We start from the raw sequence: 117866 nt of genomic DNA, 5'->3' as shown, positions 1-117866 counted from the left end.
ATGACTCCTTAGAGTTTCTAGGACTTCAGTCCTCACCTACAACGAAGTACACGTGACACGTGGTCTCACATTAGGCAAGTGAGTTTGTTAAAAAACTGCCTCTATTTACCCAGTGGTAAATGGGTACCCGGTGGGATAAGTCATATGACTATTAACCTTCTAGCGCCTCACATGCAGCTTGTGTTAACCGGGGTAATAAGGTTCAGTATGTTATATGCGCTTAGAGCATGCCGGTTCAACGCCATAAGCGGCCTTATCATTATTATTATTATTATAAAATTTCGGGAAAGATTTACTAAGGAAACCCCACCATTAGGAATACGTATATAGACAATGATACAAAAATGTTAGCTTATTACATTTCGCTGCAGACCAATGTCCCTTAAATATTTCAAGGTCAAATGCCCACCAATGTCCCTTAAATATTTCAAGGTCAAATGCCCGCCAACACGGGTAAACATATGTGCTGCCTAACAGCACGAATTCCTAATAACCAACCCTCTCGCAAAGTATGCCTGATCATGAACCTTTCATTACCAGTGCTACATTCAGTAGCTTCACCCGCGACAGTCTCTTTTTAACAGCCATTGACTGGTAAAACGACCGTGCAAACAGCATCGTCGCAAAACTGCTTCATCACGTCTTGACAATCCCACGTTGCTGAGGTCAGCACTTTGGTTATTTCGTCCATTCTGCTGTTACCCAGCTGGGTGTCCCTAATTTGATGTAACAGATCCCAGATATAGCTTGTCATTGTTGGTTTCAGATCACTGTACGGGACAAGGAAAAGGTGTTTGCTATGCGTTCTGCAAACATGGCGGGCCATCCAACATTAAACGATGTCGTAATGACCGCTGGCGAGATCGTAATTGTGTTCCTTAATCCGTAGCGTTACTATAAGCCTAGATGAAACACTAGAAGAGACTACAAATGAAACTACAAAGTGTATTGCTCTTTTTGTCTGATGATCACAGAAGGTGGTACGATAGTCTGGGCACTGTAAACTGAGATTTCGTCTGGGATGCTCATTCAGATCCAGTCAATTCAGTGCTTTATTGTACGAAAGGCCATAGGCCCATATACATTCGAGTTACATATATTTCTGAAGCAGAACAAAAATACAATGATGTTAACAATAGGATGTTTTGCGTAATATTAAAGCATGGTGTATAAACAGAGCAATTTGGAATTGGATTGTGGGGTTTTTGCAGGATAACAGCTTCTTAAAACTATATGTAGACATGGAGTTGTATGGAGGTAAGTACTTAGATCTAAGTTGAGCATAGATGGGGCAGACATATATGAAGTGGTACTCGTTTTCAACGCCATTATTACATATTTTGCAAAGTCGGGCTGATTTCTCGATGCCGTGGTGTCTTCCTTTGTTCACTTCCAATTCACTGAGACCAAGTCTGAATCGTATAAGGGTACTTCGCAGAGATTTAGGTTTAATGTTGTGGAGATAGGTTTCAGTTTCAAAGATCGATTTTATGTTGCGATATGTGTTGTATCTTGAGCTCTCCTCAAGACATGAATGCCAATCCTGTTTGAACATGTCAGTGGCGCGAGTACGAAATATTTTCAGAAAGGAATGACAGTCGCCCACTGTTTGTGAAGTCCATACAAGGCCGAAGCCATAGGTGAATAGTAAGTTCTTTATTGATGAAGCCCACGTGTCTTTGCCGATTTCGTGTAGGTGGTAAAGCATGTTATACGCTTTCTGCGGTAAGCGATGGGCTGGCATATGAATCAGTTTAATCCAGTAGCGTAAGCATCTTGTGTGGGATTCGATGTACAACGGGTAGCGTCCACACTCACCATACACCAGTCTGAAAATTGCACTTGCGATCTGGAATGTTCTAAATACCACACAAAGAAGTGACCTTAACAGTAAACATGACACAATTTGTGAACATGGACCTGTGTGAACCATATCTATACTTTTGTTGGTTAAATTATTTTCGGAATATTTGTATCTAAGTTAATTGGAGTGAGCACAGGGGCGTGTCACGCTTAGAAACAGCGTTAGAAAGACATATAGGTATATAGACCCTACCCTAGTATTATATAAAAGGATGATCTTTTTATATAGTACTAGGGTAGGGTCTATATACCTATATCTTTCTAACGCTGTTTCTAAGCGTGACAGGGGCGGCGGGTTAGCTTAGTGGTTAAAGCGTTGGCTCGTCACGCCGAAGACCCGGGTTCGATTCCCCACATGGGTACAATGTGTGAAGCCCATTTCTGGTGTCCCCCCGGCGTGATATTGCTGGAATATTGCTAAAAGCGGCGTAAAACTAAACTCAGTCAGCCAGTCAGTCTAAGCGTGACACGCCCCTGTGGGAGTGAGTAAGAGTAAGAATGCGGTTAACGTTGCCTTCACCAATAGTCAAGGTGATATAGTGAAATCGATCTTTGATGAGAGGCGTGTGGTTACATTTGGAAACAAAAGTAGTACATGCTTGGATTTAATGTGAAACAATTCCTCACAGCACTGACTGAATTTGTAATCACAATCTGGATATGGGATAATGCCGTAGAGTGACATATCAAAAGACGAGGTTATAAATGCTCCATGAGAGTCACGCTACTTAATAATGTATTGGGTCGTATACATTCAGGTCTTTCTGGCTCCACTCTCACTGGGAGGGAGAGAGGTTTTAATCCGATCCTGGCACTTTTCAAACAATCACAGTGTCCAAATGAAGAAACGTTCCTGATATCCTCTGATCTGTGAGTGAGTTTTTTTTACGCCCCTTTTAAGCAATATTCCAGCAACATCACGGCGGGCGACACAAGAAGGCTTCGCACATTACGCCAATGTTGGGAATCGAACCCGGGTTTTCGGCGTGACGATCAAACGCTTTAACCACTAGGCTAGCCGGCCCACCGCCCATCCCCACTGTGAATTAAAAATGACTTTAGGCAAGTACACAGTGAGGAACCAAATATGTTTCCACTGATTTCTTTCGTAATTTTATATTTTTTTAAAAACATAAGTCCTCATCAGCTCGAGCATGTAAACATGTCTTAGCGTGGCGATAGAAACAAAAACGACTTGCTTAACCTGTTCTTTTTCCCGAGTACAGGAAGCTGAACAGTCCTAGAATGACATTTAGTCTCCGAAACAGTTATTATTCTAAAAGGGGTGTTCCTCTCTTGCAAGTCGGGCAAGTAGCCAATGTCGCCGACGGGGTAGATGGGAGCTAATATAATTATGTTTATAATAAGGAGTAAACCACCATACCCCCAAAAAATGTAAATGAAGGGGGGTTAATTTACCTTGTCATAACATGGCACCTAATATACCTTACAGTAAAACAACATTGTTAATTATTGCTGTTCTAGATACATGGAGATGGATGGATAACATGGAGATGTATGGAGAACAGCAATGTAAGAACTGAACAAAAACCATTCCCTCTACTGGTGAAGTTCTTGTGGGATGAGTTAAACAAACAATCCCAGTCGACCATGCCTCATAATCCTCTTACTCTTTGAATATACAACTTGCCCCACTGGCAAAAGAGGATACAACCTTTTAAAATATTTATCTATGACAAACTTCCAAACTGAGCACAGACTGACTGACTGAGTTTTAGTTTTCCGCCGCTTTTAGCAATATTCCAGCAATATCACGGCGGGGAACCAGAAATGGGCTTAACATATTGTGCCCATGTGGGGAATCGAACCCGGGTCTTCGGCGTGACGAGCCAACGCTTTAACCACTAGGCTACCCCACCGCCCCTCTGAGCACAGAACAATGCTTAATTTTAGGCTGGAGCTAAGGCAATCTAGACTTACCAAATCAAACTATTACGTGGGTTGAGCTCCTATTATATATAATGTATACTCCCCAGGGAGTTGAGCTTGATAATACGATGTTCCGTTGAGATTGACATCCAATGATCGAGGGAAAAATACCAGCCCCTTGAGTATGTACTATAGAATTTTTTATTTTTTTTTATAGTTGCGTGGATATGTGTGCTATATAAAAATCCTATAATAATGATAATAATAATAATATCCCCTAACGTCTGGAAGACAGACTGAGACCAACCCCACTTAGGCTTAAAATGTCCCCCGCTTGAACACATATGTGGTCTCGTTCACCATACATGGGTCAGATCTAATTAATGGATGGACGTACATTTCAGAACCACAGGATTCTTGTACAAAATCGTACAATCACAGCCAGATGATTCAGTCTGCACTGAAAGCTCCAACGAAAGCTGCTTGTTAAAGGACAGATTCTGACGTGATGTAATATATATCCAGACACATCAATGGATAGTGCTAGAACACTGAAATATCGCAGTTTAACATGGACATGCCACTCTGACACAATACAGAGACTCTGGATCAACCTTGTTTTACTCCCTTACTCCCGAGCGCCAGGCAGAAAAAGATTCATCTTTTTACGTCCTTTTACTTGAAACGACCGGCGATCGAAACATCCCTCTTTTGCTCAACTGCAGACGCTCTGTGACCTCTTTCTAAATAAAGGCACGACTGTCTGGTAAATATAGCATACATTTCTAAAACGGGATGTCTGCAAGACAATCTTCGATCAACGGCGTGACGCAGAATCTGACGAAATTAATCAGCTAAATGCATACAGTAACATTTACAATACTACAACAACCATGCAAGTGTCTTACCGACGGCGCTTCTCGTGATCAGAAGAATAACGCATTTGGGGCGGAGAATCTTTCCGGAGTGTTGACAAACGGTCGCTCCCAGAAATCTTGTTGTATTGAGCGTATGTTGTAGAAGAACTGCAAAACACGTGGCTGAACAGTTGATCGATCAACCACCTACTCAACGAATAGAACCACCACGCTATAATGTTCTGAAGTCCATTATTTTCTGTCCGCATTGTCTTGAATGGCTTCCAGGCATAATCAGTGCAAACACGGAACATTAACGACGGAGAATAATCAGCCTCGATTATCTACCAAAACAAATTCCATGTGTACATGCGTTCTGATGAATTGGAATGAATTGCATCGTCAATAAGAGTACATGTAAGGCTGAAATAATCCGATGAGCTGATATAAGTGCGAAAATGTCAACTCTCCCCCAACATCCATTAGTCCAATGAATTCATTAATATTGCCGCGCCGTGTGATGTGTTTAGTCAATAAACATAATTACAAGCTGTTACCTGAGTATGAACGTTAATTTTCTACCAATCTGCTATGTATATATGCGTTCACATTATCGATGTCATTAGTCAAAAGGATTGTCGTGTTATTCAAACCTAAAGCAATGACTGCAAACAGGACGCATGTCAAGCCTTTCAATGTCTGATAATATTATTCAACAGATCAGCTTTGTCAGAAGTAGGTTTTGTACGTATTCAGTACAGTACAAAGTAAACATAGTTGTCAATATCTGGCTGGTTGTGATGCGAGGTAGGTTTAGTCAATGTAAATCCCCGTTGAAAAAGCTCCATGTGCTGTGGAGAGAGTGATTCAATTGATCTGGTTGTCTTGATCTGCGAATTGGTAGGTAATGTGTTATTTTACCCTGACGGTGTGGAACGTTGATCGTTAAGTCTATCACTGGTTTGTCTGGTGAAGACACGATTACTTGCAGGAACATTTGTTTGTAGATTTAGTAAACAATATCAAGATGTGATTTTTGGGGAAAATTTTTTGTTGTTGATTTGTTTGCTTAATGTCGCACTCAGCAATATTCCAGCTATATGGCGGGGAATGTAAATGATCGAGTCTTGGTCAGACAATTCAGTCATCAACAGCATCGATCTATGCAATTGGAATACGATTACACGTGTCTGACTACCCAATCCCGTTAGTCGCCTCTTACGACAAGCATGGGTTCTGAAGATCAATTTTAACACGGACCTTCACGGATATTGAAGAAATGTAAATTATGCTTCATCAATGTAAATATTTAACGTCATCGCCAGAGCATAGAGAACACCTGGAATGTTGTTCCTCAAAACACACACGCATTGTCAAGGAGATGAATGTGTATCATCGGCGATCATGTATTGCCGACTCTTCCGGATTTCACACGATGGACTGTACACTGTCTGCGTGTTTCGCAAGAACGTTCAATTTCAATCTAACACAAACAGCATGCGAGTGCTACCATGATGCTGCACTACGTAACCGTGCTGATGCAATAAATTCAAGCATTGCCCTGTACTTGAGAGTGTTTTACAGACGCGATCAATATCCACGTCGCTTCTTGAAGATATAAAACGTTCACACACTCACTCAAAGGAAGTGCGTACTTAAACGTGCCGATGCTGTTATGCAATGTTCTGTTTGTGTAACTGTGTTGAACCACTAGTCTACTGTTTCTTTCCAGCAGAAATAGGTATTCACTTGCCGTCTTCATAGTGAGTGAGTGAGTTTAGTTTTACGCCGTACTCAGCAATATTCCAGCTATATGGTGGCGGTCTGTAAATAATCGAGTCTGGACCAGACAATCCAAGGATCAACAGCACGAGCATCGATCTACGCAATTGGGATACGATGACATGTGTCAACCCAGTCAGCGAGCCTGACCACCCGATCCCGTTAGTCGCCTCTTACGACAAGCATGGGTTACTGAACATCAAATCTCACCTGGACCTTCACGGGTCCACCGTCTTCACATGAACGTACCGATGTTCTTATACAACGCTGTGTGTATAGTGTGTCTGGGTGTGGTCGGGGTGGGGTACTGGGGGGTTGGGAGGGGCAATAGTTTACTGTTTCTTTCCAGAAGATGTAACCATTCCCTCACCGCCTGTACATAAACCTGCCGATGTTGTTATAGCGCTGTAGGGCTGACTATCGATAAAGATCAATGAGGTCAATAATCGTTAACTAAATATCGATCGATTATCGATAAATATCGGAGACGTAACTTTGAGCAAAAATAAAAAAATGCATTATATATAGCAGAATGTTTAAACATCGCTAGTCTAAGTAAACAGATGTTAGCTACTAAATTGTAGACGATAGCTGAGTGGGTGAGTATGGTTTTACGCCGCTTTTAGCAATATTCCAGCAACATCACGGCGGGGGACAACAGAAATGGGCTTCACACGTTGCTTCCATGTGAGGAATCGAACCCGGGTCTGCAGCGTGACGAGCGAACGCTTTAACCATTAGGCTACCCCACCGCCCCTAGACGGTAGCTGAAATAAACTTAACATGCACAGTACATAAAAAGTTCACCAACTGAAGTTCATACCGCATTCCATTGTCCCGTCGTTGCTGTCTTACTTGTCATTTCTAAGGGCTACGAAACACTCCTTAAGAAAAGCGGGCCAGTGTTCACTGCAGTAAGTCCAAGGTTCTTCTACATATCCGGCGAGTATAACATCATACGATATTTACTCAAATCCACACACCAAACCCGAATTACATGTAAATACGTACACAGTATACTACGTTTATAACGACTACGCTTATGACGAACTGTGTTTTTCTGTCACGGCCTCTTGCAGCATATTTTAGTCGAAATGCATTTTACAAAGTACGGTTATAACGAACTACAATGTGGTTCCCTTGAGTTCGTTATAGCCTTATTTTACTGCACCCTTTTCCAAGTTCGTTAAAGCCGAATAGTATCTTTTTTTTCGTGGAATGTAAATTTCGATACAAATAGCGATTCAGGTAGATTTATTAAATAACATATTATTCAGAGACTTGCAACATTATCGTTTACTCTTGTACGATAACTGAATATATCTCAGGAGGTAAACTTTCTAAAACAAGACACTGCAATACATGTCAACTGATCACTTATTTCCTCATCGGGGATGAATATCAAACAACAGATACCTACATTCACGAATTACTGTTTACTTAAACTGACGACATATTTGACAATAAGGTGCCTCATTTGAATTTGAGCTGATCTTAAGAGATTGTACGATCGCTTCTGAACCAATGGACGATTGCGCTCGGGATTTGTGCTGGGAATATAAAGGTTTGACCGTTTTCTTTCATTCAAATGAATACAATATAGTTGACGGTTTAATTTAAATACCGTTTGGTTCGGAGAGGTCCAAGATGAAAAGCATTATTTGCCCTATCCTTAAATCGGGTATGACACACCACAAAAATAATTTCAATTTATAAACTCAGTTTGTAAAGTTTTCACATAGATTATCAACCTTGGAAAAATTAGCGTGAATCCAACAACATATGATGTGAACCACTAGCTGTTTTCAGGGAGAATTATTCAAAAACAGAAAATATTCATAGGTAACGGGCCAAGGCCTAGAAATATCTGACAAACAAATATGGAAGATTTTACTGCAACTTCATTGACTTCTCAAACGTCTTTGACAGTCTTAACCGTGAAACTATTTGTTCAATGCCTTATACCAATATTATTTCGAACTTTTAAAATGTGATTGCTTCAAAAAATTCAAATGTATGTACTTGGGTCCCTGGGTCTGTTGGCGCAGGCGCAACAGACACAGGTAACCAGGCTGGCAGTGGATTAACAGATCATTTTAAATGTAATTTTGCAACCCTCCAGGATGTGTTTTGTGTCCTCATTTTTTATTATGTTCATAAATCACAATACTCCTAAAAAAATGGGGACCAGAAATTTGTATTTCTACAGGTGTAACAGATGCTTCAAATTAACAAACAATAAAGTTACTTGCTATGGATGATTTCTGTGAAATCACAGGTAACAACGTAAACTTAGATAAAACACACAAAAGTGGACGACTTCATCATTATGAAAACCGGTACCTAAATGGACAATAAATTGAGAGAGAGAGAGAGAGAGAGAGAGAGAGAGAGAGAGAGAGAGAGAGAGAGAGAGAGAGAGAGAGAGAGAGAGAGAGAGAGAGAGAGAGAGAGAGAGAGAGAGAGAGAGAGAGAGAGAGAGGGAGAGTTATCCTTTCTCCGTGAGAACTGACTGAAGAGCTGTGCTGCTGTGCGGTGGTATATTCGGTGAGGCCCTTGGTCTTACGGTGGTGGCGTATCCTTTCTATAGCAAGCTGTTGGGAAGCGTTTTGGTGGAGTATGCGAGCTGCAGGTGAGTTGACACTTGCTTGCTTGCTTGATAACGGTGTTAGAACCTACGCCGTCGCTGTCATTGTGATAGACAGACATTTAAAGGTTTAATAGGTGTTCGGGCAACTGGGCACATTTACACGTTGCCCATCATAAAGGTTCGCTAAGTTCCTAAACTTTTAAAAAGTAGTTAAGCAGCAACACGCTTCAATATAATCAAGAACGACATTCTGAACATCATTGCGAGTGATATTCCTTGAGCACCAACAGTCCAGTCAATGAGATATCAATATTGAGAGCTGTAAGAGATTCCACCATCGCTTAACGTTGATCTACATATTTTTGGCAATGTAGTAAATAATGAGCCACATTATCTAGCTGATTACACACTGTGCAAGTTGCAGAAATATCTTTATTAATAATATTTAGATATGCACCAAGACCACAGTGCCCAAGACGAAGTCTGGTTAAAAGAACCTCTTCTCTACGGTTACTTCTGGATAATTTTGATTAAGTTACAAAGGCTCGATGCGATGGAGATGGCGTCCTTTTAAGGATGAGGTCCATCTCTGTTGCCATTTCGTTTGAGCATGGATCTTACTGACGGTGCATAATTCTGCAGGAGAGCTGTCATTGTGATAGAGAAGTTGTCCATCCATATATTATTATCCCTTCTCTCTGAGAACTGACAGAAAAGTTTTGTTGTTGTGCGATGGCATTTAGGGTGAGCTGGTGTCGTATCCTTTCTATGGCAAGCTGTTGGGAAGCTTCTTGGTGGAGGATGCGATGTTCATCCATATATTGTTATCCTTCCATGTATTTAGATTCTATGATTCTATGATAACTCCCATTTTATGTTATGGAACAGAAATATTTTGGAAAAATAGTAATTCTGTTGAAAATGTTCAATCTAAATTCTGCCAAAAATACCCCAACCAAAATGGCATTAGTCGTGCATTTAGATAGAAAACAGACTCACAATCCCGTCATATTTTGGGCTAAAATCTGGCGATGACAGTCTAAGAATAACATGAGCATCACAAATATACATAATTATCTATATGAGATCACTATTTAGCTATAAAATCATTTTAAATATAAATCAACCTGTCCCCTGCCATTAATGTCTACAAAAGATACAAATATTACTACTTCAATTGGAAATATTTACTCATAGTTAGAAGTATAATAAAAAAACCTTGATGACTCAATATTTTTGTTTGGGCGTCTGGTTGTTTTCTACCTAAAATACTAATTCCAAAAATAACATGTCCTTTACATATTTCTATGTCTGCAGCTAAGAGGATTTGCCAGTATATTATCGTTTTATGGGCAGGAGGTCTGAAATACGGAATATACATGACCTTGTCTTGTGTGTCCATTTCCGTTTTCTTCATAGTGACTTGCAGTGTACATAGTCTGTGAATTTGCTAAATTCGTTCTCGAAATAAGCATTTATCTGTGAATTTGCTAAATTCGTTTTCGAAATAAGCATGTATCTGTCTGGCGGTATAATGAATTAACAATAACATAAAACAACACGTTTTCATCCCGAAGTTAATGTGGTTTACATTACCACAAGGTGTCTTCCTCTTGGTAAACAAACATACAAATATATACATAAGAACACCATACATGTCACTGACAGTAAACGGGGCACTGGCGAAAGAATACGTAGAAATGATTCATCACAAAGCTCTGGTACCAGCTGGTATGAATGTATTCCAGTCACTGCTTGTTCAATATGGGGCAATCGTACCCCGTGGCCAAAAGAAAGAAGTTGATACTCAAAGCATAAAACATGACCGATATCGCGAGATATTGTATTTCTTTTATCAAAATGGTGCAGTTCCGTTAAGGACAAATTCCATGACAGCTGTTACAGAGAGTCTGTTAATGATATGTGTTACATGACAAAAGTAAATGTTGAAACATACAACCTTATGAAAGCAGGAGTGACAACAACCTAATAACGGGCGCTATATAAGGATGATACGTTGTGAAAAGCAAATTGAAATGAACAACAGATAATGGATCACAAGTGGCACATGTCTGAATGAAAACGTCGTGTTTTTCATATTTGGGCATGATAAAAATAATAACAATACCTGGTTTGATTATCATTTACGTTGATACAGTCGAGGACTAAAAACCTACCTGATGGATGTTGCTCCAAATGTCAACCCACGACTGACCATACTGAGATGGCGTGACCACATGGTTCTGATCCTGTCGTAGACGTCGGTTCATGAAATCCCAGGCATGATCCACGATGGAGACGTCTCGGGAAACTGGCAGTACAATGTTTTATGCTACCTCAAAAATATGTAACAACACGTGCATCATTTGTGACGGCGTTGTTCTGCTGTGACAATATGTTAAGTCCTTGTATGCGCATAAAGGGAAGAATATGCTTTCGAACGATGTCGAAGTGGTGGAGGACGCCATTCTTTCTGGCTGGGGTGACGAACGGTTACCGGAATTTGTAGATGCACCAACCGAATACGGTTGCCCTTTGATGTGGCGCGTCACACGTTGACGACTGGTGGCAAGTCATAAAGCGTTGCGCTTGTTGTAAATAACGTCAGAGATGATATTGTGTTTCCATGAGAATCAAAATGTTTTGTAACTTTGCGCGTTTCCCATTCGGGGTAAACATAGGAGGCATTGATACTGCTTTTCAGCGCAATTGGTGAAATAGTGCACGGGTATCAAATTAGTATCGTGATGGTGGATGTCCTGATATTATTGCTATCTAATTAGTACCGTGAACGTGCATATCCTATTAACAAACATGTATTTGATGAATATCGTGAGAACGTGCATATCGTGTTAGCATTACTGGTATCTGATTTGTTCCAGGAACGTTTTGTGGAGTGATATACTGGTAGTTGCATTTTTATGCCCTGTCTAATGCAGCATATTTTAGCCGAAATGCATTTTATTTAGGCATGGTTATAACGAACTACAATGTGGTTCCCTCGGAGTCTGTTATAGCCTTATTTTACCGCACCTTTCCAAGCTCGTTAAAAGCCGAATAATAGCATCTTTTTTCGTGGAATGTAAATTTCTTACCAGCGATTCAGGTAGATTTATTAAGTAACCTATTATTCAGAAACTTTGCAACATTATCGCTACTTCCTTGTAATGATAACTGAATAGTATCTCTGTGAAGGTAAACTTTCAAAACGAGACACTGCAACGCATGTCAACTTGATCGCCTTATTTCTCGTCATATATCGGGATGAATATCAAACAGTCAGAAATTCCACTTTCGGTCATTACTGTTTATTCTTAAACTGACGACATATATCATAACAAGGTGCTTCATTAGAATTTGAGCTTCGATCTTTAAGAGATTGTACGATCGCTTCTGCAGTTTAATGAATTTGCGCGCCTCGGGATTTGTGCTGGGAATATACTCGTTTGACTGTTTTCTTTCGAATGAAAATGAATACAAATATAGCCACGGTTTAATTTTAAATACCGTTTGGTTCGAGAGAGATCCCAGAATAAAAGCAATACGGTAGTCTTTGCTATCTCGAATCGCGTGGCGAAACCCCACAAAAATAATTTCAATTTATAAACTCGGATTTATAAAGTTTTCGCATAGATTATCAAAATTTTAGAAAAATTTAGCGTGAATCCAACAATATATATGATGTGTGAATCACTAGCTGTTCTCAGGGAGAATTATTCAAAAGCCAAATGTGATTCATAGGTAACGGCCAACGCCTAGAAATATCTGATAAACAAATATGGTGGAAGATTTTACTGCCACTTCATTGACTTCTCAAACGTCTTTGATAGTCTTAACCGTGAAACCCTATTTTTTCAATGCCTTATACCAATATTATTTCTGGGCTTTTTAAAATGTGATAGTTTCCAAAAATTCAATCTTAACGTATCACCAATTTGGGTCCTCCTCAATTCGTTAGCGCCTGCTAAATTGGCGAATTTACCTCAAAAATATGTAACAACGTGCATGTTCTAACAGACAGCGGCTCGAAGGTGAGAATATGTTAAGTCCTTGTAAATAAAAGTGCATGGAAGAAGGAATATGCCGAACGACGTCATTACGGTGGTGGAGGAGCCATCTTTCTGGTTAAAGGGTATTGTTGGTCGTTTAAGGAACTGTGATGCAAAGGCCGAATACGGTTACTTTTGATGTAGGCGTCACACATTAACACTGGTGCAAAATGGCAGCTGTGCGCTGTGTAAATAACGTCAGGGCTGAGAGATATTGTGCCAGCTCCCACCAACAGTGCAAATGTTTGCGCGTTTCCCATTCGGGTTATACATAGGAGGCAATTATACGCCTTTAAATTGGTAAAAGTACGCACGCTCATCAAATTAGTATCGTTATGGGTGATTTCTGATATTAATAGCATCTAATGAAATGTGCAGAACGTGCGCCATATCTATTAACCAAGCATACAGCCGGTGAATATGGGACGAAAGTAGCACGCGAATAGCATTACGTATCAGATTGTGGTATTCCGTGAACGTGTGGAGGAGTATTATACTACGCGCATTTTAAATGCCCGCCTCTGAATGCGTATCGGTAATGCGTAAATGTGCATATCCTGTTGGCGAAACGTTTTGATTAATGGCGGTAGTACCATTTCACGTTAACACTTCATAAGCGTCTTGCCAAGCAGGCGGCACTAAACATGCATATCCAGCCAGCATCACAGACCTAGTATGTGACGATCGTGAACGTATCACAGCAAAGTTTCACCTACAATGTCGTGTAGTAAACGTGCAGCTTATCCCCAACATCGCAAATATCTGATTATTTTCGAGGATCGTCCATTTCCTGTTACATCACAAGATCAAGCGAAGTATCTGATTAATTTTCGAACGGGCGTATCAGCAAAAGTATCTGACTATTTTGGTGAACGTATCAGAAGTATCTGATTGCCTTGATAACGTATCGCAAGATTATTAGTTTCGAGAACGTACATATCCGCTACAGCATCAGGTGATCCATTGGTTTCTACTCTGGAAGGTATTTGTCTGTATTCACTGTTTGAATCGGACAACACGTGCTTAGAAGCAGAAATTAATTTAGTCGTTGACAAAAACTCAAAAATCAAAAACGGCCAACAAAATCAATGCCGGGATAAATGATTAAAGAGAAAACCGGTACCTAAATGGACAAGAAATTGACACAGTAAGCTTTTTATGGATATTTAGGTGTAGTATTTCTCAAAAGTGACTTGAACTCGAATGCCAGAACTACCAGAAGCAAACAAAGCTACTGTGTCAATTAAAGGGAATGAGAAAAAGCAGGATATATTTAGATTTTATTTGAGAGACATTAAACGGGGCACTGGCGAAAGAATACGTAGAAATAATTCATCACAAAGCTCTGGTACCAGCTGGTATGAATGTATTCCAGTCACTGCTTGTTCAATATGGGGCAATCGTACCCCGTGGCCAAAAGAAAGAAGTTGATACTCAAAGCATAAAACATGACCGATATCGCGAGATATTGTATTTCTTTTATCAAAATGGTGCAGTTCCGTTAAGGACAAATTCCATGACAGCTGTTACAGAGAGTCTGTTAATGATATGTGTTACATGACAAAAGTAAATGTTGAAACATACAACCTTATGAAAGCAGGAGTGACAACAACCTAATAACGGGCGCTATATAAGGATGATACGTTGTGAAAAGCAAATTGAAATGAACAACAGATAATGGATCACAAGTGGCACATGTCTGAATGAAAACGTCGTGTTTTTCATATTTGGGCATGATAAAAATAATAACAATACCTGGTTTGATTATCATTTACGTTGATACAGTCGAGGACTAAAAACCTACCTGATGGATGTTGCTCCAAATGTCAACCCACGACTGACCATACTGAGATGGCGTGACCACATGGTTCTGATCCTGTCGTAGACGTCGGTTCATGAAATCCCAGGCATGATCCACGATGGAGACGTCTCGGGAAACTGGCAGTACAATGTTTTATGCTACCTCAAAAATATGTAACAACACGTGCATCATTTGTGACGGCGTTGTTCTGCTGTGACAATATGTTAAGTCCTTGTATGCGCATAAAGGGAAGAATATGCTTTCGAACGATGTCGAAGTGGTGGAGGACGCCATTCTTTCTGGCTAGGGTGACGAACGGTTACGGAATTTGTAGATGCACCAACCGAATACGGTTGCCCTTTTGATGTGGCGTCACACGTTGACGACTGGTGGCAAGTCATAAGCGTTGCGCTGTTGTAAATAACGTCAGAGATGATATTGTGTTTCCATGAGAATCAAAATGTTTTGTAACTTTGCGCGTTTCCCATTCGGGGTAAACATAGGAGGCATTGATACTGCTTTTCAGCGCAATTGGTGAAATAGTGCACGGGTATCAAATTAGTATCGTGATGGTGGATTTCCTGATATTATTGCTATCTAATTAGTACCGTGAACGTGCATATCCTATTAACAACACATGTATTTGATGAATATCGTGAACGTGCATATCGTGTTAGCATTACTGGTATCTGATTTGTTCCGTGAACGTGTTTGTGAGTGATATACTGTGCTGCATTTTATGCCTGTCTAATCAGTATTGTGAATGTGCATATCGTGTTGAAATCACAAGCGTTTGATTAGCATAATAAACGTTCATTTCACGTTAACATCATAAGCGTCTGCTAAGTATAATAAATGTGCATATCCAGGTAACATCACAAGACCTAGTATGTGACTAATTTCGTGAACGTATTACAAGTTTCTGATCAATTTCGTAAACGTTCATATCCTGCTAACACCACAAGTATCTGATTATTTTCGAGATCGTCCATATCCTGTTAACGTCACAAGACCTAGTATCTGATTAATTTCGAGAACGTATCACAAGTATCTGATTAATTTCGAGAACGTATCACAAGTATCTGATTAGTTTCGAGAACGTATCACAAGTATCTGATTAATTTCGAGAACGTATCACAAGTATCTTATTATTTTCGAGAACGTATCACAAGTATCTGATTAGTTTCGTAAACGTGCATATCCAGCTAACATCACAAGTATCTGATTATTTTCGAGATCGTCCATATCCTGTTAACATCACAAGACCAAGTACTCTGATTAATTTCGAGAACGTATCACAAGTATCTAATTAGTTTCGAGAACGTATCACAAGTATCTGATTAATTTCGAGAACCTATCACAAGTATCTGATTAGTTTCGAGACCGTATCACAAGTATCTGATTAGTTTCGAGAACGTCCATATCCTGCTAACATCACAAGTATCCGATTAGTTTCTACTCTAGAAGTATTTGTTGTCTCAGCATTCACTGTTTGAATCATGAGACAACACATGCTTGTAGCGTAGAATCATTTGTATGGACAAAGAAAACCTGCAATTCTCAAAAATCAATAACAACAATGCCACGATAAATGATTAAAGACGTAACGACTTGGGTCACCCTTCTGGTGCTGAAACTACAGTGATTGTTCTCTCTCCGGGAATTCAATGTAACGACCTGAGTCACACTACTGATTGCTGAAACTACAGTGATTGTTCTCACTCCGGGAATTCAATGTAACGACTTGAGTCATACTACTGATGGCTGAAACTACACTGATTGTTCTCCTCCGGGAATTCAATGTAACGACTTGAGTCACTACTACTACTGATTGCTGAAACTACAGTGATTGTTCTCACTCCGGGAATTCAATGTAACGACTTGAGTCATACTACTGATTGCTGAAACTACAGTGATTGTTCTCACTCCGGGAATTCAATGTAACGACTTGAGTCATACTACTGATTGCTGAAACTACAGTGATTGTTCTCACTCCGGGAATTCAATGTAACGACTTGAGTCATACTACTGATTGCTGAAACTACAGTGATTGTTCTCACTCCGGGAATTCAATGTAACGACTTGAGTCATACTACTGATTGCTGAAACTACAGTGATTGTTCTTCTCAATGTAACGACTTGAGTCATACTTCTGATGGCTGAAACTACAGTGATTGTTCTCACTCCGGGATTCAATGTAACGACTTGAGTCATACTACTGATGGCTGAAACTACAGTGATTGTTCTAACGAATTCAATGTAACGACTTGAGTCATACTACTGATTGCTGAAACTACAGTGATTGTTCTCACTCCGGGAATTCAATGTAACGACTTGAGTCATACTACTGATTGCTGAAACTACAGTGATTGTTCTCACTCCGGGAATTCAATGTAACGACTTGAGTCATACTACTGATTGCTGAAACTACAGTGATTGTTCTCCTCCGGAATTCAATGTAACGACTTGAGTCATACTACGATTGCTGAAAGTACATGATTGTTCTACTGATTGCAATGTAACGACTAGTCAGTGATTGTTCTCCTCCGGGAATTCAATGTAACGACTTGAGTCATACTACTGATTGCTGAAACTACAGTGATTGTTCTCCTCCGGGAATTCAATGTAACGACTTGAGTCATACTACTGATTGCTGAAACTACAGTGATTGTTCTCACTCCGGGAATTCAATGTAACGACTTGAGTCATACTACTGATTGCTGAAACTACAGTGATTGTTCTCATTCAATGTAACGGGAATTCAATGTAACGACTGATTGAGTCAATGTACTTAGTCTGATTGCTGAAACTACAGTGATTGTTCTCACTCCGGGAATTCAATGTAACGACTTGAGTCATACTACTGATTGCTGAAACTACAGTGATTGTTCTCACTCCGGGAATTCAATGTAACGACTTGAGTCATACTACTGATTGCTGAAACTACAGTGATTGTTCTCACTCCGGGAATTCAATGTAACGACTTGAGTCATACTGCATTGCTGATTGCTGAATTCAAACTACACTGATTGTTCTCACTCCGGGAATTCAATGTAACGACTTGAGTCATACTACTGATTGCTGAAACTACAGTGATTGTTCTCACTCCGGAAATTCAATGTAACGACTTGAGTCACCCTTCTGATGCTGAAACTACAGTGATTTTTCTCACACGCACGCATGACAGCTGAACTATGGGTGTGACGTTCACTCCTATCCTTCTTGTATTTCTTCTTGGCGTTGCAGAAAGTATGGTTTGTTATTTAGGGCTAAGCACTATTAAAGAGATAACAGGGCAGCTAAAAATAATCGAATCTGTGCCAGTGGTTGATATCGTGAGCAACGTGTAACGCCATCTGAGTTCGTTACTATTGGTGGTCCTTCACTGAATATAGTTTGGATGAATAGCTTCAAACAATCGATTCTGTGCCGGTAGTTGATGTCGTGAGCAACGTGTTATATCATCCGAGTTGCAAATGGTGGTCTTTCATTAAATATAACTTGGATCAATCAGCTGTGAATTGAAATCGTATGTCTCCCAAACTCTCTCTGATACATACTGGCGATCATGAACTGCGGGTATTTCAAATTTTAGAAAATGATAGACATACAGTATTTTTAACATTACAATAAACTTGAAGCATATTCAATATACCTTGGAGATCAATCCAGAGATTGTTTAAGTATTATCTTGCGTCCGTTCATTTATGTTTAGTCTAAAGAAATATAACAAAGACAAAAATACCTGAATGCTTTATTCAACTTAGTAGTGTATGGACTAAATGAAGCAAACCTCGAGTGATTATTTTCAAAAGTGCTCAAATATTGGAACCGACGTTTGAAAAAACATCTTCGGTGATTCATATTTTCTTTCTTCTATTTCAAAATGTACAGTCTGTTTTCAGCTGATGTCAACGTAGCTCTTGGCAAACCTGGGAAACAGAGCACTGTCTATCTGGATCTGTTCGAGATCTATGGACCACATAGGGGTGTTGATGGGAACCGGAATAACAAAGATCACGACCAGAGTTGTGTGCATATTGAGCATGGGGACTATTCCCCTTTCTGGCAGGTCGACCTCCAGGCCACATCTTCGACAGTATTCTCATCGTGAATAGGGAGTCTCGAAGTGAGTGAGTGAGTGATTAAGTGAGTGAGTGAGTGAGTGAGTGAGTGAAAATATGTGACTAAGAAAGTTCGTGAACTAAAAGTCAGCTGTGTGATCACTGAACTGTTGAAAATACTTTGACAAAAAAATTCAAACCGAAGTACAAAAGATATATCAATTTGTTTACTTCGTTGGAATTATTTCTAAACGACGGTAGAAGTAAACCATGTTTGAAGACTCACGTCCACTGATTCATAAGGCTTCACTGGAATCGTCAAAATCACCAAGGTCATTGACAATGGCGACGACGTCCTCAATTTCTGCGAGATTGAGATTTACGGTGTTCCGTCATGCAGTGGTAGGTGATGTCCGTGGAGTTTGTGTAGTGCGCAGGTTTAGTTTCCTGAGGATGTCGGTCGATGGCTGCTAAGATGGTTGGTTGGTTGATTTGTTGTTTAACGCCCCATTCAGCAATATTTCATTTCTATGGCGGCGATCTGTAAATAATCGAGTCCGGACCAGACAATCCAGTGATCAACAGCATGAGCATCGATCTACGCAACTGGGAACCGATGGCATGTGTCAAACAAGTCAGCGAGCCTGACCACCCGGCCCCGTTAGTCGCTTCTTACGACAAGCATGGGTCACTGAAGATCAATTCTAACCCGGATCTTCACGGGTCACTGAAGATCAATTCTAACCCGCATCTTCACGTATGTGTACTGCATGTAGTTGGCTCGAGAAGGAATATACAGACACACGCACATCTACAAACAATGTATAGACACTACGTTCCTGGAACAATCTTTACTCAGAGTGTCAAATTATTTGACGGTGATTTTGGAAACAACACGTCAAAATTAAAATCTGGAAACCCAGAAAATCTCCTTACTGTGGTCTGTTTATGCCAAAGGATCTGACAAAAATTCATATGCTATTGTCATAGATATATGCTAAAGAAGCAAAAATTAATAGTACATTTTCGAAAAGTCAAATTTTAAACTACATCGCTCATGGGCGCGAATATCTAAGTTTGCTCAAAACTCAGGTTTTGGAGCTTGTATATGAATGAAAGCATAATAAGAAGTACCTTGACACGAAATTAATTATAGTGTCACTCTCACAAAAGATAAATTTATTCCATGAAAATAACAAAATTTGAATGCTTATTTTTCCATGTGTATAGGCACTTCGATGATAACAGTTCGGGGTCAGAGACTAGACGCTAACAAGGAGGTCATGTCGAACATTCCCCGTCTCCACTGTATTGCCGCCTGCGGAGTACATCGCACATGCGCAGCTGCTAACTTCCGGTCTTCGGACAACACGTGTGAGCTTCTCAACAACATTGAGACCACCGACAGCAAGGTACCCGATCCTGAATGGGTTCACTTTGGTTGATAATTTTATTGAATCTGTTATGCAGTAAACTACGCTATTGCGAACACACTTATAACAAATTGGAGGATTAAACGAAATGAGTTATTCTGTCCCACCATTTGTGGTCTATATACACCTTGAAATAAGACAAGCACCCCTAAATATGTTGACCACTAACAGAACTATGTTCAAGTTCAGCTTGTTTATGACGATAAGTATGATAAATATGTTCTTGCATTGCTTGTGGAAAGTGTCTCCCACACAGAAGCAAACCCACGAATTTTCACAAGTGCAGTTCGTGCTCATGCCACATGTCAGTATTTAATCCTCATGAGTTACAATGTTCAGTTGTTTTTCAGTCACTATGGTACTAAGACGATTATCCGATAGCCAAAGAGGGCAAATTTTTGGTATGCATAACTCTTGTATGTCGTTTAAAGCATTTGGTCGGTAAATGAATTACCACTACACTGTTGTCAGTCGTTTGGCCAGAACTACAGGGAAACCAATGAGTTGAAGGATCGCCCACTTTGTGAAAGACCCGGGTGACGTCAGATCGTGAAGACAGGACACTATTGAGTCTCACTCGACGACAAACGTTTTGCTACAAGTACTGTTCTGAAGCACCACTGGTTACCATTTCGCCATTTCTACGAGAAAAGTCCGGAAGGGCCCAGAAGGATCATCAAACGCCCTCTACATTTGGCTTCTTGGTACCATGGTAACGCTGGAATCTGAGGACTTGGTGAAGAATACATTGGTCTGTAAGAAATCCGAGCCCTTCTTCATGTTACTGATGGACGCTTGAGAGTTTGGAGGCAGCAAAATACAGCATTTGCATTTGAAAGGGATCTATTCATCCAAGACATGAACTGATAAATATGCATTATTTGGGGGTTAGGTTGGGTTGGGTCTTAATATATTATGGGCATACATACATCTGCTATTGACTTCTACCATTGTGCTTTGTCGTGGAGAACTGCGACTTTACAAAGGCTACATGATTCAGAATGCATGTTTACCCTCACGAGAGTGCCTGGCGACCCAGGGCAAATGAACTGTTTCTAATGAACGTTTGCTAGTTTTCCTGAAAAGACAGAGCCATCTGAGAATATCAAGTATTGGAAGAAACAGATCGATTCATATGATTTTACATCAGATCAAAACCAGGTAAATTAACATTGCATGACAGTGGGCCAATGTACGCTGTGGGACATCTTTAGCACTTCTACACTTATGTACACTTTCCCTCGTGACTTGCTATCGTTGTAACGCTTCGAAAATGAACTCTCAACACTTCAACAGTTGATGCACTGATGTTTATTCATGTTACTGACGATTGTTGGTGCACTAGGCCTACCATAAACATATCTATATGTGAATTGAGTCAGGTGGAACACTATGATAAATAAGGAACTGGGTACAATGACTCTATGGACATGGAAGTTGACAGCACTTTGAAGCCATTGACGCATCGGTCATTGCCTTTGGGTTAATTTAGGAAAATAACACTGCCAGTACCTCTATGCCTTGTGCCGTCTATAGCATCAAATTGCCACATGATTACGTTTAAAATGTGTAGAGCGGGTGTAAAGATAACACTACACAATGAAATACTAGTATGGGTGGTAGTGGTGATTAACTTTTGCATAGGTGTATGTGAAGAAGCAAAAACGAGAAGCCCTTAATCCTACTCATGGAGTAAAGCTGCTCTTGCTCGATTTGAGTTTGTGGACTGCATCTATGCTTTCTTCTGAGGTGCTGGTGGTGTAGCAGATCAGAACAGGTCTTACAAAATTCGTTTCCAGCAAACACAATGGAACAGCCTCTACATAAAAAAAGAGTACGAAACCATAGATATTCTGTTAGTGATACATTCTCAGTGGCAAAAGAAACTGATGAGTGTTTTACATTACTCATTTTGTTCACTTCACAGCTTGGGAATAGGGTACCTCAAGGGTCGAAAATTATGTGAAAGAAGCCATGCTGATGGCAATGCTCGATACCAAGAATATGTTGACAAACTGGATTTTGAGTTACAATAATCTTGATTTTGTTACGAGATGTCCTCAGCACCTTCTTTAGCGGTTGCCAGACCTAAGACCTGATGTCAGTGGGAGATATTTTTTCATGATCGTTAGCCATAATCAGAGTAAAATGGTCAGTAAATAAACAAGTCTGGACCAAACAATCCAGTGATCAACAGCATGACCATCAATCTACGCGACTGGGATACAATGACATGTGTCAACCAAATCATGGGTTGCTGAAGACCAATTCGAAACCAGAACTTCAGGGGTATTATCATGGAGTGGAGGTGTTGAAGGAGGAAATCCAAACATTTTTATAACATGCTGGTACTAGATGTTCATCTCTTTGGTTAAACCAAGAAATATAATTCTTGAAAATCTGCAATTCAAAGAATTGTGACACCTTAGATGACACCTGTCCGTCATTCTTGAAAGCATGTAGTGCGTGGAGATCAACAAAGAGAAGGAAGAATCGGAACATCCTGGCAACTTCTCACATATGAACAGTGAGTTCAGTTTCACGACGCTTTTTGCAAAAGTCCTTCAATATCACGGCTGGGAACACCAGAGATGGGCATCACACATTGTACCCATGTAGGGAATCAAACCCAGGCCTTTGGTATGACAAGCGAACACAATAACCCCTCTCACATAATAACAAACATCTGGGACAGTAATATCTTTATTCGGCAAATTTAGCATTGCATCACAGCAGATAAGACAGTTTAAAATTTGCATCCATTACCAGCAAGTGTTACCTGCAACTGTACAACAACATGGTAAAGGAGCATAAAGAAACATAACTAATATACATTGCACTTCTTGAGGGAGTCAAAGCGATGAACATGAATGATGGACCTATGGTGCTAATCTTGAAGCATCTCTTTATCTTTTACCAGGTCCTTGGAAACTTCACATATTAAAGTGACTTCACATATTAAACAAATAAAAATGACTTGAAGAGAAATTTGGAGGTGAGCACAGCATCAACATGCAACTCTGGTAATCTTCAAATTCAAATGTTTTGATACAAAATGTTCAAAGATACTAAAATTCCATTTCCAAAGGATTCTCATTAATCTCCTTAAGGTCATATGATCTGTGACTGATTGCTCATTCCTGACTACATAAGGGGTATCAAGATCAGCTCCATGTACTGCAGACCATAGACTGAGTGAGTATGGTTTTACGCTTCTTTTAGCAATATTCCAGCAATATCACGGTGGGGGACACCAGAAATGGGCTTCACACATTGTACCCATGTGGGGAATCATACCCCAGTCTTCGGCATGATGGTTGAACGTTTTAAGTACTAAGCTACCCCACCGCAATGCAGACCGTAGACATTTACCCTTTGATGAAAACAAACACCATAGGTAGTTGCTGACAAACTAAGAAACATAATCTGGGAAATTCTGGCATCGTCCAAGACCATAAGTTTCTGGCATGCCTATGAGAAGAAACACAAACCCCTCAGAACTACAAAGGATAGAAACTCTAAAATCATCTAGATTCTCATCGTATTTTCACTCACAATCTGAGAAGTGATAAAATATAAAAATATATATTATTAATTAGACCCAAACTGAAAATGGAAAAAATAACTCAATTAGACAAATTACTAATTTAACAGCAGTCTGTGTTAAGGTATAAATAGAGACTGGTATCTATATATTAAGCTCACTGTAGCAATATTGATATGCATTATTATGTGGAGACTTGACATACACAACAACAAGTATCTGGGACTTCTCAATAATGCTTGATATATGGCACATGGGAATAACAGTATGCTGGTGTCTACATCCTTGTGTACATACATGATGAAAAATACTGGAATACAGAGTGCTCCAATTACACTGATGAAACATTCTGCTTCTAACGCCTCCTAACTTAGTAACAGCCATTACAGGATTACTGGAGGATGGCCTACAGGATTACTGGAGGATGGCCTACAGGCTCTGAATACATAAAAAGATGTGCTTTAAAAACTGACATTACATTTCAGCTGGCTCTAACAAGTTTAAGTAACCTTTAAAAGTTGAAGCATCAACAAACAAAATTGACTAATGTGTTCCACTTTTCTGTTCAGAGAGAATTAGAATGAAGTTGAAATCAATCAGTCAAAATTGAGAAATAATGGCAAGGATACATATATTACCTTATAATCTGTTACAAGGAACTATTTTAAGTTTAACAATGACACTACAGATATGTTGATATGTCAACCTGAGTAATATCTCATTTGTTCATGAACCAAATCTGAAAATTGCACTGATACATGTACAGTTGAAACTGAACACTTTTTGAACATCTGAGAAGCTATTATAGGAAAATGGGCAAAAACTTATCATGATTCTATTTTGAATGATAATGAGCAGAAATACTCCAATCATCCTTAACTACCTGAGAGCAAGAATTCCTATAAGTACCAACAAGAACCGAACAAGATTCATCTGCTGATATGTGCAAGGAATTGAACACTGGAATACGTTCCACCACAGCTTCACATTACAGCTTGAATTATTGCATTACATGGCCTAAGCTGCATGGTGTTGGTGCTCAAAAGATGTTAAGATAGCACTGACTGGACAAGTTCAACAGGACAACACTGAGATCCAAAGTTATTATGTCAATTTGTGATTAGAACTGGGTGAGTATGGGAGAGTATGGTTTTACGCCGCTTTTAGCAATATTCCAGCAATATCACGGCTGGGGACACCAGAAATGGGCTTCACACATTGTACCCAGGTGGGAATCGAACCCGGGTCTTCGGCGCGACAAGCGAACACTTTAACCACTAGGCTACCCCACTGCCCCAATATTCCAACCATATGGCAGAGATCTGTGAATACTAAATAGTCAAGTCTGGACCAGACATGAGCATCAAATTTGGCAATTATAGTGTCAACTAGGTCAGTGAGCCTGACCATCCGATCCTGTTTGTCGCTTCAAAGGAAACCGCAGGTCGGCGTCCTGAGACAAGTGGCAAATCGAAAAGTCGGTGTCCTGAAACGACACCCTTATTGTGACAATCATGGATTGATGAAGCGTATTTCCAACCCTGATCTTCATAGGATGGATGTTTGCACAACAATATTATAATTAATGTGAAAATGCTAGAAGACTGTTTCTCTGTTCAATCCAAGTATTAATCAATATTCTCATCACGAACAACAAATTTTACATTAAAACATTTTTGTGTGTGCAAATGTTTATACATTTGTGGTAAATAAAACATGCCTATGCTTGAGAGTCCATTCCACACCATAATTTCAACAATGTAAAACAATGTAAAACCAATCCATGAATTGCCAATATTTACCTAAGCATACAAATATTATTCTGACATAGACAAAAGTTTACTGCCAAAGTAAGCTACAACAGCAAGTATCACAGACATGAGAAACGTGGAACTGACAGAAAACATCTCCTTCTACCAATGCCACAAACAGCACACAACTGATGCTGATGGCTGCTCCCCGTGGGTGAGCTTTGTGCCCTCCTTACGTATCACAGTTGCTTCCTCCCCTTGCCCGCCATCTGTCTAGTTCTGAACCTTCCAAGACTGGAAAGCCCGAAGGTTGTACTGGAACACAACAAAGCCACCATATATAAATCAGAAGTCCTGAACAACTACCAACTGTCAAATCTCTGACACATCGTTCAAAGCATTTGATTTTATCCAAAAATACAATAAATTACAAATCCATTCCTGTTTTGGTTTTATCAAGACCTGTTTTGGTTTTATCAAGACCAAAACATATTCAAATGAATTATTGTTTAGGGAAACTTTATTCTTTTCTTTTTGTGGATACATCAGAAAAAATATGTCCACATCATTTCAATAATTTGATTTGTCTGTTCAGTTTCATTAAAGTTTGTTTCGTTGGCTTCTTGCTTATCCTCCAGTGATCAACAGCATGAGTGTTGATCTACGCAGTTGGGATACAATGACATGTGCCAACCAAGACAGCGAGACTGACCACCCGATCTCATTAGTCGCCTCTTATGACAAGCAAGGGTTACTGAAGATCAGTTCTAACCCGGATCTTCACGGATCAGTTACAGTAATGCCTCAGCATGCTTAATAAAGTCATTGACCTAAATAGGTCCAAGACAAAGTAAATGTTTATTTTGCATGAATGTGTAACACAGTTACTTAAGTGAATCAAATCATCTGAAACAATTCAAAACATGAGGTAATTAACAATCATATGCAAAGTGATTATTTTCGCATGACCTTGTCAATATGGCCAACACAGTAATTTGAAGCCTATATTTGCATTAAAAATGTAATCAGTAACAGATGCAAGAAGTAATGTGTGATGCTATGACAAATCTACATTAATCAGATAGGGATTAAATAGTGATGAAGACCTTTGCCACTTCCAAAACAAATTAATTTCATAACCATTAACTGTCAAATGGCAGTAGCAATGTTATTTCAAGCAGATAAACCAAACCAATGCTAAAAACATGCTTGGCAACAATACAAGCATGATACCAATTGAGCAGATATTGCAATACTATAAGAAACTTTGGGGATAAAGAATGTGTATAAATCCTGGTAAATGAGGTAAACAACGCTGGTCCACTAGAGTGTAACAGGTACATTTGACATGCTTTATACAATACTTGCATTGCAGCGACATATGGAATCTGAACCCGTATAAGATATATACTGTATATACTGCTTAAAACAAGCACAGCAGCACTGAACATTATGTGGAAGGTATTCCATCATATAATATCTAATAGATCATCAACAACACATAAAATGCAACATCACATACAAATAATTTACATCACAACTTCTGATTTACTCAATAATTAATGGTGGACACGATTTGCCCTTGAAATATGTGAACTTATTAAATTGAAGAATTATATTAACAAAAAGTCATGTTTCATATATAAGAGGCTATGTCTTTCATATGCTATACTTCATATTAATCCATTTATTTCATGTCATATTTTCTATGTTACGCCCATTTCTTTCACATATGGTAACATTTTCTATATAAGGCCCATTTCTTTCACATAAGATCAAATTTTCCATACGAGGCCCATTTCTTTCATATGAGGTAATATTTTCTATACAAGTCCTATTTCTTTCACATAAAGTCGATATTTCAGATGAGGCATTTCTTTCATATATTCGGCCATTTCTTTCATATAAGCTACCATTCCTTTGAAGGATGAAGCCTGGCCCTACAGCATCATAAATCACTATATAGAATTAACAAAAACGTCAACAGAACATGAATAAGTTAACATTGTTAAACTTTGACCACAGCAACAAGAGTTGATAAATAACTTTTTATGCATCCCAACAAACAACATTTTGAAGTGCTGTGTAATAGTGATTGCATTACATGAGTGTGTGCAAATATATGCTAGAAGAATATATACACATCAGTAAAAGACTTCATGTGTGGCAGCTACTGGCTTGCATGTTTTGGTGACCATAGCGACAAGACTGTTTCCATATTCAATTCATAAGAAATATCTGCCTTAATCAGAGTCGATTGTATGATTCCGACTATATCATGAGCACTTGTTTATGAATTACTATCAAATAGTGGTGAAGGGGAGTTTATCCTGCTCAATGGGCATTATCTATCACAAACACATGCAAAGGCACATCAAGTTGTTCTCATGCATTGGAGGTAGTTTTAAAACCCTACAAGGCCAGGTATGGAACAGTCTATATTGCAAACAAAGTAGTATATATTTATCAGTTAGAAGGCTGTATACATGTCTTGATATCAATCATTTTCATACCATCCTATAGGACCCTACATGCCCAAGCATGATTTTAACATAGAAGCTGCATAGTATCATTTCTAATGCAACCCATTTCATTTGAGGATACCATGAACACATACAAAGAATTCCTTTTCCTGGCTTGATTACATAAATACATTCATAATGTTGTCAATTTGTCTCATAAGTTGCAGTAAATAAGTATCAAATGCCTTCAATGTAAGAAAACCACTACTCATATCCTATGACTTCTTATTTGAAATGAAATTTCTCAATGTGCTCAGATGGAATCTGGTTAAAATCAGGTCATAGTGCTTGTTGCTGCTGCACAAAAACTGGGAACATCCTACTACAGGTCACATCAGGACAACCTATCATGTGACCAATCACAATTTTGCTTACATGATTGGGAAAGAGACAGTTAGATTGTTTTCAAATCTCACAACCTCAAAAACCTCAACACGTTTGAATGACTTTCCATTTGAATGACTTTCCACATGGGAATTGTTGCCATTCAATCTCAGCCATCTTTTAAACATGCCAGAATGTTCTTTAGTTCAGTTTAGGAGTCATTTCAAATGGGAACTTTCTCAAAACATTTTTCAAAGCAGTCAAGAATGGAGGTTACCAGTTTGAAACTAATGCCACAGAGCTCGAAAAATCTACATTTTGATTGGTTAAAATCAATTCAATGCTGAGTGTAAGTTTCACAAAATAAACGTCATTCTTATATGACATGTAACAGGATGTTCACAGATCTTTGTGTAGTGGTAACCATCACTTGATTTTAATGGGATTGGTCAAATGAGGAGAGTGAATAAGGTTTTGTACCAATATTTGAGATAGATTCATTGATGCATGCACATATGGTTAGAATTGTAGAATGTCCTCTGCTTCTGGCAAAGATTCCTTATGAATATAGAAACGGTTTTGTAGCTCTTACTTATTTATTCTAGAACTATCATGGTGTCATTATAGCAGCAAGCTCAACGTGCTGGTCACAAATGAATCTTAGAAAAGGATGCATAACAAACACTGCATTTATTTTGCCTTGCCAGATATCACATGAACTAGAATGCACTTAGTAAAGGCAGCATGTTTAATATTTTCCATAAACTGGATCAAATCTACACAAGCGGATTCAGTCTTTGGTCACAGTGAATGGAAGCTTAATTGATGGTTTCTCACACAACATGATTACTTCATGAAATGCATTTTAGTTGGTTGTGTATGGAAGATAACTGTCGAACATGAAACCAGATTGTCACCACTGTGTCGAGAAACTATATATATAATAGTTTTAGTAATTAGTTTTACCTCTGGTTTTACAAAAGGAGTGAGTGAGTGAGTATGGTTTACGCCGCTTTTAGCAATATTCCAGAAATATCACGGTGGGGCACACCAGAAATGGGCTTCACACATTGTACCCATGTGGGGAATCGAACCCGTGTCTTCGGCATGACGTGCGGACGCTTTAACCACTAGGCGACCCCACGGCTCTTTACAAAAGGAAGTATTGTTCTTTCAGAGACTAATTTGCATATCTAAAACCTGTGTTTGAACAAATATTCTTCTAACAATTCCCACCCCTTTCCCAGCATGTTGAAAGGTCACTTCTAATAAGTTCAATATATTTTGTAAAAATTTCAATAAAATGTAAAAAATAAAACGTATACAGTCATGATGGCAAACTGGTTTCATCTCGATTCAATATCAATCCATGACTTCTGAATCAGGCAATAACTTTTGTGACATATCCAAATCAGAACATTCCACTCCAGAACACTCCACAGCTGTCATCCATTTTCATGCTAGTCTCACGAATTGCCTTAATCCCGCAAGTATCATCCAAATGTGAAGAATTGTCAGAGAACCGACATCCACAAATAATCAATCACAACATATTCATCACTGTTCTGACACAAAAGTTATTTGTCCAAACACGAAGCACATGGATAGTAAAGGCAAATGTCCGACTTGTGTTGATTTTTTCCTCAAATTGCGTTCACCACAACATTGCAGGTGCTGATGCAATTAAAGAAGCACCACAGTCACATGACCAACAAGCAGCAAGCAGGGCCACTACACACAGGTCTCGGGGGTAAGTGCAACTCGTACATTTTTCACCCGGCGAACTAGCGTTCCGATATCCGTCATACAGGGAACATGTTGTGGTGACCTTGCGGGGCTCAGGGCTTCATTGATCAGGTGTTTGGGTGACCTTGGTGGGGTTGACCTCTCGGAGGAACACCGCTGCGACCTCAGGGTCATGTTGCTGGCATCAGAAGAACTGATGACTGACATCATCGACCGTTCCCATCATCGTCATCCGGGGAAGGTATTATCTCCGCATTCGGTGATGGAACAATGTGGTTGATGTACTTACTAGTGTTTCCAAAGCAGCAGCAAAAGAAACCAGACATGATTTAGGATAAACATCACGCATGGAACCAGACAACAACTACAATGTTTGTTTTGTGTTTACGTGTTGTTTAACAGCAATTTTCCAGCTATATGACAGCGGTCTGTAAATAATCTAATAGGCAAGACAACCAGTGATTTATCCGCAATTGGGATACGATGACATGTATCACCCAAATCAGTTTGCCTGACCATCCGATTTCGTTACTCGCCTTTTACAACAAGAATGCGTTGCTGAAGACCAATTGTAAATGGATCTTCAGTTTTCATCTGATCTTAACATAGATGTTCCTAATGCATTTAGAAATATGTTCGACATCTACATGCTTCTACAATAGGGAAATTGGTTCCCTTTAGTTTGGAAGTCCAGGCATAATGTCAGTGAATGCAGCTTTCCCCCGTGTGCCTCTCTAATATGGACAGTATTAAAACAACAGAACCTGTCCTTGTCTGTATCCACAGTTGATAGGCAATAAATGTGTGATTAATGCTTCTGTATGGATCAGCAATTTGTTCACATTGCAAATCCTATCCACCTCTGAGTTACATGGGGATTTTGCAGACGTCTAGCTGAACACATACTTCAATGTGAAGGATGGTAAGATTGGGATTCACACACTGAATCCTTAGGGAATTGAACCCAGGTTTTCCATGTGATGAACCAACATTTAACCACTAGGCTACCAGCTCGGCCCATTATTGACAAGAGGTTTATGTACCTTGGGTAGATGTTGGTAGAGAACTTGATGCCTCCACTGGTTCCCATTTCAGCATGCAATCATAGCACGATGCCTATCAAAGTGAGTGAGTGAGTGGAGTTTTACACTGCTTTTAGCAATATTCCAGCTATATCACAACAATATCTGGGATGCCAGAAATGGGCTTCACACATTGTACTAATGTGGAAAATCAAACCCAGGTCTTCGGCATGAAGAGCAAACGCTTTAACCACTGGGCTACCCCACCGCCCCCATGGCTTTCGGAACTCACATAATTAAAACCGACTTTAGACAGTCACAGTGCTTTGACTGCTTATTGAAATGAGGTCCAGTTGTCTTCATCTAACCCTCAAAATTTCTCCACTGCTGTCATAGAACAAATGGCAGATGTTTTTATATCAAATAAGGCCAGACCAATTTTATTTCTTGTTTTACGGATCCGTCTGTCATATTTTTTCAAGAATAAGAAAAAAAAAATATATAAAAAATTCCCCACACAAAAGATAAAATCCTAATGTTTTTATTGGCCAAAAATGTAAACATACAAGAAATTTTGTTTTTAGATGTTTTTTGCCCCATATACACTTCATAAATTGCCAAAAGTAACATACTTTGAGTATTTAGATGGAATATTACTTTGACAGGTGATTTTATTATTTATTGTTTTCCCTAATAAAATTGGTCTGGCCTAAGATTCCACAACAAAGAAGAGTGAGTGGTGTTCTTGTAAAAATATACATTTATTGTGACAATATAACATAATATTCAAGCAACATCTACACAAAACAGATACACACTACAGCAATATGACACATAATCATAAACAGAAACGCATACACTACAACATTCAGGGACTTTAAAACAAAGGTAAAATATCAAATTCATGCTTTTCAGCAAAACTAACAAATATCTAAAATATTGCATACTATTAGGTTTTGATATATCCAAAGCAAATAAAATACACATGGCAGTTCTGGTAGCTAACTAGGTGCCTCTTGTAAAAAACTTTAAAGCAATTTGATAAAATGCCCCTTAAAATACCTTTCTCTCTGCAAAATAACACAAATACTCGATGTGTCATAGAATTTAACATATCTTTTAACTTTTGCACATATTGCCAAAATAACATCGATACATATTCATAAATGTTGTTATTGTTTTTCAAACTAAGAACTTCTATTTGGAAGTAAGGAAGTTAATTTGGGCAAATCAGGAACAAGAGACATAACTTCACTCCAGCTAAAATCTAAACAATTATCTGATTTAGCAAAAATGGAATGTAAATTTGAGCCAATGTTTGAGTTGTTATTTCTTAAATAAGAAAAACACCTATGAATCAAAACATATTTTGGCCTTATCTATGTAAAAGCTGAAATTTTGTTAACAAACATATAAGACAAAATCCCATGTAAAATTGCATACATACATGCCTCTAAAGAATTTATAATTCCATACATACTATGGGACAATGACAGTGGATTTCAATGGTCGTCAAATTACTGATATTAATGAATTAAACAGTAATCATAATTACTTTATAATAACTATTGTATATATTTTTTTACATTTTATGTCCTGTCAAAACTTTACCATTGGACAGTGAACATACATTCTATAAAACAATACACTCAGATTACCCTTTCAACACACTGACAAATGCCATCGAAGTTTGTATTCAATATCTTAAGTCCCTGAGATACAATGTTTTTATGTCAATAAGATGAAACTAATAAAATTTTAGTTTTATAAGCATTATGATAAAATGTTAAAAGTTACAGAAATGTTAAAAAAAATTGTTTTCAGAAAATATATATACAAATTTCCTGAACATAAAAACAATATCTAATTAGGTCAAAAAATGAAAATCACCTATTCCTACGAGGAGAGATGTTAATTGCACAATATACAAGCATAATTATTTTAATTATTGTCCAACTAAACAAAATCCCTGAATTCATAACACTGACATGTTTCTCTATATTTGTTTTATGTTTTAATTCATTGTAATGAGTGAGTGAGTTTACTTTTATGTTGCACTCAGCAATATTCTAGGTATATGACAGCGGTCTGTAAATAATTGAGTCTGGACTAGACAATCCAGTGATCAACAGCATGAGCATCGACCTACGCAATTGGGATGCGATGACATGTGTCAACCAAGTCAGCAAGCCTGACCACCCGATCCCATTGGTTGCCTCTTACGACAAGCATGGGTTACTGAAGATCAATTCTACCCCGGATCTTCATGGCTCTAATTGATTGTATAAAACACTAGTCAATGAATATTGTTATTCACCTTTACCAAGCAACTATTCTATGCTCACAAATATGAAACACTGACTTTGAACATACATTCCAAAGATTGATAAATTTTAAAAAAATCATTTTTACTTGAACAATTCAGGCTCTGTTAGCTACTAAAAAGTACAAATTTGATTTTTTTCTGAAAGCACTGAACTCTCATAATTATTTTCAATTTTTGTTAAAACAACTTCAATACCATGCCCTTGTATAAGCGGGCAATGTTAAGAGGTTCTGCCATTATGTCTGTTTATGCTTTCTGTTTCATCTGGTTATGTCAGGACTGAATATATCAACTAAAATTAAACCGCGGGTTAAACAGGTATGATACAATTAAAACAAAATAACATTTCAATTTGGTAATAAAATCAACAACATAAATGTTAACAGGTATATAAACTTCATTCCTCTGTCAAACAGTCTGTTTGTTTCTGCAAAAGAAACAAAAGAAACATGACAAGGAGTCAGCATGCAAATAGTCAACGTTTCCTTGAATGTATTTGATTAAAAAACCTCTGCGAAATGATAAACAGAATGAAGTTGAGAAACAAACAAAATATTCAACTAACAAAACAAATATCATGCCTAATGTTAGTGATAAAGCTAATGTTGAACAATGCACAATATCGCACAATAGTACACAATTCAACATCAAGCATACAAGATGCCAAGCAACAGTGACAAGCAATGGTACAAGGATGCTGGTAATTGGTCATTCACAATTTCGAGAGTCTTTGTATTTTGAACTAGACTTGCACAGGTCTGTAAGATAATAACTGCTAACTTAAATCATATTTTAAGTAAAACAAGTCCCAATAAAATCAGCATCTACTTTCTAAGCATGGTGTATTCATGGTATCTAGTACACATCCATGAGCTTATTCAGTACAAGCATTTTGCTAGTTACTCCTCAAGCAATGTCAAGATGTTTTCATAGAGAAGATGTTTACACTCAGTGGCATTTTGGAAGATGGTTTGGTGAAGAGAAACAAGCTGTATGTATTGACAACTTCTTTATTGCCATGGGTGAGTGAGTGACACCATTTAGCAATATTCCAGCAATATCATGGCGTGGACACAAGAAATGGGCCCCACACCCATCTGGGGAATCAAACCTGGGCCTCTGGCATGACAAGCAAACGCTATAACCACCAGGCTACCCCACCGCCCCTTATTGCAATAGATGCTAAGTGGCATTTTAGAAGGTGGCATGATGAAGGGATGCATCCATTGGAATAAAGAGTGAGTGAGTGAGTGAGTGAGTGAGTGAGTGAGTGAGTGAGTGAGTGAGTGAGTGAGTTTGAGTGAGTGAGTGAGTGAGTGGAGTGCCGCTTTTAGCAATATTCCAGCAATATCATGGCGGGGGACACCAGAAATGGGCTTCACACATTGTACCCATGTGGGGAATTGAACCGTTTCTTGCTTTCTTTCGTGGTGACGAGCGCCTTAACCACTAGGCTACCCCACCGCCCCTGGAATAAAGAAGTTGTCAATCCATATAACTTCTTCCTCTCCAACTCCAAGTGCAGATAATGTTGAAAATACACAAATCCTGTCCAATGTGAAACAGTATGTCTACTATGACAAACTGACTTATGACAATGTGTCAACTAAGGAATGTCCTGTCAATGGGTTACAAATTGACTGCAAATGTCTATGCCACTTGTGTGTGTTTTTCTGGGACCAATTTTCCCCCATAGCATTAAGCACTGTAACTGTAGTGTTTAAGAAGACAAGATAAATGGTCATAGGACTAACACAGCTGTGTGAAACTGATCCTTGTGGCCTGTTTGACAAAGTCATTATCCTGTACAACTGTCCTTACCTATGTAAATCGATGGCAGTTATGACTTACTTAGAGCTAAATTCTCTTTGTGAATCTTGGTTCTGTTTCAAACAAACTCTATAGAGCTACGACTGCCCCAAGTCTTACTTAAACTATGAGAGTTACGTTTATTGTGCCAAGAAAACTTAAAGAAGAAGGTTTCTTGATCCTAAAGAGCTATCACAAAGAAACAACTGTTACGTCTAAGTTAAACAATAGGATTAAGATGATTGTGCTAATATCACTCTACAAAACAGGTTCCTGCTTATTGCCAGTATCAGTATCGTAGTACCATTGCCAGTGATACACCATGATACAACAGTGACGAAGTTGCTTACTTGTCAGGCATGCCGTACAGCTCGTGCTCTTTAATGTGGTTGATCACAGAGTCCTGCAGCAAGAACTTCACACTCTCGCCTCTCCTCAGAGCTCGTCTACAAATACAATGGCCACAGTAAAGTGAAATGAGTGAGTGAGTCAGTTTAGCTTTGCGCCATACTCAGCAATATTCTAGCTATATGGCAGTGGTCTGTAAATAATTGAGTCTGGACCAGACAATCCAGTGATCAACAGCATGGGCATCGATCTATGGAACTGGGATACGATGACATGTGTCAACCAAGTCAGCGAGCCTGACCACCCGATCCCGTTAGTTGTCTCTTATGACAAGCATGGGTTGCTGAAAAACAATTCTAACCCAGATCTTCACGGATAAAAGTGAAATGACCGCCTTCATGAAGCAAATACAAAACAGTGACCGTCATCGGTAGTCCAGTGTTTTCAACTGATGCTGTCAGAGATGATCAGAAAAATATGTAAAACAATATCAAGTACTGAACGAGGGATATTGTCTCCTGAACATGAGTGCATTAAAAAAATAAAAAGTGTAGTAAACTTGTTGTCATGACTCATGAGGCAGGTGTTAATCACAGTTTTTTTAAAACAATTCATGCTAATCTCTGTGACCATCTGTCGACTGCTGGTCCAAATCATATAGTCTTGTCAAAAAATAGTATTACTGGAAAATGTAAACAGAGGCCAAGTCTTGTAAGGACCTTAGATATGTCTGATGTTTTCAGAAACTCCCTGCTAACATGTCTTGGTTTGTCCATACCACTTTTGTGAAACACACATAAAATCTCTTCATTACCTCCTACTTCTTTGGAGGACTCACCTTATCTTAGTGGAACTGATTTCATTTGTGATCCATTCTGTAACTATATGAATATTTTCCTGAAACAGCAGAGTCATTTAAATCAAACATTAGTCCAAACAGTACAAAGCCATACACATAAACAATAACACAACCACAACCAAGGATAACAGGTAAAACTAGTTCAAGTGCTGTCACATTTATTGTGGGTACCTGAACTCAGGTACATATCATGCTTGTCAAGGGTAGCCTTGAAACTTGTTTCTTGTAAACATAACTTATGGTCAAACTTAGAAGTAGGAATACACCTTTTCTATTTTTCAAATTTATTGACAAAATCCAAAGCCATCATCAGCTATTTTTATTAATAAGGACAAATACATGACACAATTTTAACAATCCTAAAAGGTAATTTGAAAAAAACATCAGCAATCTCTAGTCATTCTAAAAACAACAATAATGTAATATAGAGAACAAATTGTGAACATGTTCTTGTCACTGAGAAAAATAAATAAATTGTTTTTCACTTGTTGCACTCAGCAATATTCCAGCTATTTAAGACAACAGTCCATAAATAATTGTGTCAGGACCAGACAGGCCTGTGATTGCCATCTACACTTCAATCCCTGCAATTCAGAGATAATGTAATGAACTTGACAAAGGTCACAGAACTGAGTACTGAATACTTTTTTAAAAAAAATTTTATACAAGAATAGGTTGTTGGAGACCTATATACATGTCAAGAATTCCCAGGGATTTGTGACTGTAGTAAATATTCCGCACTTGAAAAGTGGAACAGTCTAAGAGTGAGTGAGTGAGTTGGGATTTACGCCGCTTTTAGCAATATTCCAGCAATATTACAGCGGGGAACACCAGAAATGGGCTTCACACAATGTGCCCATGTGGGGAATTGAACCCGGGTCTTCAGCGTGACAAGCGAACACCTTAGCAGCGAGGCTACCCCACCGCCCCAAACAGTCAAAGAAGGTATTAATGCTGCACTACCCTTACTGATTAGCACTAATGGCATATTAAACAGATCACTAATATATAAGAAAACATCTGATCTACACAATTCTGTTTTCAGTTAAACCTTTCACCAATAATGTTTGAAAAATGTTTGTGAAACTTTTATTAAATGTAAAAGTATGTAACATTATGCTCACTTGATACTTTGACAAAATATCCGATTCATAGATGAACTTCCGTGGGTCACATCCCTCTCTTGTGATACACACTAGTCCGTGTTTACTCAGTATATATTCTATCTGAAAACCAAATACAATAAGTCACACTCAGAACTGACGGAAAATACAAACATTTTATCAATGTCTCACCCAGGATACACAGAACATATACTGATATAAAGGCAGGTATCTACAACCAATCCACCACAATTTATAACAGACCATAAAACATACTTAGAGATAACAAAAGATGTGTAATAATAAACGGTATATATTATAAGTTGTTCACTGGTCACGAGGGGGGCATGGGTTGATGTACCCTCGATGTTTGTTTATGTTCCCTGAGCCAGAAGGTCGAGGGGAACATAAACAAACATCGAGGGTACATCAACCCATAGGCCCCGAGGTAGTCTGTCTCACAGTCCCTGAACCACATTAATTTCCCTACTGCCAAGCCCTCTCTGCAGTGCTAAAGCCCTAAATAAAGCAAGTCTAGATTTCCTCAGGTTCAGGAGGGCTCCTTTTCAATATAAATGGGCTTGTTTGTTACTATCAAAATTATATATATTCAGAGACTAGGCCTTAGTCTAGCCCCGAGGGACCAGTGAACAATGTATTTATCTTACCGAACACCTTAATGTTAATTTTGAATTGTTTGAAGCACGGGTACATTTTTTTTTGTAGCTATCGCTAGATTTTGCTGACAAGAAAAACAGATTTAGAGTTATCTCCCTTCCATCGATTTGCATTCGCAAAACATCGGTAATTTCCGTACATCATACGTGATTCAATGTAATTCGAGATAAAGAATTACTACCATGAAGTACCAAATGAGTTGCCATTGACAGAGGGGTACATTGAAATGTTACTCACTTGTAAGCGGGGAACATTGAAAATAATAGAAGAGTGTCAGCCAATCAGAAAGCGACATTTATGTGTGAGGTAAGACAAATACAAAGATAGGCATGCACATTATCATCCATATAAAGTCTTCTAGTTAAAATATCACGGCAGGCTTGGATACATAAAAGGTGAAGCCACGTTTTGACAAAATCCATATAAACTTCTGATATGGTGTTTTACTCATAACATTAGACAAACTGAGAATCAGATTAACAAGAGTTGTTCTCATATTCTCATAGAACTGGCAAAATATAAGGACAAATATTTCATCCTGACCGTTGCAGGTGTACAGTTAAAACAATATATTATGGCACATTTACGTATCTCCCTGTCTCTGCCCTTAAGGGAACCAGTAACTGAATTCAGAATAAGTAATCCTCTGGTCACATGATAAAGGGAGATTGAGATACTGTTTTGTGCTGTAGTTTAAATTATTTCCTTAATATCCGCAGACATTTCCTCCCAATGTACATCCCTGGGCCAGTTTACCATCATAGTGACATGAGAACATCCATCTTATCATCACTTAAGACAGATATTCTCATTCGTATGAGCTTCATCAGTTTCGCTTTGTTTTTGGTTGTTTAACCCCATTAATATTCAGCAATATTCCAGCGGCAAATAATTGAACCTGGACCAGACAATCCAACATTATGAGCATCGAGATGTGCAAATGGGATACGATGGCATGCCAACAAAGTCAGCGAGTCTGACCACCTGATCCTGCATAGATTGCTGAAGACCAAAATTCTAACCCTGATCTTCTTAATGTTTGATTGTTGCAACTGTTGTTGTGTATCGACTAGAAAACACATCAAGAGGGACAAAAATAATGGTTTGCTATATCCATTAGTTTTCTATGCATATAAGTCTGTTTGCTATAAACGTTACTTACTGTATTCAAAATATGAGCAGGGCTCCATATACTTAAAGTGACGGAGCTTAAACAGAAGATTGCTTTACATGAATTTCTAGCTGAAAAACATGTCTTCATGACTCACTTAAGAACTAAAGAGAGGGACCTTGACATATGCAAGCTAATGCTTTTTTTCACTAAAGATTGCTTTAAATGAAATTCTAGCAGAAAAAGATGTTTCCTGAACCTAATGCAAAATATAAGCCATGTCATGACATTTAAAACAGGTGAGTTTCCACTGAAGACTTTAAATGAACTTCTGGCAGCAAAAGCATTTTCCAGAGCATTCCAACAACAATGGATTCTTACTTGTAAAGACAGTACACAACAGAACAATCATGAAAGAACTGTGCCATTTCAAAGCACTGATACTTTTAACAACTTTAAGTCAAGCAGATATGGTGGTAAATAGTTCCTTTAGTCACTCATCAACTTAAATTTATTGTGTTTAACATTTCTATTAATCATTTTAAAGTTTTTAAAGACTCCAAGAGAATTGTGAACATTTCTGAAAATGAAATTTCATTTTGAAAAACTTACATCCTCTTCAGCCCAGATTCCAGGCTCCCCGAATGACTGCAGGAGGTCAGCGCCACACAGCAGACGAAGCTGTATCGGGATGTCCGTGTCATTAACAGTGATCTTTGGTGAGGGTCCATTGTCAGCCTCGTCTGCAATGAACAACCCGAGATCATCCATAAGAAATAATACACTGTAGGTTACATGCTGCGTGCCTCTTGACCTTACCATGCTTAAGGGCACAACTTGTATATTATATAATCCATGAGCTGCCTTACCAGCACACACTGGCCTCACTACCACACACCTGCCTCATATAACACCTGCCTTACCATCACACACTGCCCTGACTACCACACACCTGCCTCATATAACACCTGCCTTACCATCAAACACCTGCCTCTCCATCAAACACCTGCCTCACCAAACACCTGCCTCTCCATCAAACACCTGCCTCATCAAACACCTGCCTCACCATCAAACACCTACCTCATCGGCAGTCACTGACCTCACCACACTCCTGTCTCACCACAGTCCTATTTACACCACCTCACCATCAAACACCACCTGCCTCAACCAGAGCACCCACCAAGCTGTTTCACCACAGTCCTATTTCACCACCAAACACCTGCCTAACCAAGCACCTTACAAGCATACATTATCCTCACCACCATACTCCTGTCTCACCACATCAAAACTTCACCACCACACACCTGCCTCACCATCAAGCACAATGCCTCACCACCCCATACTGACCTCACCACCATGCTCCTCCTGTCTCACCACATCAAAACTTCACCACCACACACCTGCCTCACCATCAAGCACAATGCCTCACCACCCCATACTGACCTCACCACCATGCTCCTCCTGTCTCACCACATCAAAACTTCACCACCACACACCTGCCTCACCATCAAGCACAATGCCTCACCACCCCATACTGACCTCACCACCATGCTCCTCCTGTCTCACCACATCAAAACTTCACCACCACACACCTGCCTCACCATCAAGCACAATGCCTCACCACCCCATACTGACCTCACCACCATGCTCCTGTCTCACCACATCAAAACCTCACTGCCACACCCCTGCCTCACCATCAAGCACAATGCCTCACCACCCCATACTGACCTCACCACCATGCTCCTGTCTCACCACATCAAAACCTCACTGCCACACCCCTGCCTCACCATCAAGCACAATGCCTCACCATCAAGCACAATGCTTCACCACCACACACTTGACTCAGATTGCTTTCACTTTGTCCCAATTACCTACAGACAAATTATGGTCACTTCATGATACTTCATGAAATAGTTCTTATATATACAGCCCTACAAAACATGCATGGGTTTTGTAAATGTTTAAGAAATATACAACTTATTGTTGCCTAAGAAAACCAAAGTGAATAACCGCCAACTCAACATTTTCAACCAAACAACAGCTAATCCACAATCTGTGAAACATAACAATTCACTTCTTTGAACAAGTGACATTTCCTGAAAGAAGTGACGTTATCAACCATGTTATATGTGTCCTAATCAATCACTGGAACCAGCTCCCAGAAAAATGGTCATTACTAAACACATAATGGCCCGTCTAGACCAGCCAATATCATATAAAATGACATAGTTCCCCACGTGGGCGATCATTTCCTTGTGAGGCTGTGATCTTCCTTCATTAATGGACATAACAAGCATGATGACAGACAGGATGTATACCATCCCAGAACTGGTTGTCCAAGCTGATAATGGTGTGTGATGTTGGCAAGATGCAGTAATATACAGGTAGATGCTGTGTAATCATCGTTAACAACTGATGAGCTGGCATCAAAAGACACCATGTGCCTGATTATTGCACTTTTATAGCCTTGTGCATGCATATGTTTGTATGGCTGCATGTATTGGACCAGAAATTATGCCTGGATTTTAAAATCATAGCTCAGTGAAATACCTTTCTGTAATTTAACATGATAATCCACCACTGGTTCCATTGACCAGTCATTTTATCATGTTTATGTAAAGCATTTGCCAGGGTAACAATAATGCTTCATCTTTCTTTTGGAGCAGCCAGGGACTGGACCACTACCTTTTTGTTATCTGGGAGAGACACTCTATCCACTACACCTGAATGAGACAGCTGTGTGTGATGTTTAGGCCAGATCAAATTTATTTCTTGTTTTATGGATCCGTCGGTCATATTTCTTCAAGAATAAGAAAAAAAATAAACATTCATTTTCCCACCTAAAAAAATAAAATCCTAATATTTTTATTGGCGAAAAATGTAAACTTACAAGAAAACTTCTTTTAAAATGTTTTTTGCCCCATATACACTTCATAAATTCCAAAAAGTAAAATACTTTTAGTAATTGGAAGCAATATTACTTTGACTTGTCATTTCATTTTTATTTTGTTCCCCTCCTGCCTTTATGTTTTCTGAGGACAAAATCCATAAAACAAGAAATAAAATTGGTCTGGCCTTAGCGTTGTTCATGCCTAAGTTTGAATGGCTACTTATACTGGAGCAGACATTATGCCACAGCTCACTGAAATACCCTTCTGTAATGTAACATAATAATCCAAAACTGGTTCCCTTGATCAGTCCTTGTTTTAACCCCAACAAGTTGGACAGCAGTCAGCGCCACAATAAGCACCAGCTTTAATGTTGGTATGATGTGGCTGGGGATTGAACCATTCTGCTCACCGGGCAGTCACTCTATCCACTAGACCAATTAGGTGGTTGTGTGCTGCCGGTGAGGTGAGATGAGGTGAGGTGAAATTGGATTTAACGTCGTACTTGAGAATATATCGTTCATATGACGACGTGCATGTGTGTGTATGTGTATGTGCGGCTGCTTGTACTAGCCCAGACTGAAGCTGGTTTTATAGTGCTAGCCCACTGAGATTCCATGCCGCAGTGAAGCATGAATACCCCACTCAGACACATTATACTGACTCCGAGCTGACCAGTCCTTGTTGTACCCATTAATGCCGAGCGCCAGGCAGGGACCAACAAGTACCACATTTTAACGTCTTTTGGTATGACGCGGTCGGGGATCGAACCCGCGACCTTCCGCTCTCCGGCGGGCGGGTGCTGCTGGTGAGCCACAGTATATACAGTATATATACAGGTAAACACTGCATAATCATAGCAACTGATGACCTGTCCAGAGGCATTATATAATGAAAGCAAAGCTTGAACTCAACAGAAAGCAGAGAGATGCCTACAAGCTCAACATATACAGTATATCCAAGAAAAGACTTCCTGATCATCAGTAACATGACCAAATGATATTCATATTTCTAAATAAGAACAAAAATCATTCCAAAACATATCTTATTTGCAACTCTTAAAACATTTTTTATTATTTAACTCTCACAGATTCTATCTCAAAAGGTCCTGGAGTTTCACTTCATAAGTGTTGGTTTGTCTCATTAAGAACGGAAGTATACAGAACATTTCACAATCATCATCATTGGCAAGTAATATCTCAATGCACATTGATGTGTTCAAGTCTGTCCTATAACATTTGTTGTTGTGGAAATCTGGGTCCCACCAAACGTTAACAACTGATGAGCTGGCATCAAAAGACATCGTGTGCCTGATTATTGCACTTATATAGCCTTGTGCATGCAGATGTTTGTATGGCTGCTTGTACTGGACCAGAAATTATGCCTGGATTATAAGATCATAGCTCAGTGAAATACCATTCTGTAATTTAACATACCATTCTGTAATTTAACATACCATTCTGTAATTTAACATACCATTCTGTAATTTAACATTCTGTAATTTAACATACCATCTTGTAATTTATCATACCATTCTGTAATTTATCATACCATTCTGTAATTTAACATACCATTCTGTAATTTAACATACCATCTTGTAATTTATCATACCATTCTGTAATTTAACATACCATCTTGTAATTTAACATACCATTCTGTAATTTATCATACCATTCTGTAATTTATCATACCATTCTGTAATTTTATATCTTTCTGTAATTTAACATACCATTCTGTAATTTAACATACCATCTTGTAATTTAACATACCATTCTGTAATTTAACATACCATCTTGTAATTTAACATACCATTCTGTAATTTAACATACCATTCTGTAATTTAACATACCATTCTGTAATTTATCATATCTTTCTGTAATTTAACATACCATTCTGTAATTTAACATACCATCTTGTAATTTATCATACCATTCTGTAATTTATCATACCATTCTGTAATTTAACATACCATCTTGTAATTTATCATACCATTCTGTAATTTAACATACCATTCTGTAATTTAACATACCATCTTGTAATTTATCATACCATTCTGTAATTTAACATACCATCTTGTAATTTAACATACCATTCTGTAATTTATCATACCTTTCTGTAATTTAACATACCATTCTGTAATTTATCATATCTTTCTGTAATTTAACATACCCTTCTGTAATTTAACATACCATTCTGTAATTTAACATACCATTCTGTAATTTAACATACCATCTTGTTATTTATCATACCATTTGTAATTTATCATACCATTCTGTAATTTAACATACCATCTTGTAATTTATCATACCATTCTGTAATTTAACATACCATCTTGTAATTTAACATACCATTCTGTAATTTAACATACCATTCTGTAATTTAACATACCATCTTGTAATTTATCATACCATTCTGTAATTTAACATACCATCTTGTAATTTAACATACCATTCTGTAATTTAACATACCATTCTGTAATTTAACATACCATTCTGTAATTTAACATACCATTCTGTAATTTAACATACCATTCTGTAATTTAACATACCATTCTGTAATTTAACATACCATTCTGTAATTTAACATACCATTCTGTAATTTATCATACCATTCTGTAATTTATCATACCATTCTGTAATTTAACATACCATTCTGTAATTTAACATACCATCTTGTAATTTAACATACCATTCTGTAATATAACATACCATTCTGTAATTTAACATACCATTCTGTAATTTAACATACCATTCTGTAATATAACATACCATTCTGTAATTTAACATACCATTCTGTAATTTAACATACCATTCTGTAATTTAACATACCATTCTGTAATTTAACATACCATTCTGTAATTTAACATACCATTCTGTAATTTAACATTCCATTCTGTAATTTAACCATTCTGTAATTTAACATACCATTCTGTAATTTAACATACCATTCTGTAATTTAACATACCATTTGTAATTTAACATACCATTCTGTAATTTAACATACCATTCTGTAATTTAACATACCATTCTGTAATTTAACATACCATCTTGTAATTTAACATACCATTCTGTAATATAACATACCATTCTGTAATTTAACATACCATTCTGTAATTTAACATACCATTCTGTAATTTAACATACCATTCTGTAATTTAACATACCATTCTGTAATTTAACAACAGCTGTTTCACGTCTGTTAAGGGGCGGTGGGGTAGCCTGATGGTTAAAACGTTCGCTCGTCACACCATAATTTAACATTCAATTCTGTAATATAACATACCATTCCGTAATTTAACATACCATTCTGTAATTTAACATACCATTCTGTAATTTAACATACCATTCTGTAATTTAACATACCATTCTGTAATTTAACATACCATTCTGTAATTTAACATACCATTCTGTAATTTAACATACCATTCTGTAATTTAACATACCATTCTGTAATATAACATACCATTCTGTAACTTAACATACCATTCTGTAATTTAACATACCATTCTGTAATTTAACATACCATTCTGTAATTTAACAACAGCTGTTTCACGTCTGTTAAGGGGCGGTGGGGTAGCCTGATGGTTAAAACGTTCGCTCGTCACACCATAATTTAACATTCAATTCTGTAATATAACATACCATTCTGTAATTTAACATACCATTCTGTAATTTAACATACCATTCTGTAATTTAACATACCATTCTGTAATTTAACATACCATTCTGTAATTTAACAACAGCTGTTTCACATCTGTTAAGGGGCGGTGGGGTAGCCTGATGGTTAAAGCATTCGCTCGTCACGCCGAAGACCCGGGTTCGATTCCCCACATAGGTACAATGTGTGAAGCTCATTTCTGGTGTCCCCCGCCGTGATATTGCTGGAATATTGCTAAAAGCGGCGTAAAACCAAACTCACTCACGTCTGTAGTAACAATCAGCAGTCTCTCTTATCAATATGTTAGTAACATGACAGAAAAAGTCGAGCTGATAAACAATCATCAGGGCCAGTTCTTAATATAAGACAATAAATCCAGGAATCAACGGCAGATTAATGGCAACACATAATGATCTGTGATTGGGTGCTGCCTGGTATAACACAACAAGCTTGTAATATCTCAGTGCCAATTGTTTTACCTTCAAGTACAAAAGAACCAGGGAACCCCCAGTGATATATTTTACGGGTGTTAACACACAATATGATGGCCTTGGAAAGTTATGGTGTGTCCTGTATGTTAAATACATAATTACTTGAAGCATGGAATGAATCAGTGATTATGTGGACTGTGGATTAAATCATGTATGCTGGATCAAACATAAACCCATCAGTACTATTGATGTGTTGTGAGGATAATGAATATAACTCTATGTCCTTAGGGACACAGTATATTATCTTTTATGTGCCCATTCTCTAGATTTGGGTGTACTGGACGCAGATTTGCGTGTCATATCAACCCCTGCTCAGAGCCTTTAAGTTAGTCAACTGTAAAAGTCCCTGAGAGTACAAATGAATTAACCATGTGATTCAAGTCAGAGACAAAATACATCACATAATAATACAGTAGAGTACAGTCGTAACGAACTTACAGGAGAGAGTAAGTGATTATGACATTTTGATGGGGATCTGTTTTGCATTTAGCAATATTTCGGTAATATCACGGCAGCGGACACCAGAAATGGGCTTCACACATTGTACCCGTGTGGGAAATCGAACCGGGTTTTCAGCGTGAGCGGACGCTTTAACCATTTGGCTACCCCACTGCACCATGAACTTACAGGAACCAATAATAACCTTAGTTCACTGTACGCACATTGACCGAAATATACAGCAAAAGGTCGGAATGAAAAAACATTTCATTATATTAGTTATTTCCTTACAAGTGTGGTTCTTATAACCATAGTTACTGTACAGTAGAATACTTTTATAACGAACACAGATATAACGAACTGATGGCTATAGCGAACTGTTTTAAAAGTCCCGAATAAACCTTATATTATCATATAAAAAAGTGAATAGCGAACTACGGATACAACAAACTAATTTCAGTGGTCCCTTAGAGTTCTTCATAAAGGTATTTTACTGTATTAATAAAGAAACCCAAAATATATAATTACTTGGCACAAAACCTCAATCTGACTTTTCTAATACCGGTAAGAAAGATCTGCCAAACGCAATTTACCTCAATCATCTATACACCATTACTGGTTATTACTGCTGACCACTAGGCTGGACATGGTCCCAACTGATGAAAATTAATCTCCCTTTATTTGCTCCGCCTCTGTGTACTGGGATAGTCACTAGTTAATCAATATGTCCATTATCGTCATATGTTGTCACTGTACAGGAACTGGAACTGGCAATGGATGAAGTTAATTATCAGGATGTCCATTTAGGATTCAACATACTGCCTCTATAAAGTGGTACTGTAAACCTCCTACAGTTAACACAAGAAAGAATTTCTCTTAAATATAGGGGCTGTGGGGTAGCCTAGTGGTTAAAGCGTTGGCTCGACACGCCGAAGACCCGAGTTCGAATCCCCACATGGGTACATTGTGTGAAGCCCATTTCTGGTGTTCCCCGCCGTGATGTTGCTGGAATATTGCTAAAAGTGGGGTAAAACCAAACTCAGTCAGTCAGTCTTAAATATATGTGAAATCTATGTGATCTTGTGTTTGGTATGCACCACAACATTGATACCAGTTAAACAAGATGGTTTAACTTATGGAATCCATCCTGCTATTGATTCTATGGGACATTTTGGTAGAGGTGCATTCTGGTACATTAACAATGCTGTCTTCATGAGATCAGCCGTATAAATCATGTCATCATATGTACGTATTGTTGGATTGTAGGTTTTCAGACATCATAAGTTTTCGGACAGCAGTATAAGAGGGATACTGTATCACACAGACATTGAAAATTCATTTAGGATGAAGTTGTCTTTAATAAGTTAGTGACATGTTTTACAATTGTTCATGTGATAATTGAGACAACTACGGATGTTCACAAGCGTCTGAAAAACCATAACACGTGGACATATATAATGGATTGAGTGGGTGAATTGGATTGTACACTGCTTATAACTGACTGAGACTGACTGAGTTTGGTTTTACGCTGCTTTTAGCAATATTCCAGCAACATCATGGCTGGGGACACCAGAAATGGGCTTCACACATTGTACCCATGTGGGGATTCGAACCGGATCTTCGGGCGCGGATGAGCCAACGCTTTAACCACTAGGCTACCCAATCACCGTACACTGCTTATAACAGTAAGTTTGATTAAAATTAGAAGAAAGCCAACTAGCATAAATGCTGTAAATGATTAAAACCTTAACGTATGGTTGTTGTTATAACAGACCAAGGAATTATGGGAATCAAAACCAAAATATGCAGATCCTCGAACTGCTAAGGTACATAACATAACACAACATAAACCATTGTTTCATCAAGACCTTGATGATATAAAACCTGGACCCATTCTAAAGACTCCACATTCTACAAATAACTATATCCTGCACCTGCATGCATCCTTGAAGACCATGATTTCTACAAATTTCTGCATCCCTTAAAAAATATCCCCTAAAACTCCCACAGGCATAAAGCCAGCTACAGACCCGTGCCAGTTATATTGGGACAGTTGACGTAATGTCCATAGACTTATTTGTTATTTCAGTGTCGCATAAATAATTTTCATAAAGTGAGTTTAGGATGGATCTATGTAAAGTTTGACAGGCAAAATTGAAATCATCCCTGCTCTGCGCACATGATTTCAGTTCAATTTTCCAACCACTATTTAACTAATGATATCACATTTATCAACTTACGTATGGTTCCACAATGCACAGTCGCATAGGCTGCCATGTTAAAGGAGTTCACGGCTCTGTACATATGTTCGATAAATAGCATCGGAAAATTAAACAGAAATTATGTGATTGTGGGTAAGATATGCCATTCGATAAATAAGCAATGGAAAATTAAACAGAAATTATGTGATTGTGGGTAAGATGATTCCTCACAGGTGTGCAAAAATGTGACTTGGATCTTAAGAAAATTAAATTCATGAAAATTATTTATGCTACACCAAATTAACATGCAAGTGACTTTGTCTATGGAAATATTACGTCAAGTGTCCCAATATAACTGGCACGGGTCTGTAGATCAATCGGTACAACAGACACACGCAGTGACAGTTTTACCTCACACTTGTCACAGTAACAGACTCTACAGTCAGTGATGAAATGAGAGTGCTAGATTCATGATATTTGTGGGCAGTAGCGGACAAATACTGACCCCTCTCCCAGATCACACAGTCCACATCCGACCTACAGTCTCCCCACACCCGCACTCTCTAAACCCCTATTTATTATTCAACTAGGAGCATGCCTTCCCGTTTCAGTCAGACAATCAACATTTTCACCACACGACAATAAAACGAGAAAAGCTCTGTAAATATTTGTCAATAATTCAGCAGTTATTGAATGAGACTGACAATTGTTTGAAGTTAATCAGTTCGATGATAAATAATATTTACAACATTGAGTAGGCTGGGAAAGTCATATAGCCTTTTTATAGGTTCATATTAATCTCTGGGAATTAATACTGGTAATGCATATATCTAGGATAATCATTTTCACTGGAATAGCAGCTGAAATAGCACTGTTTTCAAACAATGAAATGCCAATATTGTTTCTGATCCAGATATTTCCTTTGGAATCGTGTGGTAATGTCAACAGCATTATGAACCACTCAGATTTGAGAGTCAGGTCCATCCATTCTGATAACACGACCTGGGGCATTAAAATATTCATGATATTAAAATCCTATCCCTTCCTCCAAACAGAACAGGATAAAATATAAAGGATACAAAAGTACCCAAATATTATTTATACATAAAAGTGTTATGCATCAGGTGTTAAACTTAGCTTTAAGATGATCATAGCTTCCATACTTTCATCTCGGTTTAGGGTAGTGAAAGTGTCAAACCCGTAAAGAACAGGGTTGCAATTGATCTTCAGTAACCCATGCTTGTCGTAAGAGGCGACTAATGGGATTTGTGGTCAGGCTTGTTGACTTGGTTGAACATGCATCATATCCCAATTGCATACGATGCTCATGCTGTTGATCACTGGATTGCCTGGTCCAGAGTCGATAAGAGGCAACGGGATTTGTGGTCAGGCTTGTTGACTTGGTTGAACATGTCATCATATCCCAATTGCATACGATGCTCATGCTGTTGATCACTGGATTGTCTGGTCCAGAGTCGATAAGAGGCAACGGGATTTGTGGTCAGGCTTGTTGACTTGGTTGAACATGTCATCATATCCCAATTGCATAGCACGATGCTCATGCTGTTGATCACTGGATTGTCTGGTCAAGAGTCAATATCTTAAAGACCGGCGCCGCATAGCTGGAATACTGCTGTCAGTGTGGTATAAAACTAAACTCACTCACCAAGGAAAGAAATTCTATGCATATCATTCTAAACTATTTCCAAAGAGAGTGTGCACTACTTATGACATTCCACATAATTGGAAAATAATGTGAACCATGTTATTCATCATCTGACTGATAACATACTTCAATGGAATTTCATCTCCTGCAGCATGCATAACCAGGATAAATATGTCTCATCAAGTTGACAGCCTTGTGTCCAAGGACTTCTATCTGTCCTGGGAATCATCATGTTCCTGTTTCTTTATTAATATCTGTCAGTCGATAATATCTATTTATTTCAACATGGCTATTTCATTAAACGTATCCAGTGGGGATTCTGTTTACAACCCATTCCTCACTTGTAACCTTTGCTGGTTACAAGAGCAAATGATTTGGAACAGCAGGCTTGATGACCACAGGGCATGTCACGGTAACCCGGTGATGTGGATCGTTACTCATAACATCGATCACAGGTTTGTCTGATCCAGCTATGTATTAACAAGCCACAATCATGTAGAGCTGGAAAATTCAGGAGTGAGGCTTTAAGAAACAAACAACATTATGGTTGAGTATTGACCATTGCATACTTTTCTAATCCCTGTATGAGGTGAACTATTGACCTATGTCTAAATCAATAGTTTATTCCAATGCAGAAGTCCTGAAGCAAAGTGTTTTTTAAGAAAAAACACAAAACAGCAACGATGAGTCCAGTAAGAATACTCAATAAATGTTCAATCTGAAGAGTCTGTATGAGTTCTTAGAAACATCTGCAGTAGCTGTAATGAAGAAGCCATGGAAAAGTGTGCCTCTTTGATAACAAGCATGTCATAAACAATCTAGCCATTCCAGACAGTTTGTTTGTTGTGGGCAACACAGTGGAAGCCTTAATATCAAACTCATGTCACAATTAGCTTGGGGAGGAAACAGGAGACAGGAAACAATATCAACTGAAATAAAAGAGCTTTGTTCCATCAAGACATACTGATGGTCATGACACTGCATTGTACAGATTAACATATTTATGTGACTTTACTATCATCTTCCAGGATCTTGCTCTGACTGGCAGTAGATCTCTAAAGGATTATTACCAAATTGCAGTTTGCTTACTGTCATTTACATGTAAATTTAATGATTGTATATATTCTTGTAGTCCATTTTCCATGGCAATTCAGAATTTTTCATTTTCAACAAGTCTCATTTTATGCTTAACATTTACACAGTAATGTCAAACATTTACACTTACAAATGTCCATTATATCTCTTGAATTTGGGTGATTCAAACACCAGGAATAGCTGAACATCAAATGTTTGAAAAGGCTGTCAATCATTTCAAACAATCGATGATTTCAATTCATTAACTTCAACACATCATGATCCACAGCATCCCACCAGGACGGATGAACTCCGAGAACACGGAAGCTGATACAGTACCGTGGCAACAAATCAAGATGGTCGTATCTCCAGGGGAGTGTCCCAGACTAATGGCGTGAGTGACCTGTCCACTGGCGCTATCACTGGGTCAGAGAGGTCTCATGCTCGAAGTGAAAGTTCTGATAATGGGTGACAGGAATGCAGCATAAGCTATATGCCTCTAGTCCCAGTGGACGTGTGAATATCCAGGTTAGAATTAGTCTTCAGCAATCCATGCTTGTTGTAAGAGGCGAGTAACAGGATCGGGTGGTCAGGCTTGTGGACTTGATTCACACATGTTATCATATCACAATTACATACGTTGACGCTCATGCTGTCGATGACTGGATTATCTGGTCGAGACTCAAGTATTTACAGATCGCCGCCACATAGCTGAAATATTGCAGAGTGGCTCCTTCACTCCTTCGGTCTTCATAAGATATTTCAGGGCTGTTGGGGTAGCCTAGTGGTTAAAGCATTTGCCAAAGATCTGGGTAAAATTCCTCACATGGTACACTGTGTGAAGCCCATTTCTTGTGTCACCCACCATGATAGTACTGGAATATTGCTGAAGGAGGCACAAAACCATACTCACTCATAAAATATTTCCATATTCAGTTTTTCAAGCACAGACGGGAGAAACAGGTGATTGATAAAATGAGCATCATCCCATGCTGTCTGGGTACAAAGACACCCAGTCATTTACCAAGTCATCATGTCTGACCACCTGACACATTCAGTTACAACTTAAAACAATGTTTGTCGGGAACCCACTAAAGTCAGAATGATCTGATTGGCTCCTGAATTTCTCATCATTACAGTGAGTGAGTGAGCTTTGTTTTACGCCACACTCAGCAATTTTCCAGCTATATGGCGGTGGTCTGTAAATAATCGAGTCTGGACCAGACAATCAAGTGATCAACAACATGAGCAATGATCACATTGGGAACCATGTGTGTCAACCAGTCAAAGTCTGAATGTTTGATCGGGAACCCTTACAACAATCATGGGAAGGTTCATTCTAACCCGGATTGGCTCAGCATTACAGATTAACCTGAATTCTGGGAGAATTTATGTCTTGAAGAGCGGCTGCACAACTAAAGATATGGGCTTGCCAAGCTTGTATCTTGCCTGATTGCATGTCATCTCTGCCTTAGGCAAAGATCTATGCTCATGATGTCAATCATTGGATTGAACATTTAATGAACACCATCAGAGAGCTTATAAGAGTGTTACAGAATAGGAAATTAACAGCAAACAAAATTAATTCAATTTGATGCTTTATAATCAACATATCTAACTAGATTAACTTGAAGAAATATCTTCCAATCATACCATCTTTCTTTTGAATGGCATTAGATAAATTAGACCAAGAAATCTTTCCTTTGCTTCCTATCTATTTCCTTCCAAACCGTCAACACATTTTCAAAATGTTAAACACTTATCCTGACCATGATGAAATATCCTGCCAATGTGTCAAAAATACATCAATTATTCACTAAATGTATTGCTGAATGTTCTATTTGTCAGAGAATCTAATCATGGTAATGTCAAGATATCTGAATTATTAACAGTCACCATGACATTTACACATGGAGACAAATCCAGCAATTCGAAAACACTTGCCCTCTACAAACCATCCTTGAACACAGCTAATCTATCTCAGGACAAGAGTGAATCAAGACTATCACTTTATCACAAAACATATTGGTTAAAACCATTGGTTACAATAAATAAACTGGCCCATGAGATGAAATTGCAAAGGAACCTGCAGGCAATGTGAATGATACTTGAATATCTCCAGAGATTGTGTGTAGAGCATTATTTGTTTCCCCAGGGCTAAAGATGTATTATACCAGCTTCTGCCAGTAATCAATAAAGTATTTACTTCATCCTCCTTCTTAGGCATGCCTCGAGGATATTCCTAACCTCAGACTGCTTCTAACAATTATCTAATGTAAAGTGGTCCAAGACTCACTGGCTTCTCGAAAAAGAGAAAAGAAAATCTGTCCCTTGGCCCCGTTCTACGTAGTGTTCTAAACACGTGAAGATCCAGGTTAGAATTTATCTTCAGCAACCCATACTTTTCTAAAGAAGCAACTATTAGGATCTAGTTAGGGTCAGACCCGACTGATCTTGGGTGACACATGTCATCGTCATGTTGCAATAGATTCACATCACAGATTGATGCTCATACTGTTGATCACTGGATAGCCTTGTGACTAACGCAATAGAATGTTGCAATAGACTATCGCTATCACAATAGTTGTTTCCCCCTCAATAGTCCCCCGTAGTGGTCAGGTTCACTGACTTGGGTGACACAGGTCATCGTATCCCAATTACGTAGATTGATGCTCATACTGTTGATCACTGGATAGCCTTGTGACTAACAATCTTTCAATCTAAATGAAATAATAGTATATTTTCAGAGACTAAGCAAAGAAGAAAATGTTATTGTTAAGATTCACAGAAAGTTCTTTTCATTAGTTTTCCCAGCCCTTTCTGTAATACAAAAGCTCTAAATGAAGCAAGTCTAGTTTTTCCATAGGTTCTCAATCTCCAATCTCACTAGGGCTCCTTTTCAATTTCAATGGAGTAATTAATTTCAGAGGCAAAGCATATGTCTAGAAGAGGAGGATTGGTGAAGATACAGGGAAAGTTGTTTCCAGTAGTGGGCATAAAAACGAAACATATCAATATAATGCCTCAGTCAGTCACAGTGTCTCTTCTTTTGACGAGAATCTTTAATTAGTTTGAAAGCGAAAACAGACACATTATATCTCATTTACATCCATAGTGACAATTAAACCCAGATGAATCAAATAAACTTGTGGAACAAAGTCTTACCCATAAAACAGCCATTGATCTCAGAATAAACAATAGTCCAATCTCAAGATGTCTGTCCCCATGAGTCAAGAAAGTAACAAAACCTTTTTTCTTCAGTTTTAGGAATGAATTCAAATATTCTCATTTCAAGAAAAAATAAATAACAAAACATATATAATCATCTCCATTTAAGACATCAATTTTATTTACGAAATATCTAGCACCGAAATTACTGTCTTCATTTGTTTGACCAGAACGTTCCACTCAAACTCCGTATCTATGCCACAGTTTCCATGCAAATTCTGACAATGGTGACAAATCAAAGACTTGGAACAGTTCCAGAACGATTAACCTCTCCCAGTGTGGCCAATATTCCAAGAGAAATCCTGGTGTGAACAGACGTTTTATGCCTAGTGGAATGTCCTCAATTCCAGTCAGAAGGAGATGGATACTGCCACAAATCTCCAGTCTCAGACTGTAAGGACCAGTGGAACCAAGGTATTGGTCTCTATGGACTCCTGGGGATATTTTAGAGCAAATGGTATAAATAGGAAAACATTAAAACTCTCCTCAAGAACAAGCAGTTATTTCTGGTTTATTTTGTCCAAACATTAAGCTCAAATGTCAAAGCATTTATCTGATACTATGGTGCGTTGTGTGTGTTGCATCTTGGAGCTGGATCAATACTGAAGGAGTCTGTTGGCTTCAGATAAGACTTCAAGAAAAACATTGTGCCAAGCTCAATGTCTTTTAAATCCTAAAGGACTGAAAGTAACACTTCGTAACTGTAATAATCTGACTGGCTCTGTTTTATAATTGCCCCTTCTGTATAATGCATAGTGAGACAGTGATCATCTATGGAGCCAGTATGGGCTCGGGAGACGAATCCATATTCATATACAATGAAACATCAAATTAAACTCTGGTTTCTACTTGAAAAGTAGGTTTCTTATTATGTTTGATAATTTAAGAAATATACAACTGATGTAGTATCCTGACTCGTAAGACTGTACTGTATACTCATACTCATACAACATACTCATGTGCGTGTCTCAACAAGGAGTATCCTGGATCATCTTGGAAGTATCTTGATCATGTCGGTGCCTGTTTCATAATGTTGTGATTGTTTCCCGTTATTGCCCACAGGAGTTTTGTGGAGGGGTTTACGATTACATTTGATTATCGATCGATTACTCAGCTTTGATTATCGATCTGCATATATAATGAGAGATAACTAGGACTAATGATGATATCAAGGACAATATTTGTCATGTATCTACAAATATTTCACATTTGCAACACTAGTTTGAATTGAAGGCATTTTCTAATCTGCTGACAATGGATGACAGTCTCTCTGTACAAACAGACTAGCTGTGTAAAGGTTCCTTGATAAATGATGGGGGAATGAGTCTCAACCAGGGGTTGATGGAATGAGCAGCAGTCCACTAAAAAAACACACAGTTATTCATTGTTTTGGCCTTATGACATGTACTGGGTATTTGGAACTATTTTTATTTAAATTATCTATGGATACACGACTTCTTTATTACAATATATGCGACATTAAGGTGTAGATCCACCACCACTATCAAGCATATATATCTGTAGAACTATCTCCCTTGTTCATCACACCAACTTCAAATTGCCACTCAGAAAAGTTCTTCCTATTAACCCTTAGGGTAATAAGCATGTGTATTGGTGGCATAATTATTCTAGGAATCTGCAAAAAGACTCTTCTACATATATGATCTTATTCTGTACTTGGTAAATACCATTACCTTTGGAAGGTCACTTTCATAACGATCTAGTTTAGATAAAAATATATCACTTAAAAACAAATACAAGTAAGAATTTTTTCAAGCAAAGCCAGTTTCACAAAAACTACCATCATGAAAATATTTCAAACAAAATTTCTACGACATGTCCAATTTTCTGCATGTTTAGCGAAAAAAGTGACTATGAAAGATCTTGATTCACTTGTGAAAATCAATACCTCAACGTTCAACACGATCAATAAATCTGTTTCCCAGCAGCCAGCTGCCTCCAGCTTCAACAGCAAGAGAGGGATCAATCCATCCACCAGAGAGACCAGGACTTCATCCCAACATTGTCCACCTGACTGGCTAGTTGAGTGGCAAATTGTCACCTACACATACAAAATCTTGTCCTGGAGGCAGACATTATCATCTGTCTAATGACCTGGAACAACACTTCCCATAGACTTTCAACAACATCCTGAGGATGAGAGTAGATCCTTGCTAAGCCAATATCTGGGTTTGACCACCTGACATTGCTGAGGAAAATCCTCAGAATCAGCTTGACATTTGAAAAATGATGTTCTTAACATTTGTTTGTTGTGTTGCTGTTTGTTTCCATATAGATAAAATACCACTGATGTTGGAGTCCAGGAATAGATATCATTATCTGTTTACCAACAAGCCCACATATTTGAATATAAAATTGGTAGGTGATAATGTAGTAAGATTTTCACTGATAATGTACACTGAATTTCCAAATATTGCTTAATGACTGAGCAATGTGCCTTATAATAATGTTATGCCCTTATGAGTGATGAGCAATAAGATTTAAGTCATGACTATGCAGAGTGGTTTAAATGATATGATCTGCTTAATAATTAACTAGGCAGTGTGAGCATTGAGCAATGTGCAATGTGCAATCTCCTCAATGAATCACTCACTCACACAGCAACAAGTTTTGTATCATGCAATGTGCTTAATGAATGACTGAAAAACAAGTTTAATGATAACGCAGTGTGCTTAATGAGGGACTGAACAAGTTTATGACAATGCAATGTGCTTAATGAATGACTGAAGAAGTTTATGACAATGCAATGTGCTTAATGAATGACTGAAGAAGTCTTATGACAATGCATTGTGCTTAATGAATGACTGAAGAAGTTTATGACAATGCATTGTGCTTAATGAATGACTGAAGAAGTTTATGACAATGCATTGTGCTTAATGAATGACTGAAGTTTATGACAATGCATTGTGCTTAATGAATGACTGAACAAGTTTTATGACAATGCATTGCGCTTAAAGAATGACTGAACAAGTTTTATGACAATGCAATGTGCTTAATGAATGACTGAAGAATTTAATGATAATACAATGTGCTTAATTGAGTGACTGAGCAAAAATATTTATGATCATGGAGTGAGCTTTAAAATAATGCAACATGGTAAGCACAATATGTTTGAAACACCAGCAGAGTATAGTGAACTTTCAGGAACACCGACTGACTACTTGCTAAAACTAGAAGTGTTTATAGCGCCCGTTCTGGAGGCGGATGGTGTGGGTGGACCGGAGTGATCGCATCAAAGGAGGGGATCATGTAGCAAATGTCAATATGTCATTTTATCCTGTAATCTCCAAGACCAAGTAGAAATTCATCTTTCACTGAAAATAGCAGCTCATTATAGACATTATGAAACATTATAGAAGTTTTTCACTTTTCATGTTCAAGTTTTGCCACAAACCTTTTCAGACATGATAGATTTTTGTTGGGTGAGAGAACGTGTCACCCTTACATCAATCAAACACCAGATCTCGTAGTTTCCACTGGTGAAATAATTAAACCACTAAAGCATGCTGCAGGTCCAATTATCTGAATTTTGCTATTTTAGGCTAACCTTTACACTTTTATTGACATTTGAGACCAGTACATGACCATAATAATCACACAAACCCAACACTGTACTCAAATATAGATCAATAATTTCAACAGTTTCTTGACAAACATAAAGAATTTCTGGGTTTCACCTACTTTTTATTGTTTGGTATAATGTTTCAGGGCTTGTTCTGGCCCCATCATCAGGTAGAACATGTGACAACTACATTGGTGAGACAGGCAGACGAGTAGCTACACGTGTGAAAGAACATAAAACAGTCGACAAATCGGATATGAAATCTGCAGTTTCTCAACACATTATGAATAATCGCAACCATGAAATTGACTGGGAACTGAAATCCTCGCAAAAAAAATTTCTTTGAGTTCTACCTGATGATGGGGCCAGAAAAAGCCCTGAAACGTTGTACCAAACAATAAAAAGAAGATGCAACCCAGAAAATTCTTTATGTTTATTAAATAGCATCTTCTAAAATGCCAATCAAACATCTAGTTTCTTGACAGTGTAAGAGCTACTTTTCAGTAGTCACCTATTTCACCAACATAGCTTTAGAATTCTGGGACCAGATCCACAATAGCACAATGACTGTTACAAGTCCTCGACGAAGTCTTGGAGCTGATCGTCTTATAAAACTGTGGTTGCCTTGTGGAAAGGGCCTAAGAATCTGCTAAGATACCAAACAACAGTAATTTTCTACGATTGCTTTCGTTTGTTTGTTATTTAACCCTGCACTCAGCATTATTCCAGAAATATAACAGTAGTCTGTAAATAATCCAGAGGAGCAGACAATCTAGTGATTGACATCATGAGCACCGATCTATTGATCATTGACCCAACCCTGTTAGTTGATTCTTATGACTAGCATGGGCTGCTGAAAATCTAACCAAGAACTTCACAGTCTTTTAACATTTCTGAACATGTTTCATCAGGTACAAACAAAAATCAAAATAACATTTCCGTAGTTTGTTCACAGGGCAGTTGGTAATGCGGTAAAAGCGTTCATTGACACTGCACCAAGGCCTAAACTTCGATTCCCATGGGTGCTATGTGTACAGGCTGTTATATACGTCCCGTCAGTGATATCGATGGAGTAATCGTAAAACCTGCATAAAACTCAACCGCGCGTACTGCAGCGAAGGCCCAAAATTCGATTCCCCAGATGGCTGCTATGTGTAAAGGCTGTTTTATATGTCCATCACACACTCAATTATTTTGCTTATCACAGATTCCAGACACCCAATGTCCACAGCATCTATAATGTAATGTACAGACTTCAAAGACCTTTGAAAGTTCCATCCATTAAACAGCCTGTGAAGATTCAAACAACAACACAGATGCGAAATGATAACAAAACCTTTGAATAATTCAACATTATTGCCAAACATATAAAGACATTCAAATCTATACTTTTCTGTAAGCATCTTTTCAAATATTCATGCCTGGACATTCAGCAGTTGCAAGTTTCGAACAACTTCTTCAATCATCACTCCAGCATCAAAATCAATATCTTATCTCCGAGCAAAACCTGTGATGTTGAAGTTTATGGAACATACAGAAACAAATGGACAGCGGTATCCGGACACGGAATACTTAATCAACTTGAACTCAAACAGCCTGAGACTTCAACATCAGACTCTCTCACCACCCAGCAATAACCTTCAGCAGTGTTTGTGGAGCATGACAGTAAATGGAAACTTTATCGTGCAGCTCCTGATGAGATTGGTTCTTGCTGCTGGTTGGGAAGGATGTTCTGTATCAATGTTTTGGTAATTGCCCCTTTTCAGGTAACTGGTAAATGAGTTGTATCCTAGCATGGAGGATCTGTTTGATTTGTAGCTGGGTAATTTCATGTTTGATGAAACAAATGAAAAGAGTATTAGATGAGCAGTTTGCTTTCTTCTTCATCTGATGCTTGAGTTTACTCATGTTCAGTGACAACATGCAAAGTGCTTTCATCAAACATTTCATCAAAACATCTTATTACTATCATGCGAGTTCCACTGATGGGAGGTCACATGAATCAGAAGGAACCAAAATTTGGTATAATGACATGTTGTTAACAGAATTTCAGTCACATCGCAGCAAGTCCTGATGAAGTGGAATAAAGCAGGCTGCAGCCATTCTCCACTTTGGTTTGTTTGTTAAAGCTGCACACAGCAATATTCCAGCTATATGATGGCGGTCTGTAAATAATGGTGTCTGGACCAGACAATCCAGTGATCAACAACATGAGCATCAATCTACCCAACTGGGATACGATGACAAGTGTCAACCAAGTCAGCAAGCCTGACCAGCCAATCCCGTTTGTAGCCTCTTACAACAAGCATGGGTTACTGAAGACCAATTCTATGGATAAGGTTAAAAGAGTTAAACAGCAAATGTCCAACTCTGCATTTCCTTTAGAACAGAACACACATTTCTGAACTGCATCCTCCATCTGAAGCTCATCCAGTTCAAAAACAATTTCTGGACATGACTAATACTCAGTTAGAAAAAGCAGAACATATAATAAGGTCTGATGACCCAGGGAAAAGAAAAACTTTATCAGCCCATAACATGTACATACTTTCTATGAACAAACATCAAGCAGGATCATTCTGGAAGCAATGAGATCACCAAGTGACAGAAATATGCTTCAGTGACCTTGATAAGCACCGTGCAAGGAAGGAAAACTTTAATGGTCAAATATGTGTACATCCTTCTATGAACATGATGCAGGGCAATAAAAAATTCAGAAAAGGTGTTCTAAGTTGGACACCTTGTTCTTCCACACTGTGAATATAAATGCTTAAACCACAAGCAAATCATCAACATTTCTGAAACGATCCCCAAATGGTACCTCGCTACAATTCAGCCTGCTTCACATCGTTACATAGTGCCCAAGGTCCCACGGACAAATCTGTATTCACCGTAATGAGGATTGATAGAGCCAGGAGGACTGATAGTGAACAAGCGGAATTCAACTGTCGATAAAACTTCTTTTTTAATTATAGCAATTTAAGAAAAAATAGACCTAAACTACACTGCTGTTTCCTGTACAAGATTTGTAATGTATGCAAGAAAGTTTGGATCATCATGCCCATTTTCTGTCTTTGTAGGGAGCTCTTACAATGATTATTTACTAAACCAGGTCTTCAAGTTCACATATACAAGCAATTTACAATATAGAACAAACTTTATGGATAACAACTCCTTATATTCGTGAGTGCGACGTTTCGATACAGATTCTTGTCCTGCTTGACAACAGTACAAGAATCTGTATCGAAACGTCGCACTCCCGAAATAAAAGAAGTTGTTATCCATATAGTTTGTTCTATATTGTACTTCCCAACTTCTAAAATGCCACTCAAAGAAGTCATGGGAGCAATTACGGTGTTATACCATGGCAAATTTATTTTAATGATGTTTAAATAGTGCTACAAAGGCAGAAAACAAGATTTGAATGTTATGTCAATGACAGCTGCTATTAGCTACCAATTTATGCAAATTAATAAATGCAGCCATTGTATTTAACAAACATGACTAAAAAAATTCCTTCAGGCCACAGGCCTTCTGATGGACGTGGATACCGGTACTTGATTAAGACAGATGGTGAATGTTTGACATTTCACCCACACGAATATTGCTGAATATATCTTCCACTTGGACTAACACACTTCACATTTCACTAAAATTACTGCAGCAAAAAGTTTAATGCCACAATTGTGAAACGACGAAAACAACATTTGCATAATCAAGGCCATGTTTTAAAGGAATTCAATTGAATTGTGCATGCAAATACCTTTAAGTATGGATAAAAGACTGTGGCTCAAGTTTACAAAAAGTATTTAGGTTGATGTTCAATTTCTAGCCTTTCCTTTTGATATTGGAAAACTATTTCTTGACAATATGAACAGAAAAGTTTTTCATTTATTGTTTCTTATAATCAATGGGTTTATAAAAGATTTGGATAATTTCTAGTGTTGACCAAGCAAAGGCTTTTGATGGTGCATTAGCTCCATAAATGTCTGAATTGTGCTGGCATATGAGCTGATTTGGTGAATGGTCAACTACAAAGGCTATTACCATTACAACCTTGATCAATAAAGGCTTAACTGTTACTTTCCTTGCTACTGCAGACCTAATCTCAAGACATATCTACTAGTTTCAACAATGTGCCCTTGGTAGGCTAAATGGCCAAAACCATTTTGTCGCAATATTGAGAATGTCCTCATTAACTTAATTTCAGAGAGGCTTCAGCGTGGTATTCAATGCATTAGTGTAAAACTAATCACAGAAGCTTTTAAGAATTTACTGTCCTTGCAATTGATGAAAAACAACTTGAAAAATACACAATGCTGAGATTAATAAATGTTAAGAATTTACTATATATAGCCATTACACTTTGGGAATTCTGTCCAGCTTAAGGTAGAAAATAAGAACGCCTACATATCCTTGCAAACCTCACAAGAGTCATTAGGAGATGACATGTTCTGTTCGGTCTGTTGTAATTAGGAAATAGAGTTTGGCTTCTTATACCTACTTTGGTTCATTGTCATTGGATACCAGAGTTTAGTAAAGAAAAGGTTATGCTGTTTAGCAGTTTTCAATGTCCCAAATCATCCAAAGGCACCACTCAAATGTGTCTTCATGAAGACACAAAAACATCAAAAGAAAAATCCCAAATCATCAAAAGGCACCAGTTTGTTTATCACTAGAATGATCTTTGCAGCAAGTTTTACCAAGAATCATTCAATGGTTTGGAAGTTACGCCTTGGCAACAAGCTCTGCCCCATTTTCAGTAAAATAACTTGTCATGAAAACAAATAAAAATGAGAATGTCTAATCATCAAAAGGCAGCAATTCATCACTATGTTACAGCATCTCATTCAGGACAGCCATCGTCCAAATATTTCTAAAGACCAAAAACTATGTAGCCAAGCCACGTGTGACTTAATTGTAATTATTCAATCTGCAATTTTAATCCTTATCACTACCGCAGTGTACATCGTCTTGTCAGCCACCCTGTACCACTCTGTCACTGTCATTAATTACTGTATATGACATTTATTGCCCTAATTGGTCATCCCCCTTGGCCGTGTCTGCCATCACATCAACTGGTCAAGGAAGTGCTATTGTTTCTCTATCTGTCCATTGTTGAGTCGTCGCCTGTCCATTGTTGTCAAAAACTGTATATATGCTCACATCTATATTGTCAAAGAGTCCGGTATTCCGACTGTCTGTGTAGGGATGACCGCGAGCAGGATAATGCTGCTTGTAGGAAATGCCCTGGGGTTGAGCTGGAACTCCGCTCACCTCATTCTTGTATACTTGTTTGGCATGTCTTGTGTAACCAACTAAAGAAGTTTGAATGCAACATATTCCTTCATCTTTGTCAACGTACACTTCATCTTAATCTTTGTCACATGCCACAACATATTCCTTCATCTTTGTCAGCGACACTTCATCTTATTATGAGCTAATTCCCCAGTCCAGCCACAACATATTTCTTCATCTTTGTACCATCTTGTTGAGCAATTCCCCAGTCGACATACCACACGCTACATAGTTTTTGGTCTTTAGAAATATTTGGACGATGGCTGTCCTGAATTAGACGCTATAACAACTATATTGATCTGTGTAACAAGCTCCATCAAGTTCCAAAAGGACTATCAACAGTTTTGGAGTAATGTCGTCATGTGTGATCTGCATGGCAAATCTCAGCAAGAAATATTCAGTTGGTTTATAAGTAAAACTTTGCAAGATGGTGGACAGACAGAAGGATGGGCGGAAGAATGCATCCTACTTTTGGTACCTTACTGGCTGTAACCTAACTGTATGCATCCAACTGGCTGATACCATACCTGTTGAGGCCTAACTTCATATATCCTATTTGTTGTACACAGACCTACATAATTCAGTTTTCTAAGTCATCAACACCACATCTTTCAATAATTGATCAATGGTTACATCTCCAAAGGGAATGTCAAATAAATGGACGGGAGTGCCCATCAGAAGAATGAAACCGGAACTACAGAAAATGTTTCTAGACAACTATAGATTCAAGTTGTCAGTCAGTGAAACATTAGTTATTTCATATTCCATATTCCTAACTGGGCCTCAGAAATAGGTGAAGTTATATACAGTAAATCTAACAGAATTAAACAAATATATTTGTCGGAATGTACAAAGTCTTGAAACTCTCAATATATATTTATGTCAAATAGTTTATATGGTATTCTCAAGTTATTTACCCTACCATGAAGAGGTCCTGTGGACCATGGGTTACTTGCCTATGGTACAGGCACCACAAAATCCTTCACCTTTAATATAATGCCTATGACAAGGATCCCTTGACTATCATGCTTAGGTTTGTGGCACTTCAAAAGACTGCAGCTTGGTCAAAGAGTTTGTCAAAGACATTTGATAGTGAAGATGGTAACATTCATCCTTGAATCACTGAATTTTCATTCGCAATTATGTTACAACATAATATCTATGTGCCCAGAACAGTGTCTAATGAAGAATCTATTTCAATGATATTCTTCACATGGTAAACCTCAAAGGATATATTTCAATTCTGGTAGGATACGTCAAAGCAAATACTTTCTTAAAAGATCAAGTATAGTCGTGCTCCGTTTATCCTAACACTTGTGTTTTTCTTGAACTGCGTGTGTAACCATACTGACAGGTGCTCAGCCATCCAGATATACGGGGGGAAAAAATGCATATAATTTAGCTTTTTGTACGTGAAAATGACCATCCGGTTATAGAATTCGTTTTAAGGAATTTTCATTCGGAAGGCCAGTTTTCCGGATATCTGAGGTTCGGATGAACGGGGCACGACTGTATTAACATATTCTTAGCGAATAAAAATGCAAAGCCACAATATACATGTATATATAAATACATGAGGCTTCAAATATTCAAATTTATGGATTTTTTTACGGTCAAAGGTCAAGAAGACACTTTGGTCATTGCCCATAAAAGCCCATTTCTGGTGTCCATTTCTGATATTGCTGGAATATTGCTAAAAGCGGTAAAAAAGCCCTCACTCACTCAACATGTGCTCACCCCATTCATCCAAACAGTCATGCTATGTGAAAGGTTTCAGTGATCTTGACACTCACCTTCATAATTCCGGACCTTCTTTCTGCGTTTAGTGGGTGTGGGTTTAACATTGGTGTTGTACAGGTTATCGAGCACCTCCTGGTGGTGTCGCAACACTTTGGCCGTCTCATTCCAGTTCTCCTGCTCAGTTTCCCATGTGTCGCATCTACAACAGACAGAACAGTTTTACTTTTACAATCTTTGTAGTAAAAAATCATTGCTACAAAGGAATTCAACATATTGTGTTCTTTCTGACTTAGGGTTAGCTGTTGATAACAAATTGGATGGGTGGGTGAGTGGGTGAGTGAGTGGGTGAGTGAGTGAGTGAGTGGGTGGGTGAGTGAGTGAGTGAGTGAGTGAGTGAGTGAGTGAGTGAGTGAGTGAGTGAGTGAGTGAGTGAGTGAGTGAGTGAGTGAGTGAGTGAGTGAGTGAGTGAGTGAGTGTAAACAACTAGAATAAAATTAAAATGTTTGACTTTCATGCCGATACACTTTCCCAATGCAACTCAAAACTATCTACTTTTGCTCCTCCTTCAACTCACTTGGATATAAATGAAATCAAATTCATTACAACAAACATAAACCTGCCTTCATCAATCTGGTATTTGATTAGAAATCCTACCTACCATGGGAAAGCCAACTAGGAAACAGGGGAGTTATCTTGATCAAAATTAGAACATTTTTACTGTGTCTATTATTTCTTAAATTTTGAAGAAAAATAAAATTTGGAGCTCTAGAAAATCCCCGTAGATGACTAACTAATGAGAATGGGAGTTATGTCCCCTTGAAAGTGGGTGTCATGATTATGCAACATAAGAAATTTTATAATCATCTTGATGATTGTAAATCTGAGCTAGAATGAGCACTGTTGTCATGGTCATAGCACATGCAGATCAGTTTCTGCCAACAGCAAATGTCACTGACAATATTAACTCAATACTTTATGAGCAAGGCCAAAGCAACCCACATATATCCACAGCAGGAACTGCCCACACACCTGATAATGCCAGATGTCGACAAGAATCAGACACTCCTCTGCATATTAGAAACTCAATATTCCCGATTTCGTAACATGTTGAAAGCCCATAGTCGTGTCATAAACAATTGACAAATTTACCTGAAACATTTTCTTGCTTGAAAAGTTGTAACATATAACTTAGGACAAGCCAAGAATTCTTCTTGCCTTCATGCACAATCAGATGGTTAGTGGTTCTAACCCCTGGCCTTGTAACGCCAAATGACACTAAGAGATGGTACTTGTTGTTGCCTCTGCTCAGTAAGGGGATAACACCTGGATTGGTCAGCTCGGAGTCAATATACTGTATCTGAGTGCAGGGCTGGAAATAACTTTAAAATTGCTAGTGTACTCCGGTACAGTGGCACATGTAAAATCACTTGCCCTGATCATTTTTCCACTATACCGGCCGATTTTCCCGTTGATTTTTTAAATAAACAACATAATTAACATTGGAAAGTCAACTGGACACTGGTACAGCGTGATATACAAATTTGCTTGCCCGACAGAAAAAAACACTGGACTCGGGCGTCGGGCAATGCGTTATTTCCACCCCTGGAGTGGGGTGTCTAAGTCAAACTGCAGCATGGTATCTCAGTGGGCTAGCACCATAAAACCTGAGCATTAGCAGAAGTAGGTATCTGTGCATGCAGACACACACACTGACACAGACACAGACTGAAACACAGACACAGAGACACACTTTCATTCATGTACATTGCTATACCAGCACAAAAATCTCTTAAGGCATGCTAACTCCTGTCTGGTTTAAATGAGCAACACTTTGTTTTTGTCAATAATTTAAGCTCCCAGGCTCATATAATGCTGAAAAAGACATTATTTTGTTTAGGGATTTACATGGAGTCCTGTATTTGAGGGTCCCTGGGATTCATAATCTTAATTTTCAGGGGTCCTGGACAATGAAATGGGATCCCAGACACTTAAATATTATTATTAATACTGTTATTGTATTGTGTATCATGATCATCACATTGTTACAGTAATTGCAAATAATACTATACAATTACTACTATTAAACTGCAAATGATACTATAACCAATTAGTAGCAAACTCAGTGATAACTTATTGTCAGTTGATTGGAATTTTTACAAAAAAGTATTTGGACTTTTTCTGCGTCCCTGTGGACGCACTAATAAATTTTGTTGCATCCATTGTCAATTTTTATGTGTATAGGACACAGGAATTCACGTCCTGTAAATCCCTGTTGTTGGTTTTTTAACACTACCCTCAACAACAGCAGCATGTGTTGGTCCAATGACTGATATCATGAGCAACAATCAATGGTATTGGGCAGGGGTGGAAATAACCCATTGCCCGACGCCCGAGTCCAGTGTTTTTTTCTGTCAGGCAAGCAAATTTGTTTATCACACTGTACCAGTGTCCAGTTGATATTCCAATGTTAATTATGTTGTTTATTTAAAAAATCAACAAGAAAACGGCCGGTATAGTGGAAAAATGATCAGGGCAGGTGATTTTACATGTGCCACTGTACCGGAGTACACTAGCAATTTTAAAGTTATTTCCACCCCTGTTGGGGAATGCTAGCACCTAACCAACCAAGTCATTGAGTCTGACTACTAGTGTCAACAAGTCACCAAGATGTTGCCGTCGACTGGCATCTCCACACATTTGTCAATATTCCAGCAACCAGGTTCACCCATGTGTAGAATCAAACCCAGGTCTTTAGCATAACGTCCCATGAAGTGCTCTGGGTTAGAATTGGTCTTCAGCAACCCATGCTTGTTGTAAGAGGCGACTAACGGGATTGGGTGGTCAGGCTTGCTGACTGGGTTGACACATATCGTTGTATCCCAATTGCGTAGATTGATGCTCATGCTGTTCATCACTGGATTGTCTGCTCCAGTCTTGATTATTTACAGACTGCCCCCATATAACTGGAATACTGCTGAGTACGGCCATAAAAAAACATCCAACCAACCAAATTTGGCATAACAAGCATCTGCATCGAACCCTTGTGCTACCCCAAATACCTACACACTGTAACATCCTGAATAAACACGCATCAGAAGCTGTTCAACCCCATCTTCCCAGAACTTCGCACATATGTTCTTCTACCCTGACAATCCTCTACTGTTCCCGTGAGCATATGATCATGAGGTTGAAATTGAATTATGACTGCTTTGAGCTTTCTTTTTGAAGGAAATAATTATATTTGGAGTCTTTCATTTCTGCTTCCACCAAGTGAGACTGGCCCCTCTCCCTGACATTCACCAAGCAATGTCTCCTTTATCTCGACATTATCCTGGCAACTCATACTAGTAATGTCATTTCTCAACACAGGGGCACACAACATCATCAACATCTCGCTAAAGGTTACCCATAGACGCTGTAAACTGGTCAGATGAGCCTTTCAATGTGTTGAAGAAAAATATTTTCTATTTTCCTTTGCGTTAGATCTTGACTAGGATTGCAGAATTTTCTATGTTTCATAAAAATGATTCTGGGATTTTTTCAAAGGCAAATGATAAAATATTGTCGAGAGATTTCAGGTAGCAATCAGTCCAAATCCTGGAATCTGAACCTGTCTGAACCTATCTGAGCTCCTGCAAATTAGGTCCACCTTCTCCAAGCTCAATAATTTCACCTTCACAAAGGCTGAAGTGAAACTTGGAGATAACACATTGCAACAATTGTCAAAGAGAACCAGTCTTCCTTTATCAATATCTGGGAACTGTACAGCATCCAACTCTGTTCTGCTGTGTCTAAAAATGACTATTATACAGACACATCAGAGTGTAGACAAATTAAAAACTTTACTACTTTAGCCACAAGTCCAAAGCCTCGATTAAGTAAATAATTTTTGCAACTGAGCAAAATCAGTACCATGCTGATAAAGATAGAGAGCATGTAATGATTTAATAACATCAAGGAATATATGTACCGTATATTACTGTCTACAAGCCGAATTTTGAGGATAAAAAAAGCAGTCTGTAGAAGGGGGTCGGCTTATCTATGAGTTACGCTTTCGTCAAACTTTTTTCCAGGGGTAAGCAAACAACATCGTATCACTTCGCGTGAACAAACAACAGAAGACAACTTTGTCAGTACAAACGTCAAATTTGCAATTAAACATCGCTAGACAAGATTATTACCTTTTAAGTTCTAAGTTGTTTTTGCTGCGCATTGTATTATTTGCAGGGATTAAGATTACCGTGTGTATTTGAGCCGGAAATAGCAATCAGCTGTGCACACATTTCCCGGCGATCGAGTCAAACATGCACAATAATATAACGGGATGAATTCTGACGCTGTCATCAGTAAAATATAATACAGAATACTATTGTTTAACCTAAAGAAATATATCCTAGCATTGTGTAATTTTAATTACAGTTTTTGCTTTATAAATGTAAAACATATATAATTAACAGGTTATACGGACCCTCATGAACGTGGTAAGTGGAAGTTGTATGCACATGGGGTAAAATAAGCAAGCCATTTAAATTCACACATTTTTAACGATGTTACTGTAAACAAGCAGTCCATGGAAAACGAGGGGTAATCAGTTCGTGATTGTTGAATGGGGTAAATGACATGTGATCGTCCAGCTACAATAAGTATGATATTTAGCGAAACAAAGTATATTATCCATTTTCTGTCAACTACACTTCATTTCGATGTGTGAGTAGATGCAATATGATTGTGAATTCTTTGAATAATGTGGACCAAAGTTAGAATTATTGGTAACTGCCAGTTGTCTGTGGTCTGTGTTTGCCAGGATTAAGACCCCATCGCAGGAGATCGGCTTATGTATGAAACATACCATTTTGACAGATTTTAAGGGTCAAGTTTGGGGGCGGCTTATCCAGGAGGTCAGCTTATAGACAGTAATATACGGTACATATGAAGCTTCAAATAACTCAGGTCTTTAGGCATCATGATGAAACAACTGACACCATGTGGACCAGGTACAGCTACCCAGCGGGGATTCTTGGTGAAGATATGTCACAATCCATCATGTTTACAGAACATGCTTAATGGATCAATATGTCTAACACTGTGATCTCAAGTCTGCCGACCTCAGCGGTTTAGATTGATGCTCGTGATATCAATCACTGATTTATCTGATCTTGAATTGATTATTTACAGATTACCATTATATGACTGTAATATTGCTAAATGCATAACAAAAAGAATTTTGCATCATCAAAAGGCACCACTCAATCACAAAACTGATCTGTACGGCAAGTTTCAGAATGAAATATAAATGGTATAGGAGTTAAACTCCAGAAATGGAAAACAGACAGCAGACAGACAGGTTGCACATCCCCCTCCTGCTCTTTCAATGAAAATCTCGGGGTTATAAAATGACAAGCAATGACATTATGTGATAACTGGGACACTGGCATTAAACCCAACCCACTCACTCACTCACTAATATACTCAGCAACCATAATGGTCATCTGATCCCCATTCTCGTAATCTCTTTACACAAACATGACGTTCTGCAGTTTACCCAGACAGAATACCTTCCTCAATAACATCCCCATCAGAATGTATCCAAGTAACAAATCTCAAAGTGTGAATTTCTCCTTGCCAGGTTATTGATTTCCCTCACCCTCCCTGATTGATTTCGACTAGTCTAGATTGGCTGGACACTGGTCAGCGACCAGACTCGGCTTTCTATAATTAAGCTGTGGTCTTCACAACCTAGATAATGGCGGTCATTTGTAGAAGCTTCCGATGAAGTATGATGTCCATTCTCGCCAACTATATTCCCATCAAGGCCACCATGCTTCAATCCCACATAGCCATGTTAACTAGTCAGCAGGAAAATAGATTATTATTGATTTATGTATTTCGGCCTACAAATATGATTTATAACATGATTCCCACAATCTCCATCCCTCACACAAAGAAGTCAATCTGATTAGCTCAGATACTATTCAAACTAAACTGATCATGGGTCTTTATCACAATCAAGCTTTTTAGTTTTTAGTTTACTGAAACAAATGAAAAACGACCATAGTGAAGAACAGAGCAGGATATGCAGAGTAACAATGCCATATGTTACTGCAAAACACCAAAATATTGGTATGAAAATTATCATACAAGCCTTTTCCCTTTGGATATGGTAATTAACTAATAACAAGCAGTTGTAACATCAACATTAGGGCTTAGCCAGGGTGCAATTTTGTTTTTATTCAGTACATGCACCGAGTGCAACCTGGCTTATAGGTTTGGTTGCAACATAAAATAATGTCGCTGGTTTAAAAAGAAACAAATACTTGTTTAGCAATTTTCATAATAACTACTCAGTATCAGGTACATTCAACAAACCTGACCCCATGATGATAAATGATGAATGATTCTGTTTCAATTTTGCATTTCCTTTATTTATAAATCTCAATTATATGATTCCTGCTAAGTAACTGATATATGAAAATGTTTCTGATATATGCAAATGTTTCTGCTAGTAACAAGTCACACGGAGAGAAACATACTACTTCCAGTCACCTACTTCCCATTTAAAACACATGACGACGGGTATAAGATGTTGGAGGACTTATTGGTACCCGCACATGGTGCAACCTGTTACAGAAGGTAAACTGCAACAGCGATTTGAACATGAACTGTTGCAGGCTGCAAATAGAAAAATCACACCCTGGTAGCCATTCACTCGTGTACTCAGTGAATCAAACTGTATTCTTTAATGAATTCAATTCATTATTTGTGTTCGCAAGAACTGGAAAGTCACAAAAAAAATTCACTGGAATTTGTCTGTTATCTATCTAATGCAGAATGGAATACATCCAAGGCAGGCACAATAACAGCCAACACTCTTTTATATTTCATTTGTCAGTACTGTGGTCACTGGTCACTGTCGTGACAATCAACACTGTCAACATGGACAAACATGTCAAATAATTTGTCTATTTATTAGACTGATTGTATTGAATAATTTATAAACTGGGGAAGGTATTCTGAAAAATATTTTCATTCATGATCCTGCTTTTGTGATTTGTATCATATTCCCTCATTTTGGTCAACTTACTATTATCTATTTATGTGATCTCCTTTGTCTTATGTCTGCACTGGAATGTCGTATGTTGAATTTTATGAAAATGCTGTAAAATGCTTTAAAAAATATTTAAAAAAATAAAAAATCCCCTAATAGTGGATTCATTATGGCTTACATGAGTGAAACTTCAAAAAGAAAACATATACTAAATGATAATAGTCAAGTCCGTAACCATGGTAACCCAAGATGAATTGTTACCATGCACTTGTATCGCTTTTTATATATCTGCTCTGACAATCAGTCAGGGTCAAAGATTTGCTCCTGTTAAAATATTTGGAACAATCTTCTATACACTTCTATAATCAGCCTATTAACACATTTAAACCTTCCCTTTATTGATGTGATACTGTTGAAATGAACAAAGTCTTATTATCACTGATATGAACTTAATACATATCAACTTTCATTATGATTAGGTTTTCCTCGTAAATTCTGAGCATAACCAAGGTAGATAAAAGGCCATTATTAGACATTGGCCTCCCTTTATAAAGGCTCAAGATAATCTTCTGACATTAAATGTATTTGGACTCCACATAATCTTTTCACTCATGGAGTATTTACTCATTCACTGTTGGTATTCATAGTTGATAAGGGTCAGGTGTTGACACGACCCAGGAATGTGCTACCAGTACGCAATTGTATAAAATGGCCACAGAAAATATATACACTGTGTCCTGAGGGACGTACAATTATATTCACCATACCAAATACTTGACAAGAGAAGTAAAGGTCCCCTAATCAAAGCAATTATTAAATCTTACAAACTCAAAATGTGCACTATTTCCATCTTCATTACTTCACAGGAATGCTGATATTTCCAGTAAGGACACCAGGGATTTACCTCGAGTCCTGTATATCAGGGTCCCTGGGACTCATGCTTATAATTCTCAGGGGTCCTGGACAACACAATGGGGGTCCCAGACACTTCAATATTATTATTAATACTGTTATTGTATTGTGTATCATGATCAACACATTAATTGTTACAGTAATTAAATTACAAATGCTACCATAACCCAGCTAATAGCAAACTCAGTGATAACTTATTGTTACTTGATTGGAATTTTCACAAAAGTATTTGGACTTTTCTGCGTCCCTGTGGCTGCACTTAGAAATTTTGTTGCGTCCATTCAATTTTTATGTGTATACGATTCAGGAATTAGTGTCCTGTAAATCCTTGGGACACTTGAAATCAGTTATGTGGGCCGTCTTAACGCCTAGTTTGGTAGGTGAAAGTGAAAAACTGATAAGGGTATACCGTATATTTTTACTTGCTCGGATCCAAAGTAATTGGCATGGTAAACTAAGAGTTTTCAGAAGGCAATTCCTCTTAATTGTGCTTACATTGCTGTTTCAGTAAATTTGCTGTCCATATCAAGCCCAAACTGTGTAACATGTGTGTCACAAGCATGATACCTTATTCAATAAACACAGCACATGACGTTTTGGTGTTATGCCCTGCAGTAGAGTTTATATGCACATGATGCCTGCGTATCATCAGTCAAAAATATCTGTAAATACATACAGCCACGCAGGCTGAACATTCTTAGGTGTGGTAGGCATATACAGTGTCGACATTCTACTAGCTTTCATTTGTTTGTTGTTTGTTTGTTGCTTAATGCCACACTCAGCAACATTCCAACTATATGGCGACGGTCTGTGAATAATCGTGTCGGGACCAGACAATCCACTGATCAACAACAAGAGCACTGGTCTACACAATTGGGAAACGATGACGTGTGTCAACCAAGACGCCTGACCACCCGATCCCCTTAGTGGCCTCTTATGAGAAGCATGGGTTGCCGAGCAATTCTAACCTGGATCTGGGTTTGTAATATGTTCATGCGTATTGGTTCATAGCATCTCAAAATAAATTGGGTTAAGGTGACTTAATGTGCATATTTTACCCAAACATGTAGCTTTCCTTGAATTCTGCAGCATAAAGGAAAATGAAACCTTGTGTCTGGTGAGACTAACATAATATTTTGAGCAGTCTGAACACTGATTATTTGCTGATACATTAAGAGAAACTTATCCCTTGTGTCTATGCAGCAAGATTAGTCTAGGTCAAGTTGCCATTCTATGGTAATTAGCTAACTGAGCTGTTTCCAGGCAAAACTCCCAGACAGTCTCAGATGTCATCCAAAGTGTCTAAAAGATTATTTTACATCTGTCAGGAACAGAAATGCATTTGGTTTCACGTAGAAATGTGCCCTTACAAATAAGAAGAATCCTTTTGAACTTGGTAAATGTCATTTCTCCATGAGCTTCATAACAAGCAGTTATAGAAGATATGGTTCTTTATTTTGAATGGACTGACACATACTATTAAATTTCTGAATACAGATCATTGTTTTATGAATCACTTTCTATGTGAGGCATGTTAAGGACATTTGTACATACAGGGTTATCAGACATACTCTTTTAAATGAGCATTTATCACTGTCATGCCAAAAAATTACTTCCACAAGGATTTAAAGAAACATACATGATTTATGCATGCCCAACAATTATTCATCAGTAACCCATGCTAAAAACCCAATGAACTGAGAATTGGGTGGCTACAGTGTGTTGATTGTGTGTCATCTGCAGTTATCTCCTCATGACAACTACTGGTAAACTTCACTTGGAAATGAGTGAGTTTGGTTTTACCTCGCTTTTAGCAATATTCCAGCAATATCACGGCGGGGTACACCAGAAATGGGCTTCACACATTGTACCCATGTGGAGACTCAAACCCGGGTCTTCGACGTGATGAGCTTCAACCACTAGGATACCCCACGCCCCTCTGACCTAACCAACCATCATGATTGATTACTGAGGTGTAAAACAACATTCATTCACTCAATACCATACACATTCGTGTATGAGTATGAGATTAACTTGCTTGGAAATATCTATCAGATTTAACATGTACAGAACGTGGCACAGACAGGGCTAGAATCAAAACACTTTTGGGATTCAAACCCACAACCTTATCCGCTCACAATGAAAGACCTATGTACCCACAAGTTAACAATATCCCTGAGTGTCTGCTTGGTTTGGAAACAAAGCCTGAAGAGATGAAGGTCTCGGGTGCTTAACACTAGTGGTGGTCCGATTAAATGAAATAATCGAAGATTGGTCGCAGTGACTAAACGACCAAGCAATCGATCATGTTTTCTCATAATCGAACACAAACAATTCTAGTACACTTGTTTTCATTAACACTATTTTTCACTAGGTTGGTTTTGTCTGTTACATTTCATAAGCACTACAAGCTCGTTCCAAGTCATGATTGAATTTATCTTAAAGACTCTAAGAAATTTATGTTCCTCCATACTAGTCATCCTTTAAAGATGTGAAATTTTGCCAAAAAAAACCCAAAGAATTACATGGTTTTTTCCTTATTTTTTGTGCATTAACACATTTCATAAATGACGCTAACCAATTATTTTCGATGATTGATCGGTTGTAATGAACCAATCATCAATTATGAGATTTTAACCAATTCCCAACACTACTTAACACTGGTGAAACTCACGAGCACAGGTATGAGGCTAGCAAAGCTAGGATTGTAACCAACATGATCGAAGCAATTGAAAGTGTCAGTATTTCATTGACAGCATGGATTTTGTACTTGTATTTTCACATTCATGACAGCTGATCACCTGGATTTCAACCATGATGTGTCTGTTCCACAAGCTATAACTATCTGGTGATGGACTGATGTGCCATATGTTGAGTTTATTGAAGATAATATTTGTACACAAGTCACAAACACAGTGAAAACAGTAGCTAAGCACATCGTCATGGTATTCTCGCTCACCCAAACATGTAGTCAGCAGTATGAAATGTTGACAAAGATGTGAAATGTGTTGAATCCTTCAACAAATTAAACAAGTGCCAAATTTGATTACATGTTGTTCAGAAATAGCCAAATAGTGCCCAGGAATAGCTTTTTCAATATGGCTGAAATGGTAGCAATACTTATAATCAGGGTTGAAACCCCTTCATGTGAAGTTTCAACTCCACTGGTCAAGACATTTTTAAAGAGATAATGTTTACAGTAGCAGGAAATGCATATCGAGAAAATGTAAGTGCATGGGCAAAGTGCAAAGGACAAAGATCAAAATGTAAAATATCATGAAAAAATGGAACATTTGTCTTGACCCCATCTGCAAACTACAACTGTATCAATGTTCATTCATTTTGTATTAGAAATGACTGGATAACGACCATAAACAGTTTTTTTCAATATGGCTGCAGCGGTGGCCATTTTGAAAATCAGAATCAAACCTCTTTTATAAATTCAGGTATTTTCATTAGTTTAAACAAGCACATGACGTTTCAATGAAAGAATGACTTTTGAGGAGATTAGGCATTTTCACAGATGTCAGATAGTTATCAACAGCTAAAAACTAAAAAATGACAATAAATGGAACAATGTTCTTGAGAACCCTGACACGCTACACAAATAACAAATTCATTACATTTTGATCAAGGGAGTTGAGTAATAGCCATAAGGAAGCTTTCAGTGTGGTCAAAGTGCAACCATAGAAAATTTCCAATTAACATTGAAAAAAAACTGTATTCATCAATTAAAACTGCTAACAACACAACTAATTTTATGACATTTTGTTCCAAAAGGTCAAGTTGAGAAATATACCAACTTAGAGAGTTAAGTTAATAAATTCCCTTTACCATAATGCTAGTATTGTAGTTAAATAATAATAATTATAATTCCTTTATATAGAGCCTAGTATCAATCTGACTAGTTGCTCACTAGACGCTGTAATCAGAATCTGATTATTATTACCCTGGATAACCCAAGCTGCCTGTTAGGCGATAGAAGGTTATAGTCACATGACTTTATCCAACCAGGTACACATTTTCTGATGGGTGAACAGAGGCAATTTTGAACAAACTCACTTGCCTAAGGTGAGACCACATGTATCACATGTGCTTCGTTGTGGGGTAGGACTGAAGTCCTAGAAACTCTCAGGTGTCAAGCTGCCAAACATGGTCACCCATCCAAGGACTGTCCGAAATTGATGTTGCTTAACTTCAACTGATTCGTGACCTGCGCTCTACGCACAGGACCACACAGCTGTATCTATTGCTGTAAGCAACTTGATTCTAGACCCTACTTTACGCTGGGGTCTTTTTTTCACCATCTGTCTCAGTGGAAGGCATTTAATTGTATGAAAAATGCTGATGACAAGCAAAGACAACAGAAGTCAAGAGAATCTGAGAAATCTGGAAAAATGATCTGTCCTGGAATGTATTTTCAAACGTGTAACACTGAAATACACAAACACACATACGCTGTCCAACTGATGGATAGATAGGCACAACGACAGCAGATAACCTTTGCTTCAGTCCACTACCAACAGGACTTATCATCAGTAAACATTGTTGATCTCTATCACTATGGCAACCAGACACTCACCTAACCCATTCCAGACTCTTCAATGCCAGTTTCAACATGGCAATCCTGTGCTTGGCTGACTGGAGATCCTGAAGTCAGAAGTTACATGCCGATAAAAACTGACCAAATTGTAAAGAAGATTACACTTGTTTCACTAATCTCCAGTCTGTTTGGACATTGATATAAGCACAATGTGTGTTAGTTTGGTTGAAGGGGTCATTGTAGGCATGGGTACTACAGATACAAACCCCAGGAATGTTTCTGAATACAGAAATGAACCCTTGCTAAATTCTGAATACAGAAATGTACCCTAGTACTGGTCCATTCTACATTGTGCCGTTTATTTGACCAGAACTGCCATACTGCTGTATTAGATGCATTTGACTGTGTTATATAAGAAACGAGCATACACAGTACCAAATATTTTGCGGTACACAATACCACTCGCAATCAGTTCACCGGGAATAACTACATATAGTTTCGGTTTTGGGTTGAGGAATATAGACTCGTCCACCGTTTAGGGTACCGGGTACGTTTCTGTAGTTTGATTTTGTTTAGGGTACATATTCTGTATACAGAAATGTACTTGGTGTACACATCTGTAGTACCTGCATTAGTAGGACATGGTCTTTGTGTTAATAGGACATCATGTCACAATGGTCACAGGTATGCACTAGGTATGCCACGATACATCAATACTTTTTCTAAGATGATACAAGTATTGATACATTCAAAAGTATCGGTTTAAACATGTTTATTTATCATTTACATTTTGCAATTGTAGCATTTTTTTGATATCATGAGAGTTATAAATGATTATTTTTCATGCACAAAGATGGGAAATTAGAACTTTTTAATCTCTGAGAATAAAAATGTTGATCTTTTCATTGACAATAATAAAATATGAAATATTAATGTTCAAAATGTAACTAAATTTACGCAATAATGCCGCGAAAAAACATATCGTGATACGTATCGAATCGTGACATTGGTATCGTGATATGTATCCATTCATTAAACTTAGGTATCGTGACATCCCTAGTATGCACAATGACCTATATGTACCTAAACTTACATGACAAAATAGGATTTTTAAAATACTCATTCTTTGAATGACCACATATTGTTAATACTGTTCTTGCTCAAATTCATAACAAAATTTCAAGTTTAAATGAAGTATTTTTTATCTTCAGAGAGCAAACTTGAATGTTCAGGACAAAAGAGATGTTCAAACAAAAAGTTTAAGAACTTAACATTAACAGACTGACGATCAAATAACTAATTCTGAACACATGGTAATAGTATTTGAGATGCAGAAAACATTAAAATCTGTTATTTAAGTCTTTTCCAAAATGTAATACTAACTACAGAAGAAAATTCCGATGAAACATTTTGGCAAAAAACTTCCAACATAAAAATGTAAAAGTGACATAACCATACTCAACTCACCTTCTTCCCATAGTTATCACTGACAGGAGATATGATTCCCTCCACCACTGTGTATTGTCCTGTCCTCTGTAGGCTGTCTCGAGCTATCTCTGGAATCAGGACAATCAAACAGTTTACCATCAATTACCACTGAATGTTTGTCAATGACAACACTAAATGAATAACATTTTTAAAAATAGTAAAGCTGACAATAACAGAAAATATAAAATTTACATTGAAATGACAGGATCCACACATTTAATAAGCCTTTTAATTAATTAATAAACATTTTACTTACCAAAATAATAATATTAAAATGTTTTTATGTAAATGAACTGAAGTCATTTCATAAATGATTGTTTGCAATAGTTGTCAAGGCTTGGAAATACCTACTTATACCGTTATGTCAGACAATACGTAACTAATTAACATGTACTTTGCAATCTAAGGTCTATAAATAATCATAAACATGATACACAGCGAAATGTAACGGTGTTTTTCATCCAGGATGATTTGTTTCCGAGAAAAACAAATAATTACCGAACATCCTGAGATGCATGTTAGTCACGGGATTGAAAGATCCACACGCTAACAACACCACCTTCGCCGTTGAGGCCATTCTGATACTGGTCGGTCGTGGAAACATTTCCCGTTTTAGTAGACATTGAGCGAAGTATCGTAATACGTCACGTGACCCCACCGGTTGTTGATATATATTAGCAGTATTCTCGTCAGTCTCGGATTGAAATAACCTGCAGTCGTGCTTATTGAGATTTTAACTCACGTGTGATGTATTGCGCGTAGTTAAAATGTTTTGTTTGAATATTTAGTGTAAGTAAGGTTTGAAATCTCGTTTTCAGCGAGAGTAATGGCTGCGCCCATGAACATGTGCGAGTTTGGTTAATGTCGACAGTGATTCCATACTGCTGGCTGCCTACCAAGACGTCTTAATAACACATTTGGTAATTTGAATCTGGAGAATCGGTTGTTGTGTGTTTTGTCCGATGTGTTCGTGTTCAAAACAGACAGTGGAGAATGTGTGAAAGATTGTTTCTTTTTCTTAAAAACGTGGACTTATGTGTGTTAATATTTTGTGGTGTTATAGGGGTACGATTCGCACCAGCTACAAAATGCCTCAGCAAATTTGGGCCAATTTATTTAAAATGATTAAATATATGCCATAAGGGAAAGAGTTTCTTCCGTTCCCCAACTCTAAACCAAACTGTAAACCTAGCCCTAACTTAAATTTTGGACTTTTAATCATTTTGTGAGTTCTCTATGAAAGTTATTTTTAATATTTCTGATAAATGTTCCATTAATACTGAACTCATTAGAGCAAAAGGAATATTCTTGTATAGACAACACTGTAATACCAATTACTGTGCATGTTATCAATACCTTTGCAAAAATTGCAAGTACAAGAATGAAATAAAATGTTTGTATAATCACACTCATACACAAGTATGGTATAACACTTAGCAAAACCAGTGTTTGCCATGACGCAGAAAACCTGTGTATTTGACGCACTAATTATCTCAAATACAGTGAATTTAGAAGCTTGCGTCATTGTTGACACAATGCTACTGGGCCCTTATTTCAGGTAATCTAAACTTTGGTTTCTGTACGATGACTGGCTTTTTGTCTGCTCATTGCTGATTAAATACCTGACCTGCCTTCAAGTGCCTGACCTTGTTTTTAGTGATGAAAGTTCCAAACTGGAGTTGACTCCCAAAAACATGTCCATGACTCGCTCTCATGACACCAGGGAGTTGTGATGACTCCTTAATTTTTATGCCTGGGGCGAACACTGCAAAACAATCTAGAGCTTTTGTTAATCTTGTCAAAATGGCTAATGTGAGGATAAGAACTGGCTATGAAAACATGTTCACTGATTGACATTCAATGCTATGGCATGTTGAGGACATGTCACATGTCAACTAGAGCAGTGTGAATGTATGAGCATTTCAACTCCTTGTAAAACTGATTTTGGACCAAGGGTAAGTCAGTCAGGCACCCCATCAACCCCTCCTACCCTGCCTCATAGCCACAAGTCTTTTGGGTTTTTTTAAAAAAGAATTATTAGCATAGGGACAGATGTTACATATCATAGCCACAAGTTGACTCAAGAAAAATATTCAACTCAGACACAAACATAGCGACACGACATAGGCTACAGGCTGAAGCCGACGTTAAACTTTAAATGATGATGATGAAGGTAATCATTCACTTCTTCCAACTGATGACCATTTGATGACCATCAACTGAACGAAATTTTCATTGTTAGTAAATGAAGGCCAAGAGGCAACCTCAAGTGATAAAGTGTGAAGACTGCAGGACACACAGACTGTGTAGAACTAGAGTGTCCCGAGAAGAAGTATGAGGAAGTGGCCAGCACTGTTTCCCCTACACCCTTTACATGCAGCATCTGCAAAGAGAAACCCAGAGAACGCAGTCACATTGACTACTCTGATGGATCATTTCGTGGACGTGGGGAAAGCATGAGGACAGATAACTGGGACGGTTACATTTATATATGAAGAATATAATATCAAAGTTGACAAAAACTACATTTATAGCATATATTTAATCATTTTAAATAAATTGGGGTATTCTGAGTACCCCTGGGGCAATTTGACCAAATTTGCTGGAGCATTTTATAGCTGGGGCAATTCGACTAGTACCCATAGGCATTTTAATTGATATTGTGTCAAGAGTGCAGCTAACTGCAGTTAACTGGCTCATGCTAACGACTGTGTTTCTTGCTCAATTGAAAGATTTTATCTCTCTTTGACCCTCAGGTATTAGTTGTGATCCCCTTTCCGATCAAACACTGTGTACGATTATTATAGTGATTATGGTCAGCTACCTTTCTTGGATATTTACGGTCCTTTGAGTTGGGCACTGGACTAAACACAATCAGGCCCCGATTTCTCGAAACAAACTTAAGTCTGAGTGTCTGAGTTTTTACTCAAATAGAGAAAATGCATTTAGCAGAATGAACTGAAACTGATATTAAACTCAAACATACTAGACAATTTGAGTTTGGTGGATGGATTACTTAAAGAACCACTAAACTTTGTTTTTTGTTACTCTTTTAACCATTACATATGAAAGATTTGTTGTTAGTCTTATGCGGAACACCAAATTTATTCTTTAAAAACTTGTGGTTAATTAATACCGAGCGATTAAAAGTGGCCAAAAAGTCGCCTGCTTCCCTCTCGCCCGCCAACGAAACCACAGACAGGTTACGTAACTCTGTCGCCAGAGCACTGCAGTGACGTCATATGAGGAACGATTTTCAGTTAGTTGTATAGAAAGTGTGTAGCACGCTCATCATTTGATGATTTCAGCGACATGAACGGCGACATGCCCGAATCGTTGCTTTGTCGTCAATTGCTCCTTGGGGTCGGGTGATGGTGTCACCATGCACAGATTTCCACGGACCCCCGCAGTTCGTGCTAAATGGGTTATGTTTTGTGAGTCGCGGCGGCGTTGTGGAAGCCTAAAGCGATATCTTACTTGTGTTCAGATCGCTTCACGGAAGTTAAAGAATCAAAACTACTTACTAGTTATAGTAAAATATGTATATGATTGATGACCATAAAGATTTTCCATGACACAACTTGTAACATAACGATTTCTTCCTCGGAAGTGAGGTTGTGGTCGAAGTAACAATAATATTGTAAGTAGTATTATATTGACACCCACCTCGCTGCCAGGAGAGAAATTGTTATGTTATCGCTATGTCATGCAAAATCCTATTGGCCACCAATAAAATACATATTTTACTACCAGTAGAAAGTAGTTTTGATTTTGTAACTTCGGTGAAAACAAACCTAAATAGCATTTATCCACAGACTGGCGGATGTTCCCGACAGAGGCCGCCATTTTGAAAATCGAAAAGTCTGTTAGAATTAATGAGATTATAGTTTGTTTTCATCAAGTAAAAAATCAAAACTACTTTCTACTCAGTAGTTAAATATGTATTGGAATAATAACCAAAAGGATTTTGCATGACACAACTTATAACATAACGATTTCTTCCACGAGGCGAGGTGGGGGTCGAAGTCACAATACTGCGAGATAAATTTCTTGCTACATTCACATGGTTAATGTCCACTCACCAGTATGTAGATACTAGTCAGTCAATGCGTCTTTATATTTGGTCTTATAATCCTAATTAGTTTATTATCATACTTTTATGCATTTTGAAACTAAATAAAAGCTGACGATCTGCTGATACTTATAGTGAATTTATAACAGAACTGTAATATCTAGACATTTTATAGTTTGCCAATGTGAATCATAATTCGCACACACACCCTAGTGTATATTGTCTGTCTCATTACACTTCACGGCGAAAACAATGATTCTGTTGAATGCTACGACAAATGAATAAAAACAAAATGCAAATATTAAAATTAAAACAGATTAAAGTTATAGGAACAATATCAGGCCATTACCTTGTTTGAGGAATGTATCCATCAATATCCACAAAACTGTTCCAAATGATGTGTCTTTTAACAGTTTAATATACGAAAAAGTGATAAATCTTTTCAGGTATTGGTGTATAGTCTCATTGGTCACCCAAGATAGCACACCTGGCAACTAATTGCATAATGTCCGCCTTTCATTAAAAACAGTAATTTAGTTAGCCAATAATGGGCAATCAATCAATGTATTGCCGGTTAATCCTTTGAAAGAAGGACGTTGTTTTTACGCGAGACACCGACACGGCAGAGTGTATTCAGTATAGATTAGTAAATCTACATACATAAACACTACCTTTGACAATTCGCTGTGTAAGATAAAAGTAATTAATCAATCAGCGTGTTATCGGTTAATCCTTTGATCGATGTTTATAATGTTGAATATTTACTCCAGACACAAGAAATGCCAAATGGGAACCTTTGTCGGTAATCTAAGTGTGTTACCACTAATTATACCTGTTATAAATTCATTAGCTGACCATCAAGTGAATGATGACAAATAACATGTGTAGGTTTATACCACCTAACACGGGTTACAACAAGGGAGTATTAATTGCTGTATTGCATGTGAAAACTTATGGGCCGACACTGTTTTGAGAATACAAACAGATTTTTTACATGACATGATTAAATATCGAGGTAAAAACACAGAAATGGGATCAATTTGGATCAGTCATTATACAAATAGGGCCTAACGACACCAATCAATTGTGACAGAAGCGTCTATGAAAACAAGTTGTAACTCGGAAACTAGGCAAAGCAGGAGACAAAATTAAATGACAGTAGATTGTGAGAACATATAGCTTTCATTTTCCACAACAATTGTCACGATTTCAGGTTTATACAAGCCTGTAAACAAGATAATTTACCCCTAAAATGTAGATGAATTCTGCATCGGCCCTCAAAGCTATTCCTCATATGACGTCACAGAGTCGCGCCGCTCTGATTGGTTGAAATTTCGTTCGCGGGTGAGAATTGTGCACTGTTGTCAAAAAGGTCGATTTAAGTCAATTAAAGGTCGAAATGAGTAGTTTTAATGACGGGGTTTCACTCATAACGATGCCAGTTAGTGATTTATGTATTTTTAACCCCTAGGGTTTATGTGACCTTTAAGTTGTTTGGGCTTTTTTATTTTAAAAATGCAGTTGAGTTAAAAATTCAGCAGTTTCAAATTGTCAAACTCAGTTTGAAATTTGAGTAAAAACTTAAGTTTGTTTCGAGAAATCGGGGCCAGATGTTTTACAATCGTTAGTGTTAGGTTCTCCTGTATGAATCTAAGGGCTAGTTGTGAGAAGGGTGTCTACTTAGTGCCGTATCTCATTTGGTAATAAGTAAACCCAAAGCAGTTTGAGGAAACACTGTTTTTGTCAAGCTTCAAGTTTCACTGTTAATGTCGCTACTGTCCATGTGCTGAAAGGTAAACAATCTGGTTTAGGTACCTTGATGAATTGTTTGTGAAAGCATCCAAGGTCCCGTGAACCTCAGCTTCAAGTGAGTTCAGTTCTTCATGGACTGCAAACTGAATTCTAAAAGCCTGCGCCCAGCAAAGTGCATCAGTCCATTTGTTTCATATTCATATTGCAGCATGATATGTAGTATGATGTTGTAGTATCATGTCTTGTAGCTTCATTTCAAAGAGTGTTTTTATGTTGTTTCATCATGTGGTACATGTACTTAATGGGGTGGTGGGGTAACCTAGTGTTTAAAGTGTTCGCTCTTCATGCTGAAGACCCGGGTTCAACTCCCCACATGGGTACAATGTGTGAAGCCCATTCCTGGTGTCCCCTGCCGTGATATTGCTGGAATATTGCCAAAAGCAGTGTATAACCCAACTCACTCACTCACTGATGTACTTAATTTTCTGATTACAGTTACTTCAGTTTACTTTTTCAAAATGGCAAAGAAAAAGAGAGTCATAGCTGATAAAGTGAGAAATAGAAAGACAGATGGACAAAAGAAGACAAACCCATTTGAAGTGAAAGTCAATCGACAAAAACACCAAGTACTGGGAAGAAAGATTGCTAAACATGACCGAGGTTTACCAGGTGTATCACGGTCGAAGGCTAACAAACGGGTAGGTAACCAGGTTTACAAGGTGTATCCCGGTCGAAGGGTAACAAACAGGTAGGTAACCAGGTTTACCAGGTGTATCCCGGTCGAAGGTGTAAAGGCTAACAAACGGGTAGGTAACCAGGTTTACAAGGTGTATCCCGGTCGAAGGCTAACAAACGGGTAGGTAATGATGTTTACCTGGTGTATCCCGGTCGAATGGCTAACAAACTGGTAGGTAATGAGGTTTACCTGGTGTATTCCGGTCAAAGGTTAACAAACTGGTAGGTAATGAGGTTTGCCAGGTTAATCCCGGTTGAACTATCGTGTGGTCAGGTTTGCTGTCTTGGTTGACACATGTTTATTGTATCCCAAATTTGTAGATCGATGCTCATGCTGTTGATCACTGGATGTCTGGTCCAGCCTTGATTATTTACAGCCTTGATTATTTATAGCTGGAATATTGCTGATTGTGCGGCATTAACCAACCAACCAACCAACCAAATATTTCGCAAAATGTATTGCAATTTTTCATCATACAGCTTATTTGCTGTTACACAGTCCTACAAGTGCACACTTGTGCACACAGTCCTACAAGTGCACACTTGTGCATGTATATTGTTACATGAATGCAAAATCAAGACTTTGAAAAGTCACAGTCCATTGAAGGAAGGACTATTTTCTCTGAACACCTGGTGTTGGTACTTTTTTCAGCGTAAGGAGACACTGCTACAAGAATATGAACAAAGATTCAAGGCGAACAAGTTGGTGGATCGACGTTTTGGGGAGAACGATACCAGCCTCAGTGTGGAGGACAAAATGTTGAAGAGATATGCCATGGAGAGGGAGGTAGGGGGCATGAATGATGCTGAAGAATCTACCTTTTATCATGGGTATCTTCCATTTTTTATCAAAATCTTATGTCCAGTTGGCACCCATTTGAAATAACACCTTTTCCCTCTCTGAAAATAGGGGGCGATAGCGTAGCCAAGTAGTTAAAGCGTTCGCTCGTCATACCGAAGACCAGGGTTCAATTCCCAAAACGGGTACATGTGTGAGCCCATTTCTGGTGCTTGCCATGATATTGCTGGAATATTGCTAAAAGTGGCGTAAAACTAAACTCACTCACTCACTCACTGACACAAATTAATTAATTTAATTTTTATACATTAGTTTGTGATACAAATCGTTATCCACATGATCATCCACCTGATCTGGTGGGTTTGTACATGCAAACTAGACTTTGGTCATTTCAACACTGGCTATCAGCACTCCATGTACACACATGTATAGGCTAATGGAGGTAATGCTAAATTGTTTCTAAAAGGATTTTATAGATGTTCAGTATGCATGTTTCTAATATCATATATTTGAAACAAGCAAAACATTTTACCCAAGCAGAATGTAAGAGGACCAATAAGCATAAGAAGAAACAGGAGTCTCCCATGGTTTGTTGTTATGGACTGAAATGTTGCTCTATTTTCAGAAACACACAGGTGGGAGTAAATTTAACCTGAATGATGATGAAGAACTGACCCACTACGGACAGTCATTGTCCGAGATTGAGAAGTTTGATGATCCAGAAATCAGTGATGAAGATGAGGATTCTGGGAAGATTGGAGGTACTGCCATCTTGACACAGATTATTAGCACTTTTATTTGTATGTCATTTATATGCATGGGTGGATCTGGGGTGGGGTAGGGTGGTGGGTGGGGGTTGGTGTTCCCCCCCTTTTGAAAATGACTTAAGACCACATTGAAGATTTTTTTGTTGCGTTGGCGGAGCCAAGGGGGGCTTTCAAAATTCCTGGATCCGCCCATGTATATGTTCTGTTTTTAAATCATATGATGAGCATGTTTTGTTTTCAGATAAGCTGGGTGATTTTCATTGCATTTGGCCTGCCTTCTACATGTTTTGTGCCTAGTTACATTACTATTATAAAAATCTGTGGGCATTAGCATGTTTTACGCTATGATGCATTGCAAGTCAGCCCCCAGAAGTAGCTGTCTGTACTGTCAGGGATGAAAACTTGCAGATAGAAACTGTAATCATGACCCAAGACTGTCTGATATAGACACACTTGTGTTTGATTTCAAACAAGCCCAAACAAAGTTTGATATTTTAAAGCCTTATACTGTGTCACATATTGCATTTCTTCTGACTGCTCTCAAAGTTAGTGGAAATGAAAATTTAGACCGTGTATCTTTCGTGTTTCCAGCATCAAAACATCTCACCCAAATACAATCCATTCATACTGGACCCTTTCACAAGCTTGCAGCATGCTCTGAGCAATCCCTGTGCTTCAACCAATTCAGTCATTCTCCTTTTCCTAAATTTGTAAGAAAATTGTATTTTTGAAACCATTTGGGGACTGAAATGTAACCACGGTAAAACCGTGCCAGTTTACACTTGTCAGAGGGCTGTAAGTTGTCAGATTTCTATTTTGTGGAAGCTAAGGTGGATGAGTGGGTTAGATCGCTGACTTTGTGGTCCTTCCGAGAGAGTGGGTCCAAGATGGGACTCAACACCAAAAGTATTAGAAACTGTGTTTTGCTGAAAAAGTGTAATCCCAAGTATGACTCATGTTGCATGGTAACATATACAATCATTTATGCAATATGTTGTTGTTTTGTCAATGGAAGCTTTAATATTGTCAGGTAGATCCACACAGCTCAGGTTTTATTACAAGTCAGCCCCTGGTCTCCCTAGGGCTCCTTTTCAATATAAATGGGCTTGTTTGTTACTTTCAAAATTATATATATTCAGACACTAAACCTTAGTCTATGGGAGATCTACACAGTTCAAGTCTTATTGCTAGTCAGCCCCCAGAAGTAGCTGTCTGTACTCTCAGGGATGAAAACTTGCAGATAGAAACTGAAATCATGACCCTAGACTGTCTGATATAGTCACACTTGTGTTTGATTGCAAACATGCTTATCATGTCATGCCAGGGTAGTGTTTGAAGTTATGTATCTAATTAAGGTCTTTGATCTGTTTTGGGAACAAGTTCAGTTTTATCCTCAAAGGAAGTTTACAGTAGCCCAACTAATGCACTATAGTAGCCTAACTAAAGTTTTTCCCTAAAAGTGTAACCATGGTAACATGGGAGCCCTATGCCTTCAACCAATCCGGTCATTAACTTCTTTGGGTATAATTGGCGAGAATATATATTTGGGTAACCATTATGAGGACTAAAGTGTTACCATGGTAACATGGGAGCCATGCCAGTTTACACTTGTCAGAGGGGTATACAAAGTGTGTGATCTAGGCTACTAATTGCCAGACGTCCTTTATTGTGGAAGCCATGGAATCTGAGTGGCGTAGATCACAGACTTTGTGTGCTGACGATAAGTGTGGGTTCAAATCCCAGATGGGACTCAACCCCAAAAGTACTTTGCGAGAAAGTGTAATCCACATTGAATCATTTATGCTTTAATATTGTCAGGCAAAAACATCATGCTTCTATAGTGGGAGATCTACACAGCCCAGTTCATACTGCAAGTCAGCCCCCAGAAGTAGCTGTCTGTACTGTCAGGGATGAAAACTTGCAGATAGAAACTGAAATCATGACCCAAGACTGTCTGATATAGACACACTTGTGTTTGATTTCAAACAAGTTTCAACCATTTCTAAGCTAATTTACACAGATTTTAAATGTTGATTAATGAATAAAACAAATGGTTGCTGTCAAAGGTTCAGTTGCAATTTAGAATCAGATTTGGGACATGGTATATTTGTTCTTTTAAAGAAATACATGAAGGAAGAAATGAGCAGGAATAATGTTCTTGTTATTACTTGAAGTGACTCTATTAACATGATGAAGATGTTATTCATGTTTAATTTGCTCTCTGATTGAGGCCAAACAAAGTGACTCAATCATTCAGTTACAGCCAATGACCTTTTCATGCTGCAGATAGGTTTCTATGGCAACTATCTCCCTCTGTCAAAAATACTCCTCCAAGAAATTACCTGTAAATGTAGTAAATGATTTCCTGATTTTATCACTCAGAGGTAATTTTCTTGGAGGCAACTTTTCTATGTGAGCAGTTACTGTGGTTACCATGGTTACTTGTGCAAGGCGAGTTTACATCTCAAATTCATATTGATGACCACCAGATGGCAGCAATTGTTATCAGTGGGATGTGATGACGTAAAGTTTGTCATCATGATGTTGTTATACAAACAGTCATACTTTTGTGGCCACCATGATCATTAACGTGGTGAAACGTTACATCGTTTATATAATATGTTGTTGTTTTGTCGTGATAGAAAGAATCTTGGATTATACAATCAGGCAGATACATCATGCTTCTATACTGGGAGATCTACACAGCTCAGATCTTATTGCAAGTCAGCCCCCAGAAGTAGCTGTCTGTACTATCAGGGATTAAAACTTGCAGACAGAAACTGAAATCATGACCCAAGACTGTCTGATATAGTCACACTTGTGTTTGATTTCAAACAAATTTAAACCATTTAAAAGCTAATTAACACAGTGTTTTAATGTTATTTAATGGAGAAACCAAATGGTTGTTGTCAAAGCTTCTATTACAATTTAGCAGCAGATTTGAGACTTGATAATGTCAAGCAGATACATCATGGTGTTTTAGTGGGAGATCTACACAGTTCAAGTCTTATTGCAAGTCAGCCCCCAGAAGTAGCTGTCTGTACTGTCAGGGATGAAAACTTGCAGATAGAAACTGTAATCATGACCCAAGACTGTCTGATATAGACACACTTGTGTTTGATTTCAAACAAGTTATGTATCAAATTAAGCTTGAAATTCAAGAGGTCCTTGATATGTTTTTTAACTAAAGTACTGTCGGAAATAGAAAAAAACTTTTTTTTCACATTTATATATACAAGTTAGGTAGTTAATATGTGAAAGTGTGAAATATCTGTTGAACTAAGTTCGGCCTAACTACAGTCTCAGTGGTAGGGAGATAGGAAACGTTAAAAAAGGATTTTACTGAGGAGATATTAGTGTAAAAATGAGCAATGCGGGCTTTTTCAAAGTCTGAAGAGACTTATTTGAAGCAGACCATGGCTTTATGCAAATTATTGTGCGATGATATTGTATAACAAATGACACTTTTGAATGTCCATTTTGAAATTAGACTTAGCTTCATAATAAACGATAGCAGACGTAAAAAATATCAACTTTAATACTGAACCTTTTAAGGATATAGATACCATTGAGTCTCACTATCCCTATAAAAGAAACAGGCAGGAGGGGTCGTCTCAAAAGCAAAACCAAGATGGGTGTTGCTGATGGTAGTTGGGGTCGGGCTTGGGGATAGAGATATAAGCTAAGATTAGATAATCAGTTGAGGCATATTCAATACACATGAAAAAGCATAAAAGATATTTGAGATGACCCCTTGTGTCTGTGGGCAGCACGTGCATTTCATGCCAAGTGAGTTGACTGTCCGTCGTCATACCTGGCTGAGCGACCTAATTCCATCTATAGTCTGATCTATTGTTTTCAGCAGCTGTTCGAATTTTTTAAAAGTTTTTCCCGATTTTACGAGTAAACATGCTTTTCTGGATATCCTATTACGCATCCCATTGAACGCCCAGGTAGGCCGATGTAGGCTATTTCGACATATGCTATTTGCAATTGTGTAAATTTTAAGGATACAGAGTAACAGCCTAAAAACAGTATTTTTCTATTTCCGACAGTACTTTAGTACAGTTCAATCCTCAAGACCGCCTCCGTGGTGTAGTGGTTAGAGCGTCCGCCCGGAGAGCGGAAGGTCGCTGGTTTGATCCCCGGCCGCGTCATACCAAAAACGTTAAAATATGGTACTTGTTGGTCGGCATTAATGGGTACATCAAGGACTGGTCGGCTCGGAGTCAGTACAATGTGTCTGAGTGGGGTATTCATGCTTCACTGCGGCATGGTATCTCAGTGGGCTAGCACTATAAAACCAGCTTCAGTCTGGGCTAGTACAAGCACTCGCTTTTACACATACACACGCATCATGCACGTCGCATATGGCTTAAATATTCTCGCAGTCACCTACACCTTCAATCAAAGGAAGTTTATGGTAGTCCAGCATATCCAGTCATGAACAGTTTATCTGATGCATTTTATCTGATGGATGAGAACATGATGTACATGTTAGGTAAACCATCATTTAGGGCCAATCACTACACACAGGTATTTTTATCATGACACTTTGTATTGTGATGGACCAATGAATCGTTACACTTGTTAGGTAAACCATCATTTAGGGCCAATCACTACACAGGTATTTTTATCATGACACTTTGTATTGTGATGGACCAATGAATCGTTAGGTAAACTTGTTAGGTAAACCATCATTTAGGGCCAATCACTACACAGGTATTTTTATCATGACACTTTGTATTGTGATGGACCAATGAATCGTTACACTTGTTAGGTAAACCATCATTTAGGGCCAATCACTACACAGGTATTTTTATCATGACACTTTGTATTGTGATGGACCAATGAATCGTTATACTTGTTAGGTAAACCATCATTTAGGGCCAATCACTACACAGGTATTTTTATCATGACACTTTGTATTGTGATGGACCAATGAATCGTTACACTTGTTAGGTAAACCATCATTTAGGGCCAATCACTACACAGGTATTTTTATCATGACACTTTGTATTGTGATGGACCAATGAATCGTTACACTTGTTAGGTAAACCATCATTTAGGGCCAATCACTACACAGGTATTTTTATCATGACACTTTGTATTGTGATGGACCAATGAATCGTTACACTTGTTAGGTAAACCATCATTTAGGGCCAATCACTACACAGGTATTTTTATCATGACACTTTGTATTGTGATGGACCAATGAATCGTTACACTTGTTAGGTAAACCATCATTTAGGGCCAATCACTACACAGGTATTTTTATCATGACACTTTGTATTGTGATGGACCAATGAATCGTTACACTTGTTAGGTAAACCTTCATTTAGGGCCAATCACTACACAGGTATATTTTATCATGACACTTTGTATTGTGATGGACCAATGAATCGTTACACTTGTTAGGTAAACCATCATTTAGGGCCAATCACTACACAGGTATTTTTATCATGACACTTTGTATTGTGATGGACCAATGAATCGTTACACTTGTTAGGTAAACCATCATTTAGGGCCAATCACTACACAGGTATTTTTATCATGACACTTTGTATTGTGATGGACCAATGAATCGTTACACTTGTTAGGTAAACCATCATTTAGGGCCAATCACTACACAGGTATTTTTATCATGACACTTTGTATTGTGATGGACCAATGAATCGTTACACTTGTTAGGTAAACCATCATTTAGGGCCAATCACTACACAGGTATTTTATCACTACACAGGGTATTTTATCATGACACTTTGTATTGTGATGGACCAATGAATCGTTACACTTGTTAGGTAAACCATCATTTAGGGCCAATCACTACACAGGTATTTTTATCATGACACTTTGTATTGTGATGGACCAATGAATCGTTACACTTGTTAGGTAAACCATCATTTAGGGCCAATCACTACACAGGTATTTTTATCATGACACTTTGTATTGTGATGGACCAATGAATCGTTACACTTGTTAGGTAAACCATCATTTAGGGCCAATCACTACACAGGTATTTTTATCATGACACTTTGTATTGTGATGGACCAATGAATCGTTACACTTGTTAGGTAAAATCATTTATTTAGGGCCAATCACTACACAGGTATTTTTATCATGACACTTTGTATTGTGATGGACCAATGAATCGTTACACTTGTTAGGTAAACCATCATTTAGGGCCAATCACTACACAGGTATTTTTATCATGACACTTTGTATTGTGATGGACCAATGAATCGTTACACTTGTTAGGTAAACCATCATTTAGGGCCAATCACTACACAGGTATTTTTATCATGACACTTTGTATTGTGATGGACCAATGAATCGTTACACTTGTTAGGTAAACCATCATTTAGGGCCAATCACTACACAGGTATTTTTATCATGACACTTTGTATTGTGATGGACCAATGAATCGTTACACTTGTTAGGTAAACCATCATTTAGGGCCAATCACTACACAGGTATTTTTATCATGACACTTTGTATTGTGATGGACCAATGAATCGTTACACTTGTTAGGTAAACCATCATTTAGGGCCAATCACTACACAGGTATTTTTATCATGACACTTTGTATTGTGATGGACCAATGAATCGTTACACTTGTTAGGTAAACCTTCATTTAGGGCCAATCACTACACAGGTAGTATTTTTATCATGACACTTTGTATTCATGATGGACCTGAATGAATCGTTACACTTGTTAGGTAAAGCCATCATTGGAGGATTTGGGGGCCAATCACTACACAGGGCAGTATTTTTATCATGACACTTTGTATTGTGATGGACCAATGAATCAGGAACCAATAATCATTTACTAAATGTCAGGTATTGATACATATCATTTAGCGAAAATGTCTGAAAGAAATCAATCACTTCACATCATGTGACATATTTATGCATGAATGATTGAAATCATGACCCAAGACTGTCTGATATAGACACACTTGTGTTTGATTTTAAACATATAAGGAAGACAGCTTTCAAACTGTCTTAGTGCCCACAGAATTCTATGTGTATTACCCCCAGGGTATATGGACTGACGGTTCTTGTAGAAGATTTGATGTCCTGTGGAAGATGAAGAATGTGAAGATGATTACTTTGTATGTGTACCTGTGAAGATCTTGTTTTGGATTGGTTTTCAGTAACCCATGATTGTCATAAGAGGTGGATGGGGTGGTCAGACTCGCTGACCTGGTTGACACATGTCATTGTATCCTAGTTGTACAGATTGATCGGCATGATGTCAATCAGTTGATTGTCTGATCCAGACCTACTTATTTATAGACGACCGTCATATAGCTGCAAAGTTGCAAACAAAATGTTGTATGTGTGTGTAAAAATTCTATGAGATATTGTATAAGTGGCTGACACGATAACCTTGAAATGTCTTTCTGATAGATGAAACAGTTTATGCAAATAACGTTCTATGATATTTTTAGGATCATAAGCTTGTATGCTGTTTGTTGAGTTGTAATTTGTATTGTTGAAATTGCAGTTTGATCGGCAGTCTGAACGGGAGAAGACAGTTGAACTGACAGAGGAGTTGGATGAACAATGGAAGGACGTTGCTCAACTACTTCGAGGAATGACGACTGTAAGTACAAACAGTAGAATCATTCTCTGCAGACACACATGCTTGAGAGTTACCTTAACTCCTCAGTTTTATTCAGTCCAATAGGGAATACTACCTCTGCCAACTGAGGCAGGAATCCACACAGTTTCCTGCACAGGTTTAACACGTGACACATCTGACATTGCTCGTAAATGTAATTGGACTGTTTAGATTGTGTTTATTACAAATGTATACCTGATTTTCATCTTCAAGAATGCCCTTCATGTTATTTGAAATATCTAACATTACAAAAAATGCATGCAATAACCTGTCTAGATTATCCCCCAAGGTTTTATGTTGGTGGAAAACTGTATTTGGAATGAGTTGTCTCCCTTGAAGTACATCATAAGTATGGACTGATTACAACTTGTGCATTTAAAATGAATGCATGATGTTTCGTTTTTTTCAGGGCAAGACAGAAAAACAGCCTGCAAAAAATGATGATTATGACATTACTGTGAGAGAGCTCAAGTTTGAGATCAAAGGAAAAGTGAGTTGTTAGCATAGATACGGTGGCGGAAATGTTACTGTTCTGCCATCATAGTAATAGTCTGTTAACTATTGATTCAGTTGATTGTTGATAATCATCGTCTTTGTAACATTTCATATCAGTCACTGTTGATCAGATTAGTTCTCATTTTGTGACACAGTGTGACACAAACAGACACACAAATACTTTCTGACTGTTTATGAATCTGGGCAAAGACCACTTTAGACATTACAAGATATCCTTTGAAGACCACTTTAGACATTACAAGATATCCTTTGAAGACCACTTTAGACATTACAAGATATCCTTTGAAGACCACTTTAGACATTACAAGATATCCTTTGAAGACCACTTTAGACATTACAAGATATCCTTTGAAGACCACTTTAGACCACTTTAGACATTACAAGATATCCTTTCAAGACCACTTTAGACATTACAAGATATCCTTTCAAGACCACTTTAGACATTACAAGATATCCTTTCAAGACCACTTTAGACATTACAAGATATCCTTTCAAGACCACTTTAGACATTACAAGATATCCTTTTGAAGACCACTTTAGACATTACAAGAAGATATCCTTTGAAGACCACTTTAGACATTACATTACAAGATATCCTTTCAAGACCACTTTAGACATTACAAGATATCCTTTTGAAGACCACTTTAGACATTTTCAAGACCACACATTACAAGATATCCTTTCAAGACCACTTTAGACATTACAAGATATCCTTTGAAGACCACTTTAGACATTACAAGATATCCTTTGAAGACCACTTTAGACATTACAAGATATCCTTTGAAGACCACTTTAGACATTACAAGATATCCTTTGAAGACCACTTTAGACATTACAAGATATCCTTTGAAGACCACTTTAGACATTACAAGATATCCTTTGAGCCATGATAAGTGCATGTGTTGCAAGTCAGCCCCCAGAAGTAGCTGTCTGTACTGTCAGGGATGAAAACTTGCAGATAGAAACTGAAATCATGACCCAGGTCGTCTTTTATAGACACACTTGTGTTTGATTTCAAACATGTTTAGGTGTGATAACCAAGGTAGTGTTTGAAATTAAGAATATAATTGAGGATGCAAATCAAGAGTTCCTTGGTATGTTTTAATAACCAGTTAAGCTAAATCCTCAAAGGATGTTAACAGTATGGTCGGTTGGTCTGTTCATCCGCCCATTCGTCCACCCATCAGTCCAGACAATACTGAGGATTGGGTAGACACGACAGCTGTGGCCTCTGGACACTACTTGAAGGTGTGATTGACCACTAACTCTCTACTGTGAAATAGTATAGGTGCTTAGGCATTTGTTCACTGATTTCAGCATCTGATATATGAACCACCATGACATTGCTGTATTGTTGCCTGCTGCAGAATGACCATGAACCTGACATTTCTTTGAAACTTTTTTTCAAGGCAACAGACAGGTTAAAAACAGAGGAGGAACTAGCAAAAGAAGAAAAGGAAAGATTGGAAAATTTAGAGGTATGTGTCAGGGTTCGGTACCATCTTGTGTGTAATGGCTAAAGGAAGGGTGTTTTTCCTGAATCTCCCTGAAGGTGTAATAATAATAATAATAAAAATAATGTGTCCATTTATACAGTGCCAAACTCCACACTAGGTATGCTCATAGCGCTAACAATCAAGGCACAGCACATTATTACTCCGGGTAACCCAAGCTGCCTGTTAGGCGCTAGAAGGTTATAGTCATATGACTTTTTCCACCGGGTACCCCTTTTCCTGCTGGGTGAACAGAGACAATTTTGAAAAAACTCACTTGCCTAGGTGAGACCACATGTGTCACATGTTCTTAGTAATCATGCTTAAACATGATTATGTGAACTATTTGTTGATGTGTTCTATTTTATATATCATTCTGACATCACAGGACATTCCTTTTTCAAAGTGACAGACATTCATATACATAAAAATGTGTGTTTCTTTTGTTTACTTTTTTAACAGTGCAGTTCCCCTTCTTATGTAATTGTGCACTTTTTTAATTATTAGGAAGCATGAAAAATATGAATATACTTATAGATACATATGTAATACCTTGTAACACACAATAACAGTGAAATACATCATAACACTCACTCGCTCAGCTCCACTCCACTCCACTCCACTCCACTCCACTCCACTCCCTCCACTCCACTCCACTCACAAATCTATTTGAGTTATCTCAACCAGCCCAGTTGCAGACAAGCATTTCAAAATACTCCTCACAAGCATATATGGGAAATGCAGTCATGTGTGTGCACATGCACATGCACCACCACAGTTTTACCTCTTGTCAATATCCTACTCGGGCAGTGGGGATGTGTGTTTCAGTTCATACTGTATTCACTCTCGAGGACCTAACACACCCTTCTTCAAAACGTATTGCTCACTCTGACAACTGTTGTACTTCAGGCTGATCGTGTGAGAAGGATGAAGGGTGTCCTGCCGCACAGTGTCCGACCACAGTCACAGCATTTCTCGGCCGACAGTCTGGATGATGGGTAGGGTTATCTCCCTTGAACAAAGCTTTTGAATCAGTTTGCAAACTGATTTATAATTGAAAAACTGTTTGTCCTAAGTGCGTAATTAATGTATTTGTCTGCATTAGACACATGTAGATCTCAATGAAGGGTGTTTAACTGAAATAATAGTGTTAGGTAACGCAGAATGTTAGATTTTATCTCCTTAACTTGGATGCTGGCTCACTTGGTTTCTGTCCTTCTGTGCAGGTTTGTGCTGGATACAGATGACAGGAATCGGGGGAAAGTGCGCTTCCTGGAGGAGGAAGAGGAAGATTCTGAGGAGGATGAGGAAGAAGGTGATGAAGAAAAGGAAATGAATGAAAAGGAAGAAGGAGGTGGTGAAGAAGAGGATGGAGGTGGCGAGGAGAGTGGTGATGAGGAAAGTGATGCTGGTGATAATGACAATGATGATAATGATAATGATGGTGCAGATGAAGCTGACAAGGACAACAGTGATGAACATTCCGAAGGAGAGAGTGAGGACAGTTTTGGTGATGTTCTTTCAGATTCAGAGGAAGAGAAGGACAATGAGGAAAGTGTGACAAAGACAAAGTCTATTTTAAAAAAGAAACCAGAGACAAAGACAGAGAAAAAAGTATGTCGTACATGTGTTCTATACAGGTATATGTTGTGTTGCTTAGTCATGCATGCTGTCAACTGCAGGGTGTCCTTGACTCATTTAGACCCGAGAAGATCCGGGTTAGAATTGATCTTCAGTAACCCATGCTTGTCGTAAAAGGCGACTAAGGGGATCGGGTGGTCAGGCTCCCTGAATTGGTTGACTTGGCATCTACTTGGGTAGATGCTCATGCTGTTGATCACTGGAATATCTGGTCAATACTTGATTATTTTTCCTTATCCTGACTCATGCTCTTTTGCTTGTCTCCTTCCTCTTGCGAACATAGTGGAACACTTGTATCTCCCTAATTGAAGTTCCCTTCAATGTAAAATCACTAATTAGTACACCACGAGTTACCTCCCTTCCACAAGCGCGGGAACGAGGGTGCCACCTCTACCCATGTGCCTCACTCTCTCCTTCTTCGCCCAGTGAGCTGGACGTGAGAGCGCCTGTGTCTCCCGACACACTATATCCTTTGATTATATTTAGTTAGTTACCTCGTATAGACATCTATAGAGGTTTAGCTAGTATCTTCAACAATTATATATTGATATTTAGTCGTGTTTCTACTGTTTATTCACGGGGGCCGCCGTGTTGTTTCAGTGGATTAGGTTGATAAAAATTCTGTACTGTTGCACATTACGCTTTTTATTCTGCTGCTGATCCGCATTTAATATGCCCTAGCTGTACTGCGCCATGTTTCATGTTATTCACATTGCAGTTGCGGTACTAATTTATCCAATTCTGCCTTTAATAAATATTACTTTGCGTTTGAGACGCGCAGCAGATAGGTCGCGTATGCAGAGTCTAGCCATGACTGATACACCTGAACCCCTCGCCAGTCTACTGCTGTTGGTCCACCCTCCGCCGTCTGGTGTTCCGCTAGAGTGGTGGGAGGCGGGACGTAGTCCGCCGCCTCAAGCGTCCTGCTTCCCCAGACATCCCATCGTCGCAGCCGAAGACTAGAAGGTTTTCTACTGCATCTCAACGCGACCTCTGAGGGGGAATCAACGAAGTCTACTTGAACTTTCTCAGCCGAGATTGTTCCCGTCGCAGATTTGGGCCTGTATGATGATCAGCCGATCATCATACCTGATGTACATCAAAAGAATGACCGATGTCGACAACAGTGATGTCAGCGCAGATCAACATGCAGCCTGATGTACCAACGCTGATATTTTTCCTGAGGGTCCCGTCGCTACCAACACTCAACGCAGACTTCGCACCCCCAGGGCAGCGTCGACCTCTGAGGGGAAATCAACGAAGTCTACTAGGACTTTTCTTGGCGAGATTGTTCCAGCCGCTGAACTGGGCCTCTACGATGATCAGCCGATCATCATCCCCGACGTCACGCCACAAGAAGCGACCGGAGACAGCTACAGTGACATCAGCAGAGATCGCCATGCAGCCTGAGGTCTCTACACTGACGCCAGACGACTTCCTGAGGGGCCCGCCCGCTAACATCGCAGAGAGGGCACCGACTAATTCATCGCAGACCATCCCAGATGAACTGTTGCGGCAAATCATGATCATGATGGAGGGCCACTACAGACTGGAGAAGCAGCCAGCCCAAGGCCTGAGCCTTCGCGAAGGTTCCAACGCAGACGACACCCCAGAGGCACCCCCATCAGCGTAGCAGCCACGACGAAGCCACCTTCGCGAAGGAAGTCGCAGACCACCTCGACGAAGGACCCAGATGTACAGCCTTCTTGGCGAAGGCCTTCGCGAAGGCGGGATAGATCATCACCTTCCTTGGCTTCATCCTTAGATGCGGACTCAGACCATCAGACCTCACGGAAGCCTTCGCGAAGGTCAAATCGCCGTTCCCCAGGACCGGACGCAGAGGAAGCTTCGCGAAGGACACCTGACTACACAAGAGCTTCGCGAAGCTATCAACATTCTCCTCACAGGTCTCCGAGAAGGTCAACCCATAGACGCAGATCACCAACACGATCTCCGGGCTGTTCACCGCGCCGATCTCCTCGTACATCACCACGTCGATCGTCTCACAGGTCACCACACAAGTCTGCACACAAGTCTACAGTCAGGTCTCCCCGGGCGTCACCCGACATAGAGATAAAAATACACAGTCCACCATCAGAAGAGCATCAACCTCTCATCAGCGATGCTGGGATAGAAAATGATGGAGGCATCATTTTCTCAGACGCTGAGATACGATATTGGATGGTAAACAACCTAGATCTCTCTTCACCTTCCAAGAGTGGCAACTCGGCGCAGACATACCTGATAAAGGAAGACGCGAGGCAGGCGCCATCACCTTACCTCCGACGACTTCGATTGCTGCGGTGCCACAGTATGTGGACACAGCCTACCATAAAGCCATAACAGTTCAAACGCCAGAGGCGTATGTTCTTGGCCTTAATAGATCTAGAACGATCAATGAGATTCTTATCACCAGATTTCGTGACACTACTTCTGAAGATGATAGGATGATCTCCTCGGCTCTACTTATGCAGAACCAGCAAGAACCACACCCTGTATGAAGCTAACGCTCATATATTGATCGGATTCTAGACACTTCGCTAAGGAAGTCCCAGGCCACCTCCTTGAAGGAGCTAGAGCCTCACCAGTTACAAGGGACATCACGGAGGAGAAGCGGCCACCGACCCACATATTGCTGAGTCGCGGTGTAAAACAAATGCTCACTCACTCACTCCTGTTGAACACAGAGGTCGATCAGCGAAGCAACGCTCATATATTATATATATACTGATCGGGCTCTGACTCGATACCTTCGCCAAGGTCGCTGAGAAGGCTAAGGCTAAAGTGGCTCCAAGTCTACCTCACACAGAAAATCTAGAATGGATACTGCCGAGCTTCGCGAAGTCTCCGGCGTCCCACCGAGGAAATCTCCTCCAAGGTCTCCATATATTAGCCACTCGTCATATATACCTACCGTCAGTCCGTTCAAGACATCGCATAAGTTGTCTATCAACTGTATGCCATATGCCGTCTATAAGCCTTCCTGCTGAAGACAATTGCACAGGCTATTTACAACACAGAGCGCCGCTATATTAATTAGTCAACGACGTTCATAGATCTTCACAGAAATCAACCTTTCCATATAGATTGCTAGAATATGCAATCCCGGACTACGATATACGATTATCTACATGCGTGACCATTACGCAGATCTGCAGACAATTCAATATCGAAATTGAACAGCAGCCTTGTTACAGCCAGTATAACTCATAATCGCCAAAGTTTCTGAGAAGAAATATGTACAACAAGTTCAGCTTTAATTCTACAATTATGACGATACATTCATGTATACAGTCTACAAGCTGACAATTTGCAAGTTTATTGTACCTTTATATAAGGAAGTCGGAATTATATTCAAAACTGAAGTTACTTTCACGACAGCCAGGAAAATAACCTACCCAGCATTAATATTACAGAGCGAGGTATTTTCGCGCCGGAGGTTTCGCGTTTACACCTTTAACCCTCAAACACCGTGGTCACTCGGGTAACCGGAAGCTACGGTGAAGACCGACGATTATGCTAATATCAACGACGGCAAGATTTTATACAAGGTTTTTCCTGCTACACCGGTGACATCACAGCGGGTATTCTACAGAATCAAAATGCCTTGTTCTGATTGGACCGCGTTGGACAACCACCTACCGAGAGGTCGCATCTTAGTTCACAGTTCAAGACTTACGTTACAAGTGACAACTATATATCAGTGAACGAGCAAGCCTCCTTACAGTCCAGTTAATCTGAACCTTCATGATTGGGCTGCTTTCTTCAGGTTAGAGACCTCCCTGTCAAGTTAGGGACGAGGAGCACGGCAGTCAGGCAATTTTACATAAAGTTCAACGAGGACAGACACACCTGGTTGTGCACCTACATCGTCAAGGACTTCGCAGCGAATAACCTAGACGACGGGATATAAGTGGATCTAAATCCACAGCGTCTCAGACTACAGCTGAATTTCATAATCAAGTTACTAACACAACTAGATGGTTAGTAAACCTACTTAAACTTTCTGATTGGAGAATTAAAACGGAAGTTTCACCCTCCAACTTGGGGATCTGAATATAGTGCTCCAACACCTCACAAGTGAGGTTTATGAACACGCCTGGATGACATACTTGGACTTCATGATACGATGATTCTATCAACGATGGCCAGCAAGAGCACTGTAAATTTATCTCCACCGAACCAAACAGAAGGAATAATGCAACAGATTATTTCCTCTATCATCAACTTACGCAGAATGAAATCTCGTACTATATATCTCCGTTTGGATCAGAACTGTCATACTACGTGCATACAAGACGGATGGACCCAATCCGACCCTCCATGAGCTTTTAATACTCATGATATTAGAGCGCTAACTTCTACAATTGATCTACACAATGTTATTTGAAATAATGGAGGGTTTATTTTCTGGAGATCCGATATGGTGGTTGCCAACCATTATCTGAGAGATATCATCACCGAGGACGTCTCAGGTATCCACCAATTCGATCCCATGGTCCTCGCTACAACAGTTGACAGTTCCTCGGAGAAGATAAGTCAATCTTACAGATTTCTACTTATCTTATAACAGTACTAAATAGCTACATGCTATATATAATTTGCTTAAGTTCTTTTTATCATCACAGTACTATGATTATTACATCATACAATATATAAGTTAACAACTCTACAGAGTTGGTTATTATATATTTACCTTAACTTAATTATATCTTAAGCATAGTACTATACTCAGATTGTAAAAATATATAAGCTAACAAACTCTACAGAGTTTGGGCTATTATATAGGTAGCTTAAGCTTATTCATATCTTAAGCTCAGTACTATGTTTATATCATATAAGTATATTAGCTAACAAACTCTAAAGAGTTTTTGCTATTTGGCTTAAGTCTCATCATATCTTAAGCAATATGATTACATTATATGATGTATTAGCTAACAAACTCTACGGAGTTTTTGGCTATTATATATGTAACTTAAGCTTATTCATATCTTAAGCGCAGTACTATGTTTATATCATATAGGTATATTAGCTATCAAAACTCTAAAAGAGTTTTTTGCTATTATATATTTGGCTTAAGTTTCATCATATTCAAATCTTAAGCTCAATACTATGTTTATATCATATAAGTATATTAGCTAACAAACTCTATGGAGTTTTTGCTATTATATATGTAGGTTAAGGTTTCCTTCAAAGCTCAATACTATGTTTATATCATATAAGTATATTAGCTAACAAACTCTACGGAGTTTTTGCTATTATATATGTAGCTTAAGATTTCCTTCATAAACTCAATACTAGGTTTATATCATATAAGTATTTTAGCTAACAAACTCTAAAGGGTTTTTTGCTATTATACAATTAGCTTAAGTTTCATCATATCTTAAGCAGAATGGTTACATTATAAAATGTATTAGCTAACAAAACTCTCTACGGAGTTTTGCTATTATATATATAGCTTAAGTTTAATTACATCTTAAGCTCAGTACTATGGTTATAACATAAAAGTATATTAGTTAATAAACTCTAAGGAGTTTTTTTGCTATATACATTTAGCTTAAGTCTAATCTTATCTTAAGCTTAGTACTATGGTTACATTATTAATCTATAAGCTAATAAACTCTACAGAGTTTTGGCTATTATATATGTAGCTTAAGTTAATTATATCTTAAGCACAGTACTATACTCATATTGTAAAAATATATTAGCTAACAAACTCTACAGAGTTTTGCTATTATATATGTAGCTAAAGCTTATTCATATCTTAAGCTCAGCACTATGTCTATATCATATAAGTACATTAACTAACAAACACTAAAAGAGTTTTGCTATTATATAATTAGCTTAAGTTTAATCATATCTTAAGCTTAGTACTATGTTTATATTTTAAAAGTAATTTAGCTAACAAACTCTAAGGAGTTTATACTAGCATATTAACAAGCTTAAGTCTATTAGTCTTAAGCATTGTATTAATGTTATATATACTTTATCATAATAAGTACATTGTAATAACCTTTATATGGCAGCTGATAAGTTAGCAGCAGGAATTCATCAGTTCAGTGCCTTTATGAAGTTCCCATAGGGTTATTACAATCATCACAGTTCAAATCACTAATTATTAAAATCCAAAGTATTATATATTCCCACCTCCAACTCAAGTGGGATTCTACAAACAAAGAGCATGAGTCAGGATAAGGAAAATATGTAATTTTTTGAGTAAAATTGATATTTTATACTTATCCTGACTCATGAGGTCAGCCCTCCATCCTCCCCAAATAACACTTTGGATTTCCCTGTAAATTCAAATGTTGGGCTCAGTATATGAGGAGAGAGTGAGGCACATGGGTAGAGGTGGCGCCCTCGTTCCCGAGCTTGTGGAAGGGAGGTAACTCGTGGTGTACTAATTAGTGATTTTACATTGAAGGGAACTTCAATTAGGGAGATACAAGTGTTCCACTATGTTCGCAAGAGGAAGGAGACAAGCAAAAGAGCATGAGTCAGGATAAGTATAAAATATCAATTTTACTCAAAAAATTACATATTTGCAGACCGCCACCATATGGCTGGAATATTGCTGAGTGTGGCGTTAAACTAAACTCACCAGATATATATTTTCATGTCAACATTGGTAGTCTTCTGAGAGGATTGCTTGAGATTGATGAGTTAAGCATGGGATTGTCAAAGTCCTACAATGAAAGTCCTACAGAGGTTTGATAGTTGTATTTACTGATAGGCTGTTTGGTTGAATTTGATATGAACATTGTGTTAATTAATCTCCATGTTTTGTAGAAGAAAAAAGAAGTGCAAGAGGCAGCTGCCAAGGAGTTGCCCTACACATTTGAAGGTAACTATGTCGGCCTTCTTCACACGTGTAATGGATTAACTGTGAAACAATGCAGCCCAGTTCGTACTGCAAGTCAGCCCCCAGAAGTAGCTGTCTGTACTGTCAGGGATGAAAACTTGCAGATAGAAAGTGTAATCATGACCCAAGACTGTCTGATATAGACACACTTGTGTTTGATTGCAAACAAGCCCAAGCAAGTGGCTACACAGGCTCAATTTATCAACTTCTGTTCATATTGAGAATATTTTTATAAATTTGATATTTTAAAGCCTTATGACTGCTCTCAAAGTTGAGTGGAAATGAAAATTTAGACCGTGTATCTTTCGTGTTTCCAGCATCAAAACATCTCACCCAAATACAATCCATTCATACTGGACCTTTTCACAAGCTTGCAGCATGCTCTGAGCAATCCCTGTGCTTCAACCAATTCAGTCATTCTCCTTTTCCTAAATTTGTAAGAAAATTGTATTTTTGAAACCATTTGGGGACTGAAATGTAACCACGGTAACCATGCCAGTTTACACTTGTCAGAGGGGTGCACAAAGTATGTGATCTAGACTGTTAGTTATCAGATTTCTATTTTTGTGGACGCTAAGATGGATGAGTGGGTTAGATCGCTGACTTTGTGGTCCTTCCGAGAGAGCGGGTCCCAGATGGGACTCAAAACCAAAAGTATTAGAAACTGTGTTTTGCTGAAAAAGTGTAATCCCAAGTATGACATATGTTGCATGGTAACACATTGAATCAGTTATGCAATATGTTGTTGTTTTGTCAATGGAAGCTTTGATATTGTCAGGCAGATCCACACAGCTCAGGTCTTGTTGCAAGTCAGCCCCCAGAAGTAGCTGTCTGTACTGTCAGGGATGAAAACTTGCAGATAGAAACTGAAATCATGACCCAAGACTGTCTGATATAGACATGCTTGTGTTTGATCTCAAACAAATTTTACCATTTAAAAGCTAATTAACACAGTGTTTTAATGTTATTTAATGGAGAAACCAAATGGTTGTTGTCAAAGTTTCTATTGCAATTCAGCAGCAGATTTGAGACTTGATAATGTCAAGCAGATACATCATGGTGTTTAAGTGGGAGATCTACACAGTTCAGGTCTTATTGCAAGTCAGCCCCCAGAAGTAGCTGTCTGTACTGTCAGGGATGAAATCTTGCAGATAGAAATTAAAATCATGACCCAAGACTGTCTGATATAGACACACTTGTGTTTGATTTCAAACATGCTTATCATGTCATGCCAGGGTAGTGTTTGACTTTAAGCTTGTGTGTGCTGACGATAAGTGTGGGTTCAAATCCCAGATGGGACTCAACCCCAAAAGTACTTTGCTGAGAATGTGTAATCCACATTGTATCATTTATGCTTTAATATTGTCAGGCAGAAACATCATGCTTCTATAGTGGGAGATCTACACAGCCCAGTTCATATTGCAAGTCAGCCCCCAGAAGTAGCTGTCTGTACTGTCAGGGATGAAAACTTGCAGATAGAAACTGAAATCATGACCCAAGACTGTCTGATGTAGACACACTTGTGTTTGATTTTATACAAGCCCAAGCAAATGGCTACAATTATCAGTTAGCGGTACAATTATCAGTTAATGCTTACTAGTAAATTAACAGATCTCATCATGTTCAGAGCTCAAGGCCTGAGTTGATAATATACAGACCTCTATTATGTAGCCATAGTTTCATGGTATGATATAACCCTATTAAGTCATCATACAAAATTCACATCCCTAGCAAGGATGGATAAGAGAAACTTACTTGATAATTATTTTTTTTATATTCACATCAGAAATGATCACAAGTTTATTCCCTATAGGAATGCCATGTAAGAAACAAATGCTCCCAAACAAACTATGCTGGTCTTTAAAAGTCAACCAAATGAATCTGATAGTCAGGCCTGGTTAGTTTACTGATTGTATGTACCAGTAATTGTACCCTATTGGTGCGGAATATTGTCCACAATGTTGACCACTGAATTGCTTTGTCCAGAGTCAGAGTTTTTTCAGGTTACCGTAAATATGGAATATTGCCAAAAGTGATGATAAACAACAAATACAAAAACAAACAAACATACAAGCACACACACGCAAACATACAAGCATGCACACAAACAAGCAAACAACCATACAAGCATGCACACAAGCACAAACATGCATACAAATGCAAACAAGAATACAAGCATTCAAACAAGCATACAAGCGCAAACATGCAAGCATACAAACATGCATACAAGCACGAACATGCATACATACAAGCACAAACATGCATACATACAAGCGCAAACAAGCATACAAGCACAAACATACGGACAAGAAAGCAAACAAGCATACAAGCACAAACATACGAACAAGCAACCCAAATACCAAGACTGATAACCCTTTGTTCCTCTCACCCAGCCCCTGACAACTATGATGCTCTGCTGGACATGTTACACGGTCGGTCAGACACTGACCAGCTGACCATCATAGAGAGGATCAGGAAGTGCCACCATGCCAGTCTCGCAGACGGGAACAAAGCCAAGATGGAGGTAGGTCATCAGGGTTTCAAAAACAGAAATATAGTAATTTGTTTTTCCTGGATATTTTCCTGCACATTTGTCTTTTCCGGAGCTGAACTCTAAAACCGTTCACTATTTCTTCACCAAACTTGGCACATAGATAGATCTGGTGGTGTACTGGTGCCTTTTGGTAGTTTTGGAATTCTGAATAAAATATTTTTGGCATTTCCATGGCAACAAGTTTGACTTAGCCTGAAATTGGTGGTAGTGCTCTTTTCCGGAACTGAACTCTAAAACCGTTCAATGTTTCTTCACCAAACTTGGCACATAGATAGATCTGGTGGTGTACTGGTGCCTTTTGGTAGTTTTGGAATTCTAAATAAAATATTTTTGGCATTTCCATGGCAACAAGTTTGACATAGACTGAAATTGGTGATAGTGCTCCTTTCTGGAGCAGAACTTTAAAACCTTTCAATACTCTCCTTCCACTTTTCTATATACACACCTAAATATTTGACATAATCATAACTCGTAGACATAATCATGAAGAGTATTTTGCCATTGCGGGGGAAATTGATGACTTTGTCTTCTTGTTTATGTTACCTTGCCAATTTTAACTACAAATTTGTATATTGATAGAAATAAATAACAGTCTTCTAAATGGCATTCAAAGTGGTGTAAAATGTATGGTGTTGTTTCAGACCCTACTGCAGCTGTTGATTCACTACTACGGCAGACTGGCGCTGCAGGAAGTGCCGTCCCTGTCACTGATAGACAAGCTGACAGGGCATATATACGACCTGACCCAGTCAACGCCGAACGTTGCTGCGGAAACCCTCCAGGAGATAATACAGAACCAGCAGGCTGACTTCACACAGATGAGGGAGACCAGGAGGCCTGTTGTTCTGGGTTTGGACACTGTGAGTTGCCAAATTTTGAACTGGTATTTATTTTTGTTTGTTGTTTAACACCGCACTCAGCAATATTTCAGCTATATGGCGGCGGTCTGTAAACAATTGAGTCTGGACTATACAATCCAATGATCAAAAACAGGAGCATCAATCTACCCAATTGGGTGAGGTGAGGTGAAATTGGGGTTAACGTCGTGATTGAGAATATTTCGCTCATATGACTACGTGCATGTATGTGTATGTGCGGCTGCTTGTACTAGCCCAGGCTGAAGCTGGTTTTATAGTGCTAGCTGCATACCATGCCGCAGTGAAGCATGAATACCCCACTCAGACACATTATACTGACTCCGAGCTGACCAGTCCTTGTTGTACCCATTAATGCCGAGCGCCAGGCAAGGATGAACAAGTACCATATTTTAACGTCTTTTGGTATGACGCGGTCGGGGATCGAACCAGCGACCTTCCGCTCTCTGGGCGGACGCTCTAACCACTACACCACGGAGGCGGTCCCCAATTGGGATACAATGACATATGGTCAACTAAGTCAGCAAGTCTGACCACCCAATCCCGTTAGTCGCCTCTATCAATATCTATTTGAGTTCGTACCTGAAGCAACTTCTAACTGCTATTATGCTGATAGTGGTCTGTCATTGGATCCGTCTGCTCTCAACTGTCATTCTGAACTCCCTGAGGGGTATACAAGAAGACAAGGATTCTGTGAATGACTACCAGGGATTAAACTTGAAAATGAAACTTTTTGCCAGTTGCTGTACCTGAAGCTGGTGTCAGTTCTGTTCCCCACCTCGGACTTCAACCATCCTGTGACCGTCCCTGCCCTCATCTTCATGAGCCAGCTGCTGGGACAGGTAATTGCTGCAGTTGTTTCACGTCTTTCTTCTAGACGCTAAGTATTATTAATTAATCTTTGACACTTCACAATGTTACATATATGTACATCTGGCCATTGTATAATTTTGCTGATTTATTTGTAAACATTGTCAGAAGTAGGTCTATTTGCTTATTGCACTATATGTGTCCCAGTGTATGAGATGTGTCTCTGTATTTCAGACTCCAGTCAACACTGAGAGAGATGTGGCCTGTGGCTTGTTCCTCTGTAATCTGTGCCTGGAGGTAGAGTATGCTCTGTTTTCTCAGATATGTTTCAGGCATGAATACAGAGTTTTGGAAGAGGTGGGGTGCATTAAAATTACGAATGTCTAGTATAAATGATAACATTTTGCATTTATTAGTTCAAAATTTGTTAGTTAAATGATATAAGTTTAAAGTTTTCCTACCTCACCCTACCTCACTCTATGTATCTCAGCATCCTTCTTCAATTGTGTTTAGAAACGATGCTAGAAGAATGTTTAATGCCTCAAAGACATGTCACCCATGCAACCTAATGTACCCAGACCCTCAATTTTTCTGGATAATACAGGTGTCTGTCTGTCCATAATTTGACAATTTTTATTTTTGTTGAAAACATGTCACCAAAGGAATTAGATATATACTTCAGGTCTTGAGGATTTATTTCAGTATGTGTCTGAGTCAAAGCGGTTTATCCCAGAAGTGATCAGCTTCTTGCATGGAGTGCTCTTCCTGGCCTCCAAAAAGGAACCCAACAAAAGTAGGTAGTCAAGCTGTTCAGCCTGATATATTGAGCAATAATTGTAAATGTCTCAATATAAAAATAAAAGTTGGTCTGTTTTACATGATAGTAATGTTTGTCTAACGTGCCTCAAATCTCTCGGCAAAGTTTCGTTTCAACATGCCAAAAACCTGTAATCATAATATGTAATCCTGATTCACCCAGGTTGTCTCAGAACAGTTCCTGTGACCTCTGTCAATTTTTCCTCTTGGGGGAGGGGTGGGGCCTAGAGGTTATAGTGTTCGCTCATCACATCCAAGACCGGGTTTGATTCCCCATGTTGGTGTGGTGTGTGGAGCCCATTTCTGGTGTCCCCCTCTGCGATATTGCTGAAAGGGGTGTAAAACTAAACTCACTCTTGCTCTAAATGAGTACAAGGTATGAAGCCCATTCTTCTAGAACATTGCTGCATGTGGACTGTTACCAACTCCTCACACATACCAACATCTTGTTACTCTTTGTTTTAGTTGAGAGAGTCTCAGGTCCATTCAAGCCAGTTGGAAAATCCATCAACCTGCTTCATATAAGTGATAAGAAGTCACGGTAACTAGCTCATTCTGAGTTCAGCTCTCAACACTTAGAATTACCATAGTTTCAGATAGTTTCACATGTTGGTGTGATAACTGCTGTTAAGTATGTGAGATCGAATTCCAAGTCTGTGATTGCTTAACACTGTAATGAGTAAGCATGGAAATGTGATACTGCGTCATACCAAAGACATTAAAATATGTCCCCATTGGGTCCCTTCGGCATTAAGTAAAGAGGGACTGGTGGGTAGTCCTAGTGGTTAAAGGGTTGGCTTCACTCTGGCTGAAGTCTCAGTGGTTAGCACTATAAAACCAGCTTAGGTCTGGGCTACAATGCAGAAGCACATTTCTGGTGTCGTCCCAGCCGAAATGATGTTGCTGGAATATTGCTAAAAGCGGCGTAAAACCAAACTCAGTCAGTGAGTCCAAGTAAAGATAGGTATAGCACCTCTGAATGTAATTTTGTCTGTAAAAGTGAGATAGCATTTACATGAGTATGCCATGTGTGAAGTCTAAGAGTATAATCCAAGAGCTGCAGTATGATAATGTTTTTGCAGGTCATGCATTATTGAGGCGATGAAGTTGAGTCAAGTGTTTGGAGTTGCTGTGGAGAGGGAAAGTCTTTCAAGCACACAGTTCAAGTATGTTGCGGATGTAATGACATACAAGAAAATCACATCTTACAATATAAGCCTGTTGTATTCTGGACGTTGGATTTCTTCAGTATGTGTCAACTCTCAGGTTGTTATGCTGTCAGCCGCTTGATGCTGTCATCATGATATTAACTCTTCAATCCTTGACACTGGTACCTCTGGGTTTTTTAATATGTCCATGTCTCTCTTTGGCTGACCATACTGAAAACATAAGTTTGAATTTTTTTTTGAAATTATCATCATATAAAACATCAATTGTAGGTACACTGTGCAGTACATAAGGCTGCCAGTCGTGAAGATCTAGGTTGGAATTGGTTTTAAACAACCTATGCTTGTCCTAAAAGGCTACTGGAGAGCGGGAGGTCGTGGGTTCGATCCCCGACCGTGTCATACCAAAAGACGTTAAAATATGGTACTTGTTGGTCCCTGCCTGGCGTTCGGCAATAATGGGTACAACAAGGACTGGTCGGCTCGGAGTCAGTATAATGTGTCTGAGTGAGGTATTCATGCTTCACTGCGGCTTGTATCTCAGTGGGCTAGCACTATAAAAAACAGCTTAAGTCTGGGATAGTACAAGCAGCTGCACATGCACATACACATACACACGCATGCACGTCGTCATATGAGCGAAATATTCTCAAGCACGACGTAAAACCCAATTTCACCTCACCTCACCTCACCTAAGAGGCTACTGACAGGATCGGGTGTTCAGGCTCGCTGACTGGGTTGCTACATGTTGTCGTATCCCAAGTGTGTAGATGGATGCTGATGATGTCACTGCTTTGGCCAGGCCAGACTCAATTATTTACATACCACTGCCAGATGGCTGGAAAATTCCTGAGTGTGGCCTAAAAAAACAAACTGTAAGGATGCATTAATTGTATAATGTTAAGCACCATTTTACTACTAGCCTTTTCCTCTGCAACCAAGTCTAATGTTGTTACCTCCAGGCTGTGTCTGCTACACTGCTGTGTGAGTCTGCTACAGGACGTCTCCCGACTGTACAGTGATCTGCCAGCACACATAGAGATATTCGCTCCTGTACTGTACATGTGTGACAGACTGCCAACCACCCACTATCCTACACAGCTCAAGGTATGTTTACCCCAGGGTTCAAGTTGACCCCCATTAAATAACCAATGGTGCTCATTATAACTTAAAGGGGGACAAGACTTAACAATCTCTACCATTGTGTGTTCTATGTTGGTATAGCTGTCATGTGCATAATTAAGAGATTGTCACTGTAAAATAGGGTTTGTTAGCTTAACTACATCATTAAATTTGAGACCGTGGAAAGTGAGGTACGAGGTTAGAGCTTAGAGTTACCTGCACTTGGCTGACGGGGCCCTGTAGGGGTGGTCAAACAATGCAAAAAAGTGTATATTTTGTTTTGTAAATATTTTTGTTGAGATATTCTTACAACTGTCGTAGGAATTAAAATGGACATTTAAATGCTTACATGTACCCCAAGGAGGATGCTCTTCAAAGAATCTGCAACTTATACAGGTTTGTTCCAATTTATTGGTGTATATGACATGTGGTGTAATCTCAATCACCTAACCTTATTCAGTGTCACTTATCACAATGGCTAGACATTCAGGCTATATTACCACATGTCATAATGGTACTCAGGTTCCATTTACAAGCATGGTTTAACCTGTTCTCAGTCACTGTATGGTATTTGTATATTTAACTGTGGGTTCATTCTCAAAATGCCTCCCAGTCCTGCAGTTGTCTGCCTTGATTCTGCAGGATGCTGTGAGCAGTCTGCAGCAGTATCTGAAGGGGGAGAGTCAGAAGGCCAGGAAAAGCCTCGTCTTCAACAGGGTGAAGCCCAAGCCTCTCCAGATGTTTGAACCACAGATAGAAGAGACGTAAGTGTACATGTTCACGCTGCAACAGGTCTTGATGAATAGGAGCAGGGTCGTATTGCAACTAACTTTCAACATTTTGTGAGCACTCCAGCTATCATTGCTAATTAATCTCATCAGCCATGTATATTTTGTTTCTTCCCTAAGGACCATTGGCTTCCTGTTATTGTCACTACATTATTTCCACCATCCGTTGTTGTTGTTAATCCCCTTGATTCATACCTACATGTTGTTATTACTTAATTCCTGTTCATGTATATAAGTCTGTTCTGTGCTGTAGTACTTCACTCTTGCTTGACAACGGTATAAGAATCCATACCGAAACGTCGCATCATATATAATTAAAGAAGTTGTTATCCATAAACAATCTTACTTTCTTATTAGTCACCAACTTCTAAATACCAATCAAACAGATTTTGTGAGTCCCTTGCCATGCTAACAGTACAGTGTATTTTGTACACTTGCTCTGAAGATGAGGCACTATTGTTCATAAATTTGGCATTTTTCAACTTTGAAGTGATATTATGAGTTATCACATCGTGTCGAGGGAAATACAGGGTTTTATCAGTCGGTAAGGTTGAATACAACCTACGAGGGACTGATAAAACCCTGTATTTAAGGTTGAATACAATCTTACGAGGGACTGATAAAACCCTGTATTTTCGATGTGATTACGCATTTATCTAGCCGAATGTTTTTACTAAATCAAAAGAAAACAATACGCATCGAATTGACTTGTTTTTATTTACGTGAGATTCCATGTTGACACCAGGTGATCGATTGACCTCAATGCAGTGCAGGTTACTAAAGGCTTTTCTCACTTCGCGTGGTCACTGAGGCGTGGCGTGGCGGGATAATAAGACTTTTGTACTCCATGCTCGCGGACCGTGACGGGTGTACATGGTATTTTATCAGAGTCACGTGAACCAATCAAAACTCGACATTCTTACATGAGGCTGGATAACATAAATTAAACTACTGAAGATGTGTATCCATTAAGTATGTGGGTGTGTACTAAACAGAGGCTGTGAATCTGTTATGTATACCAGTATGTGTACTAATGTGAGAATTCTCCAGGTGGGACGGCCACAAGAAGAAGAGTAGCGGCGGCAACAAGGCATACAACGAGAAGCAGCGCCTGCTGCACAAGGTGAAGAAGGAGACGAAGGGTGCGATGAGGGAGATACGGAAAGACTCACAGTTTCTGGCCCGGCATCAACAGCAGGAGACCATGGAGAGGTGAGCCTGACTCATTGTACTGTTTATGCAGCAACTTGCTGTGCAAAGTAACATCCCTTGGCCAATCAGGATCCTGGGGCCATGGGCATCCCAGATACACTGATCAGACTGACTGAGTTTGGTTTTACTCCGCTTTTAGCAATATTCCAGCAACATCACGGAGGGGAACACCAGAAATGGGCTTCACACATTGTACCCTTGTGGGGATTCGAACCCGGGTCTTCGGCGTGACGAGCCAATGCTTTAACCACTAGGCTACCCCACTGCCCCACACTGATCAGAATCCTTCTGTGTCTGCACTTTGCAGATCACACAATAAATTACTGACAGGAGCCCCTGTGGGCATTTAAGGTCTGAAAAGGTCCCTGACACTGTTTTCAATAACACCTGACTACATTAAGAACAAGCGTTGATTTGGCTCATGAAGACAAACAGTATACAAAATCTGCTTTCTGCTGCATGTATAAAAACCCATGATACATTGTACACTATGGGCTGTAAAATAGCTATGATTAATGTACCTTTAATTTCTCCCCATTCCAAGGCGGTGATATGTAGTGTCTAAGGGGTGCATGTATTACCTCCTCCCATTTGATCCAATCATGAAAGAATGTCCCATGGTGTTGCAGAGACTCAGACAGGAAGAGGAAGGTGAAAGTTCTGTATGGCCATCTTGCCAACCAGGAGGGAGACTACAACAAGCTCAAGAAGAAGAAGAAAAGATAACCTGCACTGATATACCTAATACTGTACATTGTGTAAATAAAATAATGATCATCAATTGTTCTTTCTAGTTCGCAGGTTGTCTTCTGGTGATCATATTTCACAAAGTTTCATTGTTATCTCAATATTGACAGTTCTGTATCCCATGCGCTGTCACAACAAAATACCTCATGATATCAATCACTGGATTGTCTGGTACAGACTTTATTATTTACAAACTGCCACCATATAGCTGGAATATAGCTGAGTGTGGCGTTAAATAACACCAAAGAGGTAAGCGCTCGTGAGTGAGTGAGTTTAGTTTTACGCCACACTCAGCAATATTCCAGCTATATTCGCGCCGCCCTTTTTAGTAATGGAGTCTGGACCAGACAATCCCGTGATCAACAGCATGAGCATCAATCTACGCAATTGGGATACGATGACGTGTCAATCAAGTCGGCAAGCCTGACCACCCGATCCCATTAGTCGCCTCTTACGACAACCATGGGTTACTGAAAATCAATTCTAACCTGGATCGACACTGGTAAAATGTTCAAGCATGGGGCTGTCTTACATAAAGTTGTCACATTTTTATAACTGGAATACTGTTCAAAGTGGCATTAAACTCAGTCACTCAATCACTCATACAACATGTACATTCCTGGAAAGTATAGCTGCACTGACAGACCGCCTCCACGGTGTAGTGGTTAGAGCGTCCGCCCAGAGCCCAGACCGTGTCATACCAAAAGACGTTAAAATATGGTTTTTGTTGGTCCCTGCCTGGCGTTCGGCATTAATGGGTTTAACAAGGACTGGTCAGCTCGGAGTCAGTATAATGTGTCTGAGTGGGGTATTCATGCTTCACTGCGGCATGGTATCTCAGTGGGCAGGCACTATAAACCCAGCTTCAATCTGGGCTAGTACAAGCAGCCGCAGATACACATACACACGCATGCACATCGTCATATGAGCAAATATTCTCAAGCACGACGTTAAACCCAATTTCACATCACATCACATGGCTGCACTGACACAACTGGAGTCAAACTGAAATATTACAGGTGACATTTATATTACAGCAATACACCATGTATTTATATGACTGACTGGGGCAAAAGGGTAAACTAGTGGTTAAAGCATTTGCTCTTCACGCCTATGACCTGGGTTCGATTCCCCACAAGGGTACAATGTGTTAAGCCTGTTTCTGGTATTCCCCTCCATGCGTTGCTGGAATAACTAACTTAAACTATATCTTGACTGCCTCAGATCTAAAGTTATCATTAGGGGCCCTGTTGTCTAAAGGTTGGACAACTGTATCACTTCAGGCGGAAAGACTTCCACCCGTATCCCCCCTTACGGGCAGAAGTCTTTCCCTTCGGGCATTCCTCTAGATAGGCAGACACACCATTGTTACGAGTGGAGGTGTAAAGGGGTATACCAAAAATCCACTCGTACAATTATATGGATTATAGAACAATTTGACTACAATTAATGAAAATTTATAAATAATATTTTAATAATGGTTTGTTACAAAATACTGGTTCACAAGTGTACATGATATGTTGAGGGCATTGTATCAACAATAATTATAACCTGAATTATTACATAAATTTTAACTGCTACGATAGCCTTGCTTATCATTATGGTCTTGACGATAGTTATTTTGACTGACCATGACCTTGTCCACCAATACCTTCAGCATAGTAATTTGACTGACCCTGGGATGATTGACCATAGAATGTTTGACCACTACCACGCCACTGATAGTTTGCAGTTGAACTATATCGACCTGAATTATTGGTAGTACTGTCACGACCATGAACTTCACTG

The 117866-nt window shown here is 38.6% G+C and overlaps 2 protein-coding genes and 2 long non-coding RNA genes across 6 annotated transcripts; 2 read left to right on the top strand and 2 right to left on the bottom strand.

Moving 5' to 3' along the window:
* Positions 1 to 23019: 23019 nt before the first annotated feature.
* LOC124279495 lies at positions 23020 to 25122 on the bottom strand. Its single transcript, XR_006899385.1, has 2 exons — positions 24284 to 25122; positions 23020 to 24242 (listed from the first exon to the last, which is right to left on the bottom strand). It is a non-coding gene; the product is annotated as an uncharacterized LOC124279495 (long non-coding RNA).
* An 18-nt stretch (positions 25123 to 25140) lies between these two features.
* Positions 25141 to 80370, bottom strand: LOC124279493 (nicotinamide/nicotinic acid mononucleotide adenylyltransferase 1-like). Of its 3 annotated transcripts, XR_006899384.1 has the most exons (10): positions 80223 to 80370; positions 79704 to 79792; positions 78276 to 78343; positions 65790 to 65935; positions 40085 to 40215; positions 37705 to 37806; positions 36560 to 36618; positions 35724 to 35819; positions 30238 to 30504; positions 25141 to 25939 (listed from the first exon to the last, which is right to left on the bottom strand). XR_006899384.1 is itself a non-coding variant. In XM_046715316.1 (9 exons), exons 1-9 carry the CDS (start codon positions 80326 to 80328, stop codon positions 25864 to 25866), a joined length of 873 nt encoding a protein of 290 aa, XP_046571272.1. In that variant the 5' UTR covers positions 80329 to 80370; the 3' UTR covers positions 25141 to 25863. The 3 variants fall into 3 exon arrangements, 2 of the variants coding, with proteins under 2 accessions (XP_046571272.1, XP_046571273.1); XM_046715316.1 differs by lacking the exon at positions 30238 to 30504; XM_046715317.1 differs by lacking the exons at positions 25141 to 25939; positions 30238 to 30504 and adding an exon at positions 33736 to 33991.
* Positions 80371 to 80537: 167 nt separating this feature from the next.
* Positions 80538 to 116117, top strand: LOC124279478 (nucleolar protein 14-like). The gene is made up of 22 exons (XM_046715298.1): positions 80538 to 80644; positions 86044 to 86246; positions 86936 to 87070; positions 87708 to 87843; positions 94569 to 94615; positions 95360 to 95458; positions 95886 to 95966; positions 97402 to 97470; positions 98395 to 98483; positions 98712 to 99099; positions 105916 to 105970; positions 108382 to 108512; positions 109184 to 109402; positions 110158 to 110259; positions 110462 to 110524; positions 110930 to 111020; positions 111509 to 111584; positions 112126 to 112209; positions 113172 to 113316; positions 113974 to 114095; positions 115170 to 115331; positions 115961 to 116117. Exons 2-22 carry the CDS (start codon positions 86067 to 86069, stop codon positions 116055 to 116057), a joined length of 2571 nt encoding a protein of 856 aa, XP_046571254.1. The 5' UTR covers positions 80538 to 80644; positions 86044 to 86066; the 3' UTR covers positions 116058 to 116117.
* Positions 93607 to 94097, top strand: LOC124279496. The gene is made up of 2 exons (XR_006899386.1): positions 93607 to 93923; positions 94017 to 94097. It is a non-coding gene; the product is annotated as an uncharacterized LOC124279496 (long non-coding RNA).
* Positions 116118 to 117866: the final 1749 nt, after the last annotated feature.

The sequence above is a fragment of the Haliotis rubra genome, unplaced genomic scaffold (genome assembly GCF_003918875.1).
Source record: "Haliotis rubra isolate DU_JTF1 unplaced genomic scaffold, ASM391887v1 Scf250, whole genome shotgun sequence".
In the NCBI taxonomy this organism is placed as follows: domain Eukaryota; kingdom Metazoa; phylum Mollusca; class Gastropoda; order Lepetellida; family Haliotidae; genus Haliotis; species Haliotis rubra.
The sequence above is the reverse complement of the archived record's forward strand: the minus strand, read 5'-3'. Positions and strand labels throughout refer to the sequence as shown.

Excerpts from the sequence above, each read along its gene's own strand:
- LOC124279478 (XM_046715298.1), top strand. The coding sequence starts at position 86,067 with ATGGCAAAGAAAAAGAGAGTCATAGCTGATAAAGTGAGAAATAGAAAG. Across the intron at positions 87,071-87,707 it reads GATATGCCATGGAGAGGGAG|AAACACACAGGTGGGAGTAA; the intron begins GTAGGGGGCATG and ends CTCTATTTTCAG. Across the intron at positions 113,317-113,973 it reads ACTATCCTACACAGCTCAAG|GATGCTGTGAGCAGTCTGCA; the intron begins GTATGTTTACCC and ends TTGATTCTGCAG.
- LOC124279493 (XM_046715316.1), bottom strand. The coding sequence starts at position 80,328 with ATGTTTCCACGACCGACCAGTATCAGAATGGCCTCAACGGCGAAGGTG. Across the intron at positions 79,793-80,222 it reads CATGCATCTCAGGATGTTCG|AGATAGCTCGAGACAGCCTA; the intron begins GTAATTATTTGT and ends TCCTGATTCCAG. Across the intron at positions 40,216-65,789 it reads GAAGGTCCGGAATTATGAAG|ACGAGGCTGACAATGGACCC; the intron begins GTGAGTGTCAAG and ends TGTTCATTGCAG.